This window comes from Peromyscus maniculatus, chromosome 2, assembly GCF_049852395.1.
Source record: "Peromyscus maniculatus bairdii isolate BWxNUB_F1_BW_parent chromosome 2, HU_Pman_BW_mat_3.1, whole genome shotgun sequence".
In the NCBI taxonomy this organism is placed as follows: domain Eukaryota; kingdom Metazoa; phylum Chordata; class Mammalia; order Rodentia; family Cricetidae; genus Peromyscus; species Peromyscus maniculatus.
The window spans coordinates 41,260,825-41,375,745 of NC_134853.1; the positions used below are offsets into that span (position 1 = coordinate 41,260,825).

Consider the following 114,921-nt stretch of genomic DNA (forward strand, 5'->3'; position numbering starts at 1 on the left):
CAACTTGCCATCTTTGCCTCTTCTGGTCTCTTTGCTTATCTTGTCCCTCATTTCTCTTGCCTCTTACTCCTATCTTTGTCTCTGTGAATGAATTTCTAAATAGTCTTATTAAATTCATAGAGACCGCTCTCAGTGTTCAGCTACCTATATCTCCTGGGGAGTTAGAGAGAAAGGTGTTTTAAGATACAAAGTTTATGTGAGGATATGAAAGCTTAAGATGTGAGGATCTAAGAAGGTTTTAGGGTCTAAGAAAGTGACTTAATGTGCATAAAATACAAGTTATTAAGGTGTGTAAATGAAAGTTATAAAGGTCTGAGGATGAGGATGAAAACCCTTAAGTGGTGATAAGAGAGTGATTTGAGGTGTATAAAAGAATACAACATATTTCAGATTTCTCTCGCACGCTGTTCTGCTGTTGTATTAGAACTCCAAATGTTCATAGACTTGATATTAATCAATGGGATTCTGATAAGCTGTTAATCTAGCTCTGGCAGAATACCACTGCTATGATCATAGCCACAAGCTTAGGATTTATATTCCCTTGGGTTGTTCCCTAACTACAGATTTAAAAGTGCTTCTCATTGTGCTAAAAACATCTGTCTAACCTATGTACACTCAGTCTCCTGGGTAGAGGAAAGAGTGTAATTAATGCCTTGAACCAGAATCATTTTTGGGTCCCCTGTGACTCAAAGGCATGAGTATACTGCCTTTCCTACAATATGGATTTTAGTACAGATTACAAACATTAGAAATGCTGATGTGTCTAAAACTTACCTTTTTATAAACTCAAAATTCTTGTGAGCTCCAGAGAGTCAAATTTGATCCACCTCAAACAGATCAGATGCACTCTATTTAGGTAAGTGCTGTCAATCAACAGCCTAAGTTTCCTGACATATTGCCTGTTCCTGAGGGTGGGATCTTCCTCACCTTCCCCTGGTCTTAGGACTCTCCTCCCTTAATTACTAGGACCTAAGAAAAAAAATCTCCTTAACTTTATCTTCTGCTCTGCCAGCATCCTGCCAGGTCCTCTCAAAATATGCGCTCTGGACAGCTTCAAGTGGCTAGCCCCAAGTGGTCCCACCTCACAGACTGCTTCAACTAGACCTGGACTTCCCTGGAACAGACAGTCCCACAGAGCCTACACAGCAGTGAAACGGCCAGGTATCCCCGGGACTTGGCCAGCATCCCAGCTTTCTGAGGTACCCCAAAGATGCCATGCCCCCAGAAAGCAGGAAACTGCTGCTCCAGGAAGTCTGGAGAACACTGTACCCCCATTCTCATTTCATCAGCCACCTCTTCCTTTCCTCACCTTCTTATAATAAAGGAAAGGGAGGAATGTTAGCACTCAGGTAATTACACTGGCCTGCTCTTAGAGACCTAGCAGGATACCAAGATGGTAGCTACACTGTAGCTACTTGTCACTGTAGCTACTGTAGCCACCAAGTAGAGAACTCTCCGTACAGGCATGCGCTATATCCCCTTAAAAAGGCAAGCCCTTCCCACCTCTCTCCCTTACCTTATACTCTTACTCAAAGGCTGCCTCTGCACCTCCGCCCAAAATACCTCCCACATGAGCTCTGTTGCATGGTGTGACTTTGTGGAGCCCCTTGGCTCCAACCTGCCAAGGTTGCCTTCCTCCGTTAAACTATTACACTTGTTAGTTCAACTCCAGAAGACCCAGAGCTGAGGTGTTGACAGACACAGAGGTTCTCCATCATCCTGGCGGGTGAAGCTGCATCCCAAGTCTTTCCATTTTGGGGTCAATTTATTTCCAAAGCTCCTCCCACAGGTAGCAAGGAACCTGTAAAGCTGATTTCTTTGCCAGCCGAGTTTTGTTATTCAAGTCTCAACGCAGGCAAATCTAGTAAATCGGTTGCTTCCTCCCAGGGAAGATTGCCAGGAATCTACTGTGCCCAGCTGCAAGAGTGGTGAGGTGCAGTCGAAAGGGCAGGTCGGGAAGGCAGACAGAGCTTACCTGTGCTCTGGGAGGCTCTGGGAGCCTCACTAGTACCAGTCACCTGGAGGAAAAGCTGTGGTTTGAGCTACTCGAGACACACTGCCTTGCATTCCCAGAGCCGCCCCTGGGTCCTGGGCGGGGGAAAAAAACCATCACCAGCAGCCACAGTGCATGTAACCAGGAGCTGGGCCTAGTGGGCCACATGGCCTTGGCATCCAGAGCTGGGAGTGGTAGACTGGCTTGGCACTGGGACTTGCAGCCCCACGTGGTGAGGTCTATGCAGGGCAGAGACCAGAGGCCAAGCAGCGCTGGAGACCCAGAGACCCCAGGGCGTTGGCTGGTCAGGGCACAGGACCCTCGGAAGAACATGCTGCCTCCCTCTGGAATCTTTCCTTGCCTCCAGGGTTTGGGCAGAGATGGTACCAAGTCGCAGAGTGAGTCACAGGGTCTCCCAGTCTCTTTACGACCTAGATTGTGGGTCTCTGGTCATGGTCTGCACTGACCCTCAGGATTGAAAGAACCCATTGTAATGATTTATTATTATATGGGGGGGGGGGGAATCCCAGAGGGTATCCCATGCATGCAGGGAATCATGCTGGCATGCTGGACAGATGCAGCTGTAGCTGGCAGGCAAACCACGCCATGCCGGCATGGCAGTGGAACGGCAGATGGACACTCACAACCCAGAGGCTGCATATTAACATTTATCTGTTTTGATACATATATATATATATATATATATATATATATATATATATATATATATATATATATATATATAGAGAGAGAGAGAGAGAGAGAGAGAGAGAGAGAGAGAGAGAGAGGTGAGTTATGAGAGCAAGTAGGAGAACAAGGGCACTGAATTCTCAAGATTACTTCAAGCTGGAAAGGGGCAAAGTATGCGTGGGAGGAGCATGGTGGGAAGCATGAATGAAGAATCATCCAGTCAGCTGTCATTGTGGAGATCTCAGTTGTCTGTCCCTTGAGTAAGCTGTGTCACCGTGAAAATCTCAGGCATCTATTTCTTTGAATGTGCTCAGAGGGCAGGTTGCTAGAAGAAAAAAAAATAAATTGTTGTCATTAATGTATGAGACACGAGAGCAGGTATGTCCTTCATTGGGACATCTTGGAAAGCAAGGTTCCAGTTGCTGGGCAGGTGCCTGCCAGAGCCTGGAGAGGTGGTACCAGCCATGAACTGAGGGATTTGTTCTTGAGGATTGTAGGAGCCATCACATATGCTATTTCTCTGGAGGTAGGGGTGCATCCATCTCAGTTGGTGTCCTCGGTTAGGGGTTGGCATCCTCGGAGCTAGTACCAGCTGGTGCAGGGGCTGGCAAATCTGAAGAGCTCCTTGGCCCAGTCAGGAGAAAGGAAGCTGCAAAATATGCTTGAAAATGGGTGTGGTTGAAATGAGCTCTGGAGACTGTCAGGTTTTGTCAGACAAGATTTTTTGATGCAGTAACAGATTTTTTTCCCAGGAGCCTGTAGGTATCTTTAAGACAGCTGAAATAGATTTATATCATAGCAAAAGAGTAGAAAATCCATAGAAATTTAAGGACTCTTAAGAACTGTCTGTAGTCAGTGTTGTATCAGTTTATCAAAGCTGCATTTATTAATATTAAAATTTTGAACCTCTGGAGTTATATTTGAAACCAGTCTATCATGTACCATGAAGTCTGTGAATGAGGCATAGCTGTCTGTAATTTTAATAGGAAACTTATTAATTAACTGTCAATAATCTTCAGATTGGGGCTATCAAACTTGGATACACCCTAGTCATCAAACATGATTAGATCTGAGAAGGATAAATTTTAAGAAGTAAGACAACTTTCCAGCTACCTAGGCAGCAATCCCAAGTCTCTCTGTGCTTGCCTGGGGGTGGGGGGCTATCAAAGGAAGCATTTGTTCAGCTGATAGGCCCAGAAGATCTGACAGATTTTTCTGTGGAGTAGGGATTTGGGGAGGTCGTCCTACCTGTCTTGGCAGAGAGGACAATCTATCCTATTCCTCCTCTTTATTCATGGTCTGGACAAAATCTCAGCATTTTGCTGCATGGCTGGCCTTGCCATAAGCTTCCAAGTGAAGGTTCTGTGCCCATGTATCTTCTTGGAGATGATACAGAATGTTGCTACCAGAAGCTGACATGTCTCTTTTCCATAAAAAGCTTTTATATTAAATACCATATTCTCAGATCTCTACAGGTGTTTGAGGACTGGGGGAAGAAAATCTGATAGATGTATTTATAACTTTGAGAGCATGTATATGACTTAAATCTGAATATACAGGTTTCCCAGTTAGTTATAGATTAATGAATTATAGATTATATATTATAAATATATTCTATTATATATAATTATATTATATTAAAATCTATATTATATATATATATAAATACAGATTAATTAGCAAGGATGGGGGGCTGATATTTGAGCACAGTCAGATCATAATCCTGAATGACTTATATAGAAATAATATTTCCTTAACATCATACAATATCTCCCTGGTTATGCATAAAGAAGGTCAAATGTCTTATCTTATTGCAGAACCATTTTAATTAATAAATAGCAATGGGCATTAGATAGCCAATCAGTCCTCTATGTCAGGAGGTTTTCATTCCTAACCTACCCCTCCAGCCTGTCCTGGGAATAAGGAACACAAGACGATATATTCTCCGTAGCTGCTTCAAGCTGAACTGGGGCCCAGGTGGTCAGAACCCAGACAATAGGGTATTTGTCTGAAGCATGTGGTTGTCTGACCTGGCTATAGAGTCCAGGGGACAATTATGTTTGGTTGTGTTCCGCAGGCAGGGATGGGACATCTGAAAAGCAGCAGTGGACTCATACTTATAGGTTTAAAATCCTGGGCTTATGACCCAATAGTATCAGAATTGTATTAATGTTAAAATTTAAAATTTTAAGCATTACTGCTGCTACCCTGTCTCAGTGTAGGAGCATCGTGTCCCTACCCACCCAGTAGCAGGGAAAGGAGTGCCAGGCCTTGAATGAAATTCCCTCCACCCAGATGGTTGGAGCTTGAGAGAGAGGCAGCTGGGGAACCTTTTCTCCAGCCCATGAAACAATGGTGAAATAATGTACAGCAGGATTCCCTAACCTCCTTCCATACCAACAGCATGAGTGCTGGGCACCCCACTCACACTGCCCTTAGTAAAAATGGTTGTGAGGTCATATGACCTGCCTGTTTTGACCTTAGCCAAGATAAGAGCTAGACCATGTCATTGCCCTCACTTACATGCCCTACCATGTGGCTGTCCTTATTTAAGATGGTGCCACCTCAAGCCGGGCGTGGTGGCGCACGCCTTTAATCCCAGCACTTGGGAGGCAGAGGCAGGCGGATCTTTGTGAGTTCGAGGCCAGCCTGGGCTACCAAATGAGCTCCAGGAAAGGCGCAAAGCTACACAGAGAAACCCTGTCTCGAAAAAACCAAAAAAAAAAAAAAAAAAAAAAAATAAGATGGTGCCACCTGATCATGTGATGACTCCTATCAAATATGGTGCCTGACCATTTTTTCTTTTTTGAAAAGACAAACTGAACAGATAAGAAACAGGTAAAGTAGAACACTTAAAAGTTAGTCAGAAACAAGTGAATATGACCATCTCTCAAGCGCTTTGTAACATCAGTAGTAGAGGAAAGGCAGGCTGCTGGAGGAGGGAGGGGCAGGGGCTTCACAGAGCTCAGCCTGCATGGTGACTGCAGGGGCAAAAATGCAGTCAAGTACCAGATGTTTGTGTAGCTAATCTGTGGGCTACCAGAGGGGCAATATTACATGTTGCTGAAAGGAAGCCAGCAAAAAGTGGTGATGTAATTGCTTAGCTGGAGGAGCATGGGAGGGGTGGGTGATGGGGAGGTGGCTGTGATAGGGTAGGTGCATTTGTTCACAACAAGGTATAACGGTGCATGATAACAAAAGGACCATTGTCACAGAGGGGCTATGGGCCATGGAATTAAGGACACAGGCCGTGCCTCCATATGTCGTCACACGGGCTGAGAGCTATGGGCCTAAAAGACAGCAAGTGAAACAAGACTGACCTCCGGCATCCCAAAAAGTCATCAAGAATGAGCAGCTCAGGGTAGCTAATGGACCATCATCCAATGGCTATGGGCCATGGAGGGCATAGGCCCAAGGGGCTTAGAGCTCAAAGGAGAAGTGGTCAGCACCACATTTGAGAGAGATGAATGAATCCTCAGTTGTGGGAAAACAGCCAAAAGGGAGGGGAAGAACCTTACCAATCAGATAGGATGAAAGAGTTTTTCCACAGTCCTCCAGCTGGAAAAGTGGAAAAGTGGAGCATCCTGTAACTTCTCCAAGAAGATACATGGCCACAGAATCTTCACTTGGAAGCTTATGGCAAGGCCACCCACACAGCCAAATGCTGAGATCCTGTCCAGACCATGAATAAAGAGGGTCAACAAGGATAAATTGTCCTCTCTGCCAAAGCAGATAGGATGACATCCCAAAATTCCTACTCCACAGAAAAATCTGTCAGATCTTCTGGGCCTATCAGCTGAACAAATGCTTCCTTTGGAGCTTCTACCCACCCTGGCCCCAGCAAACACAGAGAGACTTGAGACTGCTGCCTATGTAGCTGGAAAGCTACCTCACCTCTTAAATTTATCCTTCTCAGATCTGATGTTGTTTGATTACTAGGGTATATCAGTTTGACAGCCCCACATTGGATACAAAGGTTATGATTTATTATTATATGAGGGGACCACTGAGGGCGTCCTATGCATGCAGGGAATATGCTGGCATGCTGGACAGATGCAGCGGTGGCTGGTGGCAACACACTCCATGGCAGCAGGGTGGCAGGTGGACACTCACAACCCAGAAGCTGCATCTGCATGAAGATGGTTTATTATAAGGAAAGATAAAGAGAAAGGTAGGAAAAGACAGAAAGGAGAAGGAGAGAGGGGAAGAAAGAAAGAGAAAAATGTTAAGGTGCACACCTCTAAGGAATGAAGCAGAAGAGAAGAGAGAAAAATGGGCAGAGTTTTTCCTTAAAAAGAGACTTTTACATCAGGACACAGGGTGGCACCAAGGAGCAGGATCAGAATATTAACACCCACAACTTCTAGTTCTGGACATGAGAAAGCAGGATGGGGTTTCTGCTGGCAGAGGCAAGGTGAAGAGCTCTTTGGCTAGGAGCCCTGTTCTGCCACAAGGCTAGCCTGGTGAGCACACCATTGTCCCTGCTCAGGTACCAGAGTCCCCATCTTTCCAGGGTCCCAGATGAGCCAGAGCCAGGGTGCCTCAGGAAATATGAGGATTGGCACTCAGGACAACATAAGCCAGGAGTCTTCACACTAAGACACACATAGGCCCCTCTGAACAGGTGACCAGAGACCCATATGGCTGGGATTTTTAAGTTATAAGACTCTCATCACAAAGTTTTGGCAGTTAACATCAATAGTGGGAGAGGGGTCCATTCCTTTAAAATGAGAGCATTTCTGTTGAAGCACTACTATATCAGTTATGGTTTGAGCTATTTCATCTGTTTGTCTTACTGTGTTGTATTAAGTATATAGGACAACAAAAGCCAAGAGATGCCAAACCAGGGCACACCTCTGGACAGGTGACCAGAGACCCACATGACTGGCATTTTCAGGTTATGGAACTCGTACCACAAAGTTCTGGTGCTTAATATCGATAACGGGAGGCAGGGCCCATTCCTTTAAAATGAGAGCATTTCTGTTGAAGCAGTTGCGGTTTGAGCCATTTTGTCTGCCTGTCTTACTGCGTTGTATTAAGTATATATGCCGACATGCCCATGGCTTGATTGCTAATTATCTTCTCATAACTAAAGGCAATAGAAGGCTCTGTGGTTCCTTAGTCATTGACTGACTCAAAATTTCTCTTCAAAGGTACCTTGTCTGTCTCAAATTGAAAAAAATAATCTCAATTTACTCATTTAGTTGGCCTAAGCATTGTTTTCAAACATGCGCAGGAAATCAGGGTGGGAAGCACAAAGAGCACTTTTCTAAGAGCTTTATAGAGTCATACCTTTGACTGGAACTCTTTCAAGAAAGTTGTTGCACAAAGACTCAGGATGCTTGAGGAAGCACAAACCCCCATGTTTCCTAAGCAGGCACCATGGAGTGTAAAAATGGCTTCCAATTCCCAGGCAGCCTTAGAGAGTCCTTAAGAGACCTTAGTAGAAGACATAAACTTTCTCACGTCTCATCACAAGTGAAATGATGAAACATTACAAGTTCACAGGCATGAAAAAAATTCACACTTAAATTTAATTAGAAATATCAAAAGTTGGGTATTACTCTGGAAAAAAGTCACGGAAAGCAGGGACTGGGGTGCCAGAGTGTGAAATAATGCTGGAGAAAATACAGAAGTGACAGACATGCACCTCAAGTCACTACACGTGAAGAAGGCTGATGACTTTTTTTTTCTTCTCCATGCCAAACGCAAAGGAAGGCAGCAAACCAAGGAACTTCACAGAACTTAACAGTTGGTGAGGCTTGTTGCTCAGTTTGGGCAGTGTGAGGCAGAGCAAGCCCCATGTTTTCTCTCAGACTGAACTTTAGTGGCCTTCTATACCCCATGTGAAAGAGGGCAGATTCCAGAGCTCCATGTGGTGGCACAGGGCAGTGGTATCATGTTGGAGTCTGAGAAGGCAGGATTCCTTGACCCTGGGGGGGGGGCGTTGGGACGTGTGGCAGGGTCCTGTGCTGATCCCTTTGGGGAATGAGGTGAGTAGGCACAGAGTCAAGAACACAGACTCCGGGAGAATATCGAAACAACAAGCTCAGTTTATTGTGGAAGAGGCAAGCTTTATATACCCTCTACCCTACATCTGGGGAAGGTCTGATGAATATGCATCTCTTGGTGGACCATGGCTGCCTCTCATTGGTCCAGGTCATCTCAGATCACATCTCAGTTGCTGTTGCTAAGGCCCTTAGGCAGACCTAGGTTGGCTCTCAGGGATTATCTTATTACTGGTTTGGGCCAGCTAGCCCTCAAGCCTGTTAGGGCTGAGTCATTCCACAGGGACCAGCCTGGGCAACACAGTCAAAACCCATCAGAACATTTAAAGATGTTTTAAAAAACAGACTTCCACTCTTCTTTTCATTCAGTTCTTCAGAAGGAACAAATGGATCTGTATTTTAGGGTAGGCAGGGTAGTTTTAAAGCAAACAGGCTTTCAGTTGGACAGAAATTACTTGAAGGCAAGCCATAGGACAAGCATGGGTGGAGCCACTAGAGTAAATTAGACAAAAATATTTGTTTCTGTGAAGCATTAGCTTCATGGATTTAGCTGCCCAGCATAATGACTTTGTAATGAATAAGAACATTGCCCATAGTGAAGTAGTTCTGTTTTGAGACTTGACTTTGTAACTTCTTTCTGTTCCCATGAGAGCTACTTGCTACCAGTGCTGGTTTGTTCAGTGGTTAGTTGAAGTTTTGGTGTAGATATTATCTCACAACAGTTGCTAACTTCCTTCATGTGTTATTTCTTATAAAATGAAGGAGATGTCTTTTTGGAAAAGTTCACTTAGTAACTGTCATGGTTTGAACCAGAATGGCCCCAATAGGCTTGGGGCCTATTGGGCAGCTTGGTGACAATTAGCAGATGTGGCCTTGTTGGAGGAAGTGTGTCACTGAGATTGGATTAGAGGTTTCAAAATCTCTAGGCCCAGTCTAACTCACTCACTCACTCACTCACTCACTCACTCACTCACTCACTCACTCATCTATCTATCATTTACCTATCTATCTCTGTCTCTTCCTCTCCCTGTCTCTCCCTCTCTCTGGCAGCAACTTGTGGATGATGTGAGATCTCAGTTACTGCTCCACTACCATGCCTGCCTGCTTCTGCTGTGCTCATGGACTAACCATCTAAAACTGTAAACTAGACCCAATTAAATGCTTTCCTTTAAAAGTTGGCTTGGTCAGGGCATCTCCTCACAGTAATGAAATAGTAATCAAGACAATAACTCATTTTAAAATAATTCTATATGTCTGTTTTGTAGGCAGGCTCTCATTTTGTATTTCAGGAAAGACAGGAACTCAATACGTAGACTAGGGTGGCCTTGAAGTCATGGAAATACTCCCATGTCAGCTCTGTAGAAATGCCCCAACCACACCCAGCTAAATAATTTAAACTTTGAAGTGTATATTTAGAAATATGTTTCTTAAGCATCAATGCTTAAAGTTTCTTCTTTTGTCCAACAGACTCATACTAAGTAATTAGTGTTAGCCTTGAATGTATAATTGTACATCAGCACCCTTACTGTTCACATTACAACTGTGCACCATAAAACCCAGCCATGTCTTTTCTTTTATTTTAAATTATATAATAAATAAAACAAGTTACATTCCTCTACATTCTTCACAACAATGTTCTCTAGGCTGAGTCCTTGTCAGAACATGAAAAAACACAGCAAAGAGCCAAATCATTCATAAATGCCAGGCCAGCTCTGGTGCCTCCCCCCGCCCCCCAAAAAGGCAGAAGGAAATTGGTGAATTCAGTTAATATAATAAGTGGATTTGCTTCCTGTGTGGTAAAATCAAGATGAAAAAGACAGGCTGTGCTCCTTCAGGGCAACAGAAGTCAGTGGTGCCTGAATCACTTTGCTATTGTGGTCAAGTGCTCATCAGAAGACTGATGTAGAAGACAAGTAGAATGCTGTGTAACAACTAAAACATACCTAATAAAGTACTACACAAACCTTATTCACCATTGCAAATTATGGTAACAAATTTAATACACTGAATGTGATGGGTCAGAAAGCAAAAATTTGAAAGAAAAAAATAGAGGGGTAAAAATTCATTAAGTATTTCCCCCGGTTTTTCTTTCTTTCCATTTTTCTTACCTGTTTTTCAAACCTCAGGATTTCTATATGTTAGACAAATGCTCTATCTATGAACTACATCTCCAGTCCCACCCAAAAGTAATGGTAATATTAACCTAAATATTCTTAATATTACATTTTTCTTATTGAAAATCTCATAATATATACAATGAAACATAATTATACCCACTCCCATTTCCTTTCTCCAACACTGGAGTATGATAAATATACCAAGGGCTGGGATGGGTGACAGAATGGAATGACTCTCCTTCCCTGATAGCTATCAGCTGCCACTACCACTTCCCCAAATTTTGGCTCGATTGACCTTATGCACATCATGTGCAGACTGCAGTGAGTTCATGAGTGTGGTAACCAGGTCAAGTCCCAATGTTGGTATTTCACAGCACTCCTCTCCATCATCTGGCTCTTACCTTCTTTCTGCCTCCTCTTCTATGATGTCCTCTGAGTTGTGGTGGTGACAATGGGGGGTGGGCTTTGTTGAGAAGGGTGTCTTATTTAGAACTGAGCACTCAGTCTCTTTTTCTCAGCAAACTGACCAGTATTCATCTCAACACTGACTCCTACCAACTGCGGAAGAAGTGTCTCTGACTAAGGTTGAGAACACCCCAGGTCTATGGATAGGAACATGGATATTTAAAGGCAATTTGACCATTTAGCAAAACAACAATAGAAGTTATACATTACACTCTGGGGCATCCATGGAATTTTGATTATAATTATAGTACTAGACATGAAATTACCTCCTGTGGATAAGGGCTCAGATCCAATCAGTGCATGGCTAATCACTCTATAGTGGTTGTACCACTATTGCACCAGTGGGCACTTCTTGCCTGACAGGTTGGTTTGAAGCATACAGGATGCAGTGACAGATAAGGCCATTGATGTCTCTTCTCCACAACTGTCTGTCGACCATCTTCTGGCACTATGAAAGAAAGCCAGTTGTGCTGGTTAGTTTGTCAGCTCGACACAAGCTAGAGTCACCAGGGAAGATGGAAGTCAATTGAGCAATTACTCCATTAGATTGACATGTAGACAAGTCTGTGGATCATTTCCTTGATTACTGATTAATGTGGGAGGGCAAAGTCCATTTTGGGTAGTTTCACCCCTGGACAAGTGGTCGTGGGTTGGACAAGGAAGACAGCAGAGTAAGCCTGTGAGTGGTGTTCCTCCATGGTTTCTGCTTTAGTACCTGCCTCCAGGTTCCTGTGTTGGCTTTCCTCAATGGTCTATGACTCAAGAGATGTAAGTCAAATGAACTCATTCTTCCCCAAGTTGCTTTTGGTCATGGTCTTTATCACAACAATAGAAAGCAAATTAGGACAACAGTATCTTGGTGTAACTAGTTTTGTTGTTGTTGTTGTTGTTGTTGTTTTTTAATGTGATCATCTCTCTGTATCTTCCAAAGTCAGTTTTCTGAGCAAGATGAATGGAGGTCCTGTTTTAGGCCAGCTAACAGTATTGATTTGAGGTTATTTGTTAGAATTTCATAGCTTGGTTTCATTGCTAGTTTGGGGAACAGGCCAGTAAAACAAACTTAGGAGAACTTCCAAGAAGATAAAGTCATATTGTAAAGTTTATAGAAGCAGGCTCTTTTAACAGCAATAAAACTGCAACACCCACATCTGCTCTCATGGTATGCTACATTTCACTGTAGCCTTCTTTTTAATTGAAATCTCTTACATATGTTTTAAGATAATGTCTTTCACAGTTTTTGTCATGCCTTTGTGCTGCATGCACACACACATATGCACACACACTAAGTTGCAAGATTGTTTGCTAACTAACTTGAATGTCACTTAATACAAATGTGTAATAAGAATTATGTGACTGTAGGGAGCAGATGAAGCCCTGAGTGAATGAATATTGTTGACTTGAGCAAAGTCATGTCAAGGACCCCAATATTTCTGACCCATATGAATGGTAAAGCCTTCTCTAAGTCAGGCTCAGGGCAATGACAAAGACCTCACCTAGGAGTATGGATGTGATGAACAATTGACCTTTAGCTGAAACCAGTACATGCAGAAACTATCAACCATAGCCACCTCCTCCTTGTTCAGCTGTATACCATAAACCTGCCTCCTCCATCAGCTGTGCTGGCATGTCTCTATAGAGAACACAGCACATACAATCCAAGCTTTTCTGCATATGTGTCTGTGTCTGTCCTTTCTTCAATCCTTCATTACCCTAGTCAGGTGAATCCCAAAGCCATGCAGGGCATGGCATGTAACATTTTTTCATAAGTACAATTTTAAAATATCATCTCTTCCCTTTATTATATCATAGGTTTTTGGTGTTGTGGGCTTTGAATCCTGATGGGGGAATGTCTTTCTATACACTATGAAAATATGTTGCTCTGATTGGTTGATAAATAAAGCCATTTGGCTGTGGCAAGGCAGCTTAGAGGCAGATGGAAAATCCAAACAGATAGATAGGAAAAGAAAGGAGAGGCAAAGCAGATGCCAGACGTCACCGAAGGAACAACATGCCAGCAGACCGCTAAGCCACGGCCACATGGCAACTTATAGATTAATAAAAATGGGTTAATTTAAGATATAAGAGCTAGCTAGCAAGAGGCTTGAACCATAAGCCATGGCCATGTAATTTGTAATTGATATAAGCCTCTGTGTGTTTACTTGGGTCTGAGCAGTTAAAGGACCAGGTGGGACACAAGAATTCTATAAATGGCTGGGCGAGACCAGGAAAACTTCTAGGTACAGAACCCAGAGCCTCTCACATGTCAGACAAGGATTTATTACTGAGCTACATCCAGATCCTACTTCCCATTTTTAATATAATTAAAAATGCATAATAGTCTTTAAAGGATTATTTACTCCTTTTTAAATACTTGCTATAGTTTTTACCTTGAACATCTTACAAAGATCAGTAGATGGAAATGGGTTACTAGATGCATGCTCAACAGGGGAATATTGACACTCTGAATCCTCTTCCTCTCTCTCAGGCCTCCATGGGCAGGAAATGAGCAGCTTCCCTGGCCACATGCTTCCTCTGTAATGCACTGACCCACTGCACGTCTAATAGCAATAGTTCAGACACTTCCAGTGCTCAGGTAAATAGACCTGTCCTCTTTCAGGTGGATTACCTAAGTTACGTGGGCACAGTAATAGAAAAAAGCATATTCAAGCCAAGATGGTCAGATGGAACCCTCATTGTACATCCCTGCTCTTCAGCAGCCCACATCACCAGTGGAGAGGTCTAGGTAGTTCTTGCATCACCTGGCTCTTCTCTAGGAGATATCAGTGGGGATCAGTGTCACAGGCCATTCCACATGAAGTAGAGTAGCAGTGTGTACACATTACCAGTAGTTTGTTTGTGTTATTATTTACAGTTTAACTTTGAATTGTATAGTTCTTTAAGTTTTAAGAAATACATTTAATTTATTCTCTTTTTCAACTATCAACAACTCAGAGTTTTTAATGTAAGATGCAGATGTGATTTAAATATTTATATAATAAAAAGTGAAAAATGAGAAAGATCATTTATAACTTACATTATAAAGATAGTTAGAAATTCTCATATTTCCTTTAGCAAACTAGTATTAATTCTGCCTACAGTTTCATAGATAACATGGGTTTTATTTGGCATACTGAATGGTAGATAATATATTTTAGGTTTATTTTTATTTAAATTTATTTCGTTATTTGGGTTTGGTTTTTCAAGACAGAGTTTCTCTGTATAACCCTGGCTGTCCTGGAATTCACTTTGTAGACTTGGTTGTCCTTGAACTCAGAGATGTGCCTGCCTCTGCCTCCCAAGTGCTGGAACTAAAGGTGTGTGCCACCTCCCAGTTCTCTATCTTTCTTAAATAAAGCATTTTATTTAGAATCTGTTTAAAGTAATGGGGGAATTTTGTCAAGAAAAACCAAGGAGAATATGGATTCTCAATCATTTACTGCTCTAGAGGCAGTGGGACCTAAGAGAGGGGAGCCTAAAAATGATGTAGACTAGAGTATCATGCTATAGTCATCCTTATTCAGAGTATCAGCCAATTTACACTTTGAAGGACAAGAAAAGTCACATGAGTAAAGTGTTCAATCATTAGGGCAAGCTGCAGGTGGCAGACAAGGCCCATACAGAAAAAACACATTTTTCTAAAGAGGCCTGTGAACAGATTACAGTAGCCAGTAGTAATGAGTAATCGGAAGTAAACTCACACCTGTCTGCAACACCTGGGAGGGGCACAAAAGTTTAATGCAAGAACAATTCTGTGGTTTGAAGAAACTGAGGACACATGACTTGTTTTCCTTTCTTGGGAATTTCTCACAAGCACTCAGAAATCTACTTACACAACTCCATTCTTAGACCATGTTCTGACACCCAGTAAACTAGAATTTAGGGAAAATAAGCCTAAAATAACACAAGGCCCCACTATCATTTAAAAAATGGCTTCTTATTTGAATATTTTTCAAACTATCATTCATTGAATCTGGATTTCCCTCTGAATTCCACACAGTTCGGTCATAAAATAACTGTTCTCTCCACAGAAGTTAGGACAAACGACACGACAAACAATTCAGTTCACACCTAGCAGGGCCTGCAGTGGGCAGCGCCCACTTTGTAAAACTGTGAAACAAAGGCACTGAGTACACGGATGAAACAAACAAGAGACAACTAAGAAATGAAATATTTTGTGAATACACGGATGAAACAAACAAGAGACAACTAAGAAATGAAATATTTTAAACATTATTAATCCAGAAACGGCACTCTACTTTCTAAGCAAAAAGTTATCATTTTGGGGAGGGTCCGTGGCGCGGGAGGTGCTGGTCCTGCAGGCAGTCGGGCGCGTGGGCTCTCACGAGGGCAGCTCGTGGCATCCGGCGCGCAGGCCCGCTCAAGAGGTCGTACATGCTCCCGCATCTGAACAATGGCTGGCGGGTAGACCAGGCTACCCTTTCTGAGGAGGACCGCGTGGTCGTCATTCATTTGGGACACGACTGGGACCCCACTTGCATGAAGATGGACAAGGATCGAAGAGAAATGGAAGATAGTGGGAGATCTTTCTCATCTTGTATGAGTCCTGTTTGGATATCCCAGCTGTTTTAAAGCAAACGCGGTTGGTGTCGCTTGTGGCATCCTCTCTGGTTCTCGAGTCTGATAGGCCTCTCTGCTGCCAATATGAACATCCGCTGTGCTGGGCCAGATGACCTGATGAACATGCAACACTGCGACCTCCTTTGCCTTCCTGAGAACTACCAGATGAAGTACTATTTCTATCATGGCCTCTCTTGGCCCCAGGTCTCCTACATTGCTGAAGATAAGGATGGGAAGATCGTGGGTTATGTCCTGGCCAAAATGGAAGAGGATCCTGATGATGTCCCTCATGGACACATCACCTCACTGGCTATGAAACGCTCCCATCGGCGCCTTGGCCTGGCCCAGAAGCTGATGGGACCAGGCCTCACAGGCCATGATTGAGAACTTCAGCACTAAGTATGTATCCCTGCATGTCAGGAAGAGCAACCGAGCAGCCTTGCACCTTTAATCCAACACCCTGAACTTCCAGGTTAGTGAGGTGGAGCCCAAGTCCTATGCAGATGGAGAAGATGCCTATGCTATGAAGCGGGATCTCTCCCAGATGGCAGATGAGCTGAGACGGCAGCTGGTTCTGAAGAAGGGCAGATACGTGGTCCTGGGCTCCAAGGAGAACCAGGGCAGCACACCTGGTTCTGAAGAGGCCTGTCAGCAGGAGAACCTGGTCCGAGAGGATAGTGGCCGTGACAGCAAAGACAGCACTGATGTCCGGGACAGCTTGCCAGACTTGGAGTCTACCCCCTCAGCCTGCTGGAGCAGCACGGTTCTTGTCTTGTAGCCTGGCTAAAACACACGTTTCCGGGGGACCTGCCTGTGCTCTCTACCTACTCTGGGGTCATCTTACAGTGATCAATGGCTTCTCATTTTCAGCGCTTAGCAGCAGCCTTGCACATAGCCTCCGTTGATCATGAAGGCGCTCCTGGACACAGAACCTCTGTGCAGGAGCCAGGGAATCTCGAGGCCTGCCATCGCAGCACCTTCCTTGGCTTCTTCCAGCTGCCGTTGTATTGTTTGCGGTTGTCCTGCACTGACCGTGTGTGTGTGTATCCTGGAGATTTCCCTAGAATGCCAAACAGGAAGTAGGGACAACTTGGGAAGGACCCAGCTTTCAGCATTTGCCATTATTTATCTGGGTTTTCATTCTTGAGTAGGCAGGACCGTCAAGTCAGTCCTTATGCCCTCTGCCTCTATCTGGTAGAAGTTACCTCCTCTTGCTTTCTCTGTCTGGAAACTGCCTGTGCCCTGCCCTCCCTCCTTTTGAAGAATGTTCCCTTTCCCAGTGGGAGAAGGCGCTAGGTATTGGACTTCTCCTCAAGCAGAAATCAAATTGTGATCTCTAACCTGAAAAAAATAAAAATACTAGAAAGGAAAAAAATTATCATTTTGAAACATAGGAACACACTAGTAAATTTTATCTACTCAAGATTAGTGTACTGAAAAAGTATTCAGATAACAGCTGAGAGCTAGGAACAGGAGATGCCAAAAGCACCCCCACCTTGTAGATCCCACAGTGATGGTGGCTTTTTCAGGCTACTTCTTTTGCCAGAAGTCCCCTGTCTTAGACCCTTTCCTGTTGCTGTGATGAAATCCCTTGGCAAAAGCAACTCAAGAGAGAGAGCTTTTATTTGAGTTCATGGTTCATGGGTTTGATCTGTCATGGCAAGGAAGTCAAGGCAGGAACTTACAGCAGCTGCTCATATCACACCCACAGACAGGAAGCAGAGAGAGCAGAATATCTGTGTTCAGCAAGTTCTTTCCCACTTTTATATTCTAGGATCTAAGCCCATGGCATGGAACAGAATCTTTGTTTACCTTTAGAAGAACTACACAGTCTTGGTCCCTTCAACATTTCCCCATGAAGAGGAGAAGGGCATATGAAGCCTTCTGTTCCCCGAGGAAGTATTAGAAATTGATAGTTGTTGGTGCAGAGGGAGACAGTTCTTCGGTGATATACCCACTGGTAAGTTTCCCGTGTTCCAGTAACTACCCCTCATCCACAGTCATTTAAATAATCTTAACTAAACTCATTGGTTTACAAAACAAAACAAAAGCTATGAAGGTAGAATGAAGACTAGTTTGAAGAAGAAGGGGGTCAGCAGAAGTGAGAGGAATAAAAGTGAAGGGAATTGGAGATAAATATGATATATATGTATGAAAATGTTATAATGAAGCACATTTTCATGTATAATTAATATAGTCCTCTCTTTTTACTTTGTCTCTAAATCCAGGACCATGTAACCCATGGTCAGAGCTGCCAAATTCTGCTACTTGCTGGGACTGAAACTTGGCTGCTCCTTTCAATTACATTTGATCAGTTTTCTGTTGTCAATGGTTACCTTTCCTGCTTAAGCTTTCCTTTAACTCCTTTTCACACGCTGAGCTAGGTGGGGTCTTGCCCTGAGGTCATCACTCCCTAAAGTCCATTTAGCATTTGACTTTTCTTTAATGTTTTTATCTCTCTCTTTTTCTCCTCACAATGTACATTTATATTTCTCCTTGCCTCACTTGCTCCTTTTCATTGTACAGCTGTATAAGAATGACTAATAACCATGTGACACAGTCGATACTAGTCTGTCTTGAAATCTCCTCTGCCAAGGGCATTGACCCAAAACTCTTCAATTAACCTCAGGCAAATTTCTAGGACAAATACAGAAAACGGCCATGTTCTTTGCCAATATATCACGAGAATGGCCTCTAGGACACTTGCTTATATTCTTTGCCTCTAAAATTTCCAGATCTGAATCCCCAACTTAAAATCTCCCTCAGACTGCCTTCTATGCTCCTACTTCAATGGCCAATTAAGTACCCTCTTAAAATGCTCAACTGATTTTCTAGTGCAAAATTCCAAAATCTTATGTAATACTCCAGCAAGCAGCATGGTCAGCCTATGGAGCAGTACCCCACTCCCAGTACCAACTTCTGTCTCAGCCACTGTTCTAGTGCTGTGAAGAGACACTATGACTAGAAACTACTAAAAAAGAAAGTAAGTATTCATTCTTTTTCAAATCACCACATTTGACCGCGTCTGGCAATTACAAGGTCACCAACTTTTTCGTCATAGTTTGTATTAAAACTTTTGAACTTCAGAATGAAATCAAACTTGTCCTGAAACTTTCCTATGCCAGCTTATCCACAGGAATTACTGATGGTTTTTTACTGGCACTCTTACCCCCAAAGAAAAGTTACAAAACACAACAGAATTTACTAACAAGAGTTTTATTAAGACAAGGAGAAAGGGATAGATGTGATCAGGCCTGTGAAAGGACACTTGTGAGAAAGAGGGCGGGGGAACATGGGGCCTGCCTTTTAAAGGCCAGGACGCACCTGTGCACACAGGCCCACATGGCTATTCCACGTATGTGCATAGATCACATGGTCACGTCCACCCGATTATGTGACCATGCAGCCATGGGGCATGTATGACCTGGAAATGGATAGGCGAAGATGACTAAGTGTCCCAAGGGGCATGCACGACCATGGGGGTGTGGTTGGAATTCCTATCAATTACTTTGCTAGCCCCCTTCTTCTTAAGACCTGCGTGTATTTTGTCATTTTGGATATAATCATGTTCTACCTTAGCATGAATTTTACTTTCATCAAGGCAGTAGAAATAAATGGAACATCCTGTGTCCATAAATTGACAGTAGGTAGCCCTGAGCAGACAGAATAGTTCCTTCTCTATAGACTCAGCTGCAGATAGTCACTGATCCAGGCCAGCACAGTAGAGTGGCTCAGGTTGTCACTGGTGACTGATGTTGAACACACATCAATCTCTGTTCTTGTCTTGAGGAAAAGAATCTGGTCAAAACAGGTTAAGTGGGAGTTTATTTAACAAAGTGATTCCCAAGCAAAGCAAGCACTGCACAGAGACTGGATGAGATGCTCTGAAGACAGCAGGGCACACATTACAGTGAGTTCTTACTTTTACTGAAGTTTTCATAAATGTTCAGGAAGTAGGTAGCACATTCACTGGGGTAAGGTAACTGTTTTCCCTTCCCAAATCATGATGAAACACATCTCCCTTTAGAGAAATCCTTTCCATGATTCTCTAATGAAGCCTACAAAGTGAGAGGGAAGACAGCAAGACCACAATATAAATATGATAATGAAGGTGAGGTCTTCTGCAGATGTAAGTCATGTTTCTGTACAAGTGTGGGAAAATGCTCTGGTGCCTTAGGTTGTTTTCTGTTGTTGTTGTTGTTGGTTTCTTGGTTTGAGACAGAATCTCAAACCAGGCTGGCCTGGAGCTTGCAGACTGGCCATGAATGCACAGAGATTTGCCTCCATCTGTACCTGGCAAACTAGGATTGAAGGCATGCATCACCATGCCTGGTCTCACCTTGGCTATTTGTATAGCAAGAAAAGCCATCTGCCTCCTGGAGAACTTTTAGCCACAAAGGAGCATTCTGACCATTAGAAAGCAGAGCTGCCAAGTTATAAGTGTAATTTTCATCATCAACCCCATGGCTGTGTGTCAGTTAAGAAAACAAACTTTATCATGACAGCAGGCCAGGGTTTACCAATGGCTTGCCAGGCTGCACAAACAGGAAGCAGGACTTAGGCTGTAGGACTCTCCTTCCCAGGAGCTGCTCTGCTGCCCTCCCACCTCTGTCCTCCCACTGGTCTCCCATCTGTCTCTGTCCCATTTAAACCACCCAACCGTGCTTTCCCAAGCCTTCAGATGTGTTTCATGTAAACACTCTTTCTCTCTGCCCCCCTCTCCCTCCAAACTGATTTAGGAAAAAGAAGACATCCTTTTCGTAAGATCTGAATGAAATGCATTTGGTGGCAAAGATATCAAATTGCTGTCTCCTTTACGGCACTCCTTATTCATATTCCCTCTTGCATTGAGGGCAGGCAAGAAGGGATCTTCCAGTATATAAATGCTACACTTTTCTCCTTAGGTGAACTGTATTTATGGATTGCATGTTGATTGCCCCCACCTATGGTGATATTTTATCTGTGCTCTAATAAATAAAGCTTGCATAGAGATCAGAGGACAGAGCCAGCCACTATATTAAACATAGAGGCCAGGCCATGATTGCACACACCTTTAATCCTAGCATTTAGGAGGCAGATATTCATCCGGATCTCTGTGAGTTCAAGACCACACTGAAAACAGAGCCAGGCATGATAGCACATGCCTTTATTCTGAGCACTAGTTAAACATAGAGGTCTGGAGGTCTGTACAGACAGACAGAAAGCAATTGAGTTGGGCAGAAAGAGGAAGTGATGTAGCTGGGCGGAAAGAGGAAGTAAGATGGCAGGGCATAGAAAGGTATATAGGCATGAGTATACAGAAAGTAGCTCTCTTGGGCTGAGGATTTCCTAGCTGTAAGAATTTGTGGCTGGCATGTTCTATTCCTCTGATCTTTGAGCTTTCACCCCAATATCTGGCTCTGGTTTTTGTTTTGTTTTGTTTTGTTTTTTATTAATAAGACCATTTAGCAATTCATTACACCCATCCCCAGTGGGAAGAAACAGACTGCACTTCACTGGAAAGCTGCTCCAGTTACTGTTATGGCTTAGATTACCCCAAGTTCATGACCAAAAACTTGATCCCTATAGTGAAAAAAAAATATTGGAAGATGCCATGGACTATTAGAAAGGAGCTAAGTATCTCTCCAGCTCCCTCCTCCTCCTCCTCCTCCTCCTCCTCCTCCTCCTCCTCCTCCTCCTCCTTCTCTCTCTCTCTCTCTCTCTCTCTCTCTCTCTCTCTCTCTCTCTCTCTCTCACCTTTCTGACTCTAGTTGTGAGCACTTGCTCCAACATGCAGGCCACAGTGTTCCACCCTTGCCAGAGCCTAAAGAATAGGACCACTTGACCTTGGGCTGAAGAACTCTGAGCCCAAATGAACTTCTGTTTACCTAGTAAATAGCTCAAGCTTTCATTACAGCAGCACAAAGCTGACTGGCAGAGTTATATCCATACAGAGATGAACATTCTATACCAAGTGGCTTAGGTGAATACATTGGAAGGGGATTTTGATGGTTTGGGGTTTGTTGGTTTGTTTGTTTGTTTGTTTGAGCTAGGACCCAGGCTGGACTTTAATTCTTTATGTAGATGAGGATAACTTTGAACTACTGTTCTTCCTCCCAATGGCTAGGATTACTGGCACTTGCCACTGTAGAGGTAATTTTAAGAATAAATATGTAAGAATTTTAAAAAGACCCACTTATACACAGCTGTGAACTCTTACATGTTCAGTCTGTGACATCTTTACATCATAATTAGTATTCTGCAGTAACTAAAAAACATAATTAAATAAAATGGAAAGAGAAAGAATATTTGTAACTATGCAGAAAGTCTATACTATTGAAGATTTTTTTTTTTGATTTTGAGACAGGGTTTCTCTGTGTAGCCCTGGCTGTCCTAGAACTCACTCTGTAGACCAGGTGGTCTCGAATTCAGAGATCCACCTGCCTCTGCCTCCTGAGTGCTGGGATTAAAGGTGTGCACTACCACTGCCCAGCTGTGGAATATTATTTTAAGGAGTCAAAGGTGTGTTTCATTTTTTTTTAACCTTACCTGCCTAAGGCACATGACTGATCTAATAAAGAGCTGAATAGTTAATAGTTAGGCAGAGAAAGGATAGGCAGGGCTGGCAGGAAGAGAGAATAAATAGGAGGAGAAATGTAGACTCAAGAGAGAAAAAGAAGAAGGGAAGAAGAGAAGTACGAGAAAGAGAGGGACACATCTGGGGCAAGGAGCCAGGCAGCTGCCAGACAGACAGACATGAGAAACAGTGAAAGTAAAACATACAGAAAGAGAGTAAGAAAAGTAAAAGGCCCAAGGCAAAAGACAAAGAGAAACAGGTTAAGTTAAAAGAGCTAGCCAGAAATGAGCCTAAGCTAGGCCAAGCATTCAAAACTATTGATAAGTCTCAGTGTCATGATTTGGGAGCTGGTTAGTGGCATGAAAGAAAGAGCCTGGTACCCTATCCCAGCGCTTCTTACACACACACACACACACACACACACACACACACACACACACACACACACACGAGGTAATAGTCTTCAGCAAAGGTCTCCTTACACTGAGCATGTATCAACCTCTCAAGTAGCTGGGATGAATTTTCAAAGAAAATGGTTAAAATTTAATTAAAATATTTCCAAATATAAAGTGTTTTCCCAGAGTAGATTAAACAGCAAAGCACCCCCCAAGACTTGAAGGGAAAACAAGAAAGCACTTGTTGTGTAATCAATGACAATAAAACCTAAGAGACAGCAAGAGAGTAAAGACTGCATTGCAATAATTCCCTTATTCAGGTGACATAGACATTGGATAGGAACATCATTAACATAATAAATAAAATAATATTTATGGGGCTACTGAGATAGCTCAGTACATAAGTGCACTTGCTGCCAAGCCTGGGGACCTGAGTCTGACCCTTGGGACTGACATGGTAGAAGAAGAGAATTGACTGCCCAAAGTGGTTCTCTGCATACATGTGCCCACACAGATGCACACACATACACACATAATAACTATAATGAACATTTTAATTTTCATGCTTTTTCTATGTGTGATTACCTTAAAATCTATCATTAACAATGCTCTTGAATATTTTAAAAATTGTTGGTCCATATTTGAAATAATAGAAAAGATAGTATTATATATATGGACAATAACTCATGTCATTTAGCTGCTATTGAGCTATATTAAAGTAAAATATAAGGAGTAGAAAAATGTGATAGTTCAGAGCACTAGCCCACAAATGAGTCTTCATATCTCAGTGCCACTCAATGGTTCCCTCCCTATAAATAAAAGTGATAAGCCACTCATTTTAGATACATGCTATGCCTAGGTTAGGCTTAATATTAGCCTACTTTACAATAAGTGCCAAGGGAGAGATCCATGAAACCCACTGCCTTTTGAGTCTCCACTTTAGCATATCCAGATAACCATTCAGATAACCTGGCTGTCCTCTGCTGGGCTGGGAAAACTGCTGCTTCTGCCTAATTCCTTAATAAATGCATATCTTCTATATTTAAGGAGGGGTCCAAGGAAGGCTTTTCTTTGTAAATGAGTTTTCCTTCTCAAAAAATGTCCCTGTTTTGCATGTATAATCAACTGTTAAACCACTTGTTATACATAGAAGACTCTAAGACTGAATGTTGTCTTAACTGCAACAGACAAGTGGATTAATATTTGGATAACTCTAAAACTTGCCTTTCTGCGTTTAAGGAATTGCTCAACATCCTTAGTCATCAGGGAAATGCAAATCAAAACAACTCTGAGATACAATCTTACACCTGTCAAAATGGCCAAGATCAAAAACACTGAAGACAGCTTATGTTGGAGAGGATGTGGAGCAAGGGGAACACTCCTCTACTGTTGGTGGGAATGCAAACTTGTACAGCCACTCTAGAAATCAGTATGGCAGTTTCTCAGAAAACTGGGAATAAGTCTTCCTCAAAACTCAGCTATACCACTCTTGGGCATATACTCAAGGAATGCTCAATCTTAACACAAGGACACATGCTCAACTATGTTCATAGCAGCATTATTCGTAATAGCAAAAAACTGGAATCAACCTACATGCCCCTCAACTGAAGAATGGATAAAGAAAATGTGGCACATATAAACAATGGAGTACTACTCAGCAGTAAAAAAACAATGGTATGAAATTTGCAGGCAAATGGACGGAACTAGAAATTTTATCATCTTGAGTGTGTACATAGTATGTACTCACTCATAAGTGGATACTAAATGTGAGGGAAGGGATGGCCAGACTGCAACCCACAACTCCAAAGAGGCTACCTAACAGGGAAAGACCCTAGGAGGGACACATGGATGACCCTGTGAAGGAGAAATGGATGAGATCTACAGGAACGGACTGGGTATTGGGGGGGGGGTGACAGAGGGCGAGGAGTGGGGGATGAGAATATAGGGAAATGGGAGGGTCAAGCTGGAACAGAGACAGAATGGGAGGGCAAGGAGGAAGATATCATGATATATGAGAACATCATGGGAACAGGAAGAGGCAGGGTGCTGGGGAGGCTCTCAGAAATCCACAAGGTTGACCCTACCTTGGTCTGCTGGCAGTGGTCTAGAGGGTGCCTGGACAGGTCCTCTCTGGTGACCAGCCTAGCAAATAACCTTGCTGTCTTCATAGAACCTTTGTCCAGTGACAGATGGAGGCAGATGCAGAGATCCACAGCCAGGCACAAGCTGAGCTCTTGGAATCCAATAGATGAGAGAGAGGAGAGATTCTGCAGGTGAGGGACATCGAGATCATGATGGGAGGATGTGCAGAGATGACCAGCCACACTAGTGGAAGCCCATGAACTGTGGACTGATGGCTGTGGAGCCCCCATGGGATTGGACTAGGCCCTCTGGATATGAAAGATGATTGTTTGGCTTGAACTGTTTGGGGGGCACCCAGGCAGGGGGATCAAGATCTGTCCCTGGCACATGGGCAGGCTTCTGGGAATCCAGTGCCTGAGGGGTGGTGCCTTGCACAGCCTTGGTGAAATGGGAAGGGGCTTGGACTTGCCTAGTCTCAGTGTCTGCTGACTCCACATGGGAGACCTCAATTTGGGGGAGGTGGAGATGTGGGGTGGCTTGGGAAAGAGGGCTGGGGGGTGGGAGGAGGGAGGATGGGGGATCTGTGGATAGTATGTGGAGTGAGTAGAAAATTTCTTATAAAGAAAAATGAAACAAACAAACAAACAAACAAAAAACTTGCCTTTCTGTGGATGTTCTTTCTGGGTGAACATTTCAGTCAGTGCAAGGAAAACTCACTCCATTAAATTCCTCTCTGGGATATCACACTGCATTCTATATGTTATCAGATGGATATTTTGTAAGCATTGCTATTCAACTGTTCCAGCCTGAAAAAATGGGTACTTTCTTGCATTTTCCTCAGAACACTGATGGGGTCTCAAACACTGAGGACCAGTGAGGGTAAGAGACATAAGCAGCAATCTTGCCAACACATAGCAGTGACCCATTCTACATACTTTTCTTTCCTTTTTACTTTAGTTTCCATGGTCAGCCACAGACTGAAAATGTTAAAAGGAAGATGACAGAAATAAACAAAACACATTTTAAACTAAGTGCCATTCTAGCAGTGTGGAGAAATCTCAAGTCACCTTACTCTGTCCTTCCCAGGATTTGAGTCATATGCTGATGATCTATTAACCACATAGCTGTTGTAATACCCAGTAACCCTCATCTAACTTAGTGATGCCTCCAAACACAAAAGGAGTGATCCTGGCTATTCAGATTTGTCAGAGGGAAACCATATGTGTTTCCTGGTATTAAGAAGAATTCTTGATGTAATAAGGGAAAAATTATATGCTGATGTTGCTAACAGTCAGGAGAGGAGAAAGATAAAGAACAAAAGACTGATGTTTCTTGTATTACTTGTTACTATTCTAGATAGCAAATGCCACAGCCTTGATGTGTGCTAAGTGCTTAATTGGATTAAAAATGCAAACCTGGCACAATGAAGCACCCATTTCATCATAGCTATGAGGCTGAGGCAGGGAGGATTATGAGGTTAAGCCTATAAAGGCTCTGTTTCAGAGAAAAGTTAGAAAACTTTGTTTGTTTATAGAAAATGTGTTCTACTTGAAGGTAATGGGTTGTTCCAGAGAACTTTGACCCTACTAGATCTCACAGGCTTCTCTCACAGGCTTCATGTCATCTCACCATCACTAGAAGGGAAAGCACATTATAGGAAGATACCAGGTGACAGAAAGCACATCCACTCGGCCTGTACTACAGTTTGTTCTTATGATTGTTCTATCATACTATTAGTTATGATCTTCTCTGTGTGTCTAATACATAGATTAAAGTTTATTACAGCCATGTGCTGTTTATCACAGCACATACGTGTGTGTGTGTGTGTGTGTGTGTGTGTGTGTGTGTGTGTGTGTGTGTGTGTGTGTGGTTCTGCGGTTCTGCACTGTTTGTAGTTTCAGATCTCTTTTCGGTGTTTTGGACTGCATTCCCCACAGATTAGGGGCTCTTACTGTCCTATAAAATGTTGGTCTTTCTGCAGGGAAGAACTAGATTGGGAAACAAATCCACCAGTAGATGGCAGTGCTGATTCAATTTCTGGATAGATTATTAGAACAGAAAAGCAATATACTGCTAAAATATGGCTATTTCACCTTGGGTTCCTGCAATGCATCTTCCTCCACCTGCTACTGTCCTTGTTGTCCCTCTGAGGTCTGACCTGAACAGTTGTAGCCAACTCCTTAACTAGATGCTAGTGTCTGCCCTCTTCCAATCCACTTTCATACAAGCGGGTAAGATTTCTGTCAATCAAATATAGAAGGTGGTATCATGGCTTAAAATGCTAATCACAATCATCAAAGCAGTTTTCAATGATGACATTATTTAGCACCTCTTTTCTTTATTTTCTTCTATCAATTTCACTATCTACACGTTATTCTAAACAGTTCCTTCAAGCAATGATCTTCAACATTCCGAACCTGCTGCATATTTAGAATATATACTATCCACATCCACCAGCATATATGCATATTTCTGGATGAGCGACCTTCCATATCTGAAGATTCAGTCAACTTTAGATGGAAACCAATTTTTTAGTTGTGTCTAAAAGATATGCACATAGAGGACCACTCCTAAGGAGGGAATTTATACCAGCACTGAAAACCTGGTTTTAAAAAATGGCAGAGGAGGTCATAGGACCTAGAGGGGAATGTACCACTGATGTTCTGATAAATGAACATGGTATCATGTAGATGAATTTTTTTTTGTAGATGATTTTCTAAATGCTCTTAATTAAAACAAACAAACAAACAACAACAACAAAAACAAAAAACAAAAACAAAACAACAACAACAAAAAAAAAAACACAGAGCCAGAAATTTGGGTGAAAGCCTTAGAGAGATCAAGGAAATAGGGAAAGCCACCAACCAACCTCACCTCACCAACTCCAAAGCTTCCCAGGACAGCTTCTTCCTGTATACTTAGGTTTAGGTTTGTATGCCTTTTCTGTTCTGTTCTCTCATTGGCTCTCTTAGCCCAGCCACATCACTTCCTCTTCCTACACAGCTCTGTCACTTTCTGTCTGTCTGTACAGACCTCCAGATCTCTATGGTTAATACTGGGATTAAAGGCATGTGTCACCACATTTGACTCTGTTCCCTAGCATGGCCTTGAACACACAGAGATCCTGCCTGCTAAGTGATAGGATTAAGGGCGTGTGCTACCACTGCCTGACTTTTGTTTACTTAAAATGGCTCACTATTCCCTCTGATCTCCAGGCAAGCTTTATTTATTAAAGCACAAAGAAAATATCACCACAGTATCAACATTCCTTCTAAGTATTTATGCTGATGCTCACTGATGAGTGCTGCTCTCAGCCTTGGTCAGGGAAGCTCCTATTTATAGAAGGGAATGGTTAATACTGGGATGCATAATGGGTCAATGTACTGGAAATAAATGACAGCTGACATCTCAGAACTAAATTGGACGTCTGTATCACCCTCTCCCACCCCAAGGCTCAGGAAAAATTGCAGAAGAGTGGGTGGAAAGAGCAGAAGCAGTGTGGTGAAACACTGTCTTCTGAGTATGACACAATAAACTTGTTGTGGTGATGGAGTCACAAAAGCTGTGGTTATCTACACAAAACTGGGCCCAACAACATTCTTTCACATATGAGAGAGGGATTCATATGGCCCCATCCTGGCTTAGGAAACAAGTTAATGACTTCAAGAACAGCTAGAGTAATATTGCTCAGTGGTGTAACCACCGGTGGACTGATTGTTCTTCCTCAAGTAAATAACCCCCTATTGGAGAAATTATTTTGGCCACTCCACGTAGTTAAAAGGATATTTATTAAATGGCGTAACTCACAAATTAAGTAATGGGTAGGTCGCAGGGTCTGGGGAAGGTGTAATGCAGTCCAGCGGTGTTCTCCAGTGCTCTGCACAGTCAATCTGCACCAGTCAGCGTTCTGGCACCGAGAGAGCGCCCAGAGCGAGCGCTGGCCCATCCAGCTCTCGGGTCCCCAGGCGCCTCCCCTCGCCCCGCCTCGTAGGCGTGACAGTTGCCAGAGTCTCAATGGGGGTTGGAACTTCCAGAACCAAGCTGGAATGGCTACCCACTACATCTCCCCCTTTTTGTCTAAATAAGAAGGTTCTAAACTAATACAAGACTATATACAAAGGAATGGTTATCAAATATTGTCCAGAAATAATGAGAGATAATGACCTAGATAAGATGTAACTACAACCAATGCAAACAATATCAAGCAAGAAACACATACTAAAATCCAGAGAAGTATAGAGCATAGGGAAAAAGCATGTTATAAAGATCATTCAAAGGTGTCCTATCCTAAAGAACCTGAACCTAATACTTAATATGTTCTATCTAAGATATCATATATACTAAGTTGTAACTATAACTGCTAGTCTTCAATCCCATCAAAGACCTGAGAAGGAACATAATGGTCCCTGAGAAATGGTAGATGGATGCAAGCAACTTTCGGGAATCTTGCAAGAGTAGACCAAGACAGCTGGCAGCCTGGACAGTCACCTAATGTTTCTCAGCATTGTTGGTGCATTCAAATTGGCTACAGGCCTAGAGTATCTGACAGACCATTTTCAGAAGCAGGATTTCTGAAAGACCATCTTACCCTGTCTTGGCAGAGTACAGTGGTCGCTTTCCTTGTGTCCCGCTTGTCCAGAAAGGAGAGCATTGCATTTGTACTGTCAGCCATCAAGGCAAGGGCAGTTCTTTGCCCAGTAGGCCATTTTGTGCCAAAAGACAAACTTCCAAATGGAAATGTCTTAGAAGCCCAACATTCTCTCGGGATCAATTGGTGCAGCCAGGAGCAATTGTGTCTCACGTCAACAGAATTCTAAGTTATTTAAATGCCATATTCTCCAGGTCTATGAAGTGTTTGACGATTACCTGCCCATCTGACCTATGTATCTGTAAATCTGGATAACCTAACTAACGTAACTATAGAGATGACAGGCATAGGCGACTATAAATCTATAAATCTTATCTATCGAAATAACCTAAGGACTAAGGCTTCACATAAATAAGGTAAACAGTCTATAAGCAAATGTATGGTGAAGAACGATGACTTCAAAATTGTGACAATACACAAGATATTTATAACAGAGGTAGGAATATATAGTGCGATATGCAATATGACAATAATATTAAATATATATCAATATACCGAATATCCTAAACAGAAGTAGAGCATATATAAAGTATGACAGATATAAATTTACATTTGTATCAATATAAAAATGTTTCAAATAAGAGTAGAAATATATGTACATTATAACAAATATAGTTCTGTATTTGTATCAATATACAAATTATCTTAAACAGGAGTATAAAAATAGTTTACATTTGTATCAACATATAAGAATCTATAACAGTACAAATTACAGTGCAAATTATCTAAGGTTGCTATTTTACTAAGTTTGTTTACTAGTATATACAATGATTTACCATCATATCTTATACCTATCTGTTCCATTTCTTCTCCCCCCACCCCCCTTTTTTATTTATTTATTTATTTATTTATTTTTTTACAATCCTGAGTTAATATTTTCTTCCACCCCCAACCCTATAACCGTCATCCATAACCCTGAGAATTATGAAACCTAAGGGAGAAGGGGCGTCGTTTTCTTAGAATTGCTTCCTGCCGTTTAGGGGTTGATGTTATCTGTTGAGTACTGTGAGAAAGCTCAGATAGTTAAATCTCAGTTAGACTAACTGTAGGTTCTGCAGCAAGTTTTAGAGTAATAGGTAAGATTGTCTGAAATTCTGGCAAGAAGTGTAGTATGATGATGATTACCATGGCATCATTCTGGATTGGGTAGAGTTGTTGTTGTTGGGGCCCCATCTTCCTTCTGGTGACTTCTGAGATTGCTATTGGAAAAACTTATTTGTTATCAAAAATGGGAGGTTTGGATTTAAAGAGGACATAGCAAGTAAGAAAGGATTCTAAGAAATCAAGTGTAAGCATGGAGAGAATTAGAATTTAGAAGACAATGGTCCCCTTTTTATTGGTTTCCTTCTGTCTCACACCAGAGGGCTCTTCTGATATGGGACTGAAGAATCTCTTAAACTTTTCTTTTAGCAATATGCTTGGGTTTAGAGAAGGAGTGAGCCAATTCCATCTCCAAAGCCAGCTTGGCTATAATTGAATTGGCCCGGCTAGCTCAGTCGGTAGAGCATGAGACTCTTAATCTCAGGGTCGTGGGTTTGTGCCCCACGTTGGGCGCCAGATATTGGAGAAATTATTTTGGCCACTCTACGTAGTTAAAAGGATATTTATTAAATGGCATAACTCACAAATTAAGTAATGGGTAGGTCGCAGGGTCTGGGGAAGGTGTAATGCAGTCCAGCGGTGTTCTCCAGAGCTCTGCACAGTCAATCTGCACCGGTCAGCGTTCTGGCACCGAGAGAGCGCCCAGAGCGAGCGCTGGCCCATCCAGCTCCCGGGTCCCCAGGTGCCTCCCCTCGCCCCGCCTCGTAGGCGTGACAGTTGCCAGAGTCTCAATGGGGGTTGGAACTTCCAGAACCAAGCTGGAATGGCTACCCACTACAACCCCCCACCCATGAAGGCAACCCATGTTAAACACAGTGAAAAATACACACACACACACACACACACACACACACACACACACACGCACACACACACAAACACAAGATGAAAGTAGGGGGCCTTTCTGGGAAGAAATAGAGGTTTAGCAAGACAGAGAAAGGAATAAAAGGATAATAGAGGAGGGATAGGATCACAGTATTTTATATACACGTACAAAGTTGTGAAAGAATAAAATTTAAAAATTGCATCTCAACTGAATGCATATAAACTCTTCATGTAATTATTCCACAAACAATACACTATATTTACATACAATACAATACACTATACAATACACTATATTTACATACAATACAATACACTATACAATACCCTATATTCACATACCAAAATCCTCACTATTTTGCACTAGAAGACAATATCCATGGCAGGCCTAGTGGCACACACCTGTGATTCCACAGGTGGGAAGCTAAGACAGGAGCAAGGTGAATTCCAGGCCAACATTGGGCACTCTAAGTACTCTAGAGATGATTAAAACAGATAGGATGATGCTTAGATATAGCCAGAAGTTTCTCCCGTCCTGTCCAACACCACAGTCAGGATGAATCTCTCCTACCCATATCCCACAGCCACTTGGTCCCAAGTAAACACACAGAGGCTTCTATTACTTACAAATGGTATGGCCTATGGGTTAGCTTATATCAGCTAGCTCTTTCAACTTAATTCAACTCATTCCTATTAATCTCTATGTTGCTACATGGCTGTGGCATTGCTGATCTCCTGGCATCTTGTTGCTCCTTTATTGGGGACTGGCATCTCCCCTGACTCCACCCTTCTTCAGTTTGAATGTAGCACCTAACCCTATCCTGCCCTGCCATAGGCCAATGCAGCTTTATTTAGCAACCAATCAGAGCAACACCTATTGACAGCATACAGAAAGACATCTCACAGCACCTAGGTATCATGAAAATCCTGTACTATTTTATGAAAGGGATTTGAACATCCTTGAGTTTTGGAATTGAGAGTGGTCTTGGAATCAATTTCCCAAGGTAGCAAAGGACAGCTATAGTTTATATACATATATTATGTGTGTATATGCATACATATAAAGTATACAAAGTATAGCATATATACTTCCAATGTTTTCTTTTTATTTCTAACCACTCCTTGCAGCCTACTCAGTTGGAGTTGGTACCTCCATTCCTTCTCCCCAAAATCTTTTGTTCTTGAAGTCTGTCTACTTCATTAGGATTGGTTTTAAGATCAGATGAGGAGCATGTACTCATTTTCAATACATTATAAACTTCTGCATAGATATATGTATATATATATATATATACATATGAATTCATGGGAGAGGAAGAAAGAATATGAATGTGAGTCATTAAAAAGTTTTTAACCAATCCTTATTATGTCTTAATACCATCATAGGGAAGCAATGGTGATTCATGGGAAGAAGGGTAGTCTGTTTAAAATTCTTTGCTGAAGAAATTGGATTCTCATGTACTAAGAAAGGTAAACACAGAGCACAAAATGTATGCCTTTCACAAGTACTTAATATAAAACATAAAATATAACTTTTAGAAGGAGGTTGGTCTTTTTTTAAAGGCAAAACGAAGCTTATCATTTATTTACAATAAAATTAATTAGAATAAAAACCCAGTATATGCAGCTGTACATAGCCCTTAAGTTATTTCTTTTGTAGAAGTGAAAGGTTAATACTAAAATTCAGACAGACATTTAAAGGAAAACTGTTCAGCCTTAAGAATCTGAAAAACAAACTGTAAGTAGTTCATTATACAAAAAGTTACTTTTGTATGACACATGAACAATTTTACATCATAAACAAAGAATGCCACATGTTTAACTTAGAATTCTGTTTGTTTTGTTATACCTTAAGCACAAAAAGACAAAAAAAAAATTCAATTGGCTTCTAGTCTCAGAAAAGCTTTGTAGCCCTAGCAGACGTGGAAAGATGGTATTGAGTCTTTCCTTTATCTCAATTAGGTAATAAGTAAATTCAGCAAGCTTACAAGGACTCTGTCATGTTAGCACAAAGAACATAAAATCCTTACTTTTTAAACATCATCTTGAACAGTAAACAGAGCTCAACACAAAATCTTTCAATAAAAAGAGCCAGGCTCCTTGAAAAAATAGATGATTCTGGAACTGGGACAGGAAACACATAAGGTAAGTCTCATATATCAAAATTGAGGAAGTGCTTTTAAACACAATGATATGAAGGCATTGCCTCAAACAAACAGAGCATCCAACTAGGAAACCTCCCAAAATCCAAAGCTAGAACCCTGGGAGCAGCAAGAGCAATGACATGCAATTCGATTATCGCTCCGGTTCTAAAGTAAATACCTGTAAATCTGTACTGGCATAAATCATTGTGGAGTCTGTTCTCTCCTTCCACTATTATACAGCATCTGGAGATTGAACTTGGATCAACAGGCTTATATTGAAGCACTTTTACCCACTGAATCATCTCATCAGCCCATAAGTAAAAAATCAAATCAGTCAGTTAGGAGGAAGTAAGAGACAAACCTTTGGTGATGAGGAATTTGTCATCAAACACAAGGACAGTCAGAGAAAATCTACCAGCCAAGAATGCCCTGACAAGCACAGTGGCCAGATCTGGGATCATGGGTAGAATCTGAGAGCAGAAAAAGAGCATCCTGTGAACACCAGGGAAAGCTGAATAAAGTTCAGACTATAGGGAATGCCGATGTTTTCAATGCTATTGATTCCCATGTGAGTATGTAATGTTAGTAACATGGGAAGTTGGACACAGGGACTATGAGAACACCCTCTACAGTGCATGGGATTCTTCTGTAAATCAAATTTTCTTAAAATAAAGGCTCTAACAGAAGCATAAATTATAAGTCAATTCTAATGATCCATACATATACTGGGCCTACTTTCCGTATATTGAATAATAATCTAAATCATTATTGTGATTTCACCACTTTTCCCAAAGACTATTGAATTATTATTGAATTACTATCCAGTTAATATCAATATCTGCCATAGCATTTTGAAAGACTTTCAAGACTTTTCAAATGGAGCTTGATCTGAATCCTTACAGGAAGCATATGATAGTGAGTTATAATTAACACATTGCATGGGAGTTATTGTTGGTATTTAACCAATATTAGTAAAAACACTAAAAAAAATCTCACAAATTAAATTTCAGTCCTATAACATGAATTACTTTCCTGCTCCAGAAACACTTCAGGAACTGGACACAATGGTATGCAACTGTAACCATAGAACATGGACCATACAGGCAGGAGGGTCAGAAGTTCAAAGCTATTCTAGCTACACACCAAATTCAAGACCATCCCAAGCTATATGAGACTCTGTCTCAAAATAGGTGGTGAGGGGTGGGGGAGGAAAGATATTAGATAGAATTTTCAGGTACATAATCCTACCAAGGATCTCATTTTTACTTTTCATCATCTTGGCTTTGTACTGCTTTTACATGTTGAGGTTGCTCTAATATTTTTCTTATTAAACCCTATAAAGTAGTGAGAACAATCACCTCACTGTTACAAGTCAGTAATGTAATAAGAACAGATGTTTGTGGCCAGAAGCCAACCCTATCCTAATCATTTTTGTCTTTTTCCTGGAAGAAAGCAAATGAAATCCTGTTTGGAGAAATCCCTTCAGTATGTAACTGCGTCTCACTGAGCCTCCTTCTGTTCAGGTAGAAGAGTACCCTGATGCTAATCAAAGGTAAATTATTTTATTCTTCATCTTGCTCACTGAAAAAGCATGGGGATTAATTATCTTAAGACAGATTTGCATTGATTATTTGTATTTGATAAAGACAAACAATGCTATTTGTATTTGATGGGTATGGTGGTTTGAATAGGAATGACACTCATAGGCTCATATATTTGAATTCTGAGTCACCAGGGAGTAGCCCTCTTTGAGAAGGATTAGGGGTTATGGTTTTGTTAGGGTTATATAGCCTTGTTGGAGGATGCTTGCCACACTTCTACATCTGAATCCAGATATAGAATTCTCAGCTCCTTCTCCAACACCTATGTGCCACCATGCTCCCCACCATGATGAAAATGGACTAAACATCTGATACATAAAGGAAGCCCCGGGTAAATGCTTTCTTTTTTGAGTTGCTATGGCCATATGTCTCCTTGCAGCAATAGAACAGTAACCAAGACAATGGGAAATCCTAAATATGGTGTTCATCTTCATTTACAGCCAATTCTTACATCCAGGGGTCCATTCTGCCTCTGCTTCACTTAAAAAGATAAGATGACAACTGAGCTGTTTATTCCTCTTCTTGTTTTGTTTATTATTTTGTGTGCATCTGCATCTATGTCTGTTGATCATGTGAATACATGATGCTCATGGAGGCCAGAAGAGGGCATCAGATTCCCTGGAGCTGAGGTTATGAGTGGTCGTGACTGCCTGACATGGGTGCCAGGAATTTCAAACAAGTCTTTGGAGGCAGCAGTAAGCTCTGGTAACTGTTGAGCTATCTTTCTAGCCCCTGCTTCTCCTTCTGCTTGTTTTAATTTGCAGTAAGTTTCAGAAAAACTTCCAAAGTAACTTTTCAAACTAATGCTATCAACAATAGAAATAAAGACAGAATTGACTTCACAATGAGTAAGTTGTATGTCTATTTCAGAAGAGATTCCTGGTTAATTTCATTATGTGACCAGTATAGGGTTCATGCTATGCCATGCTTTATTTCATAACTTGTTTTATTTTGACAAACTCAGGTTGCCAGTTCTGCATAGTTATCACCTTCACCTGCTGCACTATCTCATCAACCCCACAGGAAGTACTTTGGGATTGTTGTGCCCATGTCACCAGACCCCAGAGCAAGACCACCACAGAGCCAATATCCAATGTAAAACACAGAGGAGTTTATTGATAACAAGCACACCCCGGGCTTGGTCCATGTCCAACACTCTGATTCAGTGGGTGGAGGAAGACAGCCCTGAGGTCTCAGAGTGAGGAGTTTTTAAAGAGAAAAACCACAAGCAGGGTGGTACAAGCCTTTGCATCATATGGTTAGATGAGGGTGTGTAACCTTTGAATTTACTGGTTGGGAGTTACAGTTATCATTTTTGGACAGGCCTGGACAAGTCCCAGGCTTTGTCCTTGAGCTGCCATGGAGACTGACTGGCCTAGCACATTCATAGTGACCCATGCACATAGCTCTAAGTTGGTGAGGGGTCCCAGACAGTAAACAATTGAATGAACCTTGAGTGGTCAGAATATGTGCAGAAGGGGAGCTACTGCAAGGACTATGTCTTTTGTTCATGGCCCTCCCAGAAACTGCTTGCTCAAGGCTCAGGAAACTGAAATTGAGGCCTGATCTCTGAGAGAAGACTGAGCAGCCTGTTATAGTGAATGCTTGGTCCTTTCAGAATGTAGCAGAAAACTTCTTTTGACCACAGAGTTCCATTACATCTAGGAAATTATTTAGTAAATCATTTATAATTTGTATGAAACATTATGAGGAAAGATATCACTTTCTTGTAATAGTCTTGTCATAGAATATAAAATATGTGAATGATTAGGCCTCCATTCTTCCCATGATACATCACAACCCACACTGTAAACATTTGTGGGATTTGTTTTACTCAGGAGTAGTAAAGTACTTAGACAAGGCAGGAAGAAGTTAATCTTCCATATAGATAGAAACAGAATGCATGGTGCATCATGAAGACCCCAATGGAAGGTGCGGGAGGCTGCAAGTTGAGAGGTGGAGGAAGTGTGGGCAGGAGACTTACTTCCCTGTGGATTCAGGAGGGCACAGGGAAGTGGCTTCAGTTTGGGACTGTAGGTTTTACATCATTTTCTTTCCTGCCCACCAGTTCCCAAATAACTGACACTTAATATTAATTAACTGAAACTTAATATTAAATAACAGATTTAATGGTATAATTAATATATTGATAATTAATTATAATTACATATTATTTAATACTTAGAGTTTTATATTAAATAATATTCAACAGATTTCTCAGATTTATTACTAACAAGCTCTTACAACTTAAATTAACCCATTTCTTTTGGGGGGATTTAAAATTTTTCATTTATTAAATAAGAATGATATTTGGTTACATATTTTCTTTCCAGAGCTGAGGACCGAAACTAGGGCCTTGCGCTTGCTAGGCAAGCGCTCTACCACTGAGCTAAATCCCCAACCCCCGATATTTGGTTACATACTTATTTTTCCAGAAAAGTTTACCATTTTGTCAAAATTGTCAGTTAAATTGTACATGTTTTCACATTGTTCATTATAATTGTTTAATCCATAGTAATGGTCCCCTTCTCTTTCTGACTTCCTGAAGGCTATGCCTTTCCTCATTTGCCTCAGTCTGAGTGCAGAAGTATCAGCTACATTGTTCTTCTCAATAAGGCAGATTCTTGTATCATAGATATTTCTATGATTTGGCTCTTTTCTATTTCATTTATTTTTACTATTACTACCTAACTGACTATTGCTGTTAGCAGTGATGAGGTATTTTCTTCACTTTTTTTATTTAAGTAATTCTTCAAATTCATTTTACATACCAACCACAGATGCCCCTCTCATCCCTCCTCCCACCCCACCCCACCCCAGTTTCCCTCTCAACCCACTCCCATCTCCTCTTCCAAAAGGGTAAGGCTTCCAGTGGGGAGTCAGCAAAGCCTGGTACATTCAGTTGAGGCAGGACCACGCCCCTCCTCCCTGCATCAAGGCTGAGCAAGGCATCAGACAATAGGGAATGGCTCCACGAAGCCAGCTTATGCACCAGAGATAGATCCTGGTCCCACTGCCAGAGCCTCCTTAAACAGACAGAGATACACAACTGCCTCCCATATGCAGAGGGCCGAGTCCGGTCCAATGCAGGCTCCACAGCTGTTGGTCTAAAGTTCCTGAGTTCCCACTAGATTGGTTCAGTTATCTCTATAGATTTCACCATCATCATCTTGACTTCTCTTGCTCATATAATTCCTCTTCTCACTCTTCAGCTGGACTCCTGGAGCTCAGCCTGGTACTTTGCTGTGGATCTCTGTATCTGCTTCCATCAGTTACTGGATGAAGGCTCTATGGTGACAGTTAGGGTATTCACTAATCTGATTACCAGGGTAGGCCAATTCAGGCACCCTCTCCACTATTGCTAGTTCTACTCTGGGGTCATCTTTGTGGATTCCTAGGAATTTCTATAGCACCAGGTTTCTCCTTAACCCCACAATGTCTCCCTCTATCAAGATCTCCTTCATTGCTCTCCCTTGCCCCCAGTTTACTCAGGAGATCTCATCTATTTCCCCTTCCCAGGGTTATCCATGTGTCCCTCCTAGGGTCTTCCTTGTTAGCTAGCTTCTCTGGAGCTGTGAGTTGTACTCTGGTTATTCTTTGCTTTACATCTAGTACCCACTTATGAGTGAATATATACCATGTTGTCTTTCTGAGTGTGGGTTACCTCACTCAGGATATTTTCTAGTTCTATCCATTTGCTTGCAAACTTCATGATGTCATTGTTTTTTTACAGCTGAGAGATAGCAGCATTATTCATAATAGCCAGAACCTGGCAACAACCTAGATGCCCCTCAACTGAGGGATGAATAAAGAAATTGTGGTACATATACACAATGGAGTATTAACTCATTTCTATGCATCTGTGTCCTGCCACGTGGCTCATGGCTTACTGTCTCATTTGGTACATGTCCTCCTTCCTTCCCCTCTGGCTGATGACTCTCCTGACTCTGCCCTCCACTCTCTCTGCCCCGCAAATCCTGCCTAGCCATTGCCAATCAGTTTTTTAATAACAATGAGAGCAACACATATTTACAGTGTACAAAGATTGTTCCACAGTAGTTTCCTAGTATAGTTTTGGGAGTCTGTTACATACAAGAGTGTGTCATCTGCAAAGAGTGATTTCTCTTCTTCCATTTCTATTTGCCTCCCTTTCATTTCTTTATCTTGCTTTATTGCACTAGCTAGGATGTACAGGACCATAATGAATCTGAGTGGAGAATGTGGACACTTTTATCTTTTTCCTTATTTTAGTTAAAATATGTTGAGCTTGTTCCCATTTAGTATAATGTTGGCTATAGGCTTGTCAGAAAGGGCAGTATGCTGAGGCATGTTTCCCTCATTTCTAGTGTCTTCCAGAAAGGAAAGGAATAGAGAGAGATTGAGCTTTTTGAAGGACTCTTCTGCATCTGTGGAGATGATCATGTCATTTCTGTCCTCGAATCTCATATATTTGCATGTTTTTACCCATCCCTTGCCTTGCTGGTGTGAATTTTCTTGGTAACAGTAAATGGTTTGTTTGTTGTGGGGATAAATTCACTTTCCAAGGATTTTATTGAAAATTTTTGTAGTCATATTTAACAGTGAGATTGGTCTATAATTTTGTTCTCTCTCTCTCTCTCTCTCTCTCTCTCTCTCTCTCTCTCTCTCTCTCTCTCTACCTCTACCTCTACCTCTCTCTCTCCATGAGTCCTTATCAGATTTGGGTCTCATGATAAAAATGGTTTTGTAAAATGAGTTTGATAGCATTCCTTCCTTTCCTATCTTATGTAGTGGTTTGAAGAGTGTTGATATTAGTTCTTTTTAAAGGTATGGCAGAATTGAGCAAAAATCCATCTGGACTGAGTTTTTTAAATTGGGAGGCTTTGTGTTACTCTTCAATTTCTTTGCTTCTTATCCATTTTGGCTGCTTATATTTTCTTGTTGAATTTTGGTATGTCACATAGATCAAAGAAATTTATCTGCTTTTAGATTTTCCAACCTATTGGAATATAGGTTTCAAAGATTGTCACAGCAAATCTGTCAATTTCATTTGTGTCACTCTTCATATGTATTTAATTTTAATTTTTAGTATTTTGAGATGGGTCTCATTCCATACCCCAGGCTTACCTAGAACTCATTATATAGACAGCTGGCCTTGAGTTCATATCAATACTTGCTTCAGCAGCCTCCAAACAGCTGGAATTACATGTGATTACCATCACATGGCCTTTGGGTGGTCTGTATTCATTTTCTTATCTCACAGTTTCTCTTTGATCATATTAACTCCCATTATTCTCTGGTTCCCCTGATCCTTTCTAGATGAACCCATTCTTTCTCTCTATAAGTCCTGCTTCTACTTGCATGTCTTTTTAAAAATTCTTTCACACTCACATAAAAGTATGTCATAACTTTATACACACATAAATGACTTTGATCACATTCATCCCCTTTATGCTCTCTTTCCTTCCTTCTACTCCCCGTTCTTCTCGACAAGTCTCCCTCCTACCTTCAGCCTTTATTTTAATTGTGGAGCGAATGAGGCAGCTCACTGAGTTACAGTGCTTGCCACCAAACCTGACTACCTGAGTTTCAACCCTCGTAGTAGAAAAGAACTGACTTTTACAAGTTCTCCTCTGAACTTAAACTCCAGAAATGGCATATATACTGTCCTCTCCCTCCACATATATACACAAACAAACAAACAAACAAATAAACAAATAAATAAATGCTTAAAAACTTCATGGCCTACTTCATTTAATGAAGGTTTGTATGAGCATGGGTTAGGGTTTATCTGAGTAAAAGCAATTTAATAGTGGCTACACCATTGAAGAATATGACTCTATTAATTATCAACTTCACAGAAGCCAGAATCACTGGGAAATGGGCCTTTGGGCATGACTGCAGTACATTACCTTGATTAGCAAAGAACTATCATTGTGGTCTTTTAATTCCCTAGGTAGAGGATCTGGGATCACATAAAAATGGAGAAAGTAAACTGAACACCAGTATGAATGTGTTCACTGATCTCTGTTCCTGATTCAAGGTGTAATGTGGCCAGCTCCTTTAATATCCTGATGCTGTGACTTCTCTGTAAGGATGGACTGTGTTCTAGTTTCATGTCTCTTGTTGTGATAAAATACCCTGTCCAAAAGATAGGAGAAGATAAGTGTTTATTTGAGCTACACTACCAGTTTTCAGATCATAAATGAGGGGAAGCCAAGGCAAGGAACTCACAGCAGGAATTTATATACATCCATAGTTTTGGTGGTTTGAATAAAAACGGCCCCCATAGGCTCATAAGTAGTAGCATTATATGAAAGCATTGGGACATGTGGCCTTGTTAGAGTGTGTATGGCTTTGTTAGAGGAAGTGTGTTCGTGGGGGTGGGCTTTGAGGTTTCAGAAGCTCAAGCCAGGTCCAGTTAGTCACTCTCTCTTCCTGCTGCCTGCTGATCCAGATGTAGAGCTCTCAGCTCCTTCTCCAGCATATCTGCCTGTATGCATCATGCTTCCCACCATGATGATAATGGACTAAAACTCTTAACCTGTAAGCCAGCCCCAGTGAAATGCTTTCTTTTATAAGAGTTGCCATTGCCATGGTGTCTCTTCACAGAAATAGAAACCTAACAATGATTCATAGTGTATAAAGCTTGCTTAATTGGCCTTACTTGGGGTGGTATTCTTTATTCTTTCTCAATGAAATCAACATTCTTGGAGTCCTCAGTGAAACCAGATCCCAACCCAATCTCAGAGATCATTCCTACCAGTCCCTGGGATAGAAGAGACACTTCCCTTTGGGGTGCACACCTTGACGAAGTTCTGAGGCCCAGGGATGAGTTCTCAGTTCCACAGACTACTGAAGTGAACTACCGAGACAATAGGCGATCGGCAAGCACCTGTCTGAGGAAGCCTCCGTCAGTATGTCATAATAATGCATCTCCTTCTCCAACACCCTGAGTGTCTGCTTTGTTTGTTTGTTTGCAGCTTGGCTCTTGGTCCCCCATGTCTTGTGTGTTTGTCTCTTCTGTTTCCTAGCTGTAAATCTTCAGTTGTCTGAACTTGGGGCAACTGGATAGACAGACTGGATAACAGAACTAATGAGTCTGTACTCCTTTCAAGCTGTGTTTTAAGAAACTTTGACAAACTTTACTCTCCTATAATTAAGCAAGATTATGAAAACATTGGCATTCCTTATAGTCTGAACTTTATTCAGCTTTCCCTGGTGTTCACAGGATGCTCCTTTTTCTGCTCTCAGATACTACCCCTGCCCGGCCTGCTACTTCAGTCTCTGCCCTCCATTGGCCTGTGGACTGTTTCCACTCCTATCCTCAAGGAGAAGCCACGCCAACCCCAGTCCTTCTTTTCTGCCAGGCCCTGACAGATGACACCTGCATGTTCCACTTACTACAGCGAATTCTTACAACTGGAAAAATCAGCATCTGCACAGACCCTAGTTCTCTGATTCCCCTGACTGATTCTGTTTTCTTTAACCATCTCCCCACCTATGATGAATGCCAACAAATTCTCAGCACTCTCTTCACTATGGAAGGAAGAGAGCAAATCCTAGCAGAAGCAGCAAAGGCACTACCTGGATTAGGAACTCTTGATAGTGACCTGAGAACTTAAGCAATTGACAAGGCTCTACCCAGGGGACCAGATTGAAACTATGGGACAGAAAGAGGTAGGAAGTCACTTGCTGAGTAACACCAGGCTCTACTGGAGGGTCTTAGGTGGGCAGCTCATAAACCCGCTAATCTGTCTAAAGTATTTGATGTAAAATATGGCTTAAACAAATTGCCTTCAGCATTTCTTGAGCACCTCCTGGAGGCATGCTGTGTATACACACCTATAGATCTGGAGAACTTAGGAAACCTGAAGGTGATTACTTGACCTTTGTAACCCAGTCCGCCGCAGATTTACATAAGAAAGTTCTAAAGAAGGATGGGTTTTCAGGAAAGAATAGGTCAGAATTATTAGAAACAGCCAAAAAAAAAAAAATGGGTTTGACAATAGAGACAACAAAGAAGATTTTCTACAAAGAAAATAAATCGGGCCACTGTGGTAACACTACATGCTTTCAGCACTTTCAGCCCTGGACAAGCCATCTATAAGAGAAAGAGCCCTGCCCTACCCCTCCACAAAAGGACAAATGTACTTACTGCAAGAAATTGAGACAGTCAAAAAATGAATACCCTAGCAGAAACAGGTAGGCCCTCCTCAAGCACAGATGAGTGTTCCTCAGCCAAAATCAGTCCTGACTCTGGAATTACAGGGGGCAGTATGGCTCTTTAGTTTAAGCCCCTGGGGTCCTATGGTAACCTTCTCAATTGGTGGGCAACCCATAAAAGTCTTGGTAGATATAGGAGTGTCATATTTTGTGTTACTGAAACTGCTGAGACTCCTTGATAAAAGAACAAGAGAAGTACAGGGTGCTTTGAGGAAAATTTAAAAATATATACGTAGACTAGAAAATGGACTGTGGATTTGAGCAGAGGAACTGTGACTTAGTGTTTCATTGCTATTCCTGAATGTCTGTTTCCCTTGCTGGGGAGAGATCTTCTGAATAAGTTCCAAGCAACTATCTCATTCTCAGGTTCAGGAGAGATGCCTAAGCTAAAGATAGGCAATGTAGCCACAGCCCTGACTGTCACCTGCCCCTTAAGAGAGGAATATAGCCTCCTCCAAGGCCTAACCCAAGACCCAGAAGAGGAACTAAAGGAAAAATTGATAAAAGATGTTCCTACTGTCTGAAGATTATTCTTCTGGCCTGGATAAACATGTGCTCTAGTAATAGTACAACTGACTTTCAAGGCTATAACCATCCAAATGAAACAGTACACTATCAGCTCAGATGCCAGAGAAGGGATCAAGATACACATCAGATGCTTCCTTGAGGCAGGCATACTCAATCCATGACAGTCATTTATTACCAGTACAAACCAATAGACTAGCAAAGATTTCAGGGCGGTGAACAAGCAGATAGAAACTTTTTACCCAACTCTTCCCAGTCCCTATAATCTGCTCAGCATGTGACCACCTGCATATAAGGTTGATTCTGTGCTGGGTTTAAAAGATGCATTTTTCTCCATCCCTCTGTCAAAATTAAATCTTCCCATTCTTGCATTAGAATGGGCTGATCCTAAACTGTGAATATAAGAACAACTGACTTGGACCCAGTTACCTCAGGGATTCAAGAATTGTCCTACCATCTTTGATAAGGACCTTAACCAGGACTTAAGCTAATTTCAGAATGAATACCCCAAAGTTACCTTACTCCAATATGTGAATGATTTATTACTGGCTGCCAAGGATAAAGATGACTGTTAGAGTGTTAGAGGCTACTCAAGCATTCTTAAGGATTCTCGATTAATTAGGCTATCCAATATTGGAAAAGAAAGCTCAGATGTGTACTTCACAGGTCACCTATTTGGAGTATGAATTAAAAGAAGGGAAAAGACTATTGTCAAAGGCCTGCATAGAGGCTATAATGAGAATCCCTACCCCAATCACAAAGAAATAAATTAGGGAATTCTTGGCGGCTCTCAGATATTGCCGCCTCTGGATACCTGGCTTCACTGAGGTTTCCAGACCTCTGTCACTGTGGAAGGCAATGCCCCCTTAGAATGGGCTGGGGAGCAAGATCAGTGTTATAGAATATTATTTTAAGATGTGTTACATTTGTTTATGCTGTGGAACATTTGTTTAATGATGCAAAGATGCATTCTTTTCTGTTGCATTTATTTAACTCTGTGAAGCTGTGTTACTATACTTGTCTAAAACACATAATGGTCTAATAAAGAGCCTTGGAGGGATCAAACAATCTTTTTATAGTGGTCACCTAAGGCCATTGGGAAACACAGATATTTACATTACAATTTATAACAGTAGCAAAATTACAGTTATGAAGTAGCAATGAAAATAATTTTATGGTTAGGAGTCACCACAACATGAGGAACTGTATTAAAGGGTCATAGCATTAAAAAAGGTGAGAACCATTGTTTTCAACATGAATTAGAAATTATATTGTATGTGTCAGCCTCAAAGTTCAGGAAAATTAGAAAGGATTAGTAGAACTATGAAAGAAATATTAACTAAATATACTTGAGACTGATGGTAATTAGGTTGATCTCTTGCCTTATGCCCTCCTGAGGGCCTATTGTACCCCTACAGAGAAAAATTCACCTCATATGAAATAGTCTATAGGCAGTCCAACCCCGCTCCTCCCTTGATCCTTCGGGTACACCGAGGGCTGTTAATAGATTGTCCCACTCCAATCTCTGAATCTGTAAAAGGATTGGAATGAAGTTTGGATAAGGTCTTTCCTCAGGTTTAGGCTGCTCAGCCTATTGGGTACCATCCACCTGACCATGTATTTCAGTCCAGAGACATTTTATTGATCCACTACTTCAGAAATGACCAGCTTGAATCCAGACGGAAAGAGCCTTGCATCATGAGTCTCTGGATGCCCACTGCGGTTGTTCCTGCCTGGATTCATCACTCTCAACTCAAGAAGGCACCTGAGAACCCTACAGAAGGAGAAATGGGCCACCAGAAATAGACAGCAACTGAATGTGGCCCTCTTATAATTAAGATTTCTGAGGCTTCATGTTTTGTTACTAATTTGTTCCTGTTTTCTCTTATTGCTTTGTAAACCACAATCATAGCTCCAACCTGTCAGATTGCATTTATGCTCTTAAACTCTAGCTATGAAAATCCTAACAAGAGTCTCACCTGGAGCTGGGAGTTTAGGTTAACAACAGGGAAAATTTTGGCTTCAGTCAGGACCCAAGGTCAACCTAGGCTGAACACTGGCCTTTGCAATCTATTCAGCCTAGGCTGTACTGTTGGTGTTTGACCTAGTTATGCATTTGGCATGGATCAAGTTGCTTGGCACAGTGCCTGCCCCAAAACGAACATACAGGTACGTGTTACTGTAGCAATCTTAGTCATGAAAAAAGCCTGCAAGACACCCAAATTTATGCTTGTCCAGCTCATGGAGCTTGCTCTCACGCTGAAGACAGTAAGTGTGAATAGCATTGTACTTCTTAGAGCTTTGTAACTATTGCCTCCTGGGAAAACCCCCAAACCCTACTGAGATAAAGCTCAATTGTGAACAAGGATCATGCAATCCTGTAACCTTTATGCACAAAATGTGGAACATATATCATTCTCCCTGGAGGACCAAAGAAACCCAGGGACTTAGGTTATGTCTCTCTGAACATGATCCCTGTACCTTAGTTACAATACAAAGAGAGCAAACTCAACCAGAAATACCAAAATCCATAGGTCCAGATAGGAATCTTCTCCCAGTACCCCAGATTCTCCCATTATGTCCATGTCCCATTATAGCACACTCACAGCTTATCACAACACACATACATCCTAAGGACATGCCAACTACTGTCAGGCCTATTTCAATTTCTACTAAACTACCCTTACATATGCCTCTGCATACACTTTCATACACCTTGCCCCCACTTACAATTCAAAGGACTCCAATACTCACATCTACTCTTCCAACAGAGGTCCCCCCTCTTATCTATGCTCTCAGCAGCCTTTTCCTTTCTTAAGCATTCTGCACCTAACCTAACACAATATTGTTGGCCTTGTCTGGGCCCCAAACACCCTTATTATGTGGGGATGGATTATAACCTATTACAGCATTTCCATAACTTACTGCTGATACTTGTTTTTGTTCCCAGCCCCAACTAACACTAGGTGATATACAGGGACAGGGACAATGCATTATGTCCAATGCATCAGATCACATGGCATCTCTTCATTTGGCTAATTGTGTGACCATTTTATAAAACCTAACTGTCACCAGCTTTGAGAACAAACAACTACTTCTTTCTACCCCTTTAGAAGCCTGTTGGGCCCGTAATGATGGAATAATGGGTTGCTTATCTGTCTCCTGCATTGTACATGGAACACACCCAGTTTTGTATTCTCACTCATATTATTCCTCACATTATATTTGTGATGAGGATGCAGGCCACTTACATCTAGCTGTAACATATGGCCATCTCAGGACCAAGTTGGTGGCTCCCATTTCATTCCACTTTTATTGGGTGCAGGAATAGCTGGTCCCATAGCACTGGAAACATCGGCACTAGTTCTACAAGATCAAAGGTTCAAAACCCTAAATGCCCAAATTAAATTCAGTCTCTAGGATGAGAACAAGTAGATTCTTTGGCAGAAGTAGTATTACAAAACAGGAGAGGTCTTGATTGCTCCTTATGAAACAAGAGGGCTATGTGTGGCCCTAGGAGAAACTATGCTGTTTCAATCAGGAGTAGAGAAACTTTAGCTATGGTGAGAAACTATCTTAAAACCAAATACGTAGACTACCAAGGAAGAAATAATTGGTACCAATTCTTATTCATCTGGTCCCCCTGGCTAACCACTCTCATTTCAGCTGCTGTAGGATCCCTAATACTCCTCCTAATACTGTTCACAATCAGGCCATGTATCTTCTGATGCATTATAAATTTTGTCTCCTACCAGACAGACTGTGCTAAAATACTTATCCTCCACCAACATTATCAGCCCATGTAACAGACAGAAATGACAGTTCTCTATCAAGGATTTGAAGGAGACACATAACACAAGGGGGAAATCATAGACAAGCTGACTCCGTCTTAAGGTTGGAAGCTATTTTATTACAAGGTCAGAATAAGTTCATTTCTGGTTACTGTAAAATTCAAGTTTGACCATATATTAACTTATTTCTGGAATCTGATATGTATGGTGGTTTGAATAGGTATGCTTGGCCCATATGGAGTGGCACTATTAGCAGGTGTGGCCTTATTAGAGTAGGTGTGGCATTATTGGAGGAAGTGTATCACCGGATGTGGGCTTTGAGGTCTTATATGCTTAAGCTATGCCCAGTGTGGTGCGATTGCTTCTGCTGACTGCTGATCAAGATATAGAACTCTCAGCTTCTTCTCTAGCACCATGTGTGGTGATATTTTATTTGTACTGAAATGTTATTTTAATTTTATGTTAATAAATAAAGTTGCCCTGGGGTCAGAGCTATTAGAGCCATAGTAAGAGCGTGGTGGTTAGAAGAGCTAGGTAGATTTCTGTGTGTTCAGGGATACAGCCAGTATTGGAGACATATGCCTTTAAGACCTGGAGGGCGGTACTTACAGGCAGTGATGAGGCAGTCATGTGGTTGGGTTTACAACCAATGAGAAGGCAGAACAGAAAGAATATTTAAACAGGGACACAGGAAGTACCTCCCTCTCTCGGGGAAGCTAGGAGCACTGCAGGAGGTAAGATTTTATCTCTGAGCTCTGACCTCTCGGCTTTTCTCTTTTACCTTGGCTCTGTGTTTCTTATTTTAATAATACGATTGGTTACATCTACATCTGGCGCCCAACGTGGGGCTCGAACCCACGACCCTGGGATTAAGAGTCCCATGCTCTACCGACTGAGCTAGCCGGGCTAGCCTCTCTGTCTCTGTTTCTTCTCTCTCTCTCTCTCTCTCTCTCTCTCTCTCTCTCTCTCTCTCTCTCTCTCTCTGGATTCACACCTAGGACACTAGGTGGCTCTTTTGAAATTCGCTCGGATTTCTACTGTTCTACGCAGATTTGGTAAGTCATAAAGGAAAAAATGGGTTTCCTGTGTACATTGGAAGAAAATTGGGTTTTGTTTGAAATTTTAGGCAGTCTGACAATGGAACAACTATATGAAAAGATTAGTATTATGGGAATTATGCAGTTTATCACCATGCTTATTCTCATTTTACTATTTAAAAAGATAGTCGATTTAAGTGCCAGGATAACAGCTTTAGAAAAACCTGTTAATTTTAACAGTGAAGTTGGTTCAAGTTTGGATCATAAGGTTACAGAAAGAAAGCCTGTTTTCACACAGTCATCCTTAATTTATCCTGTAACCGTACAGCAGATGTCTGATCAAATGGCTACACAAAATATCTGGGCTCCAATTGAACTGATGGATTTTAAAAGGTTTAAGGAGGCAATAGTATCTTATGGCATGCATTCCCCATATGTAAAGCAAATGTTAAACTCTTGGTCAACATATAATAGGATTATACCACAGGACTGGCGGGACCTTGCACAAGCTGTTCTGGAACCCAGCCAGAGAATTCAATTTCTAACGTGGTTTAAGGATGAAGCTAGAAACGTAGAAACACAATGGAGGGATAAAGGAATACAAGTTTGTCAGGATCAGCTTATTGGAGAAGGCCAATATGCTTCAATACAAACACAATGTTTATATGATGTTCAAACCGTAATTTTATGTCGAATGGCAGCCTTGAATGCATGGGACAGAGTTGAGGAACCAGGAAAAAAATCTGAATCATTCACAAAGGTTATGCAAGGCCCAAAAGAATCTTTCACAGATTTTTTAGAAAGACTGGCTTCAGCAGTAAACAGAATGGTCTCAGGATCAGAAGCTAGTAAGGCAATAATTGAAGCTTTGGCATTTGAGAATGCGAATGCAGCATGTAAAAGAATAATCAGGCCGTTAAGGGTAAGATCTGCACCTTTGGAAGATTGGATTAGAGAAACAATTAATGTTGAGGTTGATGAGCATGATGATACGTGGGTAGGAGAAGTAATTTCAAAAGGTTTGAGGAGTGTTAGATGTTTTGGGTGTGGAAAGCAAGGACATTTTAAAAGGGACTGTAAACAGGTCATTCCTAGAAGCAATGTTTCTTCAAGGAACAATGGCAACAGAATGCCCCTTCCTTCTGGAGTATGCAGAAGGTGTGGTAAGGGAAAACACTGGACCAATGAATGTAGATCAACAAAGGACAGACAGGGTAATCCTTTGCCTCAGTTTTCGGGAAACTCCCGGAGGGGCCTCATGCAGGCCCCCATAGCAAAACCAGTTCAAACCTTTCCTGCAGCTGTAGAGGAAATCCCTGCTCTGAGCGATTAAGTAACCAAATGACTATTGGAATAAATCATGCTGGTCAGGATGATGAAAAAGAGAGAATAGAAAATTCAGGAGAAAACATAAAGAAAATTTTTTGGCAAACTTCTATTAATGAACAGAGACCAAAATTAACGATAAAAATAAATGGTGTTTTGTTGTCTGGTCTGGTAGACACAGGTGCGGACATTACCATAATTGCACCAGAATTTTGGCATCCAGCTTGGCCTCTTCAAGAGGTAAACGTTCAACTGTTAGGAATTGGGACATTATCTGGAGTGAAACAGAGTGCAAGATGGCTGGAATGTATAGGTCCAGAAGGACAGAGAGGAAAATTAAAACCATATGTCGCTAACATAGCTATGAACCTGTGGGGTCGAGACTTGTTGCAACAATGGAATACTCAGATTAAAATCCCTCCAATCTCGGAAACAAATCATAAACTAGCACATGTTTCTGAGAGAAATATTAGAAAGCATTATTTTGAGTGGTCACCAGCCATCCATATTATACAGGAACAGGGCACAACAACTGATAATCTTCCAAAAATACCAACAGCTCTACCTTTAAAATGGTTAACAGACAAGCCTGTATGGGTTCAGCAATGGCCTTTAACAACAGAGAAACTCCAGGCTTTAGAAGAGCTGGTAGAAGAACAGCTAAATGCTCAGCATATTGAACAGTCAACCAGCCCTTGGAATTCTCCTGTATTTGTTATTAAAAAGAAATCTGGTAAATGGAGAATGGTAACAGACCTTAGAGCAATTAACAAAGTAATTCAGCCAATGGGCTCTCTACAATCTGGAATTCCTTTGCCTACTCTGTTACCAAAAGGATGGCCTCTCATAGTTATTGATTTAAAAGACTGTTTCTTTTCAATACCCTTACAAGAAAAAGACAAAGAAAGATTTGCTTTCACAGTGCCTACTTATAATAATTCTCAACCGGTTAAAAGATTTCAATGGAGGGTCCTCCCACAGGGAATGTTAAATAGCCCAACTCTGTGCCAATATTTTGTACAACAGCCATTGGAAGTGATACGTAAAAAATTTCCTAAATCTATAATTTATCATTATATGGATGATATTTTACTAGCTGACTCAAATGCAGATACTTTAGAAAGAATGTTTGAAGAAGTAAAGAAAATTTTGCCTTGCTGGGGATTACAAATTGCTCCTGAAAAAATACAAAGAGGAGATTCTATTAATTATTTAGGATATAAAATAGAGCTACAAAAAATTAGACCCCAAAAGGTGAAAATTAGGAGAGATAGACTACAGACTCTTAATGACTTTCAAAGATTATTTGGAGATATTTCTCATCTACGAACTATTGTTGGGGTAAAAAATGATGAACTGACTAATTTGTTCAAAACCTTAGAAGGTGACAAGGACTTAAATAGTCCAAGAGAATTATCACCTGAAGCTGAGAAAGAATTGGCCTTGGTAGAAAAGAAAGTACATGAAGGGCACGTGGATCGTATTGATCCAAAGCTGGATTGCATTTTGGTTATTTTACCTTCTAGGCATTCCCCTACTGGAATATTAATGCAGAGGGAAGATATTATATTGGAATAGATATTTTTACCAAATAAACCAAATAAAAAATTAAAAACTTATGGGGAAAAAATCTCTGACTTGATTTACAAAGGAAAACTGAGGCTTCGTCAATTAGCAGGCATAGACCCAGCAGAAATTGTCGTACCATTAACTAAGGAGGACATTGAAAAATTATGGACAGAAAGTGAACCTTGGCAAAGAGCTTGCAGTAATTTTTTGGGAGAAATTAACAGCAAATATCCCAAAAGCAACAGAATTGATTTTATAAAGAGAGCTGATTGGATCTTGCCTCGAATTGTACGGCAAAAACCCATATCTGGAGTTTGTACATTTTATACAGATGCCAACAAACAAGGAAAGGCAGGTTACAAATCAGAAAATTTAAGTAAAGTGGTACAAAGTCCTTATAATTCAGTGCAAAAATCAGAATTGTATGCTATTCTGTTGGTATTAATGGATTTTTCAGAACCTCTCAACATAGTAACTGACTCTCAGTATGCTGAAAGAGTGGTATTACATATTGAGACTGTAGAATTTATCCCTGATGCTTCAGAATTAACTTCACTATTTATTCAATTACAAGATACAATCAGGAAAAGGAGTCATCCTTTATATATAACTCACATCCGATCTCATACTGGTCTGCCAGGCCCTCTAGCACAAGGCAATGATGAGATTGATAAATTATTGATAGGAAATGTGCTGGAGGCCTCAGACTTTCATAAAAAACATCACGTCAATAGTAAAGGTTTAAAAAAGGATTTTTCCATAACCTGGCAACAAGCCAAAGAAATAGTAAAGAAATGTCCTACTTGTTCTTTCTATAATCAAACGCCATTACCAGCAGGATGTAACCCAAAGGGTACTCAGAGGAATGAAATCTGGCAGATGGATGTGTTTCACTTTGCAGAATTTGGAAAATTGAAATATGTACACCACACCATTGATACTTATTCAGGTTTTCAATGGGCAACTGCTTTGAATTCTGAAAAAGCTGATTCTGTAATCACTCATTTGCTAGAAGTTATGGCCATCATGGGTATACCTGCACAAATTAAAACTGACAATGCTCCATCATATGTCTCTGTTAAAATGAAACAGTTTTTTGCTTATTACAATATAAAGCATATTACAGGTATACCACATAATCCTACAGGTCAAGCAGTTATAGAAAGATCAAACAGAACTCTAAAGGATATGCTAAATAAACAGAAAGGAGTAACAAAAACCCCCAGAAATAGACTGCATAATGCTCTATTAACTTTGAATTTTCTGAATGCCAATGAGAAAGGAACAACAGCTGCAGAGAGACATTGGGTAATAGAAAAAACTACAGAATTAAATCAGCCTATATACTTTAAGGATGTGCTGACCTCAGAATGGAAGCCAGGGTATGTATTACGTTGGGGACGAGGTTTTGCTTTTGTTTCTACAGGAGAAGATAAGCTGTGGATACCATCAAAATTGATAAAGGTTCGATTTGAACAAGAAAAACCTCTTAATTAGAGGAGGTGATAGTTCATCAACCAGCATGAACATCCAATTTAAACTAACTTGTACCTGTAACACATGTCTTTTCATTTAATCAGATAATAACTTGCCAAAAAGGAACATCCCCAAAATTAGTCTTGGGGGAAGGTTTTTGTTTTTGTCTTTTAGGAGAATGAAGGTTAAGGAATCTGAAGGACACAAGACAAATGAGACAACTGAAGAAAAGGGACAAATCATCTATCCCAGGAAACAGAGTATATGGGAGTATATGGCATATGGGTATATATTATCTAAAAAATTTTATGTCTTCTTAAATGTTTGTTTCTGCTTTTCTCTAAAGATTTAACACTATTGGTTTTCTAATAGTCCCAGTTCAATTAAAATTTAAAGCTGACTTTGGAGTTGGAGAATGGCTCTCTCCTTCTTCAAACTCAAGCATGTTGTTAAAAGGAAAATGCAAACTCCCTGTATCATGCCAGAAAGAGCCATTTTCTGCTATGGGACAGGACAAAAGCCAAATTAATTAAGGGACTATTCTATTACTAATCTCAACTCTTTGATTCTATTCTGATTCTTTAAACTTTTCTTAAAGTATAAATTTTATATCAAAATTTACAAGATTAATATATATAGATATATATATACATTTTAAACTTTGTTAAGATATGAATGGTCATATATAGTACTAACTAATTCTAGAAAAAAGGCTTCAATTAGCTGCATATATATGTCTTTGTGTTCGAGTCTCTTATCAGTTTTCTGCAGGAAATCACGGCCAGGCCTAACATCAACTGAAGTCTCCGGAAAGAAGATGGGGCCCCACAACAACAACAACAACAACAACAACAATTCCACGTGGACAATAATAATATCACTGAACTGACAAACATCATCTACAGATCAGCTTTGAACTACAAGGCGCTCAGAGCAATTTTGAGATGACTAGCTGAGATGATCCAGTCTCAAAGACTACTTGAATAAGGACTTGAGATAAACCCTGAACTTTGGCTTTATACACAGACTGGATAATAATGAAGGATATAGTTACCTTTCCTAGAATTTGACAATTAACCTAAATTTTTCTTTCAGGATAAAGATAACTTCGCCCATACCCAGCAGGAAGCAATTTTAAGAATGACGCCCACATTCCCAAAGAGGTGGTGTGGGGCGGGTGGTTTTTTTTTTTTGGTTCTTTTAATGGGTTTTGGGTCTGGAATAAATTTCATTATTTAGGGGGGTAGGTTACAAGTTGTCAAGGGTTAGGAAAAAGGCTAAGCAAAGGAGATTAGATTTAAGGTTTTTGTTTAAAAAAAAAAAAGAAAGAAAGAAAGAAAAGAAAAAGACAATTACTAGTTTTAAATACTTTACATTATTACCAACTATTAGGATATAAAGAAATGAAAGTTAGTAGTTAGACATTACAATAGAAATTGTAGTCATATTAGATATGTTTTAAAAATTGAGCAGATGTATTTTAGACAGGTCATCTTCAAACCCTTCAGAGATCTACAGAATATGGCATTTAAAATGTTTTAATAACTTAGAAATTTTTCTTTTTTGAGACATGTCGGCTCCTGGCAGTACCAATCTACTTCAGAGAAAATATGGGCATTGAAGAAACTGCATATGGAGTTAATTTTCATTGTGGCAAAAGTTAGCCACTGGACAACAAAGTATCCTCAAATCAACAGAAAAAATGGACAGACAGAACACGAAACAAAGGACTACCAATTCCTGCCAAAACAAGTGTGGTTATGGCTTTATCAAAAGGCATCTTCTGAGGCCAGGACAATATGGCACCATCCCTGAAGTCGCCTTCACAATCTGGAAAAGGTACAGTGTCCTTTTCTTCGAAGGCAGCTGAACAGGCAGTGGGCCGATGGCTTCTGTTGTGCAATGGAACAGCAACTGAAAGCTCATGCCTCTCAATAGTAGACTGGCATTTAATAGAGGGATGTGGAGAAGGGCATGCTTAGATGAAGCCATATATACACAGCCAAGAAGAATGGACAGCTGAATTCAAAAACCATCAACAATTTCCAGAATTTAAAATCCTGAATCATGACATGACACTAGTGGAATTCAGGTGTTTCTGGTACATGGACTGCTCTCACCCAGTGTGAGGTTGAACTGTTGACCTTGTGTACAACCTACTTCACAAATGAGTCTGTCAGATACGCTAAGCCTATAGGCTGGAGATGATGCCCCAACACTGTGGAGAAACCTCAGGTGACTGTCCAGGCAGCTGGCTGTTTCTGTCAACTCACAAAATTTTTGGAAGTTGCTTTTGTGCACTTCTTGTTTTTATTTTTGTTAGCTAATATTATTTCCTTCTTGGGTCTCTGAGGGAGTTGAAGATTAGTTAGTTATAGTTGAAGATTAATTAGGATAGAAAGTGAATTAGATACATTTTGGACTTACTAAAATAGGATAGATAAGGGAATTATTTTCTCTGATTTGTCAAATACAAATGGACTAGACATCGTTTAGGTATTTGTTACTTGTATATATTGTATATAGTTATTGTACTTTTGTATATAGTTTTTCTTTTGTTAGTTATAACCTTTTGCCTTTTTTCTTTTTATTAAAATAGAAAAGGGGAAATGTGGTGATATTTTATTTGTACTGAAATGTTATTTTAATTTTATGTTAATAAATAAAGTTGCCCTGGGGTCAGAGCTATTAGAGCCATAGTAAGAGCGTGGTGGTTAGAAGAGCTAGGTAGATTTCTGTGTGTTCAGGGATACAGCCAGTATTGGAGACATATGCCTTTAAGACCTGGAGGGCGGTACTTACAGGCAGTGATGAGGCAGTCATGTGGTTGGGTTTACAACCAATGAGAAGGCAGAACAGAAAGAATATTTAAACAGGGACACAGGAAGTACCTCCCTCTCTCGGGGAAGCTAGGAGCACTGCAGGAGGTAAGATTTTATCTCTGAGCTCTGACCTCTCGGCTTTTCTCTTTTACCTTGGCTCTGTGTTTCTTATTTTAATAATACGATTGGTTACATCTACAACCATGTCTGCCGACACATTGCTATAAAGATAATGGACTAAACCTCTCAAACTATAACCAAGCCACAATTAAATGTCTTCCTTTGTAATAGTTGCTATGGTTATGGTGTCTCTTCACAGTAATAGAAACTCTAACTAAGACTACATGTTCCCCACCCTATGGAGTTTGACTCATCCTTTGAACATACCCTGAATTGTGCCCTTATAAGATGTTCTGCTGCCAGGCAGTGGTGGTGCTCACCTTTAATCCCAACACTCAGGAGGCAGAGGCAGGTAGATCTCTGTGAATTTGAGGCCAGCCTGGGCTACAGAGTGAGTTCCAGGACAGGCTCTAAAGCTACACAGAGAAAACCTGTCACGAGAAAAAAAAATGTTCTTCCAAGGAATCCTGAGATATCTTGAGATGTTCTACCAAGATGATCTGTCAAATAATCTTATCTTCTGTCTGCTTCTGTAATTTGCTTGCCAAGTCCGTATGCTACCAAATTCCTCCGAAAATCCCCAGTTTATACCTTTTTCTCTATAAGACCCTCTCTGCTTTCTCAAATTCCACTTTGGAGAGTCAGTTCTATACATAGTAAATAAAGCTTGCTTACTTGGCCTTAATTTAGGTAGAGGTCTTTATTTTTGCTTGGTGGGATCAACAAATGTCTAATTTGTAAATTTATTTGCAAAGTCAACACTGCGGACTTCTATAAGGGGGAATTCTGACAAGATGAAAAACTATTACACTTCTTTTTTTCTTTCTTTCTGAGATATGATCATTATATATAACCCTGACTAGCCTAGACCTGGCCCAAAACTCAGAGATCTGCCTGATGTTGCCTACTGTGTGCCGCGATTAAAGACACGAACCACTGCTCCAGGTTCCAATTTGTCAAAAAGTAGTTATTATTGAGCGTAGTTGCCATGTCTCAAAATCCCAGCTGTTGTCTGGAGGAGACTTGAGGATCTGGAGTTCAGCTACAAAGTGAGCTAATGGCCAGCCTGAATTACATGAGACCCTGTATGAAAACAAAACAGGTTTCACCATAACACAACAGCTACTAAGATGCTCATAATGGCTGCACTTGCAATCTCAGTACTTGGCAAGTAGGGTCAAAACAAGAGGTCTGCCTTGAGTTTGAGGCCAACGTGGGCTACATGACTTCTGTCAGGGACAAGGACAGAATCTCTAGTTAGTGGAAAAATTCAGACCTCCAATAAGACAGGGAACTAGATCAGCTTACAGTCAGGTTGCCTAGCAACAGGATATTGAGTCAGAGCCCTTGACCCTCTCACCCTATAAACATCCTATACAAACATCCTGTTAGCTTGCCCCATCTTATGCAGATGACAGCTTTTTGCTCCTCCCACCCTGCGGAACTATATAAACCTTTCTGGAAGAGAAATAAAGTGGCACCTTGATCAGAATCTAGACTTGGTGTCTTTTCCTTTGTATCTCCTGTCCCTACATTCCCTCCTTAGGGTGGTCGAGAACCCGTTGAAGCCCTGCAGGCAGGGCAACTTCCTTGTCAGCTTGGGTCATAGAGTAAGACAATGTCTCAAAATAAACAAATAACATTTGGAAGAAATGTTCTTCTAGACTAACTACCTACTGCTTTATGTGACAAATGCCACCACCAACTACCTACTGCTTTGTGTATAGCATTTCAATCTCCTGTATTTACTTTTCATTTTTTAAGTTAGTTTTATTGTCATAGTCTGATTACAGTTGCTGTGATACTTCCCAGACTCCTGACCTTATCTCTTTCTCACTATGGCTTTGTGCTGTCAAGTGCTGAGGAGACATAAATGTATCCTACTTCATCCTGGCAAGTATCAAGTATACCAATTATCCATTACATTGTATCTGTGTAATCAGTCTGTGGCTTAGCTTTTAAGATTCCTGTAATCTCAGGTTCCTACTTGGCTCTCTCTTTGTCTTGTTGTTTTCCAGAAATTCTATGGAACTTCTATCTGGTCAGATATAATTTACAAGGAATAAAGTCAAACTTTTCTGTTTATTTGGTTTTTGTTTATATATATATATATATATATATATATATATATATATATATATTTAGATAAGGCATTGGTTATTTACATAGCCCAGACTGTCCTCAATTTTGGGGTCTTCTAGCCCAGACTCACCAATGCTGTGAATTATATGCTGTTCCACCAAGCTGGGTACATTTTTTTTCTTTCATTTTTTGCAGACTAGGTCTCAGGTCTCCAGTCTAGCCTTGAACTCATTTTGTCTAGCCTCCACTTCTGATGTTTGAGATTACAGAATTTAAAGCATATAATTTTGAATTTATAAGTTGTGTTTTGTTAAGTGTATGAGGCCATGTAATCACCACCCAAATTGCCATATATGAGACTACTAGTAGGGCTGAGGCTTAATTCAGCTCAGCCAGATTGGCCTTGGGTTCAATTCATGTACCTAAAAACCATCATGGAGAGGTATGCCTATAATCCCAGCACTAAAACAGGAGGATTTCTTCAAGTTCAAGGCCATGGTGAGTTACAGATGGAGATCTTATCTCTCTCTAACCCCCCAAACCACCATATCTTGCCCTCAAGAAAGCCCTGTTGAAGTCAGTGTCTTGCTTTCCCCTAGAATCCATGGTGTCTGTTTTGGATTTTCCTTTCCTACAGTGTCATAAAAACAGAGTGAAACAGCTTATAATCTGTCACATGGGGTAAGTATAGAATAAAGAGAGCCTTTTTACATCTGCCTTCTTTCACTCTTCAGTGCTTCTGAGGTGCTAATCCTCCATTGCCAGGATCTGTGGATTGGACCTGTAAGAGTTCCAAATCCATAGGAGGCTGTCCTTGACTCACTCATGTACCGATGGACACGGTTTCTGTTTGTTTGGAGCCAAGGCTTTGCATGTCCCGGGGAAATGCTCTGCCACTGGAGCTCCTGATGCCCTGGCACTGACTGTAGTGAGCAAAGCTTTGAGGGTCATGCTCTATTCTGTGTGGACATACAAATCCATCTGAACAAAATACAAGCATAAGAGTCTATAAAATTTTAGCTGTCAAACTTGATCCATTGTGGCTGTACCATTTTAAATTTCAGAGGAACATGGAGTTATGGTTGCTTTTTATCTTTGCCAATATTTCATAATTAGAGTTTAGTATTGAGTATAGAGTAGCTTGACTCTTGTTTCAAGTTGCATTTCCCTGATGACTATCTTGCACACTAGTGGCTTAAATGAGAAATGTCCTCCACAGGAGCTGGTATTTGAACATTTGGTTCCCAGTTGGTGGTGCTGTTTGGGGAGGTTGTGGAAGTTTTGGAAGGTGGAACTTTTCTGGAGGATTTAAATTTTTGTTAGCTCTTTGAGAATTTTGTATAGTGTATAGATGTAATTCTAAACAGTCTTATTAAATAAGAAACACAGAGCCAAATACAGAGTTACAAGCTCAAGAGGTCAGAGGACTAGCGAATAGCCTTTAGCTTACCAGCCGCTGCCATCCTTCCCCTGAGAAAAGAGACCTACTTCCTGTGTGTCTGTATTTTTATTGACTTTCTGTTCTGCCTTCTCATTGGTTCTAAACACAACCACAAGACTTCTTTGTCACTGCCTGTCTATACAGACCTCCAGGTCTCTATGGTTGGTACTTGAATTAAAGGCATGTGTCACCAAGCTGGCTGTGTCCTTGAGCACACAGACTCTGCCTGTGATGTGATCAGATTAAGGGCATGTGCTACCACTGCCAGACTTCTGCTAAATGGCTTGCTAATAGCTCTGCCCCCCAGGCAACTTTATTTATTAACATACAAATAAAATCACATTTCAGCACAAATGAAATATCACTATAATGGTGTTTTGATCACATTTGATTTTCCAAATCCAAACAAATTGTTTAATAGTTTACCTAACACTACTCAGCTAAAAAATGGTAAAGCTGGATTTAAATACAAACCTACTATTGTACAACTTCCTAATATTCATATTATATATGTATATATCATATCATATCATATCATATCATATTATTTTATATTATATACATAATATATATTATAGCCCAGGTGGCTTGGAATTCCTGGAAATCCTTCTGCCTCACTTTCCCAAGTACTGGAATTACATGCATGAATCACAATGTACAAGTTAATATCCTTTAAACAAGCTTTTTTAAGATGCTGTGGATTGAGTTCAGTGGCCACATGTGTGCTAGGCATCCCTCCCCCATGTTTGAGGTTGAGCAGCACTGTACAGCTTGGCTGGCTTGGATTCCTCCGCCTGTGTAATACTCCTGCAATAGTCTCTGCAGTGCTGGAACTGCGGTCAGGACAGAAGGACAAAAGCCCCAACTCTGGGGTTTCAACAAGCTCAGCTTGGCCTCTGCACCAACGCTGCAATTAAAGAGACAAAAGCAGAGAGAGGGTTAATCAACATGCTGGGGAAAGGAACAAATGAAAGGATCCAGTGACCCTCAAGTTTGTTTTTTTGGGTTCTGACATGACCTTGAGGTTTAGATGTAGTATCTATAGGGGTACTACATCTGGGGAGCCGGGTGAGATGTAGACCTATTAGAAGTCTTGGTCATTTGTGTCGCCTTTTGAGCTTTATTTCAGCTCTGGCTCTGCAAGGTGATATGAAGAATTCTTGACTTGTGCAATCTTGTTCCTACAAGTTGATTACTCAAGCAACAAGGAGCAGCCTCACATTCTGTTAATTATCCTTATCTTCCTGGGGTCTGTCCTATGAGATTTTGCTCTTCTGGGAATCTACGGTGAATGAGAGTGTAGGAAAATGAGAAGTCCATACCTTCATCCTTAAAAAAGTAAGACCAGCTATGTAGACAGACACTCCTTGAATGATTAAAGTAACATGCCTGTGCAAGTTAAGCTGGAATCCGAGCCAGAGTGACACAGACACAAAATGAAGGCAGACATGCCAAGCTTCGGTCTGCTTTCAGTTAATATTGTTGGCTTGAATAAAAAGTCAATGCTTTTTAGTAAAGGCAGTTTTTAGGTGCTTATTTCAGGGTTACAGGCCAGCATTAAGTAACTGAAATCCCCAGAAAGAAGATACACCTGCTAAAGATTCTTCAGGACTAATTGACTAGAACCTCCCTAAAGGCTGAGGACACTTAATTAATCTATCACCACACCATGGAGTTGGGATCCCCAGAACCCACAGATAAAAACCTGATGGGTGTGGCAGCCCACCTGTAATCCCAGCTCTGGGCAGGACAGAAGCAGGCAGATCTGAGTCCTATAATAAGTATACTATTTATACAAGTTCTACCATCACCCAGGACTACAAAGTGAGAGTAGTTATATGACTTTTTTTTTAAAGTTCATGTAACTACTTTCACACTAGAACATGCTATCTGAGGCAATTTCATGTCCACAGATCATGATCACACTTGCATCAGAATACATGATCATTTATTCCCTTTGAGATGAGAGCTGTGCTTTGTTTCCTTGAGTGTCCATGCCTATCTCCTTTCTTTTTGTTTAATGTATTTTGTTCAGGACATCTAACTGGGGACCTGGAACATGGTGAGTATGTGCTGCAACACAGAGCTTCATCCTCACGCCCCCTTGGCTTATGTTCTGCCTCATTCCAGTATACCTTGAAAGACAGCTAAGCAGGGGGGCACATACCTTTAATACCAGCACTCCAGAGGCACAGGCAAGCAGATCCCAGAGTATGTATGTACGTGAGTATGTAAACATCAGAAGCACTGGATTCCGCTAGAGCTGGAGTTACAGGCAGTTGTGGGCTATCTGGTGTGGGTGCTGGGAAATGAACTCCAGTTTTCTGCAAGAATAGCACACATTCTTAACCCTAAGAGCCACCTCTTCAGCTCCATGAGGCTTTAAAAAACATTTATTGTGTGTGTGTGTGTGTGTGTGTGTGTGTGTGTGTGTGTGTGTGTGTAATAGGTAGAATGGGAAAATTGTGATTTTTGAGTTAGAATTCAGAAAAGTGAGCAGGGTCAAGAGTGAAGATATATAAACAACTTGCCAACATTCAGTTAATTCAACAATTCATTTCTTCTCATTTCAGGTCTGGCTTTATCTACTGAACTATGAAATTGTATTAAAGTTTTGCTGGAAAGGGGATTCTGAGGACACCTTAAGGTAAACTACTTTGAGGCAATGCTTTCTACAATTTTTAGTGTTCTTTTTAGTTGAATTAAAATTAGACAATTTAACGATGTTTAAATGTATTATGGGCCAATAAAAATGAGGGTTAGAAGTAGTTTCATGAATAAGCAAGTTTCCAGATAAATCTTGAGAATAACATTAGCTTAACACTTCTAGATAGTGTTGAAATTTCTAGTTTATAGTGACCCCTGGTGTTACAAAGAAAGACTTGTGTGTTAGCATCCTTCCCGCTCTGCTTTGAGACCAGAGTCTGGTTTAGTAACTAAAGCTGACCTTGAATTTCTGATCATCCTGTCTCTAAGCACAACCCACCATGTTGCTGGCCAGATCTCTATAATCTTTTGTCTTTTTAATACAATGTCTCACTGTCTAGTCCTGGCTGGCCTAGATCTTCCTGTAGAACACCCTGGCCTCAGATCTCAGAGATCTACTGCCTTTACTTCCTCAAAATCCTGGGATTAAAGACATGTGCCAATGTACCAGACTAATGTGGTGCAAGGGATCAAACTCAGGGCTTCATGAATGCTAGGCAAGTACTCTGCCAACTGTGGCACTTTGCAAGCTCCCTATCTGTAATCTGACAGAACATTTTTGGGTAGCTGGAAGAGTGGATACTGAGAATCAAATCCAAGGCCTTGTTCATGATATGTACATACTCTATCCCTGAGTTACATTTCCAGCTCCAAATGCCATCTTTTGAAATAGCTTCTGGCAGGAATGGGCAAATATGCAAACTCATTTTTGTTAAACCTCAACATTTAAAACAATTTACATAAAAATAAAATTATGGGAACTCATCTAATTTAGTAGATAGCAGTATCCTAAATGAATGATATAGGTGATTTCATATTTAAGATATCACTGGTAGCTAATGCTATTCAAGGTTTAGCTCTGGATATGGTTATTCAAGGACAGTTCGTATTTAAATCTTTCATAGGACATAGTGAGATGAGAGAGAAAGTCAAAGAAGAAAATTAGAAGAGGGGAAGAAAGAAAGAAAAATTCATTTGGTCACAAATTGCATTATAATTTTGTAATGACAAGAATAGGGGATACCTAATACGGTTCTTTTTCTATTTTTAGTGCTCAGAATCTAAATTCCTTGGTGATATTTGATCTCAACCCCATAAGACAGTTTTAAGACACAGCCAGACAAATGGTCTTCTGAAATACATAAAAGAACTCAGTTTTCTGTTTTGAGACCAGATAGGACATATTGGCCTCATACTTGTGATCCCCCCTGCCTTTGTCTCTAAAATACTGACGTACTGGTAATTACCATCTATTGGAGCTATCTTCCCATCCCCAAGATGACTGTTTTTAGAAACTGTTTCATTGCTTTGTGCCATTAACTGATAGAGACATCTCTGAAAAGATGGATGCCTCAGGTACTGCCAGTTGATGGAGATTAGGAAAAGTGTTCAGATAAAGGCAGACTAGGAGCTTGACATACTGGGTAATGCTGTTAATCCTATCACTCACTCATAAGGTGGAGGCAGGGAAATCATGGTTCGGTAGCCAGAATGGAGCTATCTAGACAAACAAGGAAACAAAAATTAGGCTCAGTGGCTAACAGCACTTGTTGGTCTTGCAGAGGACCTAGGTTTACTTACCACTTCCAGGGGATCCAATGGGCACATGGTGTACAATATGTGCATGCAGGGAAAACATTCACACACATAAAATAAAAATAAATAAATACTTTTTTAAAAGATCAAACCCACAAATACAAAATGGAAAGAGAAAATGAAAACAGGCATAGGAGGAACATATAAACGGTTTATAATTATGTGAAGGTCCAGACAACAAAGAAATGACATTTCCAGGGAAAAGTGAAAAGGTTCTTTTTCACAAGTAAGCCACAGGTGCCCAGTGTAACTTCCTAGAAATAACCAATGTTTATAGTACCTCTGTTTTCTAGAAGTGTCTTAGAGCTAATTATATACATTGTATAGATTCCTTACTCTTTTGTCCTGGATGCAGAGGATTTATGCACCACAATTTCATGACTCTTTTTTCTATTAATGGACAGTCTTTTACCACAAAATAATATTGCATTGTTATTGTTCATGTTATTTTCTGTGCATGCAGATATTTGTGGATAAATTTGCTACTTATAATATTGCAATTAACTGCCAAAATCTTCTCCCTTGAGGCTGAAAAAAATAGTGCTTGACTTTTTTATTCTAATACTTTATCTTATTAAATGCTTTAAAATTTCATTTAAATGTTTCCTACATATACATGCTGAAGTATGTGGCTCTGGTTTGTGTCTTTTTCTTTATTATAGAGTGGCATTCAATTGTGTGAAGGTACTACAGTTTACCCATATATCTTCTGATGGACAGTTAAGGTTATTCTCCACAACATGTTTTAAGAGCCATCATGACTTGTTGTAAGAGGTGAATAAGACAGACTCCAGAGTCCTAGTGTGCTATGAGGAGAGGCACAGCATGCACCATAGCTGTAATTAGTTATACAAAAACACCTGTTAGAGTGTCTGATCTATGACAGGTATTTGTCACTGAGTGAACTAACCATGAATCAGTAAGACTCTGAATGCAGAGAATGCTGAGTGTTGGTGTGCACACTTGGTAGACTGTGGTTGATATCCTTAGGAACTGCAGTGCTTAAGGGACTCATTGACACAGCTGGTCTCCAGAAAGCTCAGCTGTCTGTGGCTATTGTTTTAAGACTAATGCATTCAGGTTGAGAGGGAATAGCCTTTTTCTTTGTTTCCTATGGTAGTTTGAAGCTCGGGCCTCATATTTTTTAGGCAAGTGCTATACCACTGAGCCATATCCCCAAACCCCATATAACCATTTATTGCTCTTACACTCTGGTCACTCTTTCAATTTATTAATTTAAGAAAATATGTCACTAATTAGTCAAAGAAACTACATCAAGACTGGTTTTTCTACTCTGATGTAAATAGGCCTTGTGAGTCATCTTTTGAGTAGAAGAATTAGTCCCAGCTCCCTAATGGTCACCACACCCAGCTATATTTACAGAGTTAATTCATAAGGCTAGGTTGCTCTGTGAAAGTGACACACCAGTTCTTTAAAGCTCAAGTTCAAGTCTATATTTCATGACAAAGAAGCAGCTTCATTTAAGAACTTTGTAATTATATATTAGTATTTAATATTTGTGTCATGATGTGTTTTGCAGCTAGGGCAAAAGAACATATCATGTGCTAGAAATCCTGAGGCAAAGTGATCCATACCCCATCACCACCACAGTCAATACATTCCAAGACTTCCATAGCTGTATATCTAAAGAACATTCAGTTTTGCAAGGCAAAGCTTTTGTTTGTTTCTAGTTTGGCTTGCTGTATGACTCAGGAGCAAGCATAGCTACCACTATCAGCTCTTGAAACATTAAATCATGAGGGCTGATGGTGTAGCTCAGAACACACCACTTCTCTTTTGTGTGGGAGACACTGTATTTCACCCCCACCACAGCCCTGTCATCAATTGGAGACTTACATTTCAAATGTATGGTTAAAAATAGATCGTTTACAAATTTTAGCCCACTGCCAGAATACACACCAAGGAAGTAGAGCAGGTCATGATAAACACAATCCATTAATTACACATTTTAGAAGTTAGCAGCTTCCCCTTGTGGTCTCAGTCTCTCATTTTTACCTTTCTTATCTTAAATTCACAAGTATTCTTTTTCATTTTAAAATGTTTTTTGTATTCTCTTTCCCTGAACTACTGGGTGTGCCCAGTAAGGACCATTTTTTAGTACTTTTCTCCTCTAGAGAAGAATATTATTGTTAATGTTCATTATTATTATTATTATTATTATCAATTATTATTATTTTAAACACAGGGTTTTACTGTGTAACCTAGGCCGAACTGACACTTTTTTCCTGCCTTAGCCTTCTAGGGGCTGTAATTATAGGTGTCTTAGGGTTTCTATTGCTGTGACAAAACACTATGACCAAAACTCAAATTGGGGTGGAAAGGATTTATTTTGTTTACACTTCCAAATCATAGTTCATCATTGGAGGAAGTCAGAATAGGAATTCAAGCAGGGCTGGAACATGGAGGCAGGAGCTTCTTGCTGGCTTGCTTCCACTGGCTTGCTCAGTCTTCTTTCTTACAGAACCTAGGAGCACCAGCCTAGGGATGGCACCACACACATTAGGCTGACCCCTCCCCCATTGATCACTAAACGAGAAAATGCCTTACAGCTGGATCTCATGGAGGCATTTCCTCAGCTGAGGCTCCTTCCTCTCTGATGACTCTAGCTTGTGCCAAGTTGACACAAAACCAGCCAGTACAGTAGACTTTCCCACCACACCAAACAGATACTGCTATTCTTTTACTTCAGGGAATGGAACATGAGTGCTCAAGCAAAGAGTATGCCCTCAACATTGAACTATATCCCCAGTCCAAGAAAATTATTATATTTTGAGACAGGATTTTTAGCTGCAACTGGTCTTGAACTCCCTATGTAGCTAAAGATGACCTTGAACTTCTGAGTACCATGCTTCCACCACCTAAGTGCTGTAATTACAGGCATGTGCCACAATAGCCAGTGTAAGACAATTATTTTTCATATTTATGAAACAAAAATGTAAAATAATGTGAATCAATACTATTTTATTGGTTTTCATTTATGTTATTATACAATTCAAACTTTTCCCAACAAGTTTAAACACGGTGCAAAATAGGGAAAAATACAATAGATCAATAGTTTTCTACAATGTGAGTGGATATTTTGAAGCTAGGCTGAGGTGGTCACAAGATGTTCAGAAAAATGCTGTAGTTCTGAGGGGCATGTACACAGAATAATAGGGTTGAACTTGCTTAGTTTGTGGCTTGGCCATTTTACAGTCATGTTGCTACCATTATTTTGAACACGCTGTTAAACTCTAGGATTTAAAGTACTCACGAGTTGGAGACATGAACAGTGCTCAACTCAATTTACAATGTTGTGAGTGTACTCTATATACAGCCACACAATGGAAGCTGAGTCCCTGTATGTGGGAACAATTATGTAAGACTTCAGATAAACTCATCAAAAGAGTGAATGAGGCTGGGCATAGTGGAACATGCCTTTAATTCCACAGGCAGTTCAATTTCTGAGTTCAAGGCCAGTCTGGTCTACATAGTAAATTCCAAGACAGCCAGGGCCAGATAAACCCTGTCTCAAAAAACAAATAACAACAACAAAATAGTAGAAAATAAAAAGGCTGCAGTGGTACACACCTTTAATCCCAGCACTTGGGAGGCAGACGCAGGCAGATCTCTGTAAGTTCGAGGATGGCCTGGTCTTCAGAGTGAGTTCCAGGACAGCAAAGGCTACAGAGCAATGAGAGAGAGAGAGAGAGAGAGAGAGAGATGAGAGAGAGAGAGAGAGAGAGAGAGAGAGAGAGAGACAGACACAGACACAGACACAGACACAGACACAGACACAGACACAGACACACAGAGAGACAGAGAACTGACTGAAATGATTTGATTTTTGGTAATGCACCCTTAGATAATTAAACCTAAAAACCATAAGAAACTGATGGAATAAGATGAAACCAACAAAATAATCAAGGTACAGGGAGTGGAAGAATTGATTTCATCAAATTAATGACCATATAACTCAACACAATGCAACACAGTGCCTTTAGAAATCCCAACAATTTCTATAGGCATAGGAAAAAATCTGAAACTTCACTAAGAAGCACTAAAGACCCTAGATTCTCAATGCAATTTTATGAAAAATAACATAGCTGTAGACATCATATTTTCTGATTTCAAACTGTATCACAAGGCTATAGTAATCAGCCATACAAGGTTCTGGGCATAAAAGTAGACAATAGATCAACAAAATAGAAGGCAGCAGCACATGATTTTAGTCCCAGCACTTGGGAAGCAGAGACATGCTGATCTCTGTGAGACCAAGGCCAGCCTGGTCTATAAAGTGAGTTCCAGGTAAACCAGGGCTACACAGAGAAACCTTGTCTCATAAAACCAAAACCAATCAACCAAACAGATAAAATAAAAATAGATAAAAATGTGTAAAATATTTAATAGGAGATGATAAAGTTGGCAATACAGCTCATTATCAAAACCAAGGATAAAAATGTGCTAGATCAAAGCTTAGCCACTTACTAGTATTCAACAGAAAACTAGACCATTGGATTAAAAATTAGGCCAGAGGTTCTCAATCTTGTCAGTCTTGAATCTGAAGAAACATTTGAGAATATCTGGAGACTCTAATGGCTGTTAGCAGAAGGAAGGGGTATGCTACTGAAGTTAAGTGGTGAGGGGCACAAAGCGTACTTGATAGCCCTGTCCAGTAAAGGATTACTTGGCCTAAGCAGAGAAATGGAATGAAATCTTGTCTTCAACTCCCGGAGTATTTGCTACCATGTTGGGATGGGTGCCACACACTCATCTTAAAAGCAGGTAGATTCATCTTTACTGTATTAGAGAAAAGATTTTATTCACTATGTATCTCAGTCTGGCCTGTAACTGAGGGTCCTACTAGCTTAGCCGCTAAATGCTGGGATTTACCAGCATGGGCCACTACGCCTGATTCTTCATGACGGTTCAATGATCACTTTGGACAGTGTACCCCTTGTTGGCCACATTTAGGGGTAACCATTCCCATACAACTCCAGAGCTCCCATTTACCACTCCATTTTGTTTTCCTTAATGTAGTAGATGCAAGAAGAGTAAAATCAGTTGTCTTAAACACCACTCAATGGTGGTTAAATAACATAGAGCTTACTTAGCAAAGTGGTTACTGATAGCCAGTGAATTTCTTGCTTCTCTTTTTTCAAAGCAGTTGACCACATTTACTATCATCAGTTGATGTTTTGATTGCTTCTACTCTAAAATGCTTTCTCAATATGTTTTTCTATGTATTTGTTTTCATATATTTGGTTTTGTTAACATTTTATTTTAGTTTGTGTGCATGATCTGATGGTGCCACAGTATGTATATAGAAATCAAAGGACAGGGTTCAGGAGTCAGTTCTCCCCTTCTGTTATGTGGGTTCTTGAGGTCACACTTAGGTCATCATGCTGAGTGGCTGAACCATCCTAATAGTCCTTTTTTTAAAAAAAAATTAAAAAATTTACATGTATATCCAGGCAGTGGTGGCACACACCTTTAATCCTAGCACTCAAGAGCAGATGCAGGCAGATCTTGAGTTCGAGGCCAGCCTGTTCTACCAAGTGAGTTCCAGGACAGCCGGAGCTACACTAGAGAAAAGCTGTCTCCAAAAAAAGTTGTTTTTTTTTTTTTTTTAAATTACATTTATCTTATTTGTTTCAGGTGCATGTATGGAGGTCAGAGTTAGTTCTTTCCATCATGTGGTCTCAGGGATCAAACTTGGGTCCTGCATTTCATCTGCACCACTGTTGGTATTTTCCAATGTAACTGCTCTGTGTATCATTAAATATTAGGTTATACTGAAGAAACATTTCATGTAAGAAAGTAAGAGCTTAATTTCTTTTTTCTTTTTTTCTTCTCTTTTCTTCTCTTCCCTCTCCTCTCCTTTCTTCTTCTTCTCCTCCTCCTCCTCCTCCTCTTCTTCTTCTTCTTCCCCTTTTGTTTTTGCAAGACAGAGTTTTTCTGTGTCACAGTCCTGGCTGGCCTTGAACTCAGAAATCTGCCTTCTGCCTGCCTCTGCTTCCCAAGTGGTGGGATTAAAGGTGTGCACCACCACCACCTGGCATGCCTTTCTTTTTATCTAGTTTTTATAACAGATTCTGAAACTATTTCACTGTTTATTTTTTTTTTTCATTGCATTCATTTATGTTATGTGTGTGTTGTGTGCTTGTAAATTTCAAGACCTGTGGCAGTCACATCTTCCCCACCATGTGGCTCCTGGGGATCAAACTCAGGCCACTAGGCTTGGTGGCAGGAGCCGTGACCTGCTGAACCATCTTGCTAACCATATATTTTTTTAAAAGATTTATTTTATTTATTATTATTTTTCCTTTTTTTAGCCCTTTCCTGGAACTCATGCTGTAGAACAGGCGGCTTCAATCTCAAGAGATCTGCCAGCCTCTGCTTCCTGAGTACTATAAGATTAAAGGCATGGGCCAACATTGCCTGGTGTGTTTTGTTTTTTGATATAGTATATCACTACACAGCCCAGGCTGTCCCGGAAATTGAAATCCTAAATGCTGGATCACAGGCTTATATCACCATGTATACCAGAAGGTTTTAAGTTTCTTGGGCATGCCCAGTAATGGAACTGCCTTTTGTTTTTGAAACAGAGTTAAATGTATTCCAGGCTAGCTTCTAACTATGTAGGTAAGAATGAGCTTGAACTTCTGATCCTCCTGCCTTTACCTCTTAAGTATTGGGATTGTAGGTGTTGGACTGTATGTCTGGGTTATGTACTGCTGGGGTTTGACCACAGGACTTTGGGCATGTCACAAAATTAGCTTGTTACATGTTTTAAATTGTATATATGGATATTCTTGATTATCAACTTGACTGTATCTGGAATTAACTAAAACCAAAGTTCCTGGGAATACCTGTGAGGGATTTTTCTTGATTGGATCATTTGAGATAGGAAAACCCACCATAAATCTGGGCCACACCTTCCGGTGGCAGCTTATATAGGATATGGAAGAAGCTTGCTCTTTGCCTACTTGCCTTCATTCTTGCCGGCAAATTCATTCCTTCACTGGCATAGAGGCTACTTGCAGTAGGCATTTTCTTTAGGCCACCAACCAGCTTCCCAAATAAAGACATAGAGACTTACTATTAATTATGAATGCTTGGCCTTAGTTTAGGCTTGTCCCACTAGCTCTTATAATTTAATTTAATCTGTTTCTATTAATCTACATTTTTGCCTCAGGGCTTTTTATTTTTCTTTCATTCTGTAAATGGCTGCTTCCTCCTTGTCTGCTTGTCTAGCCTCTCGCATCTCCTTTTCTTTCTTCCTTAAGCCTATATTCCTCCTACTTATTACTCTCCCTGCCTGGAAGTTTCACCTATACATCCTCCCTCACTATTGGCTGTTCAGCTTTTTATTGGACCAATCAGGTGCCTTGGGCAGGGAAGGTAAAACAATAATATACCTTTGCATAATTAAGCAAATGCAACACATCTTTATATAGTTAAATGAATATTCCACAACATAAACAAATGCAACACATCTTTGCATAGTTAAATAAATATTCTGCAACATTTTCCCCTTTTTGTCTGAATAAAAAGAAAGGTTTTAACTTTGACATAGTAAGACTATATACAATAAGAACAATTATCCAGCAAGAATTACATTTGCAATACATTTACAATACAAAACCAGTGCATTTGCATTTGGCAAATTCAAAGAAAATACTCCACTATCTATCCTATCTTGGTGAGTTCAAAGTTCTGTGCCTATTTACTTTCTATCCTAACTTGTATTACCAGCCCCAAACTATCTTTTTGACCTCAAAGCATTTTCTTAGATAAACAATTTAAGCTTTTATGTTTCTCAGTCTTATACACTTTACTTCGCTTATGTAAGTTTCTTTTCTGAATTTGGTAATAAGGAAAACCATAGCTATCTTGTCTTCAACTCCATCATAGACCCGAGGACATAATATTATCTGAGTAAATGAAAAATGCAGAGCAAGCAACTTCCAAAATTATATAAATGACAGAAGCAGCTGGCTGCCTGGACAGTTACCCAAGGTTCCTCTGCAACATTGGGGCATCCATCTTTGGCCTAGAGGCCTAGAATATCTGAAAGATGTTCTTGAAGCAGGAATTTTGAAAGACTATGCCACCTTGACTTGGCAAAGTTCAGAAGTCTTTTTTCTTTGTGTCCTGCTTGTCCAGTTTGTACAGTATACTGTAAACAGTCAAGACAAGGACAGTTTCTTGCCCAAATGGCTAATTTTGCCACAATGAGCAAACTCCATATGGAGATTCTTCAACATACATCATCCTTTTATGAAGCCGATTGGTGCTGCCAGGAGCAGATGTATCTCACCATTATGAAAAGCCTTAAGTTATTGAATATCCTAAATGCTAGCTTATGCAGGTCTCTGAAGCATTTGAAGATTACCTATCAAAAATGTATCTGTTTAATCTTGAAAACATACCTAACATGACTACAAGTTTAATTGTTATAACTACTAACCTGCATTTTTTAATTATTCTAAACAGTTTGTAATAATAACTTTCAAGGACTATAACTTTGCATTACATTTTTAAATGAGCTATATAGGTACAATACCTTAAACAAGTAGAAACATATATACAGTATAACAAACGCAAACTTAAATTTTGTATCAATATATGAAAATCCATACCAATGTAAAATATTTGAGATGAATAGTTGTCTTTTTATCCTATATTCCTATATCCCTACTAAATTATGATAAACATTGATAACCCAACATATGACCAAAAACTACCCATTCCACTGCTTGGGTATGTGGGCATTGTGTTCTCTAGACTGCTTCCTGTTGGCTGGGGCTATGGCAATCCCAAGGGGACCCTGAGAAAATTAAGATAATGGTCAAGTCCCAAGCAAACTGGCTATAACATTTATTGTCCAGTCTCTTTGTAATGGAGAAGTGCAAGGATTATCTGAAGTCCTGGCTAGAATAGTCTGTGAGGCTGGACCATCTTACATAGCAGACTTGAAGTTGTTCTCAGTGCAGAACTTGAGGAAACTGAAACAGAAGCACTCTAAAAGGCTGGAATACCTGGGCTGCCCATTTTCATGGGTTTCTGATACCCTTGCTCTGAAAACACACTAACTTTCAAAGGTAACACACATATCTGCATTTTTATGGACTGTGCATTGCACACAAAACAGTCAAAGTTATTTTTCGTTTTATGTTTGAGCAGGCAAAAGACATCTGTCAACTTTATGTTTGTTTGGACAGTGTAACCAAACCTCTATCTATGCTACATAAAAGGATGACAATGTAAAAATAACAAGTCATGAGGACTTTGTAACCAACAAAATCTATTATGTCTTATCTAGTCTCAGAGCTGTTCTCATGTCAAGGGATCAACACATATGCCTCCCATCTTGTAGCTTTCTTGACTTATCTCTTTATGTCTGTAGCCAAGATTTCCATGGGGTCTCCCCCAATAAAATCTAGTCTCTTAATTTTGAAGGAATCCACAGCCTTCATTTCCTGTAGAAACAAAAGCATAACCTCTCCCCCAATGCAATACATCTTCTGAATTCTGTTTTAAAATTAAGACATCCCTAAAGTATCTAGACTGTTTTAACTCGGCATTTCCCTTTACAATCCCATGTCTCTTGGCAGCTGTCACTTGCTTACCAGCATTCAAAAAAATTAAAGTCAACAAAGCACCACACAGGATCCAGACTCCTTGTGTATTTCCCATCTTTACATGGCTTTTTAAAAAAACATTGTTTTATTCTCTCTTTAAAGACTTTACTTTTATTTTTATTTTTTTTATTTTTATTTTTAAACTATTTAATTTTTTTCTGTGACTGCTTATACCCATTTTCATTCTTAAGCACCTATGCACACTGTAACCTATTTAAAGACTTCTTCAGTCTGGACCCGGTTTACTATGCACCTGTAGCGTTCTCTGACCACGTGAGCCAAACCTTAAACTACAAAGCAGCAGCTAGGCCTTCTGCCATGTGGCTCTAGTGGTTGCCTCCATGCCCTTCTTGGGTCCGTGAGAGCCCAGCATTAAGCCTGTGTGTCTGGCCTAGAGCTGCATTTAACCACCCCAGCTCTAGGAAGTTGGTGTGCACATGATGGCAGGCATTTTTACTCAGCTTGATGTTTCTACTTAGCATGCTGCCTGCTCAAGTGCTTTGCTGCATCGCAGTGCCTCTTAAAGGATTTGTGTCTGTGGGTTTTTTTTTTTTTTTTTTTTTTAGCTTTCTCAGGTCTCATGTGGAAATCTGGGTCCCATTTTTGGTGCCATTTGTAGTTGGCATTTTCTTTGGACTGCTAACCAGTTTCCCAAAGACACCAAGATTCATTACTCATTATGAATGCTCGGCCATAGGTTAGGCTTGTCCCACTAGCTCTTTTAACTTAACTTGTTTTTATTCATATACACTTTGCCTCAGGGCTTTTTAACCTTTCTTTCATTCTGTATGACCTACTTTCCTGCTTCATCTGTGTCTGGCTGGTTGTCCTCTGGCATTTCCCTGGTGTTTCCTTTTCTTTCTTCCTGGAGCCTAAATTAGTCCTCCTACTTACTCTCCCTGCCTGGAAGTTCCACCTACACTCCCTTGCTATTGGCCACTCAGCCTTTAATTAGACCAATCAGGTGCTTTAGGCAGGTAAGCTAGAATACACCTTTGCATAGTAAAAGCAACACATCTTTACATAGTTCAACTAATATTCCACAACACCTACTACTTCACAATTTCAGTATATACTGAAAACAGAAGAAACATTCAGCTTTGTGGATCAAAGTACTGGATTCTTGGACTTTCTGTTGTGAGACAACCATTGCTGGACCAAAGCCTGTAAGCCATAAAATACAATATAAATCCCATATATGTATACACATGTGTGTGTGTGTGTGTGTGTGTGTGTGTGTGTGTGTGTGTGTGTACATATACATCAATTTTGTTTCTCTAGAGAATTCTTACTAATACAGTAAGTCTATGTATGGGTGTATGTACATGTGTATATAGCTAACTGTGGAATCCAGAAGAGGGCATCAGATTCCTCAGACCTGTACTTACAGGTGCTTGTGAGCAGCCTGATGAAGGTGCTGGGAACTGAACTTGGGTCCTCTGCTTCTAACAATATGTATCCTTAAAGTGAGTCATCATTGCAATCCCTTGCTTAAATTCTATCACATATAGTCTATTGTTTGAACATGTAATTACATTTGGTCACTCATTCATTAGCTTAAGTCTACTTGGACCCTCTACCTTTTAGTTATTGTGAATTGTATTTTATGAGTGACTTAGTTTTTTTTTTTTTTTTTTTTTTTTTTTTAATTGCTGCTAGGAGATACAATGACAATGGCAACTCTTATAAATCATTTAATTGTGGTATCTCACTGACAGTTTTGGAGGTTCAGTCAATTATCATCATAGCAGGGAGGATGGTGGTGTGCAGGCAGATGTGATGCTAGAGCTGAGTCTTTACATCTTGACTCAGAGGTAACAGGCAGTTGACTGTCACACTGAGTAAAGCTTGAGAAAAAGACCTCAAAGCCTGTCCTCACAGTGACAAATTTTTCCAAGAGAAGGTGTGGCCCAGATTAAAGGTGTGCCCTCCAGCCTCAAGGTTTGGATTAAAGGCATGTGTCATCCAGCCTCTTCCAACAAGACCACATTCCTCTGTCAAGACCACACCTCCTAATAGTGCCATTCACTATGAGCATATGTGGGCCAAAGACATTCAAACTACCACAATGAACATTTGTATTTATTATTATTATTATTATTATTATTATTATTATTATTGTTATTACTGGTGTTTCTGAGACAGGGCTTCTCTACACAGCCCTGGTCATCCTGGAACTTACCATATATTCCAGACTGGCCTCAATTTATAGAGATCTGCCTAACTTTGCCTCTCAAGTGCTGAGATTAAAGCCACGTGCCACCACACCTGGAATTTGCATACTTTTGTTGGTGATATGTTTTCATTTATCTGGAGGTGGAACTGCTAGGTCATGAAACAGCTATGGTGAGTTTTAGGATCAACCACTGAAGCCTTTTTCCCAAGTGGTCACACCATGTTACAGTTCCTTCAGCAATGTAAGGGTTCTAGTTTCTCTCTTTGCAGACATTTGCTTTTGTCATTCTAAATTTTGGCTAGCTTAATACACGAGGTGGCAATTTATTTTTGATCTGAAAATAATCTTCCCTCTTGGCTAGTGGGATTGAGGATATTCTCATGTACTTCTTAGCTATTTTGTAGACTTTTACAGAAATGCCTTCCACATTTTTATTCCTTTGAAAATGGTGGCACACACCTTTAATCCCAGCACTTGGGAGGCAGAGGCAGGCAGATCTCTGTGAGTTCAAGGCCAGCCTGGTCTACAGAGCAAGTTCTAGGAAAGCCAGAGTTACACAGAGAAACCCTATCTTGAAACAACAAAACAAAATTTATTTATAGATTCTGGATACTTGTTCTTTATGACTTACAAATACTTTCTCAAATTCTCCAAGACCCTCCATTACATTATTTATTTTTGTGTGCATGCACATTCTATGAAACAAATGTGGAGGATAGAGGACAGCTTGCATGAGTTGGTTCTTTCCTTCTACTCTGTGAGTCCCAGGAATTGAACTTGGGTTGCCTGGCTTGGTGGCAAGTGCTTTTACCCACTGAGTTATCTCGTTGGTAGGGAATTTTTCTCAATTTTCCATTGTTCATGGACAGCAATGCAGAAATACATTCTTAAAACCTTAATACTTTTGAAACACATACATGAAATATGAAAATGATAACACTGCTTCTTTTGAATCTGTATTTACATTTTTTTATTTATTTAAAAAAGAATTGAAACAGACTCTTGCTATGTCTAGAACTCACAATCCTCCTGTCTCAGCCTCAGTGCTGAGATTACAGACATGAGTTACAACAACTAGCTATATAACTTTTTGTCTCTAGCAACTCTATTCTAATTTTTATTAGTATTCAATAACTATACATAATAATGGGTTTCATCATACCATTTTTATACATGACTACAATGTGATTACAATGTATTGTGATTACTTTCACCCCCATGTTTTCTTGTGGCTGCCTTCTCTCTTTGATCACTTCTTTTTCCATCTATAACCTTATATTTTTATTCTGCCCACCCCACTGGTGATTCAGTGAGTTTCATAGGACTGGATCTTACAGGAGCATGGGTTAAAGGTTATTTACAAGAGTACAGGCACCTTACCAGTGGCTACTGCACTGAAGAAAACATCTCTCCTTTCATGAATTATTACTAACTGCCTGTAAATATACAAGGAAGGGTGGGTCCTCATAAGTTCCTAATATTCCTTCATGACAGGATGCTGATGGGCCCCGTTTTGTGCAGGTCTTGTGCATGCAATCACAGGAGCAGAGAGCTTAAGAATGCCACATCCATGTTATGTCTAGGTGATAGCAGTTCACAACACTCTCCGTCCCCCAATCCTCTGGCTCTTTCCATATTCTATTATGAAATGTTCCTTAACCTTGGAAGGGGTAACACAGATGTCCCACTTATGGCTGAGCATCAGCAGTCATTTATTATTGGCATTTTGGTCCTTATGAGTAGACCACTGACCACTGCAAAAAGAAGCTTCTCTGCTCAAAGCTGACAACAGCATTCATCTATGAGGTATAAACACAATTATTTAGAAGGCAATTTGTCAGGTACATCATCTTCATTTAGCAAAATAGTTGTAGTTTCCATGTGAGGGTATATGACCTCCTCAGCTACAGGCTTTGACCAGGTTAACAATACCAGATGTGAATTTTCTCCTGTGTAATACACCTGAAAACCAATCAGAAAGTCATGGTAACACTCACAACAGATTAGCCACTACTATATAAGCAGGCACATGTTGCCTGACTGTTCAGTAATATACCCTGTAGGACCCACAGTTGAGTAGACTACTGATGACTTTTCTTCCTTAGCAGCCTACACAGCACTTTCTAGCACTATGAGGACGAACCACGAGTGGGGAAGTGTTCATGTCAGTTCCAACTTGATTTTTCTATGTCTCACTATTACAATATGGTATATATCAAAGCTTAAAACAAGCATATACCTGTAACTTAACAAAAGCTGGCTGAGGGAGATGCTTATTGTTTTAAAATCTTAAAATGGGATGGGAACATTGTTACTGGGAACATCATTTATGGAAATTAAAGAAGCATTATATAATACTTGTCTTTGGTCAGCTCCCAGACTCTGATAAAAAGGATTCAGAGATGGCAGGTGACAAAAGGCTCCAACACGTGAATATAAATGGACAGAAAAATGTTAAAAATTTCTCGAATTTTTTAAAATATTATTTTAAGTGGAAGTTGGTGTTTAAACTCAAATACATACATCATAGATTTCAAAAACTGCTGGGGTGAATTTTTATTTTCCAAGGAGTACTGAGTGTATTCTAGGGTGTATTGGGGAATGTATACTTAGGTTTCTAGAAGACACACATGTTAAAGATTCTACACTGCTCACTAATTGATTACAACTTCTGTGACTATGGGGAGGTGAAATGTTGCTGGTCCAGAGCCAAATTATCTAAGCAATCTTTAGTTCACTTAACAGACATTCATTGCCCCCTGGCTTCCACTAGCCCAAAAGTGAAAAATGTCACCAGGTAACATTTGAGACCTACAGTAGAGATTTCTCCACTTGACTGCAACACATCTAACCTGGTGTTGCTACCAGTGTATTTGAAAAAAAGCCTTGATTTGGTCCTTTCTTTTGTTCTAGAATTAAAAATACTTCTTTCAATCATTTCCATAAAGCAACTTGAATCCATGTTCTTGGGTCAGGAATCACTTGACCTTTTTGAGGTGAGTACTGTATAATCTTACATGTAATGTACAGAATCAAGTGACACAAATTTAGGTGTTCCCAGTATGATTTTAAGGAGAACTTGCTGGATAAGGTGGTGCAAACCTGTAGTCTCAGCAATCAAGAAACTGAGGTAGAAAGGTTTGAGGTCAGCCTATATAGCCACTCTAAAAGAAATCCACCAGTAACAGTAAGATGGCTCCATAGATGTTATGAGTCAAATGGACTTAATCGACAACTACAGAACATTGCATTCTAACAAATCAGCACCCCATGGAACCTTCTCTAAAATCGACCACATACTTGGCCACAAAGCAAATCTCAAAAGATACAAAACAATTGGAATAACCTCCTGCATTCTATCAGAGCACCATGGCTTAAAGTTAGATTTCAACAAGAACAAAAACTACAGAAAGCCTACAATCTCATGGAAACTGAATAAACTCAGCTAAATCACCAATGGGTTAAGGAAGAAATAAAGAAAGACATAGGGATCACCCAACAACAGAGAAATGGATGAGATCTACATGAGCAAACTAGACCGTGAGTGGAGGTAATGAAGGACAAGGATCGAGGGAAAGAGAGCTTAGGGGAGTGGGAGATCCCAGCTGGATCAAGTACAGAGAGGGAGAACAAGGAAAAAGAGACCATGATAAATGAAGACCCCCCATGGGAATAGGAAGAAGTGCCAAAGAGGTCCCCAGAAATCCACAAAGATACCTCCACAATGGACTACTGGCAACGGTCAAGAGAAAGCCTGTACTGAGCTACTCTGGTGATTGGATGGCCAAACATCCTAACTGTTGTGATAGAACTCTCATCCAATGACTGATGGAAGCGCATGCAGGGATCCATTGCCAGGCCCCAGGTGGAGCTCAGGGAGTCCAATAGGCGAGAAAGAGGAGGGATTGTATGAGTGAGAATTGTTGAGACCATGATTGGAAAAAGCACAGGGACAAATAGCCAAACTAGTGGAAACACATGAACTATGAACCAATAGCTGAGGTGCCCCCAACTGGATCAGGCCCTCTGGATAAGTGAGACAGTTGATTAGCTTGAACTGTTTGGGAGGCCCCCAGGCAGTGGGACCTGGACCTGTCCTTAGTGCATGAGCTGGCTGTTTGAAACTTGGGGCCTATACAGGGACACTTTGCTCAGCCTGGGTGAAGGGAGGAGGGGACTGGACCTGCCAGGACTGAACCTACCAGGCTGAGCTGAATCCCCAGGGGAGTCCTTGCCATGGTGGAGATGGGAATGGGGGGTGGGCTGGGGGGAGGGGCAGGAGGAGGGAGGACAGGGAAATTTACATATCCGTGGTTGATATGTAAAATTAAATTAAATTATAAAATAAAATAAAAAAAAAAACCAAAACAAAAATCAAAAGTCACAAATTGAGGTACTTTTTTTTTTTCTTTTCTGGAGGTGAGGACCAAACCCAGGGACTTGGGCTTGCTAGGCAAGTGCTCTACCACTGAGCTAAATCCCAAACCCCTAGAGGTACTTTTCAAATGGGTAGAAACACTGACATTACAGCACAGTGGGAGCATCCTCTGCTATGGGTCTGAGATGTTTTTTATCTGGTGACATTCTTTGTTTCTGGGTTGGAGGAAGTGAGCCATTAATACACTCCTAAACATGTCACATAAGCCACAAGACTGGTAAGTCAAACCAAGGTAGGCAATGAAGAGCTACTAAGAGAGTTGTTAGCCCAAAATAATTTAGCTTTGAAGCTGCACTATTCTAGCTCTCCACAATCAATATATTCTAATCAATTCCTCACACCTTTAACAAAGACATGGCTTTTCTCTGGTAAATTCAATTCATGGCACTTAATTAAATGGTTTCCCAGAAAGACAGAATGAGATGTAAAATGGGTTGTATTTAAAGCTGATTACCAGAAACACAAGGTAGAGAATTATGACTGGCATGACAATAGATTCAATTAGGATTGAAGATTTCATGGCAGAAAAGTGAGGAAGAGCTCTTATGAATTAAGAGATATTATTAACCAATAAGAGAATTGGGAAGATGTAGGGTCTAGGGATTTTAGGATAGTATGGTTTGGAGAGTAGAGAGAAAGTGTAAAATTAGGAATCCAGGTTTGTAAATATTCAGTTTAACATTCCTTTCATAGGAAGTCACATTAAAAATGAATGAGAGGCTTGTGAGATGGCTCAGAGAGTAAATAGACTTGCTGCCAAGCCTGATGGCCTGAGCTCAATTTCTAGAACCCATAGTTTGAAGGATAGAACTGACTCCTGCAAGGTGTCTTCTCACCTCCACATGTGTGCTATTGCACATACACATACACAAAACAAATGTTAAAAATGAGTGACTCCTGAAGGTGTTCTTTACGTACGGACAGCAAGCTGACTAAAACTGAAGGATCATTTGAGGGCATAAACTTGAAAACAAATGTTACTAAAATAAATGGATTTCTGCAAACTGGAAAAAAAACTTTTATTTTAGTTTACCAAAAGGCATATAGTTTAGATGTATAAAAGGTCATACAAGAAAAAAAAATCACTTTGTATTTTACTTAAACAGTTTTCTTTTTTCTTTTCTTTTTTTTTTTGCTGGGTGGTACAATCTTTTAACCCAGCAATCAGGAAGTGGAGGAAGGCAGGTCTGAGTTTGGGGCTAGCCTGGTCTACAGAGCAAGTTCCAAGCCAGCCAGGGCTATACACAGAAACCTTGTCCTGAAAAATGGTGAAAAAAAGTTTTGATAAATTCCATTACTTTTTCTATTTTTCAAAACATAGCACTACCTCATGTTTACATCTTCACTTTAGATTTCTTTTAAAATATTTTTTTTCTTTTAGAAATAAAATTTTTATAATTTTATTTTCTAAGTTACCATTTTTGAAGTTTTACATGTATAGGGATCGAATGGCAAGATTTTAGGATCCTCATCAACAGTTAAATGTATCCAGATTTCCAGAGATTAATATGAAAAATTGTGAATTACAGTAGTCTAAATCCATTATCTTCTAATGTTTTTCTGAAATACAATTTCAGCAGTTGTACCATGTCTCACTGTATAAATATGCCACTTACTAGTGCTATAAATCAGGAGAGGGGTTGGTTCTTCTGTCCCTCTAGGGACTACTGAAGTATCTTCAGAGGCATTTTGTTTTTTTTTTTTTGGTTTTTCGAGACAGGGTTTCTCTGTGTAGCTTTGCGCCTTTCCTGGAGCTCACTTGGTAGCCTGGCCTGGCCTCGAACTCACAGAGATCCGCCTGGCTTTGCCTCCCGAGTGCTGGGATTAAAGGCATGCGCCACCACCGCCCGGCTTTTCAGAGGCATTTTTAAGTTGCTGACTAGGAGTGTCACTGTCTCAGGTGATACAGGCCAGAGATGTCAAAAATCCTAACATGTGGGGCTGGAGAAAGGCTCAGAAGTCTAGAGCACCAGCTGCTCTTCCAGAGGACATACTTAGTTCTCAGCACCCATAGCCATCAGTAATTCTAATTCAGAAGATCCAATACCTTCTTCTGGTCTCCAGGCACAAGGCATGCACATGGTGCCTAGTCATACATGCAGATTAAATACCCAAACATATAGAGTTAGTTTAAAAAAAAAATCCTAGCCAGGTGGCAGTGGCACACGCCTTTAATCCCAGCACTTGGGAGCAGAGTCAGACAGATCTCTGTGAGTTGGAGGCCAGCCTTGTCTACGGAGCGAGATCCAGGACAGGAACCAAAAAAACTACACAGAGAAACCGTGTCTTGAAAAACAAAAAACAAAAACAACAACAACAAAAAATAATACAAAAAAAATCCTAATATTCATAGGTTGGCCCCTTACAACAAAAAGTTAACTAAGCCAACCCCTCCCACATGCCTCTAAAATAATTCTATCATTGAGAAACTTAGCTGACTGTTAAACTTTCAAGTTCATACCTTTTTCTACCTTTGAATTGATACCAAAGGAAGAGGCAACACTGTGTATTGTGGTTATGGCCTGTAGAACTAGTCACCTGGTTTTAAACTCTGGTCCTGACAAGTTACTAAGAATCACTAATTAGAAGGAAGTGTACTGATTCAGTAACTTAGTCTCCATGAATCAATTCCTTATTTGTAAAACTAGGGGCAAATAATAAAATCTGGATTAGTTAAGACAGATAAATAGAACTGTAATGTAAAATCTAAGAGACACAAATATAAAAACATTTCAATAGTTTCAATAAGAATGCTGTATTTTAAAAATAAGTATAATCACAAGCTTACTACTGAAGTATGCAATCAAAATAGCATGGATCTCAAGATCCAGTTCCTGTCACTGAACCTAACATCCTTCAAACCCTTAGATACAATGATAAAATCAATGGTAGGTCAATACTAGAATTGGGACAAAAAAGAAAATATTAGAGTGCTTCTAAAGCAATAGGTATTTTCCTTAGGATTTATGTTCCTTTGATATACAGGTTTGTATGTACTTTGTCATGGTGTTATTTAGACAGAGTGGCCTCAAAATCTTCTTGCCTCACTACCTCAGACTTCTGTGTGCTAAGATTATAAGTATGCACTACTATATCCAGCTGGAGCTACAGCTTCCATCCTCCATTCTTTTTAAAATGTTTATTATAATGTATGTAAGTTAGAAGCCCAATACCCACTTGACATTGGAATCAGTTCTTTCTGTCTACATAATTGGCTAATTTGTACTTGAAAATATTCCACAAAGTATTGGCGCTACTTCTGGATGTTTTGATACATTTTGAAATAATGAATATAAGGACTAATGTTTTATAATCATAGAGATAGTATGTCCTTCATAACTGAAACAAAGCTTTGTCTTACTTTATTGGTTTAAATCCTTTAGAGAATTAAGCATGGTACTTTTTTTGCAAGTGTTTTGGGGTATCCAACAGTGTTGGTTACTAGCTCTTCAGGTTCATTATTAGCCTAGAAGAAATTCAAGGTAACTATCATCATTATCATTAATAACATCTATGAATATGAACAAATCAACAGCATAGGGCAGCTTTAAGGCCTGTAAACAATATTGAAGACATTGTAAACAGAGAAGAACCTCTTCATAATCAGTGCCCAAAGTACTTTCAAAAGTGTCTGACAACAGTTGATTGAGTTATAATCTTTTTAAACAAATATTGATCTTATTTTATGTTTATGAGTGTTTTGCCTATACTACATGCATGCTTGGTGTGCAAGGAGGTCAGAAGTGGGTGTCAGATCCCCTAGAACTGTAGTTAAGGATGTTTGTGAGCCACCAAGTGGGTGTTGGGATCCAAACAGTCCTCCACAAGAGCAGCAGTGCTCTTAACCATTGAGCAAGCTCTCTTAAAAACAAAATTTCAGTTATTTTAACTTGCTCAAAATAGACATAATTTTGATATGCACTGAATAAAGCCAAATATATAAACATAACTGATCAATCTATACTTTAAGTGATTGCTACTGAACATACCTTAAATTAGGGCAATAATACTAAGTTGTTTAAGAAATATCAAATAAATGTTAGGAGTGGAATTTCAAATCAGGCTGAGCTGACAAAATAAAGATGTGCCACAATCTCCCCAACATCCTTAAGGGATTTTTGTAAAAGATTAATGACATATAAACTCGTCATCGATGCGTAGTTTGTTTTACAGAGGCTCATATCACAGGCTGGTCTCTGGATCACCCCACAGCTAAGGATGTCCTTGAACTCCTGATCCTCTTGCCTCCACCTCCCAAGTACTCAACTATCCCTGCAGTTTTGTTTGAAAGGCCCCTGTATTACTACTGGTGGCCTTTGAGACATGTGAGGGCAAGAATTTTTACGGAAACTTACTTGGCCTTTAAGGTATTTACAGAATTTATTTTGTTGTACAAATACTTTATAATGATTTGAGTCAATTTCTCCAGAATCCTATGAATTTATAAACTCATCCCATTTAAAGATTCATTGGAAGGGGAGAAAATTTAATCTGGTATAATGTAAATTGAGCTGGCACCTAGTCCCAATCCCAGTAAGATTTGTTGTGCTATGTTAAAAATGTTCAAATTGTGTCCATACAGAAAACAAAACCTCTAAAAATTCTTAGGAAGGTGAGAAACATAATTAGAGTTTTGGATAGAAAAACAATGGAAGCTAGTACAGGGCCAGACACGAAGAGAGGGCCTGAACAAGCTGTGAGGTGCTGCCAACAAACGTTAGTCCCACTCTGCAGGGAAAGAGCTAATGTTTAAAGAGGAGTTTACCATCAGTATGTTGGATACTTAAAAGATCCAAAGTTACAGATGTGTCAGGTAAAAGCAGAGAAAAATGGGACTTAGCAATTTCATTAATTTGAAGTACTCAGGTGTTTATCAGTAGACTCTGCATAACCCCGCCCCCCCACTCCTAAAAAAAAATCACTTTTTTTTTTTTTTTTTTTGGTTTTTTCGAGACAGGGTTTCTCTGTGTAGCTTTGCGCCTTTCCTGGGACTCACTTGGTAGCCCAGGCTGGCCTCGAACTCACAGAGATCCGCCTGCCTCTGCCTCCCGAGTGCTGGGATTAAAGGCGTGCGCCACCACCGCCCGGCACAAAAAAAAAAAAAATCACTTTAAAAGCTACATTTATGCTAGTTGGTGGTGGCATACGCCTTTAATCCTAGCACCTGGGAGGCAGAAACAGACAGATCTCTTCGAGTTTGAGGTCAGCCTGGTCTATAGTGCAAGTTCCAGAACTGGCTCCAAAGCTACACAGAGAAAATTTGTCTCGAAAAACCAAAGAGGGGAAAAAAGAAAAAAAAAAAATCAGATCTCTTCTTCCATCCTGTGAGTCCTGGGGATCAAACCCAGGTTGTCAGGCTATCATTAAGCTTGGTTTAAAAAAAAAAAAAAAAAAAGCACCTTTACTTAATCTCCTTTACTGAAAATGCACTGAAACATTGACAGGTTTAAATTTTTTAAAATTAGTAGAGGACAAGAATGTCCTTTATCTCACACAGCACCTAATCTGTGCATTATCCATAGTGTATTATTCTAATTACTTGAGAGCTGAGGAAAGAATCAAGTAAATGGTCTGGGTTTAGAAGCAGCAGGAAGGAGACAACACAAGAATGACCAATGCACTAGTAAGTTTAAATAAAGTTTCAGCATTGTCCAGGCAACATAATTTAAAAGTTCTAGTAAATCTGTTTGCAGTTTCGTTGAGAAAAGCCAGGAAGGCAAAACCGAGACTGGATTAAGATGCTTCAAATGGTGTTGTAGGAGGACTTTGTTCCTGTTTATTATGGAGAGTAGAGTGTTCAAGAGAATGAGGGAAATTGGCTTGTGGACAGAAGACTTATGGGTATGCATGATTAGCAACACATCTCCTGGGTACTCAAAAGTAAATTTAACAGAATTCATGTAACATGTTTTCACTTAAGTGTTAGCAAAGAATTTGAGATACATATAAACTCTTAACATTTATACTATATTATAAAGCAACAATCAGACATCTGTAGTGATAGTTTCTCAAAGAAGTCAGGGACAAGAACATCTTATTTTTTTAGTAGATAACCATGAGGATATGTTGTGTTTTAACATTTGAAATTGGACATCATCTGTACTGATGAACGACACTGATTAACTACAAGGGAACACCAGGATATAGCCCTAGTGTGCTCTTTATAGTGTGTGTGTGTGTGTGTGTGTGTGAGAGAGAGAGAGAGAACTTCAAGGAGCTGGTTCTCTCTTCCCATCATGTGGGTCCTAGGACAGAAGGGAGGTTGTTAGACTCAGTAGCAGATGACCTTACCCTCTGGGCCATCTCACCAGCCCTGTTTTTCATAGTCAGATTCTAGCTAGACTTTGCATTATCACATAGCTTACATATGTGGTGATATATTGTTTGTAATCTAGGAAATAACGCTTGCCTGAAGATCAGAGGACAGAGCTAGCCACAGAGTTAGGCATAGAGGTCAGGCAGAGGTGGCACACACCTTTAATCCTAGAACTTGGGGGGCAGAGGATCTCTGTCTGGATTTTTATGAGTTCAAGGCCACACTAGGCTACATGAGATTAATCCAGTCTAAAAGAGAAACCAGGACAGGCAGTGGTGGCCACACATCCTTAATTCCTCACTGGGGATGACACACCTTTAATCTCAGCACTAGGAAGGTTGAGACAGAGAAAGGAATATAAAGCAGGAGGAGACAGGAACTCACTTCTTGCAGGCTGAGGAGTTGGTGAGGTAAGAGGGGGTGGCTGTGGCTTGCTCTGCTTCTCTGATCTTTCTTTCAGCTTTCATCCTGATATCTGACTCTGAGTTTTTATTAAGACCAATTACGATTCGTGCAACATATGTTAATTTGATGTGCTAGTAAAAATTTTTTTCTTTAGTCTTGTCAATTCACTCCTTTCCCTGGTGCATAATTTTGGGCTTATTTTCTTCACTTTTGTTTTCCTTTGCTTGAGCAATATGCTAAAATTCCAGTTTAAAAAACAAGTGATATAAACAAGCTCCTCTCCAACACAACTTTGAAATGCAGCTAATGCTTACCAGTCAATGTTTTCCAGTCTCTACCACAATAAATGAAGGGCTGCATATCTGGCTCAGTTTATACCCCTTGTGTCTCATTTTGTCGTAAATCACTCATTGTTGACTTAGAGATGGTAGTCCTAAACTTTTACTTCTATCAGAAATTCCTGGAAAGAGCAATTTAAGAAGTGTTTGTGTCACATAATTAGTCTGCAGGTAACATCTGCTCATCAGATTTTAAATTTGTAGCTTAAGTCCTTGCCCGAGCCCAATTACCTTTACAAATGGCAATTTTCTCCCAAACTGACATTCTCATCTCTACTGATGTTATTGACTCATTAGAGACACCTCGGTATTGTACGGTCGTGCCGCTTACAGTCCAGTCCACTTGGCTTCGGTTCTCCTCTGCTGGACGTGCTCTCAGCTTACCTGGTCTGATTATGTGCCGCCCTACCCTTGCAAAGATGCCAGGCATACTTTCCGAGTTGCCTGCAGTCCAGGTGGCCAAGGTATGAGTGTCCCAGGTGACCGTCGGCTGACCCCGTCACCGACCTCAGTCCGGGCACTCGGGCGGCCGACGAGGGCCCCGGAGCTGTACAGATGCTAACTCTTCCGCCTCCGGTTCCCCGACTGGGGCTGTTCCAGGTCTGGCGGGGTCGGCCCGCCGCGGCCAGAAGGTCAAGCTCACCTTGGGGCCGTCCACGGAAGGGCCGCAATACCTTCCCGGGTCAGGGCAGGACAGAGGAGACGCCAGCCGCGCACTAAGCCCGCGGGCGGAGCCGCGCCCGTCCGGGGCAGGTCAGCGACTTCCGGGTTTGCGCAGACGCCCGGAGCGCCCCTCCCCCGGCCGGCTGTTTCCCGGCGTGCTCTGCGGCGGAAGGGCCGAGTTGACAATAACAAACCCGCGGCGGCCGCGACCCGGCCCTGCCAGCTCGGGCTGCCTCAGGTGCCAGCGCCTCGGCCCGCGGACGCGGGTCTCCGCGGGGAGCCCAGGGGCCCGAGCAGCGGCTGCGCCCGACCCCGCTCCCGCCGACCCTCCGGGCCGCGCCGGGCGCTCGGTGGCCGGGCGCCGACGGTCGTGTTGGTCGGCGGCGCCGCTGGGGCGGTTGGTAGCCGCCGCCGAGGCCAGGGCGGCGGCAGAAGATGGTGCCGGGGGCCGCCGGCTGTGCTGCTGCCGCGGGCGGAGGAGGCGCTGTCGGGTGAGTGCCGCCCCTGCCCCCATCTGGCGGCGGGCTGGGCGCGGGCCGGTTGGCACCTGACGGGGCTGTGGGAGCGGTCGTCGGCCCCGGCGCGCGGGGTCGCCGCGCCAGTCCTCCGGGGACAGTGAGGGGACACTGAGGCCCCGGCCGCTGACAGGGTCGTGGGAGCGGCGGAGCGCCCGTGCCCACCGGAGGCCTGAAGCGCGGCCTCCGCCGCCTGCGCTCGGCGCAGCCGTGTGTCGGGCTCTGGAAACCCGAGAGGATTTGGACCGCGTCCGAACGCAGTGCACAGCAGGGAGGAACCTGGAGGTGATGCCTTTGTCCCGACCCCGGAGTGCGAGCATCGGTGTAAAGTTACTCCTCGGAATGACTCAGCCTCCACCCACCCCACTGATGAATTTGGGGTAGGGGTGTATGCGGGTTCCAAAACTTGGTAAAAATGAGAGCTTCCGAACCTAGTAGAGCGTTTGTAGTTTCTCTACAGACTGGTGGATGTGCTATGGTGACTGTTTATGATTTCGTAATTCTGTCCTTTCCGTCATGAGTCTTTAAAGTGTGATCATTCCATGAACTGGTATAGGCCTGGTGCCACGGAACACTCATGCACTCACTCACTCATTGATAAAGTCTCTGTAAGACGTTCAGTTGGGTGGGAATGTTGTCAGGTCTGTTATAAGCGTTAAAATCTACCCATTTTGCTAACCATTTTCTCTAAAAGGACATTAGGCTAATGAGACTTATTTATCTGAGGGCTTGCAAAGCTAGCAGTTTAGAGGAGCCTAAACAGACCGGGATGTGTGCTTAATCAAATGTCGTTACTGTATATCAATGGGTGATTTTTTAAAAATTATTGTCTATAAATGGGCTGCTGTTATTGTGTGTGAGAATATCTTTTATTTAGTGTTATTACAAAATATGTCATAGATCGACGTTTTCCAGGTAAATTTTTGTCATGTATTATTTAGCGTTTACAGCTGTGTTTAAAACTTTAGCTACAACCTAGGGTTAGAATCTAGCTGCTGAATTCATCTCAGCATTCCAGGAGGCTGAGACAGGAAGATAGCTTTAGGCTATTTGGGTTACATAGTTGTGTTTCAGTGGTTTTGGGAAACATAGTGAGACCAAGTCTTGAAAGAGGAAAAACAACAAAAATGGTATCTAGGTTGTTATGCCATGAGGCACATAATGTATTATTTGCATTGATTAATCTATTGGTGTAATTGGTTAGTGGACTTAAGCCACATTTTAAAAATAATTTTGTGGGGTTGGGGATTTAGCTCAGTGGTAGAGGGCCCTGGGTTCGGTCCTCAGCTCCGAAAAACAAACAAACAAAACCTTTGTTTTGAATTAAATTGTGAGGTATTAGGTATTATGGGTCTGATTCTCTGTGTTGTTACTGGCAATCAGGGAAGACAGTGAAGCAGTCCTCTTTGCCCAGAGAAAGGAGGTTTTTTTGGTTCTCTGACAAACATCAGGGTTAGAATGCACAGCAGATTGGCTTTACACATAAATCCATAAAAGCCAAAGGGCAAAAGATAGAAGAAATGACCCCCTAGCCCCCATTTTTGTTTGTTTGTTTGTTTGTTTCTGCTTTTGTTTTTGTTTCTTGCCTTGTTAATTTGTACTGCTAGGAATAAAACCCAGAGCCTCCAACATGCTCTGCAAAGTGCTACATCTCTCAACCACAAACCCTGTTCCCAGATGAACATCATAAATTTTCTTTTTAAAGGACAAGTAGATTCAGTTCTGTGTAAATAAATTAAAGGGCAAGTAGAAAGCTGGATGTGGTGGTGCACGCCTTTAATCCTAGCACACAGGAGGAAGAGGCAGGCAGATCTCTGTAAGTTCAAGGCCAGCATGGTCTACATAGTGAATTCCAGGCCAGGCAGGACTCCATAGTTAGACCCTGTCTCAAATAAAAATGAAAGGCTTTTTCAGTTAATCTCTAACCCTATCTACGTTTTTCTTTTCTTTTTTTTTTCTGAGACACCAGAGTTTCACAATGTAGCCTAGGCTGACTTGCAGCTTATTATGTAGCCTACACCATCTCTGACCTCAGAGCAGCAGTCCTGTATCAGCCTCCTAGTACTGGGATTATAGGCTCAAACCACTACACCCTGCTGCACTTTCCTTTGTTGTAATGACCTTTCCATGTCCATTATAGTTTTTATTGTATACTTGCTCCATTGAGACCATTGAACTAGCAACTAAGGAATAAAAGGAATGTAAGAATATCATTTGAGGCAGGTTCTCAGTAGCCCAGGCTGCCATGGACTCACTGTGTAACTGAGACTGGTCTTGAACTCTAGTCTTTCTGCCTCTACCTCCTAAGTGCTAGGTTACAGGTGTATGCTATCATGTCCTGCTAAGAAATAGAAGAAATTTATGGAAAGAATTGAATGTTCATAAAAATGATTGTCATTATTGGAAATTGACTTTTAATCAAGTTTAGTTTAAGGAATTCAGAATTAACATGGGAGGAGAGAAGTGATGTGGATAAGTCCCTTTGCCTTTAAGAAAACCCTAGACATCTCAGTTTTATAAGGTTTTGTTTGTTTGTTTTGGTGGGTTTTGTTTTGAGAAAGGATCTCACTCTAACCCATGCTGGCCTCGGATTCATTGTGTAGCTCAGATTGGCCTCCAGGTCTTGGTCCCCTTTGCTAGGACCGTCATACCTGATACACTTTGAAGTTGTGATAAGTTTTCAGAAGGAAAATAAGAACACAATGGAAGGTTATGTAATGTGCCTGTGTCTAAGTGTATTGGTTGGTAGGCTTGAAACTTTAGATAAGCTGTCTTTTACTGACCTGGGTAAAGACCCAAGAGAAGTTAAGAAGCAATGGCTACTTGACATGGAATGCCAGGAGTGAGGGCCAGTAGTAGAAAGGGGTACTCCATAGATATTTAAGTTTTAAAATCATAGTTTAAAAATAAAAGAAAGTGGAGCATATGGACCCTGCATGTGTAAAGGCAGAGAGTTGAGTGCCAATAGATCCAGCAAGTCTGGGGAACAGTTAGGCTCCGGTATATCTCTCAGATCAAACCGATGAAGTACACTTGTATCCAGTGAACCAGAGTAACACATTTTGTAAGTGTGTATTTATCAGACTATTTGGCATTTTAAAGAAGGCAAAAATGACAATATCAATTGCTGGAAAGAGAGGTTAGAGAAGCAGACTTTGGAATAGTTAGGTTGAACAATGACTTTCTTAGATAAAAATATAAAATTACTTAGCACATTTCTCTAGTCTTTCATTTTATGAACCTAGGAAACAATTTGCTTATAAAACTGGTCATTGTCCAGGGTCCTGAGAGCATTACTTGTCCTTTCACTCTTCTGTACAGTTAAGATCCTGGTGAGTTTGTGGAAGTGTAGTAGAACTTGAATGCTCACAAACAGCCTTTTATGAGTAGTTTCAGCTTTCTCAGGTGTTTACTGAATGCCCTGAAGATCGTAGGATTAACAGTTTTATCCCCTATGATTTTGTTCTTTTGAATTCTCTTATATTATTGGTTTTGTAATTATGAAAGTAACAGTGATCTATTTTCATATTGTTATTAATTTGAAACTGTCCACATCAGTTTTCCCTTCACTATCCATACACAAATATTGATCAGTAACTTTCCAGAATATATATCAAAGTAATAATTCAGTATTATACTGCTATTTCCATGGCCTTTGTTGACTTTGACTGCAAATGTCATTTGAGCATGCTTTTTTGATTCTGCCCTATGTTTATAGTCTTGGTAATGGAGTAAAGCTAATTCCGTATTAAATAGGTTTTAAATAGTTTGGGTTTTATTTTATATTTAGTATACACTGTAAAGTAAAATAATGCAACTAGAAAACTTTCTCTGAAGTCATGGATTTTATATAGTTTGATGAATTAGATAGGACACTAGAATGAGTAGTAAGTTAATGTCCTGATGTGGTATGATTTCTGTATTAATGCAGTCCAGGCAAGGTACACACTAATATGTATGGCATGATGGTAGAAAGAAAGATCATTAGTTGATCTATGATCTTCACATGTACTGTGGCACATGCACATCACAAAATACAAAAATGTAGTTTTTAAGAATTTGGGGGTTGGAAATGTATCAGCAGTTAAGAGTACTTGCTCCTCCAGAAGACCTCAATTCAGTCCCTGCACCCACATTCCCTGTAGCTCACAGCCACCTCTAACTTCCAGCTTTAGGGTAATTACAGCACCATCTTTTGATCTCTTTAAGAACCTGAACTCATGTTCATATACATAATGTGTGTGTGTGTGTGTGTGTGTGTGTGTGTGTGTGTGTGTGTGTGTGTGTCTAGAGAGAGAGAGAGACAGAGAGAGAAGGAGAAGGAAGGAGATAGGCATTTTTAACTATGTAGTCCTGGCTGGCCCAGAACTCCTCATTTTCATAAAACCAAATTAATTTGTATATATACATGTGCCTTCTGTATGCTCAAGAAATAAATCTGAATGATATACTCCTGAATTCCATTTCTGGTTTAAAAGTATTTCTGTTCTGGTTTTGGTCAAGAGCTTTTCAGATGTTAACTCCATTTGACATTTATCTGAGCATGCCTGTGTCAGAAAAGGCACACACTTAGCACTATGAACCTTTATGAAAAAGGTTTTCTTTTGTAGAATGTGAAGAAGATGCCTGTCCTACTCTTTTCCTCTTGGCAGACAGAGTGTTATATGGGGATGCATCCAATTTGCAGAGAGAGGCTAACTAACACTCAGTTCTTGGTCTGGGTCAGATATATGTTCTTTGTGGTGGATGTTATTTTCATTGATGCAGCAACCAGTGAACACTGAATGTGGTAGAATTGCTAAGAATTGCAGTTTGCAGAATTAGAAACGAGACAGAATTATTTCAAATTGCTTTTCTTCATGAGGCCTTTAGTTTGCTTTCTTTGGTAACATCCAGATCTCGTGCTCTATTAAATTTGACAGCAACTTGAGAGTATTTATATTCCTAGCATTTAGTACCAGGCCTGGCTTATTTAGATCACACACACCCCACACCCCCAGTATTGGGAATCTAATGGATGTGTTTAGTTTTGGAGATCAAAGTTTCTTCTTTGGGGTTTCTCACTTTCATTCCCCCCAAAAGAAAGCTAATTCTGAGGTTTTCGTATTTTAGAAAGTTGGTAAGGCTAGACTGGTGGGCCTTGTCATCACAGTGATAATTTTTCAAGAGGAAATTTTGAATTACCCCAGTTGAAAAGTTGACCAGGCGTTTAATAAATTAATTTTGAGATAGGTTCTCACTATGTATCTCTGGCTGGCGTGGAACTTGTTATGTAGACTAGGCTGGCCTTCAACTTAGAGATTTGAAGGAGCTGTCTGTCCTCAGTGATGTAATTAACACCACCAGGCCTGACAAGGCAAGACAAATTTTTTCTGAGTTGATTTTTGGTTTTTTATATAGACGTGGAAGTCAAGCAATACTCATATATTCTGTATAAATATAATGGGGTCATTTTTATTTTTTTATTTTTTATTATTTTAGATTATTTTATGTGGTATTGGATACTCTAGAAATGGAGTTGTGGAGAGTTAGGAGTTGCCATATAGATGGTGGGAATTGAACCTGGGCCCTCAGAAAGAACAAATTCTCTTAACCACTAAGCCATCTATCTGTCCAGCTCTTTCCTCCATCATTTATAGTCAACTACAGATGCAAAGGATTTAAGGAGAAGCAAATTTTCCTCTTGCGGTTTTTTTCCCCCTCTCCCACTTTAGTTCATCAGTATTACTTTATATAGCTAGAGTTCTGTATCCTGAGAAGAGAAAATAATTCTGTGGGTCACCTGGAGCTGGGGACAGTTTCCCAGAAACGATAATAGGACCATCATTAGGCTTTAAAGTTCAGATAAACAGAGATTGGTGTAGGAAGGATTTTTAACTGGACTAAAAATGTGTAGAATGTTGTTATAATTTTCCAGGTATGGGATCCTGTGGTGGTATTGTGTTCCCCAAAATATTGTATACTCTAATAAATTTATCTGGGGTCAGAGAACAGACAGCCACTAGATACAAAGGCTAGAAAATGGTGGCACTCACACCTTTAATCCTAGCATTCCAGAGATAGAAATCCCGCTGGATCTCTGTGAGTTCAAGGCCACATTGGAAATAGCCAAGCATGGTGACACACGCCTTTAATCCCAGAAAGCCAGCCTTTAATACCAGGGAGTGGTGGTAGAAAGCAGAAAGATATATATAAGGCGTGAGGACCAGAAACTAGAAGATTTTGGCTGGTTAAGCATTCGGCTGGTTAAGCTTTCAGGCTTTGGAGCAACACAGTTCAGCTGAGATTCATTGGGATGAGGACACAGAAGCTTCCAGTCTGAGGAAACAGGACCAGCTGAGGAATTGGCAAGGTGAGATAGCTGTGGCTTGTTCTGTCTCTCTGATCTACCAGCATGGACCCCAATAACTCGCCTCGGGTTTGATTTTATTAATAAGAACTTTTAAGATTCCTGCTACAGGATCCTTTGATACTTCTGAAAGAAGGAAATGGGGTTAATTTTGAAGCTATTAATATTGAAGCTTAATACCCACCACTTTTAGTGATTTTTAATACACTCTTGGGCACTATGAAGGATTCTAATGTACATTATCACCAACTCCCCTCTCTATCAACTCCGTAAAAGATTATCATTTCAGTTTGTAGATTATAAACTCAAGTGTTGAAGTTACTGAGTCCCAGTGGAGTGGGTAGACTCTAAATGGAGATAAATCTTATTCCAAACATTATCTTTCTGGGTTAATTATGTGTCAGAGTTGTCAAGTTCACATATGCAGTAGGGTTACCAACTAAATAAAGGAAGTAAGTGGAATCATGTGGGTGCTTAGCGAGATGTGCTTAGCTAGCATACAAAAGATATCTTCAGAAAAGGTAGGGGAAACTTGAGAAGCAGAATTTGATGCTAGCTGGTGGGAATATCAAAGGGGGATTGGAGTGGACTAGAAAGTTAAAAGAGAATTTGCAGACTCTAAAGGTTATGCCAGGGAAGATTAGGGGTTAGATTCTAAAGGAACACCAGGGAAATGATAGGTATGTATACAATAAAGTGAGGGGAAAGATTTAAAGGAAAACATCAAATTAAAATTTGGATTTGTAGAGGCTATATATATAGTATGGAGATCCCTAGGACAACTGTGGCTTATAATAAATTTCGGTTCTACTCAATTATTGAAAAAAAAAATAGCCAAATGAATGGAAACACATGAACTATGAACCAAAGGCTGAGGGGCCCCCAGCTGGATCAAGCCCTCTGAATAGGTGAGACAGTTGATTGGCTTGATCAGTTTGGGAGGCAACTAGGCAGTGGGACCAAGTCCTGTGCTCATTGCATGAGTTGGCTGTTTGAAACCTGGAGCTTATGCAGGGACACTTGGCTCAGTCTGGGAGGAAGGGACTGGACCTGCCTGGACTGAGTCTACCAGGTTGATTGCAGTCCTCGGTGGAGGATTTGCCCTGGAGGAGGTGGGAATGGGGGGTAGGCTGGGGATAAGGGAAGGGTGTGGGAGGGGGGAGAATAGGGGAACCCGTGGCTGATATGTAGAACTGAATGGTATTGTAAAATAAAATAAAATAAAAAAAAGAGAAAAAAACATTTGGATTTGTTGGCAAAGTGTTGGTATGTAGCTCAGCAGTTTATGTGGTTTTAGTTTGTTGTTTTGCTTGTTTGTTTATTTTAGTCAGGGTCTCATGTAGCCTAGCTTAGCCTTAAACTCACTGTGTAGATGAGGATAGCCTTGAAGTTATGATCATCTTTCCTTCACCTTCAAGTTTTGTGATCACTAGGGTACTCATTACCACACCTGGCTTATAGCAGTGTTGGGAAGTGAACCCAGAACTTCCTCTGTGGGCATACTGAGCAAGCTCTTTATACCACCAATCCCCTTTTGAGCCAGTCACACTGTGAGGCCCCAGCTTATTACTGTGCCTTATCCCTGAGTCCCAGTGCTAGGATTCCTGACATTCCTGACTATCCCTATTGGGTTGAATCCCCAAAACCAGGAAAGAAAAAAGAAACATGTTTAACAGTAGTATTTGTAGTTGGAAATATTGTGCATCAACCAGTACTATTTCTGAGTTGGGGATAGGTCTGAATTTGTTACTAACATTAACTGATTGATGTTGTTTTCATATGTATCTGGAAGAGTTGGCATAATTCTACCACATCTATGAAGATTATTCTTTAGCTCCTCAAAACTGCCTTGGGGAAATAGATGTTCGTTCTTTCTCTCTCTCTCAAATGAAAGAAAATTAGAAAATTGGTAGATGAAGCCAGTCAAGGTCACAGTGTAGGACAGGGCTTGACTATAGGATTTCTGACTCATCTGTGGTTATTCTTCTTTCTCCCTATAGATAACAATTAAAGAAATAAATATGAGTGACCATTTAGGGGAGCCAAGATAGAACAGTGCTCTATACAGTCTACATAGTGAGCTCCAGGACAGCTAGGGCTACATAGAGACCCTGTCTCAAAAAAACAAAACCCAGGAGTAATGGCATACACTTAATACCAATCCTTGGTAGAGTCAGGAGGATCAGAATTGAGATTGAGGTTATCCCGAGTTACAAGAGACTCTATATAAAAACGGATGAACTTTTTTGTTTTGTTTTTTAGACAGTATTTCTCTGTGTAGCCCTGGCTATCCTGGAATTTGGTCTGTAGACCAGACTGGCCTTGAACTCAAAGATTCGCCTGCCTCTGTCTCCCAAATGCTAGGATCAGAGGTGTGTGCCACCATCACCCGGCCCAGACAAACAATTCTTAGTCTGTATATTTTTAGTACACGCTGCAGATTGTCTTCTTAAGAGTTCCACCAACTTACATTCCTGTCAGAAATGTGCCATTAGAAGCGGGTATGGTGAGTGGTACATACCACTGAGACAGGAGGATCTTTCAAGTCAACCTCTGCTACCTAGGAAGTTTCAGGCTCCCTGGGCTACATCCAACTTTTTTGTTGTTGTTGTTGTTTTGTTTTTTCGAGACAGTGTTTCTCTGTGTAGCTTTGCGCCTTTCCTGGGACTGACTTGGTAGCCCAGGCTGGCCTCCAACTCACAGAGATCTGCCTCCCTCTGCCTCCCGAGTGCTGGGATTAAAGGCCTGCGCTACCACCGCCTGGCTTTTTTTTTTTTTTTTTTTTGTCTCAAGACAGAAAGGGAAGAGAAGGGGAGGGGAAAGAGAAGGTTAGAAAGGAAAAAGGAAGAGGAAAAGAGCCATTGGGTAAACTGTTAACCTTTTCAACATTTAATAAGTTATTCCCATCATTAGTGGCCTTCTGAATGCTAAAAATGGTGTCTTGTGGTTGTCTTAGTTCTCATTTCTTAGTATGTACATCCAGAGTTTATTTTCCTTATGCCATTTTTCTTACTATTTTTCTTTTGAGATATGGTTTGGCCATACAGTTCAGGACATCACCATACTCCAGGATATTTAGGCTCCTGAGTGCTAGGGTCATACAGGTGCTACATCATCATAATGTTAACAGATTTTTCTTTGGTCCACCAGTTCACAAATAATGACACAGAGACTTATTATTAATTATGAAAGCTCAGCCTTAGCTTAGGCTTGTCCCACTACCTCTTATAACTTAAATTAACCCATTTATTTTAATCTATGTTCTGTTGCATGGATCGGTTACCTCTGATCTGTCATATGTCTGACTTTTTAGAGTTCCCTTGATCTCTGTCGAGAGTACTAGATTCATCTATTTCCTCTCTCTCTTCCTAGAAGTCCCACCTATACCTCCTTCCTAGCTATTGGGCATTCAGCCTTTTTTTTTTTTCTGTCTTAAAAGTACTTTTTTGTTTTGTTTTAATAGTTTTTAAATTTTTAAATTACCTTACAAAGTTGCCAGTTTTCTTGTGGCATTAAAAAATATATATTTATGCCGGGCAGTGGTGGCGCACGCCTTTAATCCCAGCACTGGGAGGCAGAGCCAGGCGGATCTCTGTGAGTTCGAGGCCAGCCTGGGCTACCAAGTGAGTTCCAGGAAAGGCGCAAAGCTACACAGAGAAACCCTGTCTCGAAAAACCAATATATATATATATATATATATATATATTTAGCTTTAGTTGACCCCCACCCCCTACTACCAGCCCCCTTCCTCTCCCATCTCCCTGGGGGACTCCCCCATTAAACCCTTCCACCCCTGGTATTCCCATTTCCACTTTCACATCCCATATGGTATATCACACCCCAAAGCCTTTATTACCCTCCCTTGGTCTCCCTTCTGGTTTCCTGGCCCCATACACTATCTCCCCACCATAAATAAATATAAGTAACATTTGGAAGCCGCACTCTGCCTCTGAGAGAGATCATTCAGCCTTTGTCTTTCTGAGCCTGGATCACCTCAATATAATCCTTTCCACTTCTATCCATTTCCCTGTAAATTTCACAATGTCTTTTTTGTTGTTTCATTTTTTTTGAGACACGGTCTGTATGTAGCTCTGGCTGTCCTGGAACTTTTAAGTAAGCCCAGCTAGAAACCACTGAACACAGTCAACCTCTGTGGAAAGAAGGGAGAGGTCTTAATGCAAATGAAAGGTGGTTCATATTAGCAGAGGACAGTGCTGGCTGCAAAAGCTTTTAGGTTTTATAGGGTTATTTGAGTGGGCAGCTCAGACGCTGAAATGGACTCTGTTTGGGCATTCCGCTTTTTGGTTTTTCGTTTTTTTTTTTTTTTTTGAATACTCTTTTTTTAAAAAATAAAGATTTATTTATTATGTACAGTGTTCCGTCTGCACAAACAGAAGAGGGCAGCAGATTTTATTATGGATGGTTGTGAGCCACCATGTGGTTGCTGGGAATTGAACTCAGGACCTCTGGAAGAGCAGCCAGTGCTCTTAACCTCTGAGCCATCTCTCCAGCCCAATTGTGAATAATCTTTATGAAATTTAAATTAGATCCTATTACCTGTTCTCTCTGTTGTAAAATGGCACTTGACAGGCTTTTTTTTTTTCATTTTTATTTATGTATTTATTTTTCTATTATCAGCTTGATACAGTATAAATTCTTATATTTTTGGTTGTGAGCCTAGCCTTTAACGGCTGAGCCATCTCTCCAGCCCACAGTATAAATTCTTATCCTAATAGTGAAATGTTTCACTGTGGCTTGCCCAGTGATTGAGTAAACCCAAAACTTACTATAAGCCAGTCATCCTAGGGTCCCCCCTGCTATGTAGCCTCCCTGGTTCTGTGGGTTGCAGTCTGATTGTTCTTTGCTTTATATTTCATATCCACTTATGAGTGAGTACATACCATGTTTGTCCTTCTGGGTTTGGGTTACCTCACTCAGGATGGTATTTTCTAGTTCCATCCATTTGCCTGCAAATTTCATGCTGTCATTTTTTTCTGCTGAGTAGTACTCCATTGTGTATATGTGCCACATTTTCTTAATCCATTCTTCAATTGACAGGCATCTAGGTTGTTTCTAGGTTCTGGCTATTACGAATAGTGCTGCTGTGAACATAGTTGAACATGTATCTTTGGTGTGATTGAGCAATCCTTGGGTATAAGCATTCAGCTTTTTAATACACCAATCATAGCAATACATTTTCACACAGTGTACAAATATCCCACAACATCATAATACTACCATTTGAAAAAAATTCATCTTTTCTCCTCCAATTGAAATTCTGTTTTTGTGTATCTTTTATACTAGTAAGCATGACTGACATGTTTTGATATTTCTCTAGTGTTGTCTCAATAAAATATGTACTGTTTTGTCTTATTGAACAGAAACTAATAACAATACTTAGGCAGGTGGTCAAAAAATAATAGGAATGGGTAGGTGAGACAATGAAGAGATGGCTTGGCAGTAAGAACACTTGTTACATATCTAGAGGACCCAGGTTTGATTCTTAGCATCCACAAGGAGGTTCATAGCCATCTGTGATTCCATTTCCAGGGGATCCAACAGAGCTGCCTTCTGCAGGCACTAGGCATGCATATGATGCATTCACATAACATGCAAGTATAACACCTATACACATAAAATAAAAATAAATAAGTCTTAAAAAAATTATGAGTAGGTATGGTGGTGCATATTTGAACTCCTAGAGCTCAGGCCAAGGCAAGAGTACTGAGAGTCTAGAGCCTCAGATAGAATAGGCAAGTAATTGTGTAATTCCTGTACATGTACAAAGTTTTCCAGTTATAATTTTCTCAGCAATTCATTCTAACAAGTATTTATAGACATTTAGACACTGTAGTAGATTAAAACACATAGGAGCCTATGTGTTAGGTGAATACTACCCCATTTAGATAAGGTCTTGGCACTGCAGATTTGGGTGTATAGATTTGTGTGTATCCATGGGATCAGTTCTTCAAGAATAAAGAATAAAAATGACTGTAATACTAAAATACTGTGTTGTGTATAAAGCCACAGTTAGTTTTTATGTTAATACTGAAAATTAAATGCAACAAACAAGTTTAGATCATATAAGCAAATCATGGAGTTTAAAATATTTTACACAAGGGGAAATGTATATAATGACCAGTCCCAAAGTTATGTTGCTAAGAAGACTGACTCTTAGTTCTTTTGTTTGTTTATTGATTTGTGTGTGTTGGGCTGTTGTGTGGATGTCAGAGGAAAGAGACAGTACTTTCTCTCTTACCATGTGGGTCGGTGCTGAGCTCTTGATAGGTGTGGCTACAGATGTCTTTCTGAGCCATTTTACTTGCCTAGAATTGTTTAAGCAATTAGTTGTGTAAGCTTAAGTTTTAGTAGTGTGCTCAGTGAGAGTCAACTTAGTTTCTAGTTGGAACTTGAGTTTTATATATACAGGGTTTTGTTGTTTATAGAAGAAAAAGTTTACTGTGGGCTCACAGTCTGAGGTGAGTCTATGACCATCGTGACAGGAAGCATGGCAGCTGGCAGGTAAACATGGCATTGGAGTTTGCATTCTGGTCCATAAGCAGGAGGCAGACAGTTGCCATTTTTAATTTTTTTTTTTTTAATCATGCTTCTTTGTATGGATTCTTTATTCTTGTCTGTTCTTTTTTAGGGTAGCCTTTTCATACCTCCCTTCTTAATATTTAGTCATCTTATGGTGAGATTTTAAAAGATAATTTGTTGAATGACTACATAAGGACTGGGCTTTGTGCATAGTCTGACTACATAGTAGTTTTTAGAACATTGGATGAGTGATCTCATATACTTCTTGACTTTTGCAAAAAGCCATAGATTTGGAAAAACTGGGTAGCTTACTAAGCCAGGACTGTAATTATATATGTGCTGGGTTACTTGGTTCTTGTGTGTGTGTGTGTGTGTGTGTGTGTGTGTGTGTGTGTGTGTGTGTGTGTGTGTGTGTGTGTTTTAATGTGTAAGGGTATTTTGCCTGCTTGTATGTCTGTGCACCAGCCATTTGAGTGTCTGGTCCCCTTGGAGGCCAGAAGAATCCCCAGGAACTGGGATTAAAGACAGTTAAGAGCCTCAGTGTGGGTGCTGGCAATCAAACACAGGTCTTCAACAAGAGCAGCCAGTGCTCTAAACTGCTGAACCATCTCTCCAGTGATACTTTAAAAAAAAAAAAAAAAGAATATTTTTGTCTTACTTTGAAATTAGTGTCTGACTTGCTGGCCTGGAACAGACTTCTAGCTGTCCTCCTGCACCTGCTTCTTGGGTACTGAGATTAGAGACATATGCCACCATGTCCACTTTAAACAGACTCACAATTTAACCTTGGATCATCTTATTTTGACAAATAATATTCTATGAATGCTCTTTGAGCCATTTGGGTTTTTTATTTCATAGTTGGGATACTTAGTCCTCACATCATTTATGCCTCAAAAATCATTGACTTCTATTATGTATGTTGGATATTACTGTAGTATTGAAAGAACAGTATTAACCAAGTATGGTAGCTATCATCTGTTATCCTACTACTTGCAAGGTAGAGGCAAGGAGGATTATGAGTTTGAGGCTGGCCTGTGTTTCAAGGTAAGACCTTATTTCAAACAAACAAACAAAGTTTACCAAACAAATTTTCTACTGTCATTTGTGTGGGGCGTTTACCCACTACCCCCACAGCTTCCCAGAGTTTTCTTGAGTGCGAGCAGCAGGAAATATTAGATAGAAGGATTTATCGTGGAGAATCTTGCGGAGATAAACAGATAGAAAATAAAGGATAGCCTCGAGAGGTCCTGGAACCTATTCCAACGGGCCCCTACTGTCTCTGGCCCAGGGTTTTTATAGAGATGCCAAGGGGTGGAGCAAAAGACCTCCTCCCCCAGCACAGCCAAGTGCAGGCCATCTCAGACACCTGCACTCAGGCCCGTGGTCCTGATCATCCTCTATTCGGACCTGCTGGGTAAAGCCACGAGGAACCCCAGAACGGGCTCCCACACATTTGCTATACAATTTGGGCAATGTAAGGTACTTGGCAGCAGTAAAAAAGGTGTAGCAGACCATTGATGCTGGGATACAGATGGGACTGTTAGAATCTGAAGTTTGGACTGTAAGTGGTTATGAAACAGACTTTTGACTGCAAAGACTGCCAGGATGTTGGTGAGTTGACTATAAAACAGAGGAATAGACTGACATGAGTAAAGGCTCAAGGAACCAGGGCTTATTCGTCTCCCATCAGTAGGGAGCCATGCGGGTACTGGTGGAATGTCCATCTAAAGATATGTGTTTGAGTAGATTTAATGATGCTGGTTTTGGTTTGAAGTAGTATGGCATTAAAACAGGACTCAAGCATGTTCTGTTGGTGGTTTCCTGCTATTAGTATTGTCAGGTTCAGGTATACAATAGTAAGTGAAGACTAGATGAGAATAGAATGGAACTCAGCAGGTGCTTTGGGGTGAGTATTTTAGACCACTCTTTTTTTTTTGCCTCTAGAAAACATTTTTGGTAGTTACTGTAAAGGTGGTTTTGTACAAAATATCTTTTACTGAAACTTTACTTCTTTTCTGTAATATCTATATAAAGTGGCCATTATTAGCATCCATATATATATTACATATAGTGTTCTGTCCACACACCAAAAGAGGGCACCAGATCTCATTATAGATGGTTGTGAGCCACCATGTGGTTGCAGGGAATTGAACTCAGGACCTCTGGAAGAGCAGCCAGTGCTCTTAACCTCTGAGTCATCTCTCCAGCCCCCCATTTATATATTGAGAGTTAGAAATTTATTTTTTTTTTAAAAAATAGAAATTTAACAGATATGTATTGTCAGTGTAAATTTCTATGCCGCGAGCCGCTCCCAAATAACCGACACAGACTTTATGAATTATAAATGCTCGACCAATAGCTCAAGCTTGTTCCTAGCTAACTCTTACATTTTACATTAATTTACATTTCTTATCTGTGTTTTGCCATGTGGCTTGGTACCTTTTCTCAGTACAGCATGTCCATCTTTCTTCTCTCAGTGTCTGTTCAAGACTCCTCTGACTCTGCCCTTTTTCTTCCCATCATTCTCAGTTTCACTCTCCTGCTTAACTTTATCCTGTTCAGCTATTGGCCAATCAGCTTCTTTATTAAACCAATCACAGTGATATATATTTACACAGTGTAGAGGAATGTCCACACATTTCCCATTTTTTCTGTTTTTTTTTTTGGGGGGGGGGTTCTTTGGGGGTTGGGGTTTGAGACAGAATTTCTCTGTGTAGTTTTGGTGCCTGTCCTGGATCTTGCTCTGTAGACCAGGCTGGCCTCAAACTCACAGATCTGCCTGGCTCTGCCTTCCGAGTGCTGGGATTAAAGGCGTGTGCCACCATCACCTGGCCGCATTTCCCCCTTTTTCAAATCTTCATAGCGAACAAAAGGACTATTCCACAACAGTGTATTGATAAGGACGTTTTCTCTCTTCCCAGACCCTCTTAATAAAGCTATTTACTTCAGGGACCTGCTGGAGAAGAAACATTTCAGTGATTTTTATAACTTTGAGTTAGATTGTACAACATTGATCTTTGTAAAATTTTAATAAGACAGTATTAAGCACAACAAGTAATTTTTTTTTTTTTATGGTGGTGTTAAGGATTGAAGTAAGGGCCTTGTGCATGCTGGGCAAGTATTCTAATAAGCTTCATTTTCCACCTACTAAATGGATGGTAGTTAAAGACAACAAACTTCTGTCTTGCTTACACAGAATGTTGTATTTCCCATATTGTGCCTTGTCTAAACTGTGGGGCAGGGGAATTGAAGAAAAACCTTTCCATTACCAGACACAACTGTGGTTTTCTGAAGCTATGGCATGGCCACCTAAAGCATAGCATCTGGGGTTGTAATAGCAGGTGAGATAGAGACAGCTTGTCTGTTTGGTGCTGGAGTGTGAACTCAAGGCCTTGAACATGTTAGGTAAACTACCTACCATTGCACTACACATCCAGCCCAGAAATAGTTTTTAAAAGACTTGGTGGTGTGAGCACCAAGGCAGAGAGAAGGGGTCTGTGGATATGGCAGCTTTAGGAAGAGATGGTATGATAGAAGAGAATGTCTGTGACAGAAGCTGAGTAATCCTGATCCGACTGTGACAGAAGACTTATACACCTAGTCCCCTCAGAGTGTTACTGCCACAGAGCTGGCCTCCTCCACATTTTTTTTTTCTAAACCAAAGATGGTACACCACTTCAATCATAGTCTGAGTTATGTCTGCTTCTCTACAGCTGGCTTGAGGACACACATATTTTACCTTATAGACTCTTAAGTAGGTAGGTACCAACCAGTCAAAATTATTCTCATTCTCATTCATTCTCTCTCTCTCTCTCTCTCTCTCTCTCTCTCTCTCTCTCTCTCTCTCTCTCGTGTGTGTGTGTGTGTGTGTGTGTGTGTGTGTGTGTGTGTGTGTAAACTAGAAGACTGGGTATTATCTGAGAATAAGAGCATCTTGAATACCTCTTAGGTTGGCTGGGTGTTGATGCACAGTGGAAATTTGATTTGTATATTTCTGTACATATATGCTTATAGGAGGCTGGTGTTTTTATTTCAATTACTACTGTTTGTTTTTATAAACTGTTTTTATTTTTCAAACATTGCCTTGGATACAGGGTGGTGACAGCCCCTTTCTATTAGACATTACTAGGTATTTGTATTTCTGCTTATGTTCATGAATTGGCTACAAATGGTTTGCTAAGAACTGATACATGATTTAAGAACATGTTGATTCTCCTTGAGATCTTCCAGGAAAGAAAACTTGTGAGTTCAATTTTAAAGGATTGAAAGATGTTTATTTTGAGACAGGGTCTTCCTGTGTAGCTCTAGCTAGCCTGGAATTCACTGTCTTACTACATAGACCAAGCTGTCCTCCAATTCATGGCAATCTACCTGCCTCTGCTGTGACTAAGGCTTTCAGAGTGTTCTGTACATTAGTATGAGTAAAGATGGCCAGTAGGTGTGGGGAAGAATTAGTTTTTTTTTTCTATTACAAACAACAGGGGGTATCATGTAGCACATATTTAATATATACACCTAAAGAACAGACACTGTGCTGGTTCATGTAGACCCAGTTCATTCCAGTGGGCTTTTAGGAGATGCGTTTGCTTTTGAGAAATCATTCCTTTAGTTATATGAAAAAACAAGTAAACAGGCCAATTTATTGATGAAAACTTCTACTGATATCATTTTTTGTTCTGTAGGTAAGGGTAGGAACCTGGAATTTTTTGTAAGCTTTGCTTTTATGTCACAATTATTATTATTATTATTGCTTTTTTTTTTTTTTAAATTTAAACACAAATGAGAAACAAAAACCTGGCTATAGACTGTGTCTCAGTAGCTTCTTTCAGTTTCCACCTTGTTTTAGCTAGACTTTTTCTTCTTTTTTGGCACTACAAGGAATATATTATCTGATTTTGAGAAGAGGGCTGGAAGTCAAAATACTTTCCTCATTGTCCAGCTTGGAAATGGCAGAAGAGGGATTTGAACCAAATATGTTAACTTTGTTCCTTACCAGTCAGTTGTTTTTATGTCTTTTGGGGGACAAATTATAACCAGGGAGGTAGCAGGCATAGTGGTACATTTCTGTAATTACAGCTTTCCTCGGGCTGAGGCAGGGAGAGATCACAAGTTCAAGATCAGATCCTGTCTCAAAATAAACAAAAAAATGTAAACCAGGAAGAAATATTTCTGTAGAAGCAGACTGTACTGTTTTATAAGACCATTGCTAATCCAGTACGTAGAGGTACATGTCATATTTGCATTATTTACTCTCTAAACACTCCCTCAACATTTCTCTGCACATCTGTGATTATGTTATTTATTGGGGGATGGCAGGAGATTTACAACAGTTCTCTTGCTTCAGTCTACCCAGTGATGAGATTGTAGGCATGAGTCATCACACCTGTCTGTGTTTATGTTATGTGTATTGTTCTTTTACAGCATTATTAGCCTTACTAAAAACTATCCCGTGTTTTTCTACAATATTTACACTGGAAGAATGAATAACTGCTCATTTATTATTAATGATAATGGTAAAGTATCTTTTATATACTTAAACACATTGGAAAATTGTTTCCATTTGCAGGGAGGGATTGAGAACAGGGTCTTTGTATATCCCTAGATGTCCTAGAACTCACTATGTAGGCCAGATTGGCCTTGAATTTGAAGAGAATTTGCTGAGATTAAAGGCAAGCACCCCCATGCCTGGCCATAATTTCCTTAGCATGGGTCCGCACATGGGTAGCAACGCTCATTCTGGTGCGTTCAAAGGACAGTATAATAGAAATTCAATATCTGGCATTGTAGGTTTTCTTGGCTTTGTGCTTGTTAATCCTGGTATTTCTATTGATGCAGTTTAAAAAATACTAGAAGTAGTATTATTACTGGGTTAAGGAAGATCTGAATTTATAAGATCTTTGTTTGCCGTCACAAATACTAATTGCTTTCTAAAGGTTATAGTTACTTATAATATTGATCCCTTCATTGTAAATGTGGAATATGATTAAAATGATTTTCTCCTTTTATGTTTTATTGTGGAAATTTGAAAATGCACAAAGTTAGTATACTTAGTGAACCTTCTGTATCTTTTTCACTTGTTGGGGAGTACCATTCAACATTAAATATATCTACATTTCAACAAAATTCATTTCTGCTAACCTTTCTTGTTTCTTTTTTTCATCATTTGTTTTCATTAGGCAATATTTTAAGTCAAGTATCATTTTACATATTAGTTTTTGAGAGCTTATTTTGTCCTAACTACTGTGCCTGCCATTATCAACCAAACAAAAGCGGGTTTATAAATACTATTTTAATTAAATGTGTATTGGGTATGCATGCTGATGCTTATGGACGACAGAGGCAGTTGTTTCCTCAAGAGCTTGAGTTAGGAGCCACCACCCAATGTGGTGCTGGGAACTGAGCTCAGGTCCCCTGGAAGAGCAGCAGTAGGAGCTCTTAACCCCTAAGCATCCTCGATAGCCTTCAGTCTAACAAAATTTTTAAAATTTTTTTGGATGATGGAGGTTTGTGCTGGGAATCAAACAAAAGACTCCATGCACCCTGGGCAAGAATTCCATGGTGACAAACTTCCAACTTGAAATTCTTTAATACCTAGCTCAGGCTTAGGTTTTTATATTTATCTAAAAATTGGCTTTTATTAGTTGCTTTGATTGTTTTAGCCTCTCTCCTTACCCCCAAACAGATCTATACATTCATTTATTGTTTTTTAATTTATTTTTACTTATTAAAAGCTTTCTTTTATTTTGGAAACAATTTGTTGAAGAACCTAGGTTGATGTCCTAGGGAATGGTCATCATTTTGTATTCTGTTGATTGTTTTCTTACAATGATTAGTTTTTAATCTACTCTGCATTTACTGTATGGCTGATAGGTGTGGAATCTTAATTTTCTGGAGTAGGCAAGAAACTAGAACTGTATCCAGTTAAATCATTTGAGATGCTTACTTTAGTATGCCATGCTTAGAGTGAGTGCCGAGTGGTCTCTGAAAGTCATATCTTTCAACCTTCCTTGCCCATTAGAAGAATCTGTCAGAATTTCCCTGATTGTTTTAATTAATTCATTTATGTATGTATTGCATTTACATGCCACAGTTCAAGTGTGTAGAAGTGTAAGGACAACTTTGGAGTTGGTTCTCCCCTACCTTTACATAGTTCCAGAGATTGAACCATGTTATTGTAGATCTGTTACTTTAGTGCGAAATGACTATCCCTGTATTTCATCTGCACCATTGTTGGTGTTTTTCTAGGTAAGTATTCTCTGTGTGTTAACAGCTATTGGGTTATCCTGAAGCACAGTTTATGTAAGAAAAGGTAAAAGTTTAATTTTTCTTTCTCTAGTTTTTTTTGTTTTGTTTTTCGAGACAGGGTTTCTCTGTGTAGTTTTGGTCCCTGTCCTGGATCTCGCTCTATAGACCAGGCTGGCCTCAAACTCAAAGAGATCCACTTGCCTCTGCCTCCCAAGTGCTGGGATTAAAGGCATGCGCCACCACCGCCCAATTTCTCTAGTTTTTATTATGGGCTCTGAAACTAGTTTACCAAGATTTTTATTTATTTTCATTTTTAAATTACATTATTTATTTCGTGTATATGGTCAGAGGACACACAACTTAATGTCTGTGGGAATCAGAAGACAATTTGTGGGAGTTGATTCTCTCCACCATGTTGATCCTGGGATTGATCTTGTGTTGTCGGGTTTGGTGGCAAGTATCTTTATCTGCTTGGCTACCTCACTAGCCCCAGGGTTTTTGTTTGTTTGTTTGTTTGTTTGTTTTTTAAGGTATTGTTAGAAACACATGAGTTTTTATGGATTTGAGGTTACTCAGTTTTTGCAATCATTTTTTTAACGATTAAACCGTGCCAATGAAAGCCATTATAATGTTGGTTTCTTTGTCCTTTTAGCATGGCCTTATTAGTTTTTCTTGCCCTATGATGCATTTAGATGTTCTAAGCATATGTGATTGGTTCATTTTCTGCTTTAGACTTTTAAATTCAGCCCCTTTTAATAGCCCCTTTAGAAACCACCATGTGAATGTTCAGTGAGTTTTCTAGAGTTAGAAAAGGCACTGAAGACTGCCTTTCCTCTGGAGACTAACGACGCTTATGTGGAAAAGCTCATAAACTAAGAGAACACTATATGTAATTACAACTTTTACTGTAGCAAAGGATGCAAATTAAAATTAGGCTGTCAGTTACAGAGCTGTGGCCTGGCAGCTTCAGAAGTCTGCCTGCACACTTTTCCGAATTACTCAGAAACCTTAACTTTCCCTTCTCTTCTTTCTGTTTTTTTTTTTTTTTTAAGCATGCTTTCTCCCTAGCATTTTGGCACCAACTCTTGTAGAGCTTGCTACCTTGTTCTGTGGTTGCTTGTCTGCCATGTGACTTACCTCCACACTCACATAGTTTAAATGGAGATTAGAATCTGGAAAGGATTGAGACGGAGAGTCACTGGCTGTTGTCTCCATCCTGTAGTACCTTCTGGTGTGACAAAGTTGTAGCTGGAAGATTTCCTATGTCCTGCCCAGCCCGCAGTCAGGACAAATCTCTCTCACCTGCAGTCCTGCAGCTGCTTCTAAAATAATCATTCAGAGGCTTAATATTAATTACAAACTGTATGGTATACCACAAGCTTCTTACTAGCTAGCTCTTATAGCCTAACACAACCCATAACTATTAATCTATGTGTTCTGTGGCTTTACCTGCATCCCATTATCTTACAAACTTGGATGACATTTTGGCATCTCCCTCACCAAAACTTCCTGTCTCTCTCTTGGATTTCCTACCTGGCTATAACCTGACTTACCATAGGCCAGAGCAGCTTCTTTATTTACCAATCATAGCAACACATATTCACACCATACAGAAGGACATCCAACAGCACAATGTCTTCAGTTCCTTTAGAAATATATTGGTTACTTGAAGCCTATTCAGTGTGAAATTGCAGGAGCCTGAAGATGATTTGGTAGATGTCGAGATCAGAGATCATACCTTTTCAGATAAGATTGCTTCTTCACAGCAGCGGGTACTGTGGGTGCATAAAGCTGTTTTTGCTGCCCTGCTTTTGTTGACACTGTGAGAAATACATCCTGGAAACGATTATATGCCCTGTTGATGCTATCATATCCAGAGTAATCTTCCCCCATCACTCTGTGGTTGAACCAGGACCTTGGGCAAATACCCTACTACTGAGCTACATTTCCAGCCCTGCCTTTTTACTTCCTTATGTATTTGTGTGTGTGTCGCGCCCCCCCCCCCCCCGCCCCCTGAAAACATTGTTTGTTTTGGGGCCTTTCTTGTTATTGCTTTTGGGTTTTTTGTTTTTTTTTTTTTTTTTTTTTTATAGCATTAGATATTGATCATGGGACCTTATAGTGCTGGGATTGCAAGTGCATGAGTGCCAATTTTCCCAGTATTGGCTGCTATTTTTTGATTGAAATTATGTAGCAAACTCACTAGGATTTTTATTTGCTGCATTTCTAACTCTAAGCAGGCCAGGTAACTTCTGAATCTTTTTTCATTTGCAAATAGAGAGAGCAATAATATTGTCTTAAATGTGATAAATGAGGCAGTGTATATAAAGCTATTTAGCATAGAGACAGTGTATATAAAGCTATTTAGCATAGTGATTGTAATAGTCTCGGTGAGAGCAATGATTGCTAACTTTATGTACCACATTCTTGGATGTGTGGATAATTAAAAGCATTTGTGGCCAAAAACATGCACTGACAGTTTTTAGACTACACATACGGGTGGAGCCTTATTATATGACTTGGTTTCTCTCTGTTGTTCTTGGGCAGGACTTTGCCACCTGCAGTTTATGGGCATGTAGAGAATGATGAGGGTGCAGATTCAATAGGGAGCTTCTGAGTAAAGCTGCTGGTCTTGGAATTCAGAGCAGTCATCTCTGATCCACCTCCTCAAAGCACTAGTCTTAGAGCTGTAAAACAGTGCATGAAAACATAGGCTTCCATATCTGAGTAGATCATGGGTTGCTTCTCAATCTTTTTTTTTTTTAAACTTTTTTTAGAGATTTATTTATTTATTATGTATATAGTGTTCTGTCTGCATGTGTGCCTGCAGGCCAGAGAAGGGCATCAGATCTCATTACAGATGGTGTGAGCCACCATGTGGTTGCTGGGAATTGAACTCAGGACCTCTGGAAGAGCAGACAGCACTCTTAACCTCTGAGCCATCTCTCCAGCCCCGCTTCTCAACATATCTTGAGAAGCTGTTACACTTGAGCTAAATAATAAATGCCTCTCACCTATGTGTATAAAGTATGAGGTAAAGGTGTGTGTGTGTGTGTATCTCTGTAGCCTTGCCTAAAATTAAGATGGGATTTTACAAGTACAGTGGAATTTATCTGTTTTGTTCTGGTGATTGAAATTCATAATAGCTTATCTTGGTCATTGCAGTGTTATACTCTGTCTAATATAGCACCTGATGTGTTTAGTAGGGAAACTGTTAATGAGTAACAACTTTATTGGCAGTCAAAGATGGCATGTAAACATAAAGTAGTGAATAAATATCCTTGTAAACAGGATATATTACCTGATGGGTAAAAGCAGCAAGTGTGTACCATACTATAGTAGCTACAAACTACTTGAATGTTTCAAGTCAGGAATAGTGGTTTGTTCCTGTAATCCCAGCACTTGAAGCTTGAGCCACACTTAGGGCTAGTTTAGACTGCATAGTGAGACCATTTCTCAACATCCAACAAACCAACAAAAATTGAGTGTTTTGGTATAGCAGTTTTACTTCTGAAAAAAAAAATCTGTCTTTTAGAAATAATCCTAAATACAAGAAGTGAGTATATTTTGTAAAATTAAACCCTGAGGGTTAATAAGTAAATACAATGTAGTCTTGAGGGGCATTAGTATTGCTGACTGTGCAGCATTTGTGATAATATGAAAAATGGTTAAAAGAAGGGAAGTGGTTCTAATCCATGATGGACTTCATAATGCTACAGAATCTTTTGGTTTTTTTTTTTTTTTTGGTTTTTCGAGACAGGGTTTCTCTGTGTAGCTTTGCGCCTTTCCTGGGTCTTGCTCTGTAGACCAGGCTGGCCTCGAACTCACAAAGATCCGCCTGCCTCTGCCTCCCAAGTGCTGGGATTAAAGGCATGTGCCACCACTGCCCGGCCTCACTACAGAATCTTTTAAATGCTAACAATTACATATTTTCTCTCTTCACAATGTGATAGCCTATAGGAGACCTTGTTCGTTGTTAACTTACAGACCCACATGTTACTTGCTGACAGCTACTTGCCATTCCTACTTTCTTTTCTTCATTCATCAAAAGAGTTGTTATTATAAGTACATTTTAGTCAGTGTTAATGTGTTAACTTTTCTGTTCCTGTGATGAAATAACATGCCCCAAAACAACTTATAGATGAAAGTGTTAATTTTGGTCTATAGTTCCAGAGGGCCAAGAGTCTATCATGATGGTGAGGCATGGACAAACAGAAGCTGAGATCATATCTTCAAGAGTAACCTCGAAGTGGGGCAAACTTATAAATTCTCAAAGTTATCCATTGACACCTCCTAAAAGTTCTAGAACATCCCCCAAACAGTACCACCAATCAGGGACCAAGTGTTCAAATATGTGAGCCTATGGGACATTTCTCATTTAGACTCCACCACATTCCATTCCCTGGCCCCATATGCTCATGGCTGTATCATAATGCAAAATGCCTTTAATCCAACTCCAAATGTCCCCATAGACTTTCTCAGTCTCAACAACTTACAAGCCCAAAGTCTTGTAAGACTTAAGTGGCTCAGCCTGTCCAGCTTTGCTGTCTGCAACAGTTAGGTAGGTAAGTTACATGTTTATGTTGAGCCAAGCCAGTTTCAAGTCTGCTTGAAAAGCTCCCATTTTTAATAAAGGTGGAAAATATATGAGAAACATTGTAATGAATATAGTATATGTAATATGGAGTTTGCTGTCATTAATATCTACCATAATTATTGAGGGCAAAAAAATGGAAGCCTTGGATTATGTAACTTTGAGTCAGCACTCGTTAACTTATGATACTAACTCCTTAGTTTTCTTACCATAAAATAGCAATATGATCTTTATAGTAAAATTTTTTCCTGAAGATCAAATGAAAGTATTTACAGAAACACATAGAAAACTGGGCATGGTAAAGACTGCCTATAATCCCAAGATTGGAAAGAGTATAGACTAGCTTCCTAGGATGTGGTAATACTTAAAGAATGGTAGCTGCTGCTATCAACTGATTGTAATAAGGTTTACGTAGCAGGAAAGTCTGGATTCACTTAGTGTTTACATCAAGGATCCTTTCTCTTTTGTCTTTGGTCCTGTGTGCCCCAGGCTCTGTGTCCTGAGTGTTTGTTGATTGAAGTCTACATACATTATTACAGCCTTGTGGCCTTGTAAACCAGTATCTTTGAAGGCAGATGGTGGAAGATGGTGTATTAGAGATGAAGAAATCAGAGACAGATTGAGACTCCGTTGTAAACAAGGAGAATCTGATTTACTACAGTAAATAGGAGTAGGTAATCTATAAATATTTAAGTGTTAGAATTAATGGATAGATGTGCTAATGTTTGTGCCTGTTAGAAGAACTAGATAGTGATATACTAGGTAAATGTAGATTCAATAAGCAGAGAGTGAATAAAAGAAAAGCGAATTAAGAGTTGAGTTTTACAAAACCAGATTGAAGATATAGTATGAAATAAATTGGATATGTTGAGTTTAAGAGGGATTTTATAGACCATTCAAACTTGGGCTAGGTTTAAGAGTTGGTAGTCAGCAATATTAGTATCTAAATCCATAGGAGTAGGCCATATTCTGTTCTACACTGGAAGGAAGCCTGATATTTCCACATGTACATTGGAGACCTACATTATTATCTGCCTTATGCTGTGCTCTTACATTAATTTTTTCTTTCCTATTCTCATAACATCTGATGCGGTTGTACTGTATTAATCTCTTGCTGAGTAAAAAATTACTATAAACAAGTTTATTTGAAGCAACATATTTTATCTAGAACTTGTATCTTGTAGGATGAGCAGCTGGGAAAAGGTCTGTTCAAAGTCATGTAGTGTCGTTGAGAATTGTCAGACTGAGGTTCCTGGCTTCCTGCTGTCCATTAGCCAGGGACCCTGTGTGTGGCGGAGGGTGGGGGTGGGGGTGGGGGCAGGGGGGTGGTGGTGGTGGTGTGTGTGTGTAGAACTGTCTGTATGGCCATTTATTTAGCAAAGTTAATAAAGGAAGTAAAATGTAAGATGGAAGGTTTAATTTTAATAACCATAGACTGTCCTGTTACCTTTTGCTATATTTTATTGATTAGAACCATAGGCTTTGCTTACATCTTGAGGCAGTGGAGGGGTAGGTGTTGATTAATGAAAACCAGGATGTGGGGATGCCAGAGATAACTGATGCTTATTTCATGGAGGTTGTCTGCTATTAGGTATTCTTTAAAATTTTTACTCTTGTTTTGTGTGTATATGGATGGATATGAGTATGTGCAAGCCACAGTTCATGTGTGGGAGGTCAAAGGATAATTTGAGGGAGCTGGTTCTCTCCATCATCCAACCTTGGTTTGGCAACAAGTGGCCTTATGTAACTCTGGAGCCATCTAGCCCACCCTAGGTACTGAAATGGTTAAATAATAT

The 114,921-nt window shown here is 40.3% G+C and overlaps 1 long non-coding RNA gene, 2 other non-coding genes and 2 pseudogenes across 10 annotated transcripts; 3 read left to right on the forward strand and 2 right to left on the reverse strand.

Annotated features, from left to right (window-relative positions):
* Positions 1-2,733: 2,733 nt before the first annotated feature.
* On the reverse strand, positions 2,734-88,000 carry LOC121827176 (uncharacterized). 8 transcript variants are annotated; one of them, XR_013049022.1, is made up of 5 exons: positions 87,451-88,000; positions 87,196-87,341; positions 11,540-11,721; positions 6,202-6,355; positions 2,734-3,008 (listed from the first exon to the last, which is right to left on the reverse strand). It is a non-coding gene; the product is annotated as an uncharacterized LOC121827176 (long non-coding RNA). The 8 variants fall into 8 exon arrangements; XR_013049021.1 differs by lacking the exon at positions 6,202-6,355 and having other exon boundaries at positions 87,451-87,994; XR_006069303.2 differs by lacking the exons at positions 2,734-3,008; positions 6,202-6,355; positions 11,540-11,721 and adding exons at positions 58,207-60,504; positions 61,765-61,921 and having other exon boundaries at positions 87,451-87,993.
* LOC143271607 (thioredoxin-like protein 4B) lies at positions 12,021-15,841 on the forward strand (annotated as a pseudogene).
* LOC102917603 (N-alpha-acetyltransferase 11-like) lies at positions 15,936-16,930 on the forward strand (annotated as a pseudogene).
* On the reverse strand, positions 48,559-48,631 carry Trnak-cuu (transfer RNA lysine (anticodon CUU)). The gene has a single exon. It is a non-coding gene; the product is annotated as a tRNA-Lys (tRNA).
* Positions 88,001-106,987: 18,987 nt separating the features above from the next.
* Positions 106,988-107,123, forward strand: LOC121827750 (small nucleolar RNA SNORA8). The gene has a single exon (XR_006070051.1). It is a non-coding gene; the product is annotated as a small nucleolar RNA SNORA8 (small nucleolar RNA).
* The last annotated feature ends 7,798 nt before the right edge of the window (positions 107,124-114,921 follow it).